This window comes from Mesoplodon densirostris, chromosome 7, assembly GCF_025265405.1.
Source record: "Mesoplodon densirostris isolate mMesDen1 chromosome 7, mMesDen1 primary haplotype, whole genome shotgun sequence".
Classification (NCBI taxonomy): Eukaryota; Metazoa; Chordata; class Mammalia; order Artiodactyla; family Ziphiidae; genus Mesoplodon; species Mesoplodon densirostris.
Genome location: NC_082667.1, coordinates 117,784,297 through 117,928,475, shown reverse-complemented (window position 1 = coordinate 117,928,475; position 144,179 = coordinate 117,784,297). Strand labels below are relative to the sequence as shown.

General features: G+C 41.8%; 2 protein-coding genes across 2 annotated transcripts; one reads left to right on the top strand and one right to left on the bottom strand.

Annotated features, from left to right (window-relative positions):
• Positions 1–28,561: 28,561 nt before the first annotated feature.
• CDON (cell adhesion associated, oncogene regulated) lies at positions 28,562–127,517 on the top strand. Its single transcript, XM_060103793.1, has 20 exons — positions 28,562–28,694; positions 71,316–71,452; positions 72,982–73,254; positions 74,537–74,683; positions 75,576–75,719; positions 76,385–76,672; positions 78,524–78,793; positions 81,957–82,310; positions 86,095–86,384; positions 88,214–88,388; positions 90,523–90,651; positions 94,198–94,401; positions 95,949–96,130; positions 96,616–96,721; positions 101,487–101,609; positions 104,258–104,479; positions 106,917–107,167; positions 110,109–110,188; positions 126,223–126,497; positions 127,105–127,517. Exons 2-20 carry the CDS (start codon positions 71,377–71,379, stop codon positions 127,266–127,268), a joined length of 3,753 nt encoding a protein of 1,250 aa, XP_059959776.1. The 5' UTR covers positions 28,562–28,694; positions 71,316–71,376; the 3' UTR covers positions 127,269–127,517.
• A 4,718-nt stretch (positions 127,518–132,235) lies between these two features.
• On the bottom strand, positions 132,236–140,430 carry VSIG10L2 (V-set and immunoglobulin domain containing 10 like 2). Its single transcript, XM_060105274.1, is given in 16 exon segments — positions 132,236–132,301; positions 132,582–132,655; positions 132,870–132,994; positions 133,668–133,838; positions 133,840–133,938; positions 134,315–134,565; positions 134,567–134,613; positions 135,961–136,133; positions 136,135–136,216; positions 136,460–136,462; positions 136,886–137,125; positions 137,687–137,852; positions 137,855–137,964; positions 138,046–138,154; positions 138,410–138,452; positions 140,300–140,430. Coding segments are annotated over 16 exon segments (1,890 nt in total).
• Between the last annotated feature and the right edge of the window lie 3,749 nt (positions 140,431–144,179).

Sequence of the window (144,179 nt, the reverse complement as noted above, 5' to 3'; positions counted from 1 at the left end):
TCTGGAACACAAAAGATGGGAGGATTTCTTAACTTTCACTGCTTTCCAGGATCTGAGGGCTCAGGTAAAATTTGACATCACTATCCATATGCTACACAGTAGTAGCAGCAGAAGCAGTAGTAGTAGGCATAGTAGAAGTAATAGTAATGGTAATATACACATATAAAATGAGGCTTAAAATAGAAATGAAACCTCCAAAACCATATAGGGAGGAAGAGGAAAACAAAGACTTATATTGTATTTAGTTTAGTCCTAGGCTTCCTGGCAACTAAACAAAAATGAAAACACTGTGATTCTCATTGATAAAAAGCAAACAAAAATAGGAAACCTTTTTTGAATGCCAAATTCAAAGCAATTTGTCCTATCCAGGCAAAGAATCACAAGGATCCAGAATGAACGACATGATGCAGAATTCTTATGGTAACTTCTTATGATAATCCTCAATAACAATTGATATGAAGACATTAAAACATTGCTTAATGAAAGCATTTCTCTGGGAACTAAACTTCTGTAGTCTAGAAATATAGTCTTCTCATGATGAAAATCATAGTTTCTTTTACCATGCTTTTAACGGAAACAAGGCTGGAAGATTTCTAATCCTCATGACAGCCCGGAAAGCAGATGTTATCACCCTCCTTTTACAAATGAGAAAACAGAAAGGGTGAACTATTTTGCCAAGGCCACACAGCCAGAGGTGGTGGAATCACCATAAGGTTCAACCCCTTTCCATTAAATCAGACCACCTTCAGCTTGATACCTGGATTTGTTTTATGATATGATTGACCAGCACACTCTTTAGCCAGTCTTCAAATACCAATGGTCTCAGGCAGGCTTGGGACAGGAACTTGACAGTAGTTCAGGCTTCATCTCCCATGTGTGTATCCAGGGCTCAGACACTCTCCTCTAATTGAATGGAGACCCTACGGGTTCTTTTCAGTTTTTATCTTACTCAACTTTTTTTGCAGCATTGGATGATATGGAATATTCTTTCTGTTACAGCAGTAAAATGAAATAAATTGTATTCAGTAAAATTGTTCATTCTTTCTTCTGAGCAAGTCATAGTTTTGTGTTTCCTGGGGAATAGTTTACTTGGGGAGCAACTGGGGTTTTCAAGCCCAGCCACTCACTTGAATCGCTGACTTTCTCTCTATGGTTGTGAAGGAATATGTCAAAGACAATGTCAGGTTGTTTGAGGTTTCCACTAACTTCTCATTGGCCTTGACTCAATGGACAGAAAATGGATCACATAAGAACAGGATAGATCCCTGGTTGTCAATGTTCATATAAATCTTTCATTGGATGCCACCATGAGAATCGAAGTCCTCAGGAATCAGAGCAAATAACAGTTTAGAACATTCTAAACCACAACACCATTCTGATTTCTTTTTTCTCTTTTGTCCTCCCCCACCTTTTAAATTTAAAACTTTAAAAACATGTACCCCAATAATCTGCTCTGGGATTACATAGGGATGGATATCCTTGCTTTAGAAATAGGAGGGGAAGGAGTCCTCTAACTGAAGATGTGGTAGGCCTTCTGTTTGCCATGATTAGGAGTAGATAAATTGAAGGGACCAAGGGTCCTGGAAGCCTACCATGTTGGGTGACTTACTTCTGTTCTAAAACAGAATTACCATCTGGGGCAGATATCATCCTCCAAAATTGAATTGGCTCACCTAGGATAATCCCACAGATCAGATTAATCAGTCTAGCAATTTAGGAGTACATTTACAATTAATTTTCTTTGCAGAGTGATGAAAGCACTGCTCCAAGCTAGATCTTCTAAGGGAGAATTTTTGAGATTTTTCTATGACGGGGTACAGTAGTTGATGACAACATTCCCCTCTGGACATTGTCAAGACCAAAGTAATTTTGATCATCCTTATGGCCATGCTTTTCAAATGGAGTTCATACATCATGAGGGAAATAGGCAACATGCCACAGGGGGATGTAAAACCAGAGGATGAGTAAGGATCATTTTCTGAGAGTATCCTTTTCATAAAGACTTGTAGTGAGAAGTGTGAGTAATTTAACAGATAGTAATTTATCCAAAGCAATTACAGAGTATAAAAATAGTTTTATGAAATTTTAAGAGAAAGTGTGAAACTTTAAAGGGATTTCATGCTATTGACAAGCTACTTCTCAGACTCCTCAGGCTACACAGATTTTTCATTATTGGAGAGTAATTGTTCCTGGGAAATGGTCACTGAAAGTGAATCCACGTAGAATGAGGACCAAATATTTCATAGTAAATAGCAGGGGAAAAAGGGTAGACTAAACTTTTATATTGAAAATCATACAAAAAATGAAAAATAAGTTCATTTTACCCCATGTTTAACAAAATGTTAAGTTATAATTGCAACCATGCAGTATTTCTTTAAAAAGCAAATGAAAATTTAAGCTTTGGAAGGATTTTTGGCAGGGTACAACACGGTGTGAGACATCACCTTCCTTTCCTTTTTTTTTTAAACATCTTTATTGGAGTATAATTGCTTTACAATGGTGTGTTAGTTTCTGCTTTATAACAAAGTGAATCAGCTATATGTATACATATATCCCCATATCCCCTCTCTCTTGCATCTCCCTCCCTCCCACCCTCTCTATCCCACCCCTCAAGGAGGTCACAAAGCACCGAGCTGACCTCCCTGTGCTATACGGCTGTGCTATACGGCTGCTTCCCACTAGCTATCTATTTTACATTTGGTAGTGTATATATGTCAATGCTACTCTCACTTTGTGCCAGCTTACCCTTCCCCCTCCCTGTGTCCTCAGGTCCATTCTCTACATCTGTGTCTTTATTCCTGTCTTGCCCCTAGGTTCATCAGAACCTTTTTTTTTTTTTTTTTTTAGATTCCATATACATTGTTAGCATACGGTATTTGTTTCTCTCTTTCTGACTTACTTCACTCTGTATGACAGACTCTAGGTCCATCCACCTCACTGCAAATAATTCAATTTCGTTTCTTTTTATGGCTGAGTAATATACCATTGTATATATGTGTCACATCTTCTTTATCCATTCATCTGTTGATGGACACTTAGGTTGCTTCCATGTCCTGGCTATAGTAAATAGAGCTGCAATGAACATTGTGGTACATGACTGTTTTTGAATTATGGTTTTCTCAGGGTATATGTCCAGTAGTGGGATTGTTGGGTCGTATGGTAGTTCTAGAAAACTTCCTTTCCCTTTTGACTTTCACAGCAAGATCATAAAGAAGGTTATGTTTGCAAAATGTTCTAAATGTCTGTCAGCATTCTCAAGGGAGTTAAATCCCTTGTTATTCAAAAATTATCTTTTAGAACACCTATCAAGTTAACAATTTTGTCAATTTTCTCTGTAATTATGAGTGACCTGTCATTTTCTAAGGGCTTTGCATGAGTTTCAGTGGTTATCTAACACCACTTTCACTGACTTCACGAAATCCTGCATTTTGTGCCAGATTGCCGTCATCTTTGCGTTTTTGGGCCAGATATTCACCACATCTACCACTCAGACCACCAGGCAGACTTACAAACAATGATGCAGATGCAATGCGGGGGTGGGAGGGAATGTAGAGATGAATGCTAGGCTTAGGAGGGAGGCTAATTATATAAGTGGTCCATTCATTAGAGAATATTTTCACATTATGATGACATTTTTCTCCCCTATGTAGCCTTAGAAACTGCAGGGACTCAGAGACACTTACATAATAAAGAATCCATGCACACGCCTTTGCCATGAAGGATGCTCTGATGGAAAAGGTAAGATAGCTTCTACCACATACAACTTTGGGAAATTCATTGACCACTTGTTCATGGACTATAACAAAAGTTTTGAAGGAAAAATCCTTAGAAACCTTTACTTTGGGGTACTTCTCCAGCCTTCCCCTGTGACACTCCACCCTGTTGAGAGTCCTGGTTAGACACCTTAAAAACAATATCAAAATTGTTACCTGCTCAGCTGGTTTCTATACAAATGGATCTAATCCCATTCAGCAACAAAGAACATCAGCACTCCAGGGTCTCTGTATGGAATATAATATTGAACTACCTGCCATCCGTCATCTTTCAAAGGTGACATTTATGGAAGATTACCTGAGAAATACTGAATTTATCCATTTCTTCAAATTTTAAAATTTCTATCTTCTTCAAGCAGAAGTTCAGTTCTGGTCTAAGCTGTATCTACCATTGCAATTTGAGACAAGCCTAAGCAAATTTGGCAAACTGGTGAGGCAAGCCATGTAGAAGTCTATTTGCATGAAGGACCAAGGCACCTCCCAGGAAATAATCCCAAGGAAAAAGAGAGGAAGACAGGTTTTATTTCTTCACAAAGCTTGATGTCGGAAGGGGAAGAGAGAGGATTTCCGAATACAGCCTGTTGGGCGGGGAGGAATAATCATGTGTACAATATTCTTTGGGTTGTCCCCTGCCTTGTCTGGGCCTAGGAAAGGAAAAGGGGTAGCTTCACATAAAAATTGAAAGAGTTGCTTTCATTATAGTTTTGCTCGATATCGGGACACAGACTGCCTTGCTTTGGTGGATTTCTAATAGAATACGAGGCAATGGAGAGAAAGGCATTTTCTCCTTTTCAGTTGAGAGCACAGTGAGGTGTTCTGAGGGCTTTCTGAGAGTTCCATCTCACCCTGAACTTGAAGGGAAAGAGGGTCAAAGTTCAGCGTAGACTATGAGGCTGAGCAGGTCTGGTGCTCCCTGTGATGTTGCTGGGGCCCAACAGAAAAGGCAGCTGACGTGGGATTTAGGATAAGCTGATACCAGCAGAGGTGGCAGTGCCCAGTGGATGCCCTGCTGACTGGACTGGTTTGTGAGTGCATGTGAGACACTCCCTGGGTTCTCCTAGGAATCATTATGGGAAGACCTTGCAGAGAACTAGAAGTCCTGCATCTGCGGGTCTGAACAAGAGCCAGGAGGATGTAGACTGTTTTTGCTGGGATGTCACCATGTGTTCCCCAGTCTGATGTGACCAGAGCAGGGTGGTGTAGCAGATGCTGTCAGCACCCTCCCACACCTCCTTGGCCTGTACCACTTCAATGCACACTGGCCCACATGCCCCTGCCAGCACCTGCATCTCTTTGCCTGAGGGATTTCTCTGCCTGCTGGGGCCTGCTCTGTCCACCTGCGTGGCAGGCTGGAAGTGCCTGGGAATTAATGCTCCCAGGAGCAGCCTTCAACCAATGACTGATGTGAGTTGGTATACAAATGCCCCGGCTCCCTCCCCACTCAGGTATGATAACTCTGAGGCTGTTCAACAAGCCCTGAATTTCCAATGGGATAGGCTTTAATTTCCCTTTTTAACAACTAACTTGATAATACATCTTTCGGAGGAGCCTCTTTTCCTTCTTTAGCTCACTTGTCTACCCTCTACCGTTGTTTACTAACATTGTATCTCAAGTAAATGACATGTATTTGAATTCTTTTCTTAAGGTCTGCTTCTAGGGGAACCCAAACTAAGACAGATGGGTTACACTTGGAGCAAACTAAAGCAACTCTTTCAGGTTGATTTATCTTGAATATTCATCAATATGCTTTTGCTTTTTTTTTTGGCCATGCTGCAATTTGAGGGATCTCAGTCTCCCCCCAAGGACTGAACCCAGGCCACGGCAGTGAAAGCCTGGAATTCTAACCACTAGGCTACTAGGGAACTCCCCATCAACCTTTTTTTTTTTCTTTAACATTTTTATTGGAGTATAATTGCTTTACAACGTTGTGTTAGTTTCTACTGTATAACAAAGTGAATCAGCTATACGTACACATATATCCCCATATCCCCTCTCTCTTGCATCTCCCTCCCTCCCACCCTCTCTATCCCACCCCTCAAGGAGGTCACAAAGCACCGAGCTGACCTCCCTGTGCTATACGGCTGTGCTATACGGCTGCTTCCCACTAGCTATCTATTTTACATTTGGTAGTGTATATATGTCAATGCTACTCTCACTTTGTGCCAGCTTACCCTTCCCCCTCCCTGTGTCCTCAGGTCCATTCTCTACATCTGTGTCTTTATTCCTGTCTTGCCCCTAGGTTCATCAGAACCTTTTTTTTTTTTTTTAGATTCCATATACATTGTTAACATACGGTATTTGTTTTTCTCTTTCTGACTTACTTCACTCTGTATGACAGACTCTAGGTCCATCCACCTCACTGCAAATAATTCAATTTCATTTCTTTTTATGGCGGAGTAATATTCCATGGTATACATGTGCCACATCTTCTTTATCCAGTCATCTGTCGATGGACACTTAGGTTGCTTCCATGTCCTAGCTATTGTAAATAGTGCTGCAAGAACATTGTGGCACATGTCTCTTTTTGAATTATGGTTTTCTCAGAGTATATACCCAGTCGTGGGATTGCTGGGTCATATAGTAGTTCTATTTTTAGTTTTTTAAGGAACCTCCATATTGTTCTCCAGAGTGGCTGTATCAGTTTATATTCCCACCAACAGTGCAAGAGGGTTCCCTTTTCTCCACACTCTCTCCAGCACTCATTGTGTGTAGATTTTTTGTTGATGGCCATTCTGACCCAGTGTGAGGTAATACCTCATTGTGGTTTTGATTTACATTTCTCTAATGATTAGTGATGTTGAGCATCCTTTCATGTGTTTGTTGGCTATCTGTGTATCTTCTTTGGAGAAAGGTCTATTTAGGTGTTCCACCCATTTTTGGATTGGGTTGTTTGTTTTTTTGATTGAGCTGCACAAGCTGCTTGTATATTTTGGAGATTAATCCTTTGTCCATTGATTTGTTTGCAAATATTTTCTCCCATTCTGATGGTTGTCTTTTTGTCTTGTTTATGGTTTCCTTTGCTGTGCAAAAGCTTTTAAGTTTCATTAGGTCCCGTTTGTTTATTTTTGTTTTTATTTCCATTTCTCTAAGAGGTGGGTCAAAAAGGATCTTGTTGTCATTTATGTCAAAGACTGTTCTTCCTATGTTTTTCTCTAAGAGTTTTATAGTGCCTGCCCTTACATTTAGGTCTTTAATCCATTTTGAGTTTATTTTTGTGTATGGAGCTAGGAAGTGTTCTAATGTCATTCTTCTACATGTAGCTGCCCAGTTTTCCCACACCACTTATTGAAGAGTCTGTCTTTTCTCCATTGTATAGTCTTGCCTCCTTTATCAAAGATAAGGTGACCACATGTGCATGGGTTTATCTCTGGGCTTTCTATCCTGTTCCATTGATCTATATTTCTGTTTTTGTGCCAGTACCATACTGTCTTGATTACTGTAGCTTTGTAGTATAGTCTGAAGTCTGGGAGCCTGATTCCTCCAGCTCCATTTTTCTTTCTCAAGATTGCTTTGGCTATTCGGGGTGTTTTGTGTTTCCATACAGATTGTGAAATTTTTTGTTCTAGGTCTGTGAAAAAAGCCATTGGTAGTTTGATAGGAGTTGCAATGAAACTGTAGATTGCTTTGGGTAGTATAGTCATTTTCACAGTGTTGATTCTTCCAATCCAAGAACATGGTATATCTCTCCATCTGTTAGTATCATCTTTAATTTCTTTCATCAGTGTCTTATAGTTTTCTGCATACAGGTCTTTTCTCTCCTTATGTAGATTTATTCCTAGGTATTTTATTCTTTTTGTTGCAATGGTAAATGGGAGTGTTTCCTTAATTTCTCATTCAGATATTTCGTCATTAGTGAAAAGACACAGACTGGCTGAATGGATACAAAAAGAAGACCCACATATATGTTGTCTACAAGAGACCCACTTCAGACCTAGGGACACATACATACTGAAAGTGGGGGGATGGAAAAAGATATGCCATGCAAATGGAAATCAAAAGAAAGCTGGAGTAGCAATACCCATATCAGACAAAATAGACTTTATAATAAAGACTTAAAAGAGAAAAAGAAGGACACTACATAATCATCAAGGGATCAATCCAAGAAGAAGATATAACAATTGTAAATGTTTATGCATGAAGCATAGGAGCACATCAATACATGAGGCAAATGCTAACAGCCATAAAAGGGGAAATCAACAGTAACACAATAATAGTAGGGGACTTTAACACCCCACTTTCACCAATGGACAGATCACCCAAAAGGAAAATAAATAAGGAAACACAAGCTTTAAATGACACATTAAACCAGGTGGACTTAATTGATATTTATAGAACATTCCATCCAAAAACAACAGAATACTTTCTTCTCAAGTGCTCATGGAACATTCTCCAGGATAGATCATATCTTGGGTCACAAATCAAGCCTTGGTAAATTTAAGAAAATTGAAATCATATCAAGTGTCTTTTCTGACCACAGTGCTGTGAGACTGGATATCAACTACAGGAAAAAAACTGTAAAAAATACAAACACATGGAGGCTAAACAATATGCTAGTAAATAACCAAGAGATCACTGAAGAAATCAAAGAGGAAATCAAAAAATACCTAGAGACAAATGACAATGAAAACACGATGACCCAAAACCTATGGGATGCAGCAAAAGCAGTTCAAAGAGGGACGTTTATAGCAATACAATCCTACCTCAGGAAACAAGAAAAATCTCAAATAAACAACCTAACCTTACACCTAAAGCAATTAGAGAAAGAAGAAGAAGAAGAACAACAACAACAACCAAAAAAACCCCCAAAGTTAGCAGAAGGAAAGAAATCATAAAGATCAGGTCAGAAATAAATGAAAAAGGAATGAAGGAAACAATAGCAAAGATCAGTAAAACTAAAAGCTGGTTCTTTGAGAAGATAAACAAAATTGATCAACCATTAGCCAGACTCATCAACAAAAAAAGGGAGAAGACTCAAACCGACAGAATTAGAAATGAAAAAGAAGTAACAACTGACACTGCAGAAATACAAAGGATCATGAGAGATTACTACAAGCGACTATATGCCCATAAAATGGACAACGTGGAAGAAATGGACAAAGTCTTAGAAAAGTACAACCTTCCAAGACTGAAAAAGGAAGAAATAGAAAATATGAACAGACCAATCACAAGCACTGAAATTGAAAGTGATTAAAATTCTTCCAACAAACAAAAGCCCAGGACCAGGTGGCTTCACAGGTGAATTCTATGAAACATTTAGAGAAGCGCTAACACCTATCCTTCTCATACTCTTCCAAAATATAGCAGAGGGAGGAACACTCCCAAACTCATTCTACAAGGCCACCATCACCCTGATACCAAAAACAGACCAAGATGTCACAAAAAAAGAAAACTACAGGCCAATATCACTGATGAACATAGATACAAAAATCCTCAACAAAATACTAGCAAACAGAATCCAACAGCACATTAGAAGGCTCATACACTATGATCAAGTAGGGTTTATCCCAGGAATGCAAGGATTCTCAATATATGCAAATCAATCAATGTGATACACCATATTAACAAATTGAAGGACAAAAACCATATGATCATCTCAATAGATGCAGAAAAAAACTTCGACAAAATTCAACACCGATTTATGATAAAAAACTCTCCAGAAAGTGGGCATAGAGGGAACCTATCTCAACAGAATAAAGGCCATATATGACAAACTCACAGCTAACATTGTTCTCAATGGTGAAAAACTGAAACCGTTTCCTCTAAGATCAGGAACAAGACAAGGTTGCCCACTCTCACCACTCTTATTCAACATAGTTTTGGAAGGTTTAGCCACAGTAATCAGAGAAGAAAAAAAATAAAAGGAATCCAAATTGGAAAAGAAGAAGTAAGACTGTCATTGTTTGCAGATGACATGATAGTATGCATAGAGCATCCTAAAGATGCTACCAGAAAACTACTAGAGCTAATCAATGAATCTGGTAAAGTAGCAGGATACAAAATTAATGCAGTTAATTAACTTGTGCATTAATTAATTAATGCACAGTTAAATACAAAATTAATTAATTAATTAATTAATGCACAAGTAAATCTCTTGCATTCCTATACACTAACAAGTTATTTTTATAGAGTTGTTAATGCTTTTAGTTTTTATTGACTAAGCCCAGAATCTGCCAAAGGAGTCCAATTTCTTCAGTAGCCAGCTAAAGACATAGTCAATTCTGTTACACAGCACTTCCTATATGATGTTCATTGTGAAAAATTTCTTCTAAAATTTTAAGGTGGAAAATGTTTTTGCTTAGTCTGAGAAGCTGGTATAGTTCCTGTATTCTGATAAAGAGAATTAGATACCAGACCCTCTCCCCCAACACCCCTGCCTTATAGGAAAATCAGAAGTCACTGTGGAGTCCAGTAACAGTAAATATATAGAACTTTATCACCTGCATCTATAGACTTCTCTTCCCTAGTCTGGATTTCTGTTAAGGTATGTTTTCTCTGGTCCTGGTAATTTATTCCCATTTATATTTACCTCTCTACTTTTTTTTTTTTTTTTTTTTTTTTTTTTGCGGTACGCGGGCCTCTCACTGTTGCGGCCTGTCCCGTTGCGGAGCACAGGCTCCGGATGCGCAGGCTCAGCGGCCATGGCTCACGGGCCCAGCCGCTCCGCGGCATGTGGGATCTTCCCGGACCGGGGCACGAACCCGTGTCCCCTGCATCGGCAGGCGGACTACCAGCCACTGCGCCACCAGGGAAGCCCACCTCTCTACTTTTTATGTGCACCTCTTCATAAGTTTCCTCAAATCTGCTGTGGAACTAGTGGGCATATAAACAAGGTGTTTGATAAGCATTTATTTAATGAATTACATTTGGATGCCAACTCTGCAGAGATATTTTCCTGAAAATAGAGATCTATGAACCTTTCCTCCAGAGCAGCTTACCCCTTAGGGTGTTGCCTTTCAAACTCTCTAGATTCTGTCATTGTCTCTTTAGCTGAAATCTAACAGGGAAGCTATATCAAGTAAACGTAAGCAGACCTCTGGTTGAGATGTGTGGCTGAGAGGATGGGATCCCCTCACTCCGCTTGGACCATCCCCTTTCTCATCTCTGTGAATCACCTCCTAAGCCCTAATGAGGTCCCTGAGGGGAGCAGGTTGACAAACAGCTTTGGAGAAGACCCAGCAGGATGCAGGATGTGGCCCTGCTGCTACCCAGGAGAGGGACCCCTCCCTCCCGTGGGCCCTGTCTGCCCAACGGCCGAAGGATGTCCTCCCTGAGTTTACCTTAGCCCAGGTGCTGACTCACAGGTCAAGAACTAGCCTCCGAGCAGGCCTCTCCCCTGGCCGCCCGTTTGTCACTTCATGTCTGTCTGGACCTTCTTCTGGCCCGCCTGACACTGCTCGCGGCTCCCTCCAGGCTTTGGTGAGGATGGCGGCGTTGAGGGTGCAGCAGAGGTGAAGGGCCTGGGGACTCAGCGGGGCTGGGGGTGGAAGGAGCCTGCCTCACAGGCCCCCAGCTCTGCCTCTTTTCTGGAAGCTCTTGGTTCCAAGCTGAGACTCATCCCCTGCCCACCCTCCCGCCCCGCAATGTTTGTCTAATGAGGAAACACTTCTGACCCAGCCAGTTAAACATTTCTGACCCAGCCCCTTCGCCTCATTACTGCCAAGGCCAGAGCTAAAAAGGTGAAAGCTGGCAGCCTTGGGCTGCCTTCAAATTGGCAACTAGCCCTCCGGGTCTGTGTCTCGGAGGCCTGGCCTCTCAATAGGGCTGTGTTTTCAGTCCTGGTTAAACAAAGCCGGGCAGTCTCCCTCCTGAGCCTGAGCTCCCCATTCTCATCTTTCTATGGGGGATTAAGAGCTGCTCTCTTGTTTGGGTGTCACTCTGCCTTTGAACCGCTGTGGCTTCATCTGGTTTCAGGCTCAGCTTCCTGCCAGGAAGTGGATTTACCTCTGATTTGTTGTTACTCTCTCCACAGGACGACGCCCAGGGAGATGGAGGTTCTTCCTCCCCAGGGACCCCCACCTCGTGCGTGCCCTCCCCTCCCCCTTCTCTCTCCAGCCTGCGTCCCCAGAGCTGCTCCCAGCTACCTCCTCTGCACCCTGAATTCTCCTGCCGTGCCTGCGAAGGTGGGGACTCTGAAGGGGGGCCCAGGCCCTCTCACTCTGGGGGCACAAAGGCCAGCAAGCTGGAGATGGTACAGGCTGGACACGCGCTCACCAGGCTGAAGCAGGAGAGAGCCCCAAACTGAGTGAGAGGCTGGGTTGGGTCCCTCTCCAGGGTTGGAGTCCAGGAGTCTCTCTCTCACTATCTTCTTGAAAACCCCAGAAAACGGGTGAAAGGGGTGTTTCTGCCTCACATGCTAGACTTGCACTGGAAGCCAGATCTCTTTGAGTGCAAATCCAGGGCTATTTCTATCTTATCACTTTTTAAATGTGTATTTTACCTTTATTTGCAATAGATAGAATCTTACAGACAGAGGCCTTGAGGGATGGAGTGGTGTGTGTGTGTGTGTGTGTGTGTAGGTGTGTGATGTAGGAAAGGGGGCTGAAGGTCAATTGATGTTAGGTACATTGACATCCAGGCAAAGAGAGAAGATTTTTTTCTGGAGGGGAGGGTATTGTCCTTATTCTAGAAAAAATCTTCTAGAAAACATCAAGAGAAATATCAAAGTACAGTTTGGCTGACATTCCTCGTAGTGTATAGGAAGTGGTTGTCCAGCAACCAACTAAATAACTTCTGCTTTACTAGCAATCAGGGAAAGGTGAGCTTTGGCAATAACAATCCACATTGGCCCACATTTCTGGAAATCCTTCTCAGGGCCCTGAATATCTCCCTAGATCTCAAGGAAGAGAAGCTAAAGAAAGGTGGTGATCTCACCCAGGGGAGGAGACCATCTCTGGATCAGGACAGGTGTTTTTCCTTGTTTGTTTTTATTTTGTTTTACGTGCCATCTCCTACACAACCTGTTAAGGGAGAAAATCACCCCCTAAAACTGGGAATGAGGAATCTGCGGGGCACTGAGATGAAAACAGATTCAGGTGTGGGGCAGGGAGAACAAGAGAGATGGGTTGGGGGTCACAGAAAGTAGCTCGTGGGAGGAGGAGGATGGTATCAGGCAGCGAAAGGTTAAGGGCAAAAAGAGCTGAAAAGGGAAGTGTGGCCTGAGTGGATGAGCAGAGGCCGAGAGAAAGCCAGCAGATGTCACCCTCCAGGGCCTGGCCCTCCTCTGCACGCAGGTCGTGGGCCTGGAGGGTGCTGGCCCAGGCCCGTCGGTCGCTCTCCTCACAAAGTCTGGGTTGTGCTCTTGGTAGGGCTGGGCCTCCCGTCCCCAAGGTCTCGGCTGGAGCTGCCAGCCCTGGGAGCTGCCAGCCCTGGGAGCCTCCCTTTGGTGACAGAGGCCCCAGAGTTGTGCCAGTGCCCAGACCTAATGAGCAGCTCGTTGGAATCTGAGAAAGGACCAGGGCGCAAGGAGACATGCTAATTAAAGTGATTGCTGTTCTTTAATTAAGCAATCATCCCCCCAAAGAGGGCATTATCATGCAAATAGAGCCCCCTTGGGTGAGGTAAGGGCTTTGGGCAACAGCTGAGGTCTGTTAATAAGGCCCGAGAGAGTCCGAGGGCAGGGATCCAGCACGGCCCATTGACTGGGTGGCGGAGCCTGGGATGCGATCACGCCTCATCGCGCGCCCTTTGTCTCTCCAGGCGTGGGCTGCCGAGCATCGAGAGGCAGGGACCCCGCACCCCCTGCTGCTGTCCCCCTCCTCTCCTCCCCTCGCCTTCTCTCCCAGAGAGTCTTGCAGAGCTGTGCAGGCTGCAGAGGTTTGTGGGACAGTGTCTGGTTTGGGCCTTTGTGCAATCGACGCCCCAGTTATCAGAGCATCGGCGCAGAAGGGTTGGAATGAGGTGGGAATGGGGGCTCCTCCGTGTTCATAAGCAGGGAAGATTCTACAGGAGGATGAGCACCATACAGCCGCTGTAATAGAACAGAAAGAGACAAATTAGTCACCCACCCGGCTGACTGGGGCAAACTGCTTTCCCTCTCCAAGACCCAGTTTCTCATCTTTGTTTTGTTTTGCTTTGTTTTTACACATACATGTATCTATTCTTTTACAACTTCTTTTCCCATTTAGGTTGTTACAGAGTATTGAGCAGAGTTCCCTGTGCTATGCAGTAGGTCCTTGTTGGTTATCCATTTTATTTTATTTTATTTTATTTTTGCGGTATGCGGGCCTCTCACTGCCGTGGCCTCTCCCGTTGCGGAGCACAGGCTCCGGACGTGCAGGCTTAGCGGCCATGGCTCACGGGCCCAGCCGCTCTGCGGCATGTGGGATCTTCCCGGACCGGGGCACGAACCCGCGTCCCCTGCATCAGCAGGCGGACTCTTAACCTCTGTGCCACCAGGGAAGCCCTGGACAATTGTGTTTTAAGTAACTGAACGAACAGACTGAGGCTGAGTGGTACCAGTGCTGGGAGTCCCGTGCAAGAAGCAGGACCAAAGAAATCGATTATGAATCCAAGGAGCCTCAGAGACAACACAAAGCCAGCTCTGAGGTAAGAGGAAGGTGAGCCTTCATGAGAAGAGGCACCAGGGCCTAACTGGTGGTCACAGAAAGGCCACTGAGAGCAGGTGTCAGTGACTCCTGGATCGTGAAGAGGGAACCATACTCACACCTTACCATTGACAGTAATAGTAATGGCATAGCTAACACTTGTATTGCGCTCACTGTTCTAAGCCTCACAACAGCCTAGGGGATAAGTACTATTATGATCCCCATTTTGCAGATACAGACATCAGGTAATTTGCTCAGGGCCCCATCCTAGTAAGAGCCAGGATTTTAACAGAGATAGCATCTGAGGCTGGTCCAGCCAGGGAACTGGTCTGCTGTGAGGCTTCGCCGTCTTGCTGCACGGGAGTCAAGCCCTCGGCTAAATGCCCTTGTGTCTGCTGAGGCCGCTGCGTGGTCCCAGGCTGTGTCTGTACTTAGGGCTTTGGGTCCCCAACAGACAGCTAGAGGGCAAAGGTAGGATGGGGAGGGAGTCACTAGCCTGGTTTTGCCCGTCAGAGCTCGTGTCTTTCACTGAACATAGGCAGTCTCCCCAACCTGCTGGGCTGAGGTGGGGGGGGCGCGTTTGGTGCATCCAGAGCTGCCTTCCTCATAGCGTGCGTCTCAGGGTGGTGGTAGCGGCTTGTGCACTGTTGTGGGTACACAAAGGGCAGAAAGTCAGCAAACCAGACCGTCCAGTGAGGGGGAAGATCAAGCCTCTCACTCCCAGAAATCTTGGACCACTTTCAATTTGGCTTTCAACTCGCTGCAAAATAAATGTTTTGTGTTACAGGGACACGGAGATACTATCTCATCAGCCCTACTAGTTTAGCAGCACCTCTGCCAACCTCTCACTCGACGTTTGGCAGGGGAAGGAGTGTGGAGAAAAACAGGACCGGGTTCTGTTTGCAAAACATTTTCATCAGTCAAAAAACTGCCAGGGTGGTGAATATTAAATAAACCCTGACTCACAGAGACGGATACCTTGCTTTACTTTGCTGACCGGCTGGGTAACAGAGTTAGGTTATTTTAGGAGTGACAGCGCTAACATTCTGCAGACTTCTCAGAACGGCTCTGGCTTTTTCTGTACAAAGAACAATCCACAAAAACGCCCATGGTTTGCAATGCACAGGAGTCTGTTTACAGGACCACAGGCTCAGACCCTTTCCTTGGTCAAAAGCGACCCGGTGAGATCACCCATTTAATTGCCTTCCGCCTACAGGTGGGGCTGGGTGGCCTGAAGGTCTTCTGCCAGCAGACTTAGTGAGAGTGTGGCCCAAGTGTCAGGCCCTTACAGTGAGTTCCCTACGGACCAGCCCTGTTTTTTTTCCACTGCAGGATTTATAAGTGGGTTTGAAATGAGAGCACAGTGTTGCTTGGCCAGGAATAAAGATTTTCATTGTGTTTCAGTCACTAACCTAAGACACCATAATACAAGCCAGGCTCCACGGTCCCCAACTTGAGCTAGTCCTGGAGTAAAAGTTCATCCAAGAACAATAATAATAATAGTATAGCCCAAACTTACACTTACTACGTGCAAGGCATTCTTCTAATTCTCACAAAACCAGGAAGGAGGCGATCTTGGTACTGTCATTTTGCAGAGAAGAGCTTTCCTATTTTCTTTATTCTTAAGTTAGGAGAGTCTCCCATCCTACCCTTTAGCTTCTCTTCAGATCTCCAGGTTATCTCCCTCACTCCGCACATGAACAAGGTCTTCTGTTAGCCTTGAAACAGTCCAACTCAGCTCTTTCTGTGATTCTCTCCCCAAGAACCATTTCTTTCTTGCTCTAAACCCATAACCTCAGTCTCCTTCATAACCACTGAGTGTTTGTTTCTGTGCTGCCTTGCCTGGCTTTCTCACTGTTGTGGAGACGTATTTAAAAGGCTGCATAGCCTAGGGGTAAAGTGTGTGGATTCTGAAGTTAGCCGCTCGGGTTTGAATCCAGCTCTGTCTTCTCTAGCTGTGTCACCTTGGGCAAGTTACTCAGCTTCTCTGAGCCTTGGTTTCCTCATCTATAAAGCAGAATAATATGCCTATTTCACAGGAATAGTAAATGAGCGCTGTGCCTGGCACATAATAGGTACTACCTAAGTGTAATGCTATCTGGCCAAAAGAGACTAAGTGTCTCAAGGGCAGAGATGCTACCGTGTCTTTCTATAAGTGGCAAGTGAGTGATGAACAAGTAGAAAAAGCTTGATAAGCTTTTGCCTGGGTCTTTGTCTGCTCAAAGAAATGGTGAGAAGATACGTGTATCTTCCTGGGACCCCCTCCCAGGAAAGCAGCAAAATAGGAAGTAAAACAAAGAAGTGTAGAATCACTACATTTTTCTTGATAATATCTTGTAGGTGCTTAGTAAATGTCATTGAATAATTTCATTAACTTATTCAGCAAACTGATTAAAATTGAGAACTATGGCAGTTTCAGTGTTTAAAGGTAGAGAGAGAAATAAAGGAAAAGAGGGAAGCAGAGGGATGATGACAGATTTATCTCCTTCATGCCTTTGGCTTGTTTTTCCAAGTGCTTGTTAAGCTCAGCACCTTCTGAACCATCTCTAGGGCAGCCATGGGGTGGAAGCATGCACCGATCCAGGCTCGAGAGGAAGCACGGCGCTGAATCTCCAAACTGTGGCTGCTACTGTTGATAGAAAGAGAGGTCAGAGAATGACCACCTTCCTGGTGACTCCGGACAGGTCACAGGGCTCACCGACAGGAAGTCAGACGGTTGAACATCCCAAAGACGTCCTGAAATGTTTCCCGTGTTACAGGATGGTGAAACCAGCCCCTGGGCCTAGAAGGGGCCCTCAGGATTACGTGCCTCGTGATCAGGAGTGTAAGACACTGACGCGGGGAGAGAAGGGTAAACAGGGACTTTTAGAGGAGTGTGCCGTCTCTGAGCCATCCTCATGCGTGGAGGCAGTGGACTGGACCTGATGGGCTCGTATAGTCCCCAGAGGCATGGCTCCTGATGATTGGTTAAAAAGAGAATGCTCTCACTGTGGAAAAACGTCCTGGAGTCCTGACATTTTGTGTGGGTCTGGTTTATTTGGGGGCTTAAGTCTCAAGGCCCGCACCTCCATCCCTCCCTTCTTTCCTTCTTCAACAGGTCCCACAGCCCTCCTCCTCCAGCATTTGCGAAGAATGTTAAGCACAGTCCTTTAATCAAGGTGGAAGCCCTTTGTGAAGGGACCCAAGAAAAGCTGGGCTGCAGGAGGGGCTAACTGCAGAGTTGAGTTTTTTTTTTTTTTTTTTTTCGCTGCTGTGGCCTCTCCCGTTGCGGAGTACAGGCTCCGGACGCGCAGACGCAGCGGCCATGGCTCACGGGCCCAGCTGCTCCGCGGCATGTGAGATCTTCCCGGACCGGGGTACGAACCCGTGTCCCCTGCATTGGCAGGCGGACTCTCAACCACTGCGCCACCAGGGAAGCCCCAGAGTTGAGCTTCTGACAAATCCATGAAATGAATACAGAGGAGTGGGCAAAGAGGTGTTCCTGAGTGCAGGTGAGGTCTGAGATGGACCAGAGGGGTCTATGAATGAGTTCTTCCAAAGGTCTTCTCGTGCCCCCTCCCAATCTGGGACCAGGTGGGGGGTTTTTGCTAATTTCAGCCCCTAACACACTGCTGGTCACCAGGGAGATTGCTGGCTGTGGGGCAAGCAGAGAAAGGGTACTGGGCCTTAAACGTAGGCAGCACAGAGCCAGACGTGTGCTGTGATCTGGATGGTGGAGGAGACAGAAGATCCCCTAAAGGCAGAATATCTCCCTAGGTGTCTGCTGTAGCACCTGAGAGTCTGACTGCCCGGGATCCCAGGGTCCCAATTATAAAGCTGCTATCAGTTATTGACCCCCTAGATTGAATTAGCCTGAAAACATGCTGAGAAGCCCATGGCCAGTTTACATGGGCAGCTTGAAGAAACCTGGAGAAAATCTGTCTCTTTCTGCGTCACACTCCCCTCATTAACAAGGCGGTCCCTGGTGCAGGGAGGAGAGGGGCAGTGAGTAAGAACACGGTGTAAATTGTTCTCCATCCCTGCCGCCCCTCATAAACTTCCTTCACTTGGGTACCTAGCTCCCAGGGGCTGTCTCCCTACTTGCTTCCCTCCCTTTCGGGCGTAACTGTGAATGTAAAGGCTGAATCCAAAACTTGGGGGTGGGGGGCCTTCTCCAGTCTCCTATCTCTGTCCCAAGTGGTCAGAGTCCCAGGCTCTCCTCTCCTGGTGTCCCTTCTCTGCCCGGGTCCTGGTCCCCATCTCTCTATCCCCCAGGGATGTGATAAGGCTGAGATCTAATGCAGAGTCAGAAACAAAAAGTTTCCATTTCTCCCGGGAAATGTGGTACCCAGAACCTCCAGGACAGGACAGACAGTAATTGGCGAGCAGCAGGTGGTAAATGAGCTGGACAGGATGTGGGGAAGCATAGTGGCCGGCACCAGACCTGAGGCTGGGGGAGACATAAGGACTCTTAGAGAGCTCTGTTCAGAACCGTGTGTCAGCACCGATGCGCTCTGTAAGTACCTTTAACCAACATAGAGAAGAGAAAACACTTGGTTATGTAGGGCACAAGCAAGGGTAAGGATAATGATTCATGAGCTCGCCTTGTCTTTCTATATATGTATGTGTTTATTTGGTTAACAAGCACCATAGAATGCTTGCCATGTGCCAAACTTACCTCATATTCATAACAGTCTTCTAAGTTTATGTCATTTATGGATACCTTTTAATATGAAGAGCAAGTATTATCCTTATTACTAATATGTGAATGACCAGAACACAGACCGTTAATTCACGTGTGCTCAATTTTTCACTGCTCGTGTAGCATGATAGTCGTTCACAGCTAAAGCAGTGAGAGAAAACTTTAGACTGTAGGAGGAGAATTCACAATGATTTTTTACTATGATGATGATGATGATGATGATAAAAATAATAATAGTAGCTCTTTTAAATTATTGATTATGCTTTTATTATTTATTATTTCTGAGCCCAGTTCTTTGTATGCATTATTTCACTTCATCCTCACCACAGTCATAGAAAACAGGTACCATTATTACTGTTTCACAGATGAGAAAACTGATGCACAAAACATAAGTAATTTGTCCAAGAGGGAAGTTAGTTTTCATAACATTCTTTGCTGCTGATATAAGAAATATTCATGGGCTTCCCTGGTGGCGCAGTGTTTGAGAGTCCGCCTGCCGATGCAGGGGACACGGGTTCGTGCCCCGGTTTGGGAAGATCCCACATGCCGCGGAGCGGCTGGGTCCGTGCGCCATGGCCGCTGAGCCTGCGCATCCGGAGCCTGTGCTCCGCAACGGGAGAGGCCACAGCAGTGAGAAGCCCACGTACCACCAAAAAAAAAAAAAAAAAAAGAAATATTCATAATTGATAAGGAACGTCTAAAGCAAGCTGGTGAATAATAAGAGCCATCAGTACCGCACACGTATTCTGTGCTGGCCACAACACAAGGTACGTTATACAATTTAAATCCTCAAAACCACCGGGCAGTGTATGGTATCTTTATACCTGTTTGGCTGATGGGGAAACTCACCTGACTTTACACAGTGTATGGACCAAAGGGCTAAACAGAAGACCTCCAGCATCTCCAGAGACGATCCCAGTCAGAACTGCCTTGGGTGTTAGAGATCCCGTCCCGAGGATTTGGAAAACCACATCCTTCAAGCAGCAGCTAAGACATTATGCCAAAATCTTTTTGTTCCGACCCATACTAGAGCCGTTACAGCTGCCAGATTCTGCTCTGACAACGCCAGCCCCTTAGAGACCTTGACATACTGTAGCTCATTTTTTTTCCTCTCTGGGAGGAAGAAAGGAAATTCTACCATAGAGATTAAGTGATTGGCCCAAGTTCACACAGCAGACAGGAGGCTAATGAGGGACCTGGGAATAAATCACACTGGACAGGTTTCCCATTCCTCAGTCAGTGCTTTCCTATGAGGCCGTCCAGCCCCAAATATCTCATTCGTCAGCTGCTACCCTTTGCAAATATCCCCAACCCCTCATCATTCCCTCTCAGGCCTTTTGCTTTCTTTCAAGTCTCAGGTGGGACCCCTTTGCCACCTGTAATTGAATGGCATGGAAGGTGGCATCCTCTCTGTTCAGCCCTGACCTCCGTTACACACCTGTCTTCTCTTTCCTGTAAAACGATCTCCACATTCTTTGCTAGTGCAAAGGAGATGTGTAAAGTAATTTTCTCCCGACCTGGTGTGTGGGTAAATTAATCTGGCATCACAAACCCAGTCACAGAGTTAGTTGATCTGTGTGTAATGGGTTTAGGCAGTGAGTCTCCAGAGCTTAGCCTGTTCAGCATAAAAAAGGCCATAGAGGGCCTCCCTGGTGGCGCAAGTGGTTGAGAGTCCGCCTGCCGATGCAGGGGATGCGGGTTCGTGCCCCGGTCTGGGAGGATCCCATATGCCGCGGAGCGGCTGGGCCCGTGAGCCATGGCCGCTGAGCCTGCGCGTCCGGAGCCTGTGCTCCGCAACGGGAGAGGCCACAACAGTGAGAGGCCCGCATACCGCAAAAAAAAAAAAAAAAAAAAAAAAAAAAAGGCCATAGAAATCTCTCTCTCCGTGAAATCCTCTTGCACACAATTCAGGAAATGTACAAGACAGTGAGAATACAGTCAACCTATTGGAATTTCTTTTTGAAGAAAAAAATATCTCGCAGAGGAAAACTGTTGATTACCAGCCTCTGAACCTTGGTAGGGGAATTCTCCTGCAGTCATTAGACGTGAAATTCTAAAGGCTTGGGGGAGGGTCAGCTCACTTAATAACATGTCAATATTAAATTACATCGTAAATAATCAGAACTTCCTGCATATTTAATGGAAACTTTGTTGTATAAATTTGGAAACCATCCAAAGGGAGACAAGCGACTTTTGTTATTGTTTAGCCCTCTGGGCCGAGCTTATTGTGGGATTCTGTTGTTGTTTTGAACTTTGGAACCTTTAGCAGAGAGAAAGGCCCTAAACCAATTAACTTTTAGATGGTCATTTTTCCTGCCCTCTTTTGCTTTAAATTGGTTAATGTTTTTTCTTATGTATATAAGATCCAATAAAATCCAAAGCCATGACCAACATCAAAACATGTGAAATCACTGTTTAGTTTGAAAACCTTCAACAGACTGAGCCAGTTTGGTGATGACCAACTCCGACCAAACTTGCTCTCCCTAAAAGGGAAATTCCTTGACATTTGCCATGTCTATTAGGTCATTTCTAGCCCCAGAATATTTGAGAGGCTCATGATATTGATTTGGGTTGGTATCAAATCCAACCAAAAAGGTTTGATTTTTCTACCATAAGCTACAATACAAATATAAAATTAGTTACTCTTATGACCCAAAGAATAAAGTCTCAAGTTCATGATACAATTCAATCCCTCCCCATGTGCCCCAACTTCTCTACTAACTCCACCTCCCACTGTTGCTATGCACCACTCTGCTCTAATCCCCTGGGCCACTCTGTCCAGAGCCTGCCTTCCACCTGCCATTCTGCCCTCACAGCTTTGCTCCCCTGTGCCCCCCACTCCTCTTTGGGAACCCTCCCCATTTCCCTACTTCTCTCTGAGTCTTCCCCAGCTTCCAGGATGAGGTCAAGTTCTCCTTCCTTCTTAAAGCCTTTCTCCTTCCACTTCAACTGAGAGTTATTTTTGTAGTCACCATTTTCTGAGATCCTACTATATGTCAGGTCCTATGCTAGGAATTTGACATGAGTTATCTCATTTAAGCCTTGAAAGGAGGGTATTATTTTCATATCAGATTTTTGTGTTTTGTCTAATAGTGAACTCCTGGGGTTTTAAAAAATAAATTTATTTACTTATTTTTGGCTGCGTTGGGTCTTTGTTGCTGCTCGCGGGCTTTCTCTAGCTGTAGCGAGCTGGGGCTACTCTTCGTTGCGGTGCACGGGCTTCTCACTGCAGTGGCTTCTCGTTGCAGAGCACGGGCTCTAGGCGCGCAGGCTTCAGTAGTTGTGGCTCGCAGGCTCAGTAGTTGTGGCACACAGGCTTAGTTGCTGTGCGGCATGTGGGATCTTCCGGACCAGGGCTCGAACCCGTGTCCCCTGCATTGGCAGGTAGATTTTTAACCACTGCGCCATCAGGGAAGTCCCACCTGGGTTGTTTTTAATCTGTTACAAGCAATGCTGCAGTAAATGACTTTCACATCAGCCTTTCACATGTGTGCAAGAGTGTCTGTAGGATAGATTTAGAGGCTGGGACTACTGGATCAAAGGGTAAAAGAGTGCTAAATTTTTATAAACGTCCTCAAATTTTCTTTCCTGGAGATTGTGCCATTTTTTATTCTTACCATCAATGTGCGAAACTACAACACAGGTCTCACTATACCTGTTTTATATATGGGGAAACCGAGGCACAGAAAATGCAAGATTATGTAGTTAATGATATTCAGGTTGGACTGCAAACTTGTGCTCTGGTGCATGCTGCTCATTTGGTATTTATCAAATAGTTATTTGTATTGTAACTTATTTCATGCAGACATAGGCTTAATCCTTCTAAAGCTTTATGTAAATTCCTTATGTTCAGAGACCCTCTGGTACACAGAGATTGAGACAATGAAGTCAACCCCAGGTGGGAGTGAGGGAGAAGGGGGACAGGGAGGAAAAGCTGGGAGACAAGTGCAAGGGGACATGTTACCACGCTGGCCGCTGCTTTCTGACACAAGAGACACAGCTGGTCGCTCACCAGGCTTTCCAGCTTGGCCATGAGAGGTGTCTCCAGAGGAGATGTACTGAAAAACCACGCCTCTGAACAGGGCGCGGCAGAGAAGGAAACTTCCTGTGGGGCTCCTGCTGTGTTCTCCTCACAATCGTGGGGGAGATAACACACCTGCGCTTTTGGGTTCAGTCACTTGGCTCTCTCAGCAAATGCAGGGAAGCCACATCCCAAGCTGTGCAGTGTCCAGGAATGGTGGGAGGAGCGCTGAGTGGGTCACTGCGGTGGCCGAGGGTCCTAGGGACAGTGAGGCCAAGGGAGCCTCAGGAGGCCCTCAGGTTTGTTTAATCCAGGTATTTTCTTATACCTCTTTATATATATATATATGATTAAACCTATATTATTATATATATAATCTAAGTTAAATGGCAAAGAATTTTATTGGTGATCTACATTTAGAAATTAAAGATGTACAAGAAGTGCTATAAGTGATAGCTGTTTTAAAATTAATTATTTTTTATTGGAGTCTAGTTGATTTACAATGTTGTGTTAGTTTCTGCTGTACAGCAAAGTGAGTCAGTTATACATGTACATATATTCACTCTTTTTTAGATTCTTTTCCCATATAGGATATTAAGAGTATCGAGTAGAGGTCCCTGTGCTGTACAGCAGGTTCTTATTAGTTATCTAACTTACATATTTTAGTGTGTCTATGTCAATCCTAATCTCCCAGTTTATCCCTCCCCCCTCCTTGGTAATCATAAATTTGTTTTCTACATCTGTGACTTAATTTCTGTTTCGTAAATAGGTTCATTTATACCTTTTTTTAGATTCCACATATAAGTGATACCATATGATATTTGTCTTTCTCTGACTTACTTCACTAAGTATGATAATCTCTAGGTCCACCCATGTCACTGCAAATGGCATTATTTTGTTCTTTTTCATGGCTGAGTAATATTCCATTGTGTATATGTACCACCACCTCTTCTTTATCCATTCATCTGTTGATGGACATTTAGGTTGCTTCCATGTCCTGGTCTTATGCCTCTTTAATTCAGTGCTTTACATCTAAAAGGTGCTCAATAAAAGTTTTTTAATTGATAAATTCATTTGAAGTGATATTAATACAAATAAATATTCCTATTATGGGGAGACATTAGTAATCAAGAGTCCGGCCTCTAGAGCCAGACTACCTGACACTGTCAGCTCTGACACTGACCATCTGTGGGATCTTTGTCAGGACACCTCGGGTTTCTGGGCCTCCCATATTCTCATTTGTAATATGGAACTAATGCTTAAAATGATACTTGGCATATAGCAAGTACCATATAACGATTAACTATTATTATAGCTAATTTTATTTAGTGTTTGCCATGTTCCAAGTACTAAATGCTTCATACGTATCATCTCAACTAATCCTCCCAGCAATCCTATGAAAGTATCAAGTGGGTATATAAGGTATTAGTATCATCCCTATTTTACAAATGGTGAAATCAAGACTCCAAGAGTTTAAGTAACTTGACCAAGTCAAATGAGGTGGTGTCAGAATTTGATTCAGGTCTCTTTCATTCAACTGTCTGTTGTGTTATTCTTGGAGAACCAGTTTTACCATTTATTTTGTATTAGAAAAGCACCCGATTCAGGCCTAAAATTCATTGAATGTACATCTGTGTCACTTAGTAACCTTCCCAGCTAGTCACTATGGACTTGGGCTTATGGTATTTCTCTTAACATCCTCTAGATCCCTTCAATGTCTGACCATCTCTCAAGGCCCAATGTCCCCTTATCCCATAAATTCTGATGACCTTAAACCTATATACCACTTCATCCACCAGCATCCATTAGCGTGCTGGACCTAATAGTTACCTGGAACTATTCCACTTTGGAAATTGAGGATTGTAACCAAAGACCTCCTGGCTTTTTCACTCCTCAATCCTGAAACAAGGGCCCTTTAACCTCATAGAAATCTACTTTTATTCAACTTTTCATTTTATTCCAGTCTATCACTCCAACTCAGAGCCTAGATTCTATGATTGATGATTTAAATTATTTTCTTATTAACACTGTGTATTAATCTCCTTCTTGCACAGTCCTCAACACAACTCCAAATCTGGATCAGTGTTATGCTTTCCCCTCACACCTAAGTGGTTAAATTTTGATAGATAGAGAAAGTCACACAACCATGTAGACTCCGTCACTACAAATTCATGATCTCCAACCTCAGCCAGGCCCTCAGCATCACTCATCAATCCTGTGACTGCTTTTCAACTTTCATTTTTCAACTCTTGTTTTTCCTAATGACTATTCCAAACCCTCACCACTTTCCCCAAGCATCCTTTTCAAGTCCCACACCTTGAGTCCCATAAACAACTTTCCCTCCAAATTCATCAGGATAATTGGGGGCTTTAGATATCGGAGTTTTAAAGATCTATCCTTGGCCACAACTTTCTAGAATTCCACATTCTTCCTGAGGCTTCACTTCTACTTTCATGGTATAAAAACTACTCTATGCTGATGACTTTCAAATCTAATACCTCTGGCTTGGACTTTTCCATCTAGTGGACACCTGTACTTGGAGGGTCCATGGGCACCTCAAATTCAAAAGTATCAAAATTAAACACATCATTGTTCCCCTAAAATCCTTTTCTTATTCAGGGCATGACTCTCTTCCTGGCTACTGTGGGTGTAGGGAGATGGCCACCACTCTCTCAATCTAGAAGGCTGATGTCATCCTTGAGTCCTCTCTCTTCTTTACCTTCCACATGCAATCAACTTCCAAGTCCAGCCAAGATTCTCTCTTGTTTCTAGAATTTCCCTTCTCTTCTCTGACCTTATTATGGTTGTCCTAGTTCAGTCTCTTGATCCAATTGGACTATCTGGATTCTTCAGAAGCTTCCACATTTTTTGATCTCAGGCTTGGCTCCCTTAAATCTGTCCTTTTTTTAATTTTTATTTTTTGGCCGTGCCGTGAGGCATGTGAGATCTTAGTTCCCCAACCAGGGATCGAACCTGCATCCCCTGCATTGTAGGCGCAGAGTCTTAACCACTGGGCTGCCAGGGAAGTCCCTTAAATCTGTCCTTATGGCTGCTGCTAGGTGATATCTCTAAATATAAACCTGGCCATGTCACACTCCCACTTAAAACTGTGCATTGACTCCCCATTGCCTACAGGATCGAGTCCCAGCTTCTTAGAATGACATGCATAGCCTTCTGTGATCTGGCTTCAGCTTCTTCCTGCAGTGCCTTCCCTTACCAATCCCTACCTGGCCTCTCACACTTCAACCACAAAGAAGAGTTTGCAGTCCCTTTGAGCTGTCTTGTTTCTTGCCTCTGTTCCTTTGTTCATCATGTCCCCTCTGCCTAGATGGTCCTTCCACTCCTTCACCTGTACCTGGCTAACCCCTACTCCCCTTTAAGGCTTAGTTCATGGGTCACTTCCTTTGGGACGTCTTTCTTGACAAGCCGCCCTCCACTCCCCCAAACTCTAGACTGGGTTGGCCACACTGCCCTTGTGCTCCATATCTGCCTGTTCGTTGCACTGAAGACGTCTCAATGTACTTATCCATCGATGTATCATTATCACAATTAGATTGGGAGCTCTTTGAAGCTTGGGACTGTGCCATATTTCTCTATGTACCTTTTTGCCTAGCAGTGGCATAGAGTAGGTGCTCAATAAGGTTGTAAAATATTACTTTACACTTATAAGTGAACAAATAAGTGAATGATTCATTAATGAAAAACGATTTGCCCCTGAAATGAATACTCCACTTTACAAGCAAGGCAGCAAGGGAGTAATCAGTATCCACAACATCATGATTATTTCTCAGGTCTGATTATGAGTAACAATAGGCATAGTGATATTCAACTGGCACTGTGAGAATTGGGGGTGCCCAGAATCAATTGGGCCCCAAGAGAGGACCCTAGAAGGGTCTGTAGTGGAACCGCTGTGGTAGGGGACAGCTAAGATTCTTACAGAGTGCCACAAGAAATCTGCAAGACTTCCATCCCATTCACACAAAACAGATAAACTTTCAATGTTTTTCCTTCAATGTTTCCAGGACATTTTATTTACTGATTGAAAAATCATTTAATATACCTTAAGTTAATAACACACAGACTCGGTTTGAATAAGTAAAAAATGGAACAATAGAGAACAAACAAGTAGAGTTCTTTTTTTCCCTCCTATACTGACTTTCTTAGGACCTGATACTTTCATAAAGACCCTGGATGTAGCTAAAGCAAAAAACTAAACTGTCTGAACATCACCACACTTTCAGAGCCTTTGCTTGTGAAATTCAAGTAAGAGGGTAAGGAGTTCTGTCATATTTCTCCTGACGTTCAGTACTGAGTGTTTTTGAATTCCAAGTATCATTAGAGCTCTTTCTGTAGTTAAATAGTAAGTAATGATGATGATGGTAAAAAATAAACTAACTGCTAATAATAATAATAATCATAATAATAATAATAATTAGTAGTAGTAGTAGTAGTAGTATATAGAAGTCACAGTCCCAAATGTCCATGCAGTGGCAGGTGCTTTCCACTAAGTATCATATTTATGCTTCACAACAACCTTTTAAACAGAAATTATTTCCCCCTTTTTCTGTTTGAACAACTGAAATTCAGTGAGATCAGATCACTTGGGGCACATCCAAAGGACGAGTTGGGAAGACTCTGGGGCCAAAGGTCGTGCTGGTTGCACCAGGCGACACTGAGCCTCTCCTAGTCTCTGAGAAGTTTTGTTACCTGCCTGCGTGTATGTGAATGCAGGGCGGGTGTGATGGGAATCAGAGGAAACTGCCTAAGAATCTAAACACTGAAAGTGGTTTAAAAGCGAAGGTATCAAAAGCGGGAAGCTGGAACCACAAAGCAGATACTAGGTACGAGCCAAGAGAATGGATGGACTGACTGGCTTCGCACACTACTTTGGTGGAGGGGTGAGGGGCCGGGCCTGGGCGGGGAAACGGGGGAATGTGTAGACCAGTAGTGGACCCGCCCCAAATGCCGCCTCTCCCGGGGAAGTAAAGGTGAGGGGAAAGGGAATGAAGGCATTATGGGAAACTCCGGGAACTGCTAAGGCCGCTCATCCTCACCCATCCTAAACCAAAGCAGAGACTGACTTCTCCTTTCCTGGGGGAGCTCTCTCGTAGAGCAAACAGGAGGGGGACTGGGAGAAGGACCTGCACAGAGCGCCCCCCCCTGCACGTTGGTACGGCCCATTCCCCCCCCCCCACGCCGCTGATCTGGCAGGCTGCGCGCGCACCCTCCGGCGGGGCGCGGGCCGTCGGGGAGCTACGGCCTCCGCGGCCGCGTTCCCTCCTCCACCTCCTCGCGTGCTCCTCGCTGGCCCAGCGCCCGCCGGGTTACGCGCCCGCGCGCCTTGGAGGGGAGGAGCGCGGCCGCGGGGGCGCGCCCCGGTGACTCCGCCCCCCCCGGGCTCCCCTCCCCTGAGTCCCGGGTGCCCGGCTCGCGCGGCTCGGTGTGAGGAGACTGGGACCCGGCGCCGCCCGCCCCCACGCCCCCGCCCCGGCGTGCGAGGCGCCGCGCCCTCCCGCTGCCCTGCCCGGTGCATGGAGGGGCCCGTTCGGATCGCAGCCGCCGCTGCCGCCGTAGCCGCCGTAGCCGCCGCCAGCGCGCGGGGGATGACCTGGGGGTGGCTTTCGGAGCCGGCTGCCGCTCAGGAGGTCTGGGGGCTTAGCCAGCCCTGCTTAGAGGTGCGGGGGTGGGGTCCCACCTAAGGGTGGGCGGGAGGGGTGGCCTGGGGACACCGGGCTTGGGCGCCACGAGGCTTGGGAGCTGGAGGTCCGGGGGCGGGCTGGCCGGAGTGCCCGGGAGGGCGTGGGGGTCCAGGCTGCGTGCGGGGTCTGGGGAGGGCAGCTGACTGATGCGCAGTGGGGAGCGCCTACGTCCCCAGTCCTCGGGAACTCTGAGCCACCTCGTGGGAGGAGGCGGGGTGAGGTGTCAGTGACATGATTAAATCTGTTTGACAATGATCTGCTGGGGCAGGTGAGATGCAGCATAGCGGAGAGCACGGGGCGCCGTCACGTTTTCCCAAGGGAGCGGGGTCCCTCGCCTCTCTCAACCTCCATCCCCGCAGAGCGCCCGCGAGAGACAGTGATTTATGTGTAGGGAGAATCAAGAGAAATTTCCTGCGCAATGTATCTTTCTCTGCCTTCACAGACTCAGTGACTTCCCAGCCCCAGGGAGCGTATTTTTCCTTCTCCTCTGTATAGATTTCTGTGGATTGCATTATCATTTGCTAAATGCATTACAGCTCGCTATTTATTTCACTCTGCAGCTTCCAGACCTTTGTTGCATTCTCTCCACATCTAGGAACTTCAGTAATAAATCACCGAGGGGGCTAGAGAGGCTCTCTCGCCTTTCCCTTCATTGTTCTCCCAACCCCACCAAATCAGGTGGAAAGCTCTCCAAAAGGAGCTTTCTCCAGAATGCCTGCCTTTCCCAGTCCGGACTCCAGAGGGTGGCAGGTGCCTTAAGGGCAGGCTGCTTTCCAGTTGAGATCTAGAATTGAGGGAACCTCATTAACAGAACCTCTGTGTCCTGAATCAGACACCTTGAGAAACAGAAGATAGGACTAAAAGGTAACATGAGATTTAGTCTCAGGCCAGTGGCCAGTAAAGATGAAAGAGGCCAATTCTGATTCCATGCCTCACTGATGCCACAACCCACAGATTCTCCAGCTGACTTTTGGAATACCTAGTGGACGGTGTCTACTAGGAAAGGGTGGGGAAGAGGCTGGAGAATGAAATGGATTTATTCTCGGTATAATTAAACGTTCTATTACATTTCATAGCTCATTTTTTGGGGGTAGTTTATTTTAGCTGAAAATGCGGGGGTACTTCAACTTTTAGGACAAGATGAAAGAAAACTCCAGAAAACTGTAAAATTTAAGTTAGTGCTTAACTAGAAAGCATTCTTAGGAACCCAGAGAGGCACCAAATACTGTAGTTTCTGTTTTGCACATGTTGAAATGAACTACCTCATACTTGAAATTATATGAGAAGGATGGAGAAAAAATGTTTCATTTTCTAAAGACGTGACCTGGGTGTGTGTTTGGCAGTGTGGAGCAGACACATTTATATTTCTATAAAAAACACACAAGTGTATATTGTTTAACTTTCATGCAAAAACTCGGATATAGTATTTGGGAAATCTGTCTTCGTTTGAATAGTTCAGTCAACCAGGAAAATCAGTTACTAGAGGTACCGCGCTATTGTTTGTGTAGTAGCTCACTTGCGATGCTTTGATTGATTGCCATGGTTCTCATCAACCTCCTCTTCTGTGGAAAGTACTTAAACAGCTTTGACTCTCCAGCCGGGAAGTACAGAGAACCCTTAGGACTTGGAGCATGCTGATCTAGCTTGTGTCGGTTGGCTTCTAAGTCAGTGTTACTCCTTGCCTTCTTTGCAGGTGGCTTGACTGTGCATGGGAGGAATTAAGTTCACTTTAAGATAGGACTTCCCCCACCTCTGCCCCCATCTTCAAGGTGTATATAAAGAGGAAGACTTTATGTTGGATTAAGAACTTTTGCCTTAGGGCTGGGCTCTAAAAAGGTCAGGTAAAACCTGTTGACTAGCTCTTGTGCTTTCTTCTTATTTTTCCTCTTTGCCTGTGTGCTTTCATGACTTTGTGGATGATTTCATTTATGGTTTTGTCAAAATGTAAGTTGAAGTAAAATGTGTCTTCTCTAGAAATGTTTCTTATGCAGGCATTTAGACTAAAAATTGGTATTGTTCCTAAGTAAAATCCTGGAGAAATGCTTTCAGGAATTAAACATTATTGTTGTGAAATCAGGCTGGAGATAGGAAATTAAAACTAATTAAGTGAAAAATCTGTTAGTTTTAACACATCGTTACGTTAGCCACTGCCTTGTGATTAGCATTTGTACTATGTAGGAGTGCAGATAAGGCAACACATCGCAAGAGAAGATGAGCTGTCTAGAGATAGCCTTTCTTTAGATATATGATCTTACTACTTAATAGAAACTAATTAGATTAGAAAGGGAATTTGGAGTCTGGTTGCTAAATAGATTGCTCTGAAGGACTTGATTCTTCTGTGGTTTTTGATGGGTGCTTTTTTCAAGAAATTTTGTTAACTTGAATTAGAGAATGCTTTATTGTTTTTATTGAATTTTTATATTGTAGACATTTCATTGATTTATAAACATTCCATTTATAAATTTTTGTTGTGTATATGGTACTAACTCATTTTCAAGAGAATGGGGAGGAGGGCTTTACTTGATTCTTTTCAATTGCAATTAAGAGATGGTATATGGAATATACTTAATGTTACTTTAAAAATATTGGATTACAATTAAATGAAAAACTGGCTGTTGGGGTTTTTTTTTGTTTTTGTTTTAATCCTTCAAGTTTTCCCTCATTGTTCGTGCTCTTTCCCCCATTGTCAGGCTTAAAACATACAGTATCATTGTCATCTGTCCCCTGAATAATGGTCCTGAGGTGATATTATTAATGTGGCTTTTTAAAATCAAACTAATTATACTTGCCTAAAAGAGCCACATGTGTGTGATTCTAGCTGCCTGGTGCCTTTTGAGAGCCCTGGAGACAAGCTAGTGAATAGAGCTGAAAATTCATTCTGTATTTGATTAAATGGAACAGACTTGCTGCTCCTTACCCCAGCAGGGGCGATGAGATCTCTTGATCCCCGAAGCGGCTCCAAGACCCTGGGAATTCCATTAGCGAGCACCTGAGGAATTTCTGCCCTGCAGTGCCTTTTTTGTATGTGTGTATGTGCGTGTGTGGAAAGGGAGGGGAGCCGAGTGGTGGTGGTGGGGGGGGGAGGGTGGCGGGTGGGCGGAGAGAGGCTACATTAGAAGACTCCATATGTTAGCAGATCTAAAATCAAGACAGGACTTAACAGCTTATCTTGTAAGCGAAGAGCCCAACCCAAAGGCAGATTGCTGGTCAGGACTTTCTTACAAGCACAACCGTGGTGATGTGTCTTTACTCTGAAGTGCACGCCGCTGTAAGTACAGAAAGTCACTTTTCTGCTTTGCCTCCGAAGCACAAGCATATACACGTTGCAGACTGGTAAGTTTTCTCTGAATGATCTTTTGATAAATATGTAAAATCGTGTTACAGTTAGGTCTTGCCTGTAAGGGCTGCTTTTATTGTTTTAATAACTTTTCAACCCAGAGCAAAATCAGCCTTTTCTGTGAAGCAAAGTATTTTGCAGAGATGAAATGCTTGTTTGAATAGGCATATTTGAGTTTGCTCTTTTGTTTTTATATGACTTTTCTTGTGTTTTTGTAACATTATTATTACAGAATTTAAATTCATTTAGGGTATCTCTCTTTTCTGTTGTCTTTTGAAGAATTCTTTCTGATTGCTAGTATTTGTTAAGGCATCGCTTTGCAGACTTGCCAGCAGCTGTGCGTAAATGAAAATATATCTACCAAAAATATCCTGTAAAATCTTTGGAGCAAAATTTTTGAGAAACATCAGCGTGTCTTCTTCTCCCTGCCCCACCTCCCCTGCCCCTGAATAATTTTTGGATACAGACATTCCTCAGAATATGAGCCCAGTTTGATTCTTGTGTACTTTTCAAGGAAGAGCAGTTCTGAATCTTGGATGGTCTAGTTAATTGATTTTCCTCTTCTGAGAATAGTTAAAAATGAATGTGAATTCCAGTGCTTGTAGTTTTCAACTAGTGCAGAGTGCAGTAGCCTATTTGATGGTTAATTTGATGTATTTTGTTTCTGATTAAAATCATCTTGTGTGTCACACTTCTCTCCATCCTATTCCCGTGCAGTCCTCTACCAGATTCTCCTTACAATACTAAGTGTTTAGAAGATAAAGAAGCCTTTTAGAGAATATTTAATTTTTTTCCCACCTTCATCCTGGGCTTGCCTTCTAGTAGTATGGCCAGATTGAAAGAACTCTGGAATGAATGGGAGTAAACACTAAAGTTAACATTGGGCCTGTCTCGGTTCACAGTTGTTCAGGCACTTTGCTGTGTGATGTATTTTGATGGCCAGAGATAACGAAAAACTACCCCAAAGCACATTTTGTTCTGCTACATATCAGTTGGAATGTGAGTCAGGACTTCAGTTCTTGAGAACCAGTGATGTGCTTTTAACCATAGAATTAAGGAACTGTGAAGTTCCTTACATCCTACTTGAGAGGGGGAAAAACACACAGGTTATGTTACTGAACTTAGATATATTCTGCTTACGTTTTGTTACAAAATTTTTATATTGCCCTAATGTAAACATATAGCTTGCTTTTCAGCTATTCTTGACATAGACTAGCTCATCTCTTTTTATTCATGTGAGCTGGGGCAGTGATCTTGACCTAAGCCTTGGGTTCCTCATTGCTGAAATGAGGATAATAACCATAGTATCTGTTACCGCTGTTGTGTGGATTACATGAGATACTGAAAGTAAAGTGCGTGGCACATTGTAAAACCTCTATGAATGCTGGCTGCTGCTATTTTAAGTAACTCCTCCTGTACATGTTAGTCTGTTACTTTGATCCAGAAATGATTTCTTTTGAAGATTAAATAATGAGGAATTCTCTGAAGTTAGTAATAGTGTGGGCACGTGGAACTGCTATAGTTTCAGTATGCTACAGTTTTCTTCATTTTGCAATTGAAACTTAAAAGGCACTTGGAAACAATATGTTGCAATTTTTTTCCTGATTGAGGTATAATAGAAAAACGTACACAAGTGTACAGTTAATGTATACTCAGTGAACAGCCAGATGAAGTGTCATATATGCACATGTGTGGTAACCGTTAGCCAGATCAAGATGTAGAACATTTCCTTCATTGTGGAAGGCTCCCTGGTGCCCCTTCCCAGACTAGCCCACCACCCCCAGCAGACGACAACCATTTGGACTAGCCTCACCGTACGTGAGTTTTGCCTGTTCCCGAACTTTATAAAGGTAGACTCATACGATAAATACTCTTTTATATCTGGTTTCTCGCACTGCTCGTTATGTCCAAGGCCCATCTCTGTTACTGTGTACGGTAGGAATTTATGCTTTTAAATTGTTTTAGCGTCTTTTGCCTGTTTTGAAATTCATAGTAGTTCATTTTGTTGGCACATTGAGCATGTGGTCATTGAGAAAACAAGAAAATAACAACATTTCTTCCTAAATTATTAGAAAATCAGATCCCAGTCACTATCTTAGAAAAATAACCATGACCTTCTTTTTATACATAAAGTTGGGTTGAAGGTAATATAATCACCTTCAGTGACAGTTCCATAAACCAAATCTTTTGATAACTGCATTCATTTTATGTGTGTGTGTGTGTGTGTGTTTTTAGAAGCAAAGGGAGGGAGCCTCAAAAGAGAGAAGGACCACCTAAGGTAGCTTATAACCTTCATGCTTAGGATTTAATACTTAGAATGGTACAGAAGTAACCACTAGCTCAGCAATAAGCACAATATTCCCTAAGAAGAAAACAAAACAACACAGTGTGTTCTGGAAAAAAAAAAAATCCACCAATAGTGGAAGAAAATGGAGCAAGGATGTTGTTATACTACAGGAAAATTTTGAAGAATGGGACCTTACATTTATATCAGGAGGAAGAATTTTGGCTACTAACTTTCTGAACGGTTGCTGTCAGGCTGTGCTTATATGTTTGGAATTTCTGTTTGTGTTGTTGGGATTCCCTAATATGCTAAATAAAATTTATTTCACTAAACAATGAAACAAGAATACAAGGTGATATTGATGAATCAGAAGTGTGTTTTTTGTTTTTCATTTTGAAAGGGGCTGCGGTTGAGGTTAATAGCTTGCCATCATCATATTTCTGTTCTTGGAAATGTTGATGAAGGATTTTCTGGATGTTCTGCTTGAACACAAGCCACTTCTCTCGTCGGAGACATTGTCTTTTTCAGCATTTGTAATTTTATTAAATCTTATTATTCATAGCTTCTTGACACAAGGTCATTCTTCACATACAGCCATGTGCAGGATGGGTTCCTCTGGACTCCAGAGGGGGCAAGTTGTCCCCTTTTCTCTTAATTCAGAGCACCAGTGGCCAAGACTTCAATGGGGGTGGGAGGGGTGAAAGAGTAATATGAGATTCATCTTTTGTCCCAGAGGGGCACTCCAAAGATTCAGGTTTTGTTTCAAAAGAAGGAAGAACTGTTGACAAATAAAATTGCCCCATGTTTGGAAAATGCTCCTTTGAAGAGGCATGAGCTCCTTATTACTAGATGTGTTGTAGTGGCATATGGAAAAGATGGTGCGGTAAGAATCTCTTCCTTGGGTGAGAGTTGGGACCACGTGACCTCCAAGGGCCTTTGCCTTTTAAGTCCACTAAACAGGCTCTTGTGGGGGAGCTGTGCTACTTAACCACCACATACAGTAGTCCCCCCTTAACCCAGGGTTCTCTTGCTGCAGTTTCATTCCCCTGAGGTCAACTGCAGTCCAAAAATATTAAACAGAAAGTTCCAGAAAGAAATGATTTATAAGTTTTAAGTTGTGCACTGTTCTCAGTAGTGTAATGAAATCCCGTGCCATCCCTCCCGAGTTCCCCAAACCTTCAACGTTGTTCTGCTCCTGACATCCAGCCATTCACTTCGTCCTGCCTCGGTGATCCAGGATCACCTGAAGCAGATGATCCTGCTGACGTATCATCAGAAGGTCAATAGGAGCCTAAGGCTACGTCACAGTGTCCACATCAGTCACCTCACTTCATCTCATCCAGTGGGTGTTTTGTCATCTCACAGCATCAGCATCGTCATAAGAAGGGTGATTACAGTACAATAAGATATTTTGAGAGAGAGAGACCACATTCATGTAACTTTTTTTTATTTTTTAGTTTTTTTTCATGTAACTTTTTTTTTTTTTTTTGCGGTATGCGGGCCTCTCACCGTTGTGGCCTCCCCCGTTGCGGAGCACAGGCTCCGGACGCGCAGGCTCAGCGGCCATGGCCCACGGGCCCAGCCGCTCCGCGGCATATGGGATCCTCCCAGACCGGGGCACGAACCCGCATCCCCTGCATCGGCAGGCGGACTCTCAACCACTTGCGCCACCAGGGAGGCCCTCATGTAACTTTTATTACAGCATATTGTTAAAATTGTTTTATTGTTACTCTCTTACTGTGCCTAATTTATAAATTAAGCTTTATCATAGATATGTATGTGTTGGAAAAAACATAGTATAAATAGGGTTCAGTACTATCCACAGCTTCAGACATCCACTGGGGGCCTTGGAACGCATCCTCTGTGGATAAGCCGGGGACTACCGTACCTAATTTTGGAGGGAGAAAATGTGTAAAAAAAGTTCCAAACGACCACTGGATAAATAAATTTTCTCAAATTCTCCCTAGTTTAAAGTTGAGGAATGCCTCTTCTTGTTGACCCTTTTCACGTTAAATGTAATTTAGTTTATCACTAACAAGTAAATGTCAACTATTCTTTCTTTTTTACTTAAAGAGAGAACAGGGACCTTTCCAAAATTCTATCAGTATCAGAAGCGAAAACACTTTACAAGTATAGTATTTGCTACCATTTTAGGTAGGTACACACCTGAATTTACTTGAAGCCCCTCTGTTGGCCGAGTTATTTATGCACTCCTACAGCAAATTATATGTAAAGTAAAAATAAATAAATGTATCTCTTGTCTCTCTACCTTCTCTCCTCCACCCCAATTTTTCCACACTTGAATTTCAAGAGAGAAATAACTCACGGAGGGAGAAAGGCTGATATGAGTGACTTATCCAAGCAACAAAGCTGTATTCAGGATCTTTTCTGGAGTCCATGGTTATTTACTATAACCAGGTACACATCTGGTGTCTTTAGATATATGTTAATAATTTATGTTAATAATTGCTATTTAGAATGATTGAAGGGAGTATAGAATCCCGAATCACCAAAATAATATTTTGTCTATTTTATGAAGCAGAAAAATATAATGAGTTTTGTCTGTTTTGTATTGACGTATACCCATACAACCGTCTGAAGCCTCTTGTAACCTCTGAGTGGCTCTCTCTCTTCTCTGTCACCGTTACCTTACCCTTCCAACTTCCTTTTCGAATTTGGGGAAGGGGATCAGAGAAGATGAGACAAAATGTGAGACAAAAGAAGTATCTTCGTGACTCCTTATCAAAATGCTGCCACCTCACCTCCCTTGTCTCCTCTCTTGGTTTTCCCCGCTTCCACATCATCCATTTTTCTACATTTTGTCAGAGGAATGATCTTCCAAAAACATAAAACTGATCGTGTGGGCCTCCCTGGTGGCGCAGTGGTTGAGAGTCCGCCTGCCGATGCAGGGGATACGGGTTCGTGCCCCGGTCCGGGAAGAGCCCACATGCTGCGGAGCGGCTGGGCCCGTGAGCCATGGCCGCTGAGCCTGCGCGTCCGGAGCCTGTGCTCCGCAACGGGAGAGGCCACAACAGTGAGAGGCCCGCGTACAGAAAAAAAAAAAAAAAAAAAAAAACTGATCGTGTGACTGCTCTCCTTAACATCAGTTTCTTCAAAGGCTCTGACTCCCTTATTAAAACCCAGGTCTTTAATAGGGCACACAGGGGTCTTTACCTACCTGGTGCTTCTGCCGTCCTCCACCTACCTTGCTTTTTCTCTTGCAGTCTGGGAACATGTCTCTCGTGGTGCTGATGTTGTGTCATCATTTTGTATGTGTCTCTCTCATCCTTATCTTAATCCCTAAGGACAGACAATGTGATTTTCCCTTGTATGTATCCCCTCTCACCCCTTTCCTTGCCCTGTGCCTAACAAATACGAAACCCAAATATCCCGAACGTATGAGTCCTAAAGTGGTGCTTCTCAAACTTTAATGTGCATTTGAATTTCTTGGGGCGGGGGTGGGGGGAATGTTAAAAGGCAGATTTTGATTTCGTAGGTTGTGGGTGAATCCCAAGATTCTCCCTTTCTAACAAGATTCCAGATCATGTTGATGACACTGGGTGGACCACACTGAATAGTGAGTTGCTAAACTGTCACCTCTAGACCCGTGAATGATTTCAACACACAACTCTGCTCTTATAAAGCAGAAACTAATGCACCATTGTAAAGCAATTATACTCCAATAAAGATGTTAAAAAAAAAATCCAGTGAAATCAGTGACTCTGCATGTCAAGTTCAGGCATATCACAGCTTCAAGTAATGAAGGTTAAAAAAGCTTTAGATAAAGAAAAAAATAGTTAAATATTGAAGATACTAGGACATCTATTGTTACATTATTACTGGAATGCTGGCCAAACATCTTACATATTTAAAATGCATATTTTCATTCTGTGCTACATTAGTTTGTGCCCAGAGAGCTGATGTCATGTTTTGTCTGTTTTTTAAATATGTAGTATTAGAGGAGTTTTCCTGGATATCTAGGTATTAAAAAGTACATTCTGCCTTCTGTCTCTTGCCAGGGAAATTTCTGACAGTTATTGGCTTTTTAGGTATCAGAATAACAGTAATTAGTATTTTCTATTTTACTATCATTTGAAGTCTGTTTAGTGAGTAATTGTACACACTGTCTGATTGGAGGTGAAATTCGCAAGGGGGATGAATGTCTAACGGATAAAATACTACTTTTATCAGGCTGTGAAATTACTGTAGTGACATCAGAATTTGGCAGCCTCTTTTATTACAATAAAAAGAAAAATAGCATCCTAAGCTAGGGATAAGATTTTTCTTGCCCATTTATTTTGGCTTATTTTCATGGTTTTGGCCTCAGGGCGTGTGTGCAGCAAAATAGCACAGTGAATAACAGGCAATAAGAAGGAGTGAACATAGTTTCAGCTGGAACAGATGTACTGTTTAGTCACTCGTCTCTATTTCAGTAAACTTCCTCCCAGATTGGTGAGTATGAGGTTGTGAGAGTGGGTATGAGGAATCCCCATCTATGAAGTGGAGTTAAGCTTCATTACTTCAGTTGGTGTTCCATAGCTTGCAATATATTGAAAAAGTTTGTTAATTGGCTGTTAAAATGGTCATGTGAGGGGGACTGTCTGAATGTGATTATGAACGCGGTTGTACAGTTTTGTAAGAAAGGTGCTAATTATTCCTCTTTATAAACACCAGTAAAGTAACATCATTTGATTTAAGCTAGTGTTTCCTCCTGGCCTGTTCACTCCTGTTGTGAAATTAGTCTAATTAGGCTTTTAGATATTGCCATGATTTAATGACAGCTCATGTACCAGGATTTCAATTTGGTTTCCATGCATCTGAGCAGTTGTTCCAGTAGATCTTGGGACTGCTAAATCCTGAGAAGATATTTTTATGGTTCTTAACATATTATTAAAACTCCTGAGTAGAACCACACTGGTCTTACCATTGTGTTGCGCCCATAATTTACCTTTTGGGCTCTTCTTACTGTGATCACTTTTTTTTTTTTTTTTTTTTTTTTTTTTGCGGTATGTGGGCCTCTCACTGCTGTGGCCTCTCCCGTTGCAGAGCACAGGCTCCGGACGCGCAGGCTCAGTGGCCATGGCTCACGGGCCCAGCCGCTCCGCGGCATGAGGGATCCTCCCTGACCGGGACACGAACCTGTGTCCCCTGCAACGGCAGGCTCTCAACCACTGCGCCACCAGGGAGGCCCTGTGATCACTTTTTAAACAAGGCCATTTTAGTGTTTCTTCCATTAAGTCTTGGATGTTCTTCCAAAATGAAATTTTAAGATTTGTTCTACAGTAAGGAGGATTATAGTACTAATGGGTTAAAGTAGATTTTAAACCTAATTCTGCATATTTACTTCAACTGAATAACATATTTTCAAGTCATATTATGATCTGATTAGAATTGGTTCTGATCGCTGTCGTTTCTTTTGATTTCTATTTATTGACTATCAGGCACACTTCCTTTACTATGGCTGAGTCCTTTTTGAAATTAAAACAAATACAGATAGATCAAACTTCTACCCTGAGTTCCTAATTCCAAGCTCTAGTCATTAAGTTATTCATGTTTTGACTGTAGACCTATATAAGCTCTTTCATATAATTTTCATCATACATTTTAGAGCAAAAGATTTTTTTTTTTAACCCCATGGCTAACTAAAGCCAATTTTGAGTCATTCTAAGATGGGTTGTTAACTGTGGTCTCCTATTAGGTTTGGAAATGAAATTGTCATTATTTGTTATTTCTTTTGTGTTTAAGGATGCATTTTAAAAGAGCTATTGTCACAGTGGTTAGGTCTTAAAATAATTACACATTTGTCACTGTGACAGCAGCCATGGTGAGGTTTTTAATCATACAGTACAGCTTGTGCAGAGATTTGATATCCATTTTTTTGCAGCATCAAACAAATTTTAGCTCAGGGATTTGACTAGATACATCTTAATAATGTTAATAAGAGTCTTATAGCTAACTCCCAAAGTGGGTTTCTAAATGTGAGCCTAGGAAGTTCAGGCTATATCCCACCCCACAGCAAAATAACAGTAGAAATTGTTTTAAAGAAAAATTGTCAGTGTTTTACTTCTTTTGGGATTTCTCTTCCAGATAGGTAGATTATTAGGAAAAAGATAAGGAAACAATTGGCCATGTAGAACAAAGACTTTAACCCTTGATCAGATCCATGTTTTCTCAGCTGGGTGTTGTACACATACACAGAATACTTAATTAGTTGTGATTGTAGATGTCAGCTGGTCATGGAATCAAATTAACAGGCACCACATATTAAACTCCTGAGGCCTTCAACGACTAAGAATGAGAGACTGAGTTTTGAGTTTTTCATTTGTGCAATTAAGAATTTTTTCCCCCTTCATGTTGGAATGTGAGTTTTCTGGAAAAAGAATCCCTTCACTTGACATTTCCTAGGCAAACAGAGTCCCCACTCGCGTGTAAAAGTCCTTTCTAATTCACTGAGAAATACTAGCATCTTTTGTCTCTGATTCACCTAGAGGGACTGTACTACAGGTATACTTGGGCAATTTAACGATAAATAATATGGTGACAAAGGAGTGAAGTATTGCTTAGGTAAAGCAGGGCCCTTGTCTGTTTGAGTGCCCTGCAGACTTATCAGAATGATGCTTCCAGAGGATTGGGAAAGGAAAGACTGTCCTGTCTGGCATTGCATGCACAGACAGGCACAGAAGGAACCAGGACCCTCCCCATGCTCACTCGGCTCCTAGCTGAGGAGTTGCTAGGTCAGTTACAACTCCTGTCTTGTGGTTCTTTTTATTCCATATACGAAATAATTTTCTCCTATCCTTTATTTCTAATTGTCATCATTTCTTAAATAATATTATAGAGTCCTTTGTACTTTGCAGAGTGTTTTACAAGTTTTTTTTTTTCTGTTTACAATAATGTATGAGACGGTAAAATTTTCATGAGAATGGAAATCATGAAGACAATAATGATCGAGCATTGGTTTCACATACAAGAGTTTTAATGTAGTTCAAAGTTGGGTGATCTTTAAAATATCTCTGCCGATAATTTGAAACTATAGTCTTTCTTCTCAAGCTTTTTTTTTAAAAGTATCTATTTATTAAATGGCTGCATTGGGTCTTAGTTGCAGCACGCGGGATTTTTCGTTGAGGCGCACGGGTTCTTCCTTGCAGTGTGAGGGCTTCTCTCTAGTTGTGGCGTGCGGGCTTAGTTGCCCCGTGGCATGTGGGATCTTAGTTCCCTGACCAGCGATTGAACCGGTGTCCCCTGCATTGCAAGATGGATTCTTAACACTGGACCACCAGGGAAGTCCCTTTCTTTTTTAAGCTTAATTTAAGTTATAATTGCACATTCTTAAATTCTAAGGTTTTTGTTTTTGGCCACATCGTGCGGCTTATGGGATCTTAGTTCTGCCACCAGGGATCGAACCCAGGCCCAGAACAGTGAAAGCACCGAGTCCTAACCACTGGACCACCAGGGAATTCCCTGTTTTGTTTTGTCTTTGACGTTTGTAAACCACAAACTCTGCATTCTAGATTCTATTGACCTAATGGAAGATATTGAGATAGTGAAGTGAATTTTGCCCAAGGTAAAATTGACTCCCAGGTGTCTTGTATTTTTAAACTCTTTCCTCTTTAAAGAGGTCTTTTTATTTTATTTTATTTTATTTTCTAGCCACAGGGATCCTTGCTTTCTAACGCATTTCTTTAAGGCTGGTACTTGATGCTTAGAAATTCTTTAATAGTATATTCCAGCTGAAAGTGAAGTTTGAAAGCCCTTTCGAATTGTATGACAGTAAGGAAAATAGCAAAGGGGGCTTTTTAGAAGTAAATCTCATTTTACATTTGTGTCTTTGCTCGTGGAATAAATATAAAATCAAATTGAACGCAGTTTCTCTTAACATTTGTTCCACGGTGCCCCTGTGTCCAAAGCGTGACAGATGATGTCAACACTTAATCTGACTTTCTTGGATATGTTAGAAAATGAAGAAAATGAATACAAGCTTTGCAACTTTAAGTGATTCCTCTAGTATCGCTTTTGTCAATCGTTAGCTATTTGTTTTTCATTTTATATCACTGTATCATATTGGCTACAACAAATGTTAATGCTACAGCAGTTAAAGATAGCTCATGTGTTCTTTCAGTGTAGATCAAAATAGTCATTAGCTGTTTAATGAGATAGTTTAAAAGTAGTTTTGATGACCAGACTGAGAAGGAAAGAAAGAAAAATAATATTCTGAAAGGCAAATCTTGCCCCTCCTCTTGGGCTGGAGTGAAGGCTGAGTTGTAAGAGTGCAGAGTCCAGCGCGCAGTAAGAGGTGTGAGGCTGTTTATTTTCACTCTGGAGATGTATATACTACAGAAGGAAAACTCTGGCCTTGCTTAACCTAAGCAAGTCATTACTTATCTACGATCTGGCAAGCAATTTGATTAAGGTTGACACAGCTCATATAATATCAGAGCCAGGCTCTCTTGATGATTGATGAGGCTTGTCTGTAAGTTTTTTTTTTTTTTTTTGAAAGGAGAGAAAAACAGAACAAGAATGAATACTGTTCAGCTCTCTAATTGCCACGTATAAGCCAAGTCTATAATGTAGTTTTATCTGTAGTGGTTAATATGTATTAATTTGTATGCTATTTTTAATGTTACAATTAAATGGCTTTAAAATAATATTTTTAGGTCAGCAGGTTAATTTAGCTTATACAGGATTAAATTCTTGAAATTTTAGAGATCTTGCTTCATATCGTAATATCTTTCTTATGGTTTTCTTTAATGTTATACTTTTTTAAAAAATTTATTTTAAATTTATTTATTTTTTTGGCTGCGTCGGGTCTTAGTTGTGGCTCGTGGGATCTTTGTTGCGGCGTGCAGGCTTCTCTCTAGTTGAGGCATGCGGGCTCAGTAGTTGTGACGTATGGGCTTAGTTGCCCTGTGGCATGTGGGATCTTCGTTTCCTGACCAGGGATCGAACCTGCGTCCCCTGTGGAATTCTTAACCACTGGACCTCCAGGGAGATCCCAGATGTTATATATTCTTTAGTCTAGTGGAATTTTTAACCTGTAAGGAATTTTCCTCTTTATTTTCTAATGAAATTGAGTTATTTGCAAATCTTTGGCTTTAACCTAAGGCATTTCAGCCCCCTGCTTTCTCACTATACAATCATGATTTGGACACTTGTATTAGCATATCATTGAGTGTTGCTGCTGACCTTTGCTACGTTATTTGTTCCTTATCTCATTCTCATTACCAACAGATAGATTCTGTGTGTGACTGGAATATGCCAGATGTTCTTGGCAACACTTTAAATCATTAGTCTACATATAGTGCTGCGTCCAATCAAAGAAGATCATTTCTTGTTTTTTTATCATTCATACGCTACTTAGTAGAAATGGGTGTAGGACCAGAAGAACTCTCTCCGCCTTATTATTATTATTATTATTTTTGTGGTATGCGGGCCTCTCACTGTTGTGGCCTCTCCCATTGTGGAGCACAGGCTCCGGACGCGCAGGCTCAGCGGCCATGGCTCACGGGCCCAGCAGCTCCGCGGCATGTGGGATCTTCCCGGACCGGGGCACGAACCTGTGTCCCCTGCATCGGCAGGCGGACTCCCAACCACTCCGCCACCAGGGAAGCCCTCTCCGCCTTATTTTAAGTAAATTGAGCATAAGGAATTTCCAGATTAGTGAAACGATTGAGTTGAGAATGAATCAGTTTTCTGTAAATGGATTTTCTTAACCTGGGAGTTTTCAGGCTGTGGCTCATACAGGTTTAGACTGGGGTAAACTCTGGAGTCAGAGTGCCTGGGGTCAAAACCAGACTCCACCGTCTTCTAGTGATATAGCCTCTGTGTGCCTTAGTTTCCTCATCTGTATAATGGGAATGGCACCTCATTAGGCTCTGGGATCACCTCAGTGAGTCCTCACAGAGTGATTGGCACTTGGTAGGTGCTTCTTGGATGTGAGCGGTTGCTGTCGCTGCTTCCATGGCTGTTATGTTAGCGATAGTGGCAAAATATTACTGCCATGTGGCTGAGTTAGACACTGTCAAATATAAAATGAGTAGGGATTGAACTTTGTGGGGCTCTAAGTGTGGGAATAAGCTAGAATTGATTATATGTTGTTGTTCTTGAGTTGGTTAGGACTTGGCTCCCATCACAGAGACTGGTTAGGTTAGGTGACTGATGTAATAGCTGATGGGGGCATGTTTGGATGAACTCCCATATCCCCAAACAGCTGAATACCATCTTAACTTTCTTGCCCTAGATTTCAATTTTGTGTCTTTGAGATCTCCCCTTTCTCCTTCTCATCTCCCTAGACTCAATAGAAACATACTTTAGTACCAGGAAAATAAAATTTATTTTTAGGCATGAGATGTACTTCATACCTAGACTTACTGACATAAGTTTGCTTTTCTTCTTAAAAGCAAGGGATGTCTATTATTGGAACCCTTTGATAACTCTTCTTGATAATTTTCCACCAAAAGTACAAATGTTGCTATCTATGGGAAATCCCAGTGCTTTCTAGAATTTTGATGTATATGTACTTAAATAATGAGTTTGACTCTTAGGTCTGTTCTTCCAGTTTTCCTATTTTTCTCTTGGGCTTAGGTATGGTCAGAGCAGATAAACACTTAACTGGGATTGGTAGCCTCGAAGATTGCCAATAAAGTACCATTCCCACGTTGTTTCAAAAGAAGAAAAAGAATAGATATGGGATCATCAGATGCCAGTCTTTGACTTGGAGAAAGTCACACCCCAGCCACTCCCTGGTGTGTTTCTCACTGGCCAGGGTAAGCCCTCAAGTGACTATTGAACATTGATATTTAGCAGTGGAGGGGGATCCAGAGAACTGGAGCCAGGAGCTGTGGAATCAGAACATGACAAGGGGGGCTGCATGCACCCCTTTCCAGCTGACTGTTGGCTGTTTGTCCTGCAGTTCCTTTCTGTCATCAGCAGTGACAGTAATAATGCTTGAGGAAGGAGATGTTTGTCTTACTTTTTTGTTGTTGTTGTTTTAAATATTTTTTAAGGTAAGTTCTGAGAATTCATCTGTTTCTTCTACCCTACAGGTTGGCCTCATTATTGTATTTTTATCACTGGAATCTGGGTTTTCAGTACAGTACTTTTTGTAGCAATCATGAGCATGTTTGCAGGAGAAAACAGTGTACCGCAACTCTAAAATGCACAGATTTTTAAGATATTCCATCTGGGGCCTATAAAATAGAGAATAAAGCTTGGTTGAATTGCATTTATGAGTTTTCTTAAAGTAGTGGTCTTGGTGGCTGTGGAATTGGGTAGCATTTACAAGATTCTTTTAAACATTTTGATTTTGGGGAATGTGAATCTAGTATTTGAAACTATAATTCTTGTCCTGTCACACCCGTTCTCAGTTGAGATTTGCAAAGATGCGTGTGATCAAGGAAATAGCTTTGCGTTTGATTGGTTAACATAATGTCTTAACCGAGATGATAATGTCCTATATTTTGTTAAAAGGGGTAAACACTAAAACATGAATAATGTGTGACTTCTTCAAAGGGAGAAATTCTCATAAACCCCAATGTTGATGAGATAATTTTATTATGAATCTCATTTAATTATGTACAAATAAACTAGATGCAGACTTCTTATAAAACTAAATTTGCTAATTGTGACAAAACCAATATAATTCAGAAATGTTAAATCTTAAAAAATTTTTTTTATGTTGTCAGTATTGAGTTTAATAGTAGGAAGATATTTTTGCTTATTTCATATTTCACGTGTGTTTGATTTGATTCTTTTTTTTTTAAACATCTTTATTGGAGTATAATTGCTTTACATTGTTGTGTTAGTTTGTGCTGTATAACAAAGTGAATCAGCTATATGTACACATATATCCCCATATCCCTCCCTCTTGCTTCTCCCTCCCACCCTCCCTATCCCACTCCTCTAGGTGGTCACAGAGCACCGAGCTGGTCTCGCTATGCTATGCGGTTGCTTCCCACTAGCTATCTATTTTACATTTGGTAGTGTATATATGTCCATGCCACTCTCTCACTTTGTCACAGCTTACCCCCTCCCGTTGTCCTCAAGTCCATTCTCTACGTCTGCGTCTTTACTCTTGTCCTGCCCCTAGGGTCTTCAGAACCTTTTTTTTTTTTTTTTTTTTTAGATTCCATATATATGTGTTAACATACGGTATTTGTTTTTCTCTTTCTAACTTACTTCACTCTGTATGACAGACTCTAGGTCCATCCACCTCACTACAAATAACTCAATTTCGTTTCTTTTTATGGCTGAGTAATATTCCATGGTATATATGTGCCACCTCTTCTTTATCCATTCATCTGTCGATGGACACTTAGGTTGCTTCCATGTCCTGGCTATTGTAACTAGTGCTGCAATGGACGTTGTGGTACATGACTCTTTTTGAATTATGGTTTTCTCAGGGTATATGCCCAGTAGTGGGATTTCTGGGTCCTATGGTAGTTCCATTTTTAGTTTTTTAGAAACCCCCATACTGTTCTCCATAGTGGCTGTATCAATTTACATTCCCAGCAACAGTGCAAGAGGGTTCCCTTTTCTTCACACCCTCTCCAGCATTTATTGTTTGTAGATTTTTTGATGATGGCCATTCTGACTGGTGTGAGGTGATACCTCATTGTGGTTTTGATTTGCATTTCTCTAATGATTAGTGATGTTGAGCAGCCTTTCATGTGTTTGTTGACAATCTGTATATCTTCTTTGGAGGAATGTCTATTTAGGTCTTCTGCCCATTTTTGGATTGGGTTGTTTGTTTTTCTGATATTGAGCTGCATGAGCTGCTTGTATATTTTGGAGATTAATCCTTTGTCAGTTACTTCGTTGGCAAATATTTTCTCCCATTCTGATGGTTGTCTTTTTGTCTTGTTTATGGTTTCCTTTGCTGTGCAAAAGCTTTTAAGTTTCATTTGGTCCCATTTGTTTATTTTTGTTTTTATTTCCATTTCTCTAGGAGGTGGGTCAAAAAGGATCTTGCTGTGATTTATGTCATAGAGTATTCTGCCTGTGGTTTCCTCTAAGAGTTTTATAGTGTCTGGCCTTACATTTAGGTCTTTAGTCCACTTTTTAAAAATTAATTTATTTTATTTATTTATTTTGACTGTGTTGGGTCTTTGTTGCTATGCGCAGGCTTTCTCTAATTGGGGCGAGCGGGGGCTACTCTTAGTTGTGGTGCGTGGGCTTCTCATTGTGGTGGCTTCTTCTGTTGCAGAGCATGGGCTCTAAGTGTGCGGGCTACAGTAGTTGTGGCTTGCGGGCTCTAGAGCATAGGCTCAGTAGTTGTGGCACATGGACTTAGTTGCTCCGAGGCATGTGGGATCTTTCTGGACCAGGGCTCGAACCTGTGTCCCCTGCATTGGCAGGCAGATTCTTAACCACTGCACCACCAGGGAAGCCCTCTTTAATCCATTATGAGTTTATTTTTGTGTATGGTGTTAGGGAGTGTTCTAATTTCATTCTTTTACATGTAGCTGTCCAGTTTCCCCAGCACCACTTATTGAAGAGGCTGTCTTTTCTCCATTGTATACTCTTGCTTCCTTTATCAAAGATAAGGTAACCATATGTGCATGGGTTTATCTCTGGGCTTTTTATCCTGTTCCATTGATCTATATTTCTGTTTTTGTGCCAGTACCATACTGTCTTGATTACTGTAGCTGTGTAGTATAGTCTGAAGTCAGGAAGCCTGATTCCTCCAGCTCCGTTTTTCCTTCTCAAGATTGCTTTGGCTATTCGGGGTCTTTTGCGTTTCCATACAGATAGTGAAATTTTTTGTTCTAGTTCTTTGAAAAATGCCATTGGTAGTTTGATAGGGATTGCATTGAATCTATAGATTGCTTTGGGTAGTATAGTCATTTTCACAATGTTGAGTCTTCCAATCCAAGAACATGGTATATCTCTCCATCTGTTTGTATCATCTTTCATTTCTTTCATCAGTGTTTTATACTTTTCTGCATAGAGGTCTTTTGTCTCCCTAGGTAGGTTTATTCCTAGGTATTTTATTCTTTTTGTTGCAATGGTAAATGGGAGCGTTTCCTTAATTTCTCTTTCAGATTTTTCATCATTAGTGTATAGGAATGCAAGATTTCTGTGCATTAATTTTGTATCCTGCTACTTTACCCAATTCATTGCTGTAGTAGTTTTCTGCTAGCATATTTAGGATTCTCTGTTTAATATCATGTCATCTGCAAATAGTGACAGTTTTACTTCTTCTTTTCCAATACAGATTCCTTTTATTTCCTTTTCTTCTCTGATTGCTGTGGCTAAAACCTATGTTGAATAATAGTGAGGAGAGTGGACAACCTTGTCTTGTTCCTGATCTTCGAGGAAATGGTTTCAGTTTTTCACCATTGAGAACGATGTTGGCTGTGGGTTTGTCATATATGACCTTTACTATTTTGATGTAAGTTCCCTCTATGCCTACTTTTTGGAGAGTTTTTACCATAAATTGGTGTTGAATTTTGTCAAAGGCTTCTTCTGCATCTATTGAGATGATCATATGGTTTTTCCCCTTCAATTTGTTAATATGGTATATCACATTGATTGATTTGCATATATTGAAGAATCCTTGCATTCCTGGGGTAAACCCCACTTGATCATGGTGCATGATCCTTTTAATGTGCTGTTGGATTCTGTTTGCTAGTATTTTGTTGAGGATTTTTGCATCTATGTTCATCAGTGATATTGGCCTGTCGTTTTCTTTCTTTGTGACTTCTTTGTCTGGTTTTGGCATCAGGGTGATGGTGGCCTCGTAGAATGAGTTTGGGGGTGTTCCTCCCTCTGCTATATTTTGGAAGAGTTTGAGAAGGGTAGGTCTTATCTCTTCTCTAAATGTTTGATAGCATTCACCTGTGAAGCTATCTGGTCCTGGGCTTTTGTTTGTTGGAAGATTTTTAATCACAGTTTCAATTTCAGTGCTAGTGATTGGTCTGTTTATATTTTCTATTTCTTCCTGGTTCAGTCTCGGAAGTTTGTGCTTTTCTAAGAATTTGTCCATCTCTTCCAGGTTGTCCATTTTATTGGCATATAGTCGCTTGTAGTAATCTCTCATGATCCTTTGTATTTCTGCAGTATCAGTTGTTACTTCTCATTTTTCATTTCTAATTCTGTCGATTTGAGTCTTCTCCCTTTTTTTCTTGATGAGTCTGGCTAATGGTTTATCAATTTTGTTTATCTTCTCAAAGAACCAGCTTTTAGTTTTATTGATCTTTGCTATCATTTCCTTCATTTCTTTTTCATTTATCTCTGATCTCATCTTTATGATTTCTTTCCTTCTGCTAACTTTGGGGTGTTTTTGTTCTTCTTTCTCTAATTGCTTTAGGTGTAAGTTTAGGTTGTTTATTTGCGATTTTTTTTTTTTTTGGTTTTTTGAGGTGGGATTCTATTGCTATAAACTTCCCTCTTAGAACTGCTTTTGCTGCATACCATAGGTTTTGGGTCGTCGTTTCTTCATTGTCATTTGTCTCTAGGTATTTTTTGATTTCCTCTTTGATTTCTTCAGTGATTTCTTGGTTAGTTAGTAGTGTATTGCTTAGCATCCATGTCTTTGTATTTTTTACAGTTTTTTTCCCTGTAATTGATATCTCATCTCATAGCATTGTGGTCGGAAAAGATACATGATATGATTTCAATTTTCTTAAATTTACCAAGGCTTGATTTGTGACCCAAGATATGATCCATCCTGGAGAATGTTCCATGAGCACTTGAGAAGAAAGTGTATTCTGTTGTGTTTGGATGGAATGTCCTATAAATATCAGTTAAGTCCATCTGGTTTAATGTGTCATTTAAAGCTTGTGTTTCCTTATTTATTTTCATTTTGGTTGATCTGTCCATTGGTGAAAGTGGGGTGTTGAAGTCCCCTACTATTATTGTATTACTGTCTATTTCCCCTTTTACGGCTGTTAGCATTTGCCTTATGTATTGAGGTGCTCCTATGCTGGGTGCATACGTATTTACAATTGTTATATCTTCTTGGATTGATCCCTTGATCATTATGTAGTGTCCTTCTTTGTCACTTGCAATAGTCTTTATTTTAAAGTCTATCTTGTCTGATATGAGAATTGTTACTCCAGCTTTCTTTTGATTTCCATTTGCATGGAATATCTTTTTCCATCCCCTTACTTTCAGTCTGTATGTGTCCCTAGGTCTGAAGTGGGTCTCTCATAGGCAGTATATACATGGGTCTTGTTTTTGTATCCATCCAGTCTGTGTCTTATGATTGGAGCATTTAATCCATTTATATTTAAGGTAATTATTGATATGTATGTTCCTATTACCATTTTCTTAATTGTTTTGGGTTTGTTATTGTAGGTCTTTTCCTTCTCTTGTGTTTCCTGCCTAGAGAAGTTCCTTTAGCATTTGTTATAAAGCTGTTTCGGTGGTGCTGATTTTTTTTTTTTTTTTTTTTTTTTGCGGTACACAGGCCTCTCACTGCTGTGGCCTCTCCCATTGCAGAGCACAGGCTCCGGACGCGCAGGCTCAGTGGCCATGGCTCACGGGCCTAGCTTCTCCGCGGCATGTGGGATCCTCCTGGCCCGGGGCATGAACCTGTGTCCCCTGCATCAGCAGGCAGACTCCCAACCACTGCACCACCAGGGAAGCCCTCTCTTAGCTTTTGCTTGTCTCTAAAGTTTCTAATTTCTCTGTCAAATCTGAATGAGATCTTTGCTGGGTAGAGTAATCTTGGTTGTAGGTTTTTCCCTTTCATCACTTTAAATATGTCCTGCCACTCCCTTCTGGCTTGCAGAGTTTCTGCTCAGAGATCAGCTGTTAACCTTATGGGGATTCCCTTGTATGTTATTTGTTGTTTTTCCTTTGCTGCTTTTTTTTTTTTTTTTTTTTTTTTTGCGGTATGCGGGCCTCTCACTGTTGTGGCCTCTCCCGTTGCGGAGCACAGGCTCCGGATGCGCAGGCCCAGCGGCCATGGCTCACGGGCCCAGCCGCTCCGCGGCATATGGGATCCTCCCAGACCGGGGCACGAACCCGTATCCCCTGCATCGGCAGGCGGACTCTCAACCACTGCGCCACCAGGGAGGCCCTTCCTTTGCTGCTTTTAATATTTTTTCTTTGTATTTAATTTTTGATAGTTTGCTTAATATGTGTCTTGGCATGTTTCTCCTTGGATTTATCCTGTATGGGACTCTCTGCGCTTCCTGGACTTGATTGACTATTTCCTTTCCCATATTAGGGAAGTTTTCAACTATAATCTCTTCAAATATTTTCTCAGTCCCTTTCTTTTTCTCTTCTTCTTCTGGGACCCCTATAATTTGAATGTTGGTGCATTTGATGTTGTCCCAGAGGTCTCTGAGCTTGTCCTCAATTCTTTTCATTCTTTTTTCTTTATTCTGCTCTGTGGTAGTTATTTCCACTATTTTATCTTCCACGTCACTTATCCGTTCTTCTGCCCCAGTTATTCTGCTATTGATTCCTTCTAGAGAATTTTAAATTTCATTTATTGTGTTGTTCATCATTGTTTGTTTGCTCTTTAGTTCTTCTAGGTCCTTGTTAAACATTTCTTGTATTTTTTCCATTCTATTTCCAAGATTTTGGATCATCTTTACTATCATTATTCTGAATTCTTTTTCAGGTAGACTGCCTAGTTCCTCTTCATTTCTTTGGTCTGGTTGGTTTTTACCTTGCTTCTTCATCTGCCGCATATTTCTCTGTCTTCTCATTTTGCTTAACTTACTGTGTTTGGGGTCTCCTTTTCACAGCCTGCAGGTTCGTAGGTTCCATTGTTTTTGGTGTCTGCCCCCAGTGGATAAGGTTGTTTCAGTGGGTTGTGTAGGCTTCCTGGTGGAGGGGACTGGTGGAGGGGACTGGTATGTGTCTTCTGGTGGATGAGTATGGTTCTTCTATTTCTGGTGGGCAGGACTGTGTCCGATGGTGTGTTTTGGGGTGTCTGTGAACTTATTATGATTTTAGGCAGGCTCTATGCTAATGGGTGGGGTTGTGTTCCTGTCTTGCTAGTTGTTTGGCATGGGGTGTCCAGCACTGGATCTTGCTTGTCGTTGAGTGAAGCTGGGTCTTAGTATTGAGACGGAGATCTCTGGGAGAGCTCTCACCAATTGATATTATGTGGGGCTGGGAGATCTCTGGTGGTCCAGTGTCCTGAACTTGGCTCTCCCACCTCAGAGGCTCAGGCCTGACACCCAGCCAGAGCACCAAGACCCTGTCAGCCACACGGCATTTCCTCACAAACCAGAAGGGAAGATCCTTGAGGACAGGGAATATCCTTTTTTTTCTTGTGCCTATTACAATGCCTGGTCCATTGCAGAGACTCAGTGTGTAATAGGGAAGAACAAATCTGACTCCATACTGGATCAGTTTCTTTTACTTTAACCTTTGTATTTGATTGCTTTCGCTTAGTTGTACTCTGATTTGATTCTTTTTATTTTAAGCATGTTTAACATTAGTTTTTCTTCTTAATAATGGCTTGTGTTTAACTACTGGTCCACTATTTTGTGGGCCAGTCACTTTAAAAGTTCACTCTCATATATAATACTGAAAAAAATTAAAAAACCCATTTGATGAAGTGCATGTATGCATTAATATTTGCTTATTGTTGATGAGCCATAGTAATGTGGGATCTTTGTTATACATGTGTTCCTAATGTTGTGTTATACCATCTGCTATGTCATATGCTTTTCAAGTTTGGCACGCTTATGCTGCCATGAGCTAGAAGATGATTTACAACTCCTACTTTTTCTTTTCACCTGTTTCAAAACTTTCTTTGTATAGTATTCTGTAACATCATTTGACCTTCACAAGTCATAGATATGATTCAAAAACACAAATGTACATTGTGTACTGAAATCTTGTGTCATGTCTTCATTTTCTGGCCAATGAGCCAGAGTAAGCTTACAATAATTTAAGTTTCAGCAGTGCAGAAACACAGTGAAATGAAAAAAACAAACCATTTTCATACCTTCAAAAATTCATCTGTAGATTAAAACTAAAATAGAGAAAAAGAACTAAAACCTGGTAGGTTTAAGAATCCTTCCAGAGTGAGAAGTGGCTGTAGATTCACAGTGAACTAAATGGACATAAAGAGACCTGTACTCAAGGCTTTCCTTTTATTCAAGAAGGTGCATGTAGAATGGGTGAAGCAGAGGCCTGGGCTTGTCCCGGGCTGTCCCTGGGTTCAGATCTCACCTCTGTTATTTATTAGTTGTGGAAACTTGGGAAACTATCTGAACTTTCTGCATTTCTGTTTCCTCCTTTGTAAAATGGAAATAATACTTATCTTTAAGGTTGTTGTGAGGATGGGTAATGATATATGTAAACTCTTTCATCCATGAACTTAATAATTGGTAGTTGTCATTATTCTTTGGAATAATTAATCTCATAAGACAGATGTTTGGGGAATTCCCTGGTGTCCAGTGGTTAGGACTCAGCGCTTTCACTGCCAGGGCCCAGGGGAACTAAGATCCTGCAAGCCTTGTGGTGCGGGAAAAAGAAAAAAAGACAGATGTTTGGTAAGATGCATATATATATGTATATATATATATGTATGTATGTATGTATCTGTATTATATCTATCTATAAATGTATGTATTTCTACACAAAGCAATTTTCTGCCTAGTGAAAGCAAGAGGCAAGGGTGGTAAAGAGTTTCAGAATTCTTTGGCAAGGTTTTTCACACTGCATGTAGAGACCTGCTTCCTAAAATCATTTCCAAATGACCTGGGATTACCACTGGGAATGTATCATTACTCTCTTGTGCTGGGACAAAAAGGTGCCCGAGATGTACTGGCTAAAACATTTGAATCTTTCTCTGGTAGCTCTGATTTCAATACTTGTACAATATTTTTAAAATCCAGTTTTATTATTAGTTATCCTAAAGACAAACTTATTTATTTATGTGAATAAATTAGCACGTTGATATTGCCTGATATTGACAGGGGATGACTAATCTACCTGACGTGTATGTATAAATCAAATTAGCGTTGCGGCAGATTGCTTTAAAAAATGTATGTGGTTTTCCTTAGGTATTTATTTACCAAATTCTGAACCTAAGAAAAAGTGTTGACAAGATGTGAGACAGATTGACTTGATGGTTTTAGGGATATTTATAAATTTATAAAACTCTTTGTGGTTTGACCCAGTTAATTTGGCCAGTACTCTTTAAGTGTATTTGAACCGATAATTCCTAGAGAGTTATCTTCCTATTTAGAAATAGCATTGTGTGGTAGGATTTTGGTTACATGATTTTGACTATACAAAAGTTCATATCCCATTGCAGGAAACATGACTATGTACCATTAAAAACTTGATATTTTAGGGCCTCCCTGGTGGCGCAGTGGTTGAGAGTCCGCCTGCCGATGCAGGGGACACGGGTTCGTGCCCCGATCCCGGAGGATCCCACATGCCGCGGAGCGGCTGGGCCCGCGAGCCATGGCCGCGGAGCCTGTGTGTCCGGAGCCTGTGCTCCGCAACAGGAGAGGCCACAGCAGTGAGAGGCCCGCGTACAGCAAAAAAAAAAAAACTTGATATTTTAGTCTGTAACACCGATCTCTGTCATAAGTTTGTGAAGACAGTCTGCTGTATTTGTTTTAGCTACAAATCCTTCTGGCGATCCTAAAAGTAAGATTTCCATTTACCCACTGTTGGTCCTATGCCTTTAGAATGCTTAAGGTGAATATTTTGCTGACTACCGAGTCATTGCTGTTTGTGAGCAAAGTAACAGGGCTTCTGGTGTTAGCTCTAGTACCTTTTTTTCCTCTTAGATTTAAAAGGACCTCTTGATAACATGCATTATTTGAATTCTTTTCATTTTTGTGTATGGCTTTTCTGTACTGCTACATCATGTACTTTGATAGTCATTTGGCCTCAGTACCTGTCAAATTATGTTATATAACTATTAGCTATTGATTTTTAAAAATTGACATCATAAAAGGTAAGTAAATGAGTGTTCGCTTCTGTAGAAGACCGAATAAACTCAGTGGACAGATCATAAAGCTTTAGTGCTGATTCTCTTCAACATCTGTTTTAGAGTGTTAGACCGTTCCAATCATTTCTCTTTTGGTTTACTAGAATGTTTTTAAACATATTAAATTAGTAGTGTGTTAAGACATGTTCTAATTCCTAGGAACCGTTGCTGCGTTTCTCTCAGTGTACGTTTATTCATTTATCGACATTCATTAAGCACTCATTTTGTGCAGGATATTTCCCAGGTGTTGGATATACAGTGGTGAGCAAAATAGACATGGTTCCCTTCCCTCACGGAACTGACAAACTAGTGTTTAATCCAGGTTTGGTAGAATTTTTTTACATTTATGTCTTAAGTCTTTAGATATAAATATCTATCCTGGTTCTTTTTTATCACAGTGTAATGCGTCAGGTAAAACCAAATTCTGTACTTTCTCTGCATGAATCCTCCTTGGCTACAATTTTTACTCAGGAGGAATCAGATTAAAATGAACATCAAGGCCGTTACTGTATGAGGAAAGAAGTACATTTAAGAACAATCTACAGAGAAAGCAAGGGTATGACAGGAATTTTGTGAGTTGAATGTAGGGATGTATAGGACAAGGTTCCCGCCTCTGAAACAACAGTTTCCCAATAAGGTCTAAAAGTTTGGCCTGTTTTGGAGAAGGGTGTTAATAATGAAAAGTAGGGGTGGCACTAATAATGAAAAGTAGGGGTCTTTTTTTTTTTTTTACATCTTTATTGGATTGTAATTGCTTTACAATGGTGTGTTAGTTTCTGCTTTATAACAATGTGAATCAGTTACACATATACATATATCCCCATATCTCTTCCCTCTTGCGTCTCCCTCCCTATCCCACCCCTCTAGATGGTCACAAAGCACCGAGCTGATCTCCCTGTGCTATGCGGCTGCTTCCCACTAGCTATCTGTTTTACGTTTGGTAGTGTATATATGTCCATGCCTCTCTCTCGCTTTGTCACAGCTTACCCTTCCCCCTCCCCATGTCCTCAAGTCCATTCTCTAGTAGGTCTCTTTTTGAGTGGCAGAAACCTGTCAGTACTATGAAGAGTGCAAACACTCCTTTTGGGAAATTTGTTGGTTGTCATTCAGGATGAAAAGCTAAGGGATATCTATGTTTAATGCTCCATTAAGGGACATGTGATTCAGCCTATTTTGTAGCCAAATGTTGGTGATGAGCTGTTCTAACATAATCTACTGATTTAAGACAGTGAAAACTTAAGTCTTTAGATTGTTTCTCAACATTGCTCCTCAAACCATCGTGGTTTATAATTTTATATTTGTTTGGAGTAAAATGAAAAACAGCCAACCAAAAGACATGTAGTGATTACTTCCTAAAGCTAAGTTTATTCTGAAATTACTTTTTGGCCTACGTTTTGTTCTGATCCAATGAAACTATGATTGTAGATGGCAGTTCTTCTTTTCTTTTCTTTCTTTTTTTTTTTTTAACTTAGTAAATGGTTGGCACTCTTACATGGGACATACTGGTGTTTGTTTTATTTTTAGATATTCCTGGTTATTGAAATTGAAAAGTCTGGGAACCATTGCTGTAGATTAAATTTAGTAAACTATCAGTGTACAATTATCCAGATTGGATATGGCTTCTTTGCTGTGTCTCATGCTAGATGTTTTTCCATCTGTAAGATTTATGCCACGTGTTTATGATGCATCAGTATTGAGTAGGATTCTCTCTCTGACCACAGACTTAAGTTGACCTTTTATCCTTCCCCGACAGAAATGGAAATGCCTCACTTAGTTTTAAGTGTACCTGCGTTGTTCTGTATACTGAGGTCAGGAGGCAAACACCTAAAAAGTCTCCCTATATATAAAAGCTGCTTTTTAGATGTTTTATTAGTCCTGCTGTTGGTTATTTTAAGTAGTAGTATGTTTTATTTGTACCCTGAGGCTGTTCAAGCAAAGAATGTAATTCAAATAAACAAAATAATATCTGATGTTTTGGAACACCCACACCTGCCATCTGGGCCTTTCCTCTTAAGTACTTACTTGGGTTGGCAGGGAAGCTGGGAAGAGAAAAAGATGATTATGTGGAGTTATGAAATGTTTTAAATGTAAGTTCTTGGAAAGCCTGATAATGAAGTAGTTTTCAAATTGCCAGTGCTGTTTGCTTCATAACCAATGGTTCTTTTCTAAGGTAAACCCTGAGTTTTCATGAGAAGGGCTGTCTTTTCCATTATGTACATGTTTCTAGCAGTGGTTCAAGAATTCTGTGAAAACCTCACAGATAATTTGACTGTAAGATGGTGGGTGACCCTTTCACAAAGCAGGAAAGTTTGCTAGGGAAATTTCTCCAGTTTCTCTACCTGAAAACAAAGTAAAGGGGCCACCTCTCCAAGTTCTTACAATGAAATCGTAAACTAGTCTCCTGCTTCTTTTTCAACTTGGCTTTTTTTTTTTTTTTTTTTTTTAGTAAGAGTGAACACGAACAGTCTCTTTTTTTGCTTGCAAACTGGAGTGCTGAACTATATGCTTTTGCCTTAATTTTTAGAGCTGAAATTTTGTTGATTTTGGATACCTTTGCTGTTTTTATTCCCCCTTTCCTCTTTCATTAGTTCAGTCATTTTGGGAGTCTGCCAAAGATGAGGCAAAACTAATGTAAGAGGTGCATACAAGCTTTTAAGTGATTTTTCATTTAAACACAGCACTTGTAAAATGTTTGTCATAGAATCCTAAAGCTGGGGAAAAAATTGTGGGTTTTTTTTCTCCGCACTTGCAGACAGAACCTAAGCCACATTAAATTAGTAAATGTTGTAACTGACTAACATTCTCTAAGAAAAAGAAATACATCACTGTAGACCACCAGCTATTAATTTTAAAAAGTATATTTAAAATATACTTGTTAAATATTTAAAAATACGTTATTTATAAAATTCAGACTCCTGACACTTTTGGAAACTTTTTTATACCTCAAAAAAGTTTTAAATGCTATTGTTTATAGGCAGTTCAAGAGTTAAAGATTCAGAGATTAAGAAATGAGATCGAGGTGTGGTCTCTGTTATCTTATTCTACTTCTATGTTATCTCCCCTCCGCCCATCTTTTCTCCCAGCTACCATGAATATATGTACTCAATACATTTTTGTGGTATAAATGAAGAAGAAACTGCTTTTTGTGTTTTTAGGCTACAGCTTCCAACTCAACTCATAATTTGTCTTAGAAAAAGGGTTGAATGAAGAGATTTTAGAAAATTAAGCTAAGTATCCAACCCACAGCATTCTTATACTTTTAAGGCCTAAATTAATCATTTTCATTATGTAAAGAATAAAGTTTTAATTCTCTTCTAAATCTCACCAACAAAACGAAAACTCCTCAAGTTGTGCATAGAAGCCAATAAGTCCTTAAAATTCCATCTTACAAGGTACATGGATGTATCAACATATAACATGTATTCTACAAATGTCAGCTATGACATGAATATAGTGTGATATGAAGTATTTAAGAAATATATCAGAACTTAAATATTTAAATGAGAATTGTGTCTTTAAAGAAGTCTGTCTCTTCAGGAAACTGTATATTTAATCTCACATTGCTGTTATTGTACTGAGTAATTTGGGGTTCTTTTGGAATTATCTTTACTGCTTATGACACTTTAAAAAAATTTTTGGTGTTCTTGAGTTTTTTGGAAATAACCATTAATGAATTAATTGGGTGATGCTGATAGAGTTAAGACTATATGGGGTTAAAAATCAGGTGTAATAATAACGTAATGAGATTATTTTTATACCTTGTTTATACATGGACACTGAAAATGATTAACAAAGGATTTTCAGAAAAGTTTTGCAAAGAGGAGCATCGTTAGAATAAGTTTATCTGTCTTCCAGTTTGGGTCTATCTGCTGCTACGGCTTTCCAGTGGTATCTGTGTGTATTGTATATGTGTGTGTGTGTGTGTCTCCTGTATCAGTGTGTCCTTGAATCCTTTGGACCATCCTGTTTACTGTTGCCTAATATGATGTCATGAAGCAGCTTCTCTTGCTTGATACACATGCAGCCCAGCAGAGTTGTTCCAACAAGCTTTGCTTCATTTCTGGTGGACAGGCTGGACCCAATGCTAAAACTGCGTCTCAGGCCCTCCAGTTGGACTAAGACTTCATGCCATCTTGTGCTGTGTTTAGAAAGATATCCCAGTCTTAATTGATTTCTTTTTCTGTTTTCACTTCATCAAGACATTGTATCTTGATCATTTCTTTGATTTTATCTGTCTATCAAAGCTTCCGGGAATGCAAGTTTTCTTTCTACAGACCAATGTGCATTTTTACTTATTTTTAGGTTTCTCAATCTGTTTGTGGGGATTGCATACTGACTGCACAGGAATCTGTGACTGACTTATGTGCCAACTATGAACGTGCTTGAAGAATCCCATTCTCAGTGCTTGGTGCACAGACACGGTGCTGTGACAGCTTTGATGAAGCCGTGTCTGACCTAATTCCCATCACCAGCTTGAACAAAGCAGGCCTCCTGAGAAATCTAGACCCCTTCAGTTAATTTATGCAGCCAAGTTTAAAGATGGAAGAGGTACTTGGAAACTAGTATCGCTATGTTCCAGGTCTCTAGGAAACTCATAATTCAGCAGGTCATATAATATAAAAATCATCCTGAAGGAGGTCCAGTGCTCAACCAGCATTGATTCAAGTTTGTTTGCAGCAAAGATATTTTTTCTTAGATTTCTAAATTTTTCTTATTTTGCTTTTTCCTCAGTGTTTGTATATATTAGAATATATTTCATGGAAACAAGTTTCTCCTTCAGTTCTTATTTCCTTGTTATGAAAATGCAATCTAAACCAAACCCCATGAGGGTGTCTTTCATCATGGCCAGGAAAATTTGTTCCATTTGGTAAGGTCTGAGCAAGGCATTGGCCTTATTAACAACTATATTAATTTTATTACCTAACACATCATCTAGAGCTCCTTTTTAAATGTCGTCACTTTCCTCCTCCTCATTCTCCATCAAAGATGGTTAGCCAGGTGTCTGTCTGGATCTTTATAATATCACCCTGTTCAGGGTTAGCTAGTTCCTTGCAAACTTAAGATTTTGCATTTGGCATGTGTTTTGTGGTTACCGTCACTCTCTTATTTTTTCCCATGAAGCCAATTCCAATGACAAACCTGAACATCTACTGAGAGTTGGATTTGTGGCAAGTGTTGGTTCTGTGATGCTTGCAGAGTAATCCCCTTGAAACTTGCTGTATTTTGTGTTTTTAGTAATCTCTCCCAAGTCACTTTTTAGAATTTCACTGTCTGTATGCAGCTGTGGTTTTAAATATTTGTAACGCTCCTGTACAGCTCACTGTGGATGCCAGAATTATCTTATCTCCACAATTCTTGGTTTCCTGTGCTCTAGAAGCAGGAAGAAATAGCCTCTTTGAAAGAGTGGAACAGGAACACTTGACTTTTTTTTTTTTAAACACACAAATATTGTGAATAGAACCCAACTCGGCTCTCACTTAGACCCCTTCCCTTTCAGAGTGTAATTAAGACCACATTGACTCCTATTGCAGCTGACAGCCCCTCACTGTTGCCTTTTTCTGCTTGTGACCTTTGATCTCCATGACCTTTCCTGGGGTTAGTCCTAGGCCCTTTTCATTGTGTTGGAGCTGAAGTGGCTCATGTGGAGTTGATTATTTCTTTGCTCATTTGGCCTTTTTGGTGCCATAACTCCAAGTCACTTCCATTTTCTTCCTTGACTTTTGATGGTCCACAGTGAAAGGAAATGCTTCTGCAAGCAGCAGGATCAGTGTGTATGCTCGGCTGACTTGATTGAGACTCAGGAGAAGTGGGGGAAGGTTGTGAAGTCCGTAGGTGTCAACGTTTTAACAAACGTTGAGCCTCATGACTGCGTGATCCTTCCGAGCTCATGAAGCAGGTACTGCCGAGAGTGCTGCATTTCTCACGACAAGGAGGACTGAGTTCTGGTGAGAAGAGAGTTCCGCCGGTTGTTGACCTGGCCTGGGTGTTGGACATTCTGCAGCTCTACTTTCACAAGATACATACGTTCCCCGTCCTGCGTCCCAGCTGTGAGGCAGGTCGGAGGATGCATCCTTGTCAGTTGCACATGTCTGCTTGAAGGGATTCTCTAGTCTCTAAAAGCACCGAGAATAGCCCCCAGAGATGAACATGCTGACTCTTAGAGGATGTATTTGTTGCCACCGAACTTAGGAAAGCACTTTCTTCCTTTGTCCTTTCCTCCGCCTCCACCTGCCCCTACCCACGCCTCCAGTCAGACCACTGAAGGATGCCTGCCAGCTGTTACTCTCATTTCTCGGGACCCCATGTGGGCAGCATGAAGACTGTCACTGATCAAAGGCTTTAGTGAAGGAATGCGTCTGGTTACCCTACACTGTGGTACCTTTGAAAGGTATATGGGTGTGAAATTCAGGGACATTTGGAAACTCATTTTTAGGAAGTCTGAGTGTCTGATTTATCCCTGGAATATCATTTCTGTCTTTTCCTTTTTTGCGACAAAAATCTTTTTTATTAGTAGTATTGATAATATGAGTTATTCTGAGTGAGGAATTGCTACCCCTTGAAAGGCGATTGTATGGTATTTTATTTTTAGGCTTCAGCTCGAGGCCCCTCCCCCGTAGGGATAACAGTTCCTGTGTGTGCAGATGCCTCCCTCGTCTCTCCTAAGCACTCAGGCTTCTTTCCGCTTGCCTGCCAGGCCTTTCTTAGAGTTTCTCTTCTCTCCAACTCAGCTCATTAGCTCCACACCTTAAGATGCATCCTCTCCATTCTCTGCTACCCTCCAAACAGCAACAACAAACCACGGAAAGCCCTGCTGCTTCTGTGCGTTTCCTGCCTTAGTGAAGGCACGGCATCCACGAACTCGCTTGTCCAAATGAGAAATCTGGACAGCAGGTTTCATGCCTTTATTTATGGCCGAAGCAGTAGGGAAACAGAAATGGACAGACAATGGATTCCAAAGATGTCTAAGAGATGTATTCCTTCCCAATGCACATCATTCACTATCCAGGTCCTATTCAATTCTACCTCCTAAATATGGCTACACAAAAATTCACCAATTTTGATGTCTTTTTTTAAATGCACGCTGATATGACAGCTGTCACGTACAATCTAACAAAATTGTTTCGAATGAAGTTAAAGACAACTAAGTGTCACTAGAGCCATCTTACAGAAAAAAACCCAACGAACCTTTTGGCCAACCCAATAGCTTTTAAATATGTCCATGTCTTAACACTTTTTAAATCTTTTACATTTATCCCCTGATATTTCTCTAGTACAGGTCCGCATTCTCTTTCACAGCAGCCTCCTAACCCCTCTTCAGTCATCCTCCACATTGCAGTGGAAATGATTTTTCAAAGGCACAAGTCTGATCTTGTCCCTTGCCTGCTTAAAAGCTGTTAATACTCCTCTCTCAGGAAAAAAGCCAAGCACCCTAACCTGATTTATTTTGTTCTTTGTGCTCTAGCTTCTACTCACCTATGTGCCTTACCTGTCACCTGTCAACCCCGTCCTTACTCTCCTCTCCAACCCATTCTTCCTTGCTCTCTGCCTCTGGTTCTGCACACAGACTCTTCCTTCTGCTTGGAATATGTCCCTCCCCTTGCTTTTCCTCCCTCCTCCCAAACTTCTCCATCTGATTCACCAAATCATTGTTTCCTCTGGGAAATCTTCTCAGCCTCTGAGTCTTGGTTGGGTAACCCTTCTGTTTTTCCTGTAGCACCTGTACTTGCTTTATTCTGTGGCTCACCTATCCCTTCCTCACTTACGTACTTTAATTCCTGAAAACCTTTATTTCCTAAAAGCCTTGCTGCTGCTTCTTTTTTTTTTGGCCACGCCCTGTGGCTTGCAGGATCTTAGTTCCCCGACCAGGGGTTGAACCAGGGCCATGGCAGTGAAAGCACTGTGTCCTTACCACCGGCCCGCCAGGGAATTCCACTAAAAAGCCTCGCTTCTTAGTGAAAGCCATTTTCATTGATTTTGGTGGAAAAAAAATCATATGTTCCCTCCCAAACCAAGAGAGCTACACTGTTTTCACTGATAGAAAAATAAATCAACTAAGCAATAAAAACAAATCTGTGTAGGTGATAAACAATATTTTGAAAGTAAATGAATAGTTCGTTCCTAAATATATTGCAGTGATTTTATTGTCCTCAGCAAAGGAGAAAGAGAAGACTTGAGGGTGGTGACTGGTGAAGGAGGGCTGGTGAGGAAGTCCTTCAGAGGCGGGGGAGTCGGGAAGTGGACTTGGAGACAGGAAGTCTTCTAAAGGCATGTAGTTATCTTGCAGTCACATGGCACTTAAAGTTACAGCACACAAAAGCACCTTATGGCGAAATAAAGGCTAAGCGGCGAAGTGTTCCACCAGTTGTGGAAATGATGCATCCCCGCTGGTGGGTGTGTCTTTGACCGAAACTGTAACATCAAAGTTCCATTGTTTAGTTTCTGATTTAAAAAGTTATATAAAAGTTTATACCAAATAAAAATAAGCCATCTGCAACGTGGAGTAACTTCACAGGAGCCCCTGTGGCAAAACATTTAGTCATTCTGTTAGGTGAGACTGTGTTTGAACAGCTTCTTTAGTTGTCACCTGTCCTCACCTGACTCAAAACCTCCTGAAGTCAGCTATCCTGCCTGTTTTCTCCCTGGCTGAGTTTCCAGCATAGCACAGCGCCTGACACGTAGTAGGCAGGCACTAACTATTTGTTGAATGCAACATGAATTCCTCTGCTTTGAATTCTTCTAATGCTTTTTACTATCTCATTTACTTATTATCATTTTCTTTATTCCAAAGTTAATTCAAGCCCTCTTTTCCTAATTAGGCTGCAGTATCCTTTAGTTCAGGAATTATGCCTTCCTTATCTTCCTCAGTTTTGTACCCTCCCAGGATCTTGCCCAAAGTAGATGCCCTACGTATGGAATTAATTGACTGGATGAATATTTCTTGGAAAAAGTAAGATTATTTGAGAAATCTGTACAGGAAATGTTTGCTTCTTAGCTAAATTATTCAAATATTCAGAATGAAGAAAACTTTGAGAGGAGATTTAAAGCTGGATGTGATTAAGGTCAAGGTGGTTCAATAGGTTAAAAAAAAGTATATTGTGTGTTGGACTTCCATAATTGAAATTGTGCTGAATTAATCAGTACCTAATAAAAAAATTTAAAGTAGACATGCTTTATTTTTTCTTTGGTTTAGTTATTTCTGAAAACTCATTTTTTCTCAACAATTGAGAAATAGGATGTTTTGAAATAGAGGGTTTGAAAGTAAGAATCAATCTTTTTTTTTAAGAAGGAAATTACTATTTCATGAAGAAAAAGATGCCTTTAAAAAAGAAAACTAAGTTAAAGAATTTTCTATTTTGAAGAACAATCTGATCCCAAAGCTGAGTTTTTGTTCACAAATTAATCCCAGTTATTCCCTAAGCCTCAAAGAAAACTATAAGAAAGTCTGATATAGGAGTCTAGGGAAGGGATAATTCAGAGAGACAGCTTTGATCATCCTTAGGAAAGCAAAGGCGTTCCTTTAAAAACAGAGGAATCAAATCTAGAAATTCAGGACTTTTCCCAAAGGATTATTCCGGCAGCATGTTGAAAGGGGGTTATAAAAGCATGAAGTTCACAACCTGAACAATAAGTTAAGTAAATGTTAGGGAACTATTTCCTTTCTTATTCTGAGACGAGGCATACCTTTAGCTTCCCTTTGCCGACAGAAATTCTCTTAAGCCTGGGGTGGCTTAAAAGTACAGTTTGTAATGCAAGACAAATTGCCTTCTCTGTAGGCATGCAGGAAAGGCTTAGAGAAAGCCCTGTAACTCAGGAGATACCACCTAGTCTTTAGGCCAGGACTCAAGGAGCAGCATTTGGGCCATATGAGAGTGGGGAATGGGGAGGAGAATGGGTAAAAAAAAGATTTTTACCACATGGAGGAAAGAGTTATCCCCTGATTTGTAGGTTGAATGGGATACTACACTTAGCTGTTCTTTTTTTTTTTTTTTTTTTTTTTTTTTGGTACTCTGAAGAGACTGTACTACCAGGTGCTTTCTTGGGAGCAAAGTGACCACTGAGCATCTTCTCAGACACTTAAGTCAGCCACTCAGAACTGCAGTGAAAATAATGGATGTTGGCCTTTAACTTCCTCTGAGGATAGGTAGGAGGTAGAAGAACTTCCTCATGACCGTGTCAATTTCTTCTGAGACCAGTGAGTTGGATAAGCCTTGATGGTTCTGATTTTCACATGGGAAATTGATCAGGCCTTTGCCAATGTCCAATAGTAAGACAAGATCAAACCCAATTTAAAGTCCAGTCCTTGAGTTATTTTACTACCTCTAGTAGTTTAGGGAAGTAGGGGTATATATATGCTTAATGGACACGGAAAGCAGTAAGGAAGAGAGGATAAAGGTTTGGAATGAATGGTAACTTACTATTTTGAATGCCAGCAAATATTGCCAGAAAGCGTCTGTCAGCAGTTCTTGCGTACAAATTTATTTTCAGACAAATACACGTTATAGATTAAAATCACACAGCATAACAACCTCAACACAAAACCCCTTAACTTACTTGAAGTGAATTTTGGGTAAAAAGCAGAGATTTTTGTGCCCATGGTGTTTTTTGTAATTGAAAGTTCAGAGATGGACAAGGTTTGATCAGTGTAGCCTGCAGTGTCCATTATTGTTATTCTTTCTGCAGTTACTTTCATATAAATTTAGAATACTGTTAGAGAAATCCCTAACAGATTAGACAGTGAATGTTGCTTTATGCCCTATAAAATATTTTAATTAATTTCTCAAATTCATGTTTGATATCCACACTTTGCTTACCTCAGTGTAAGGATATAAACAGTATGCTGGTGAGCAGGGGTCCCCCCACTGTGCTGGTGGCGGTTGATGGGGATGGGATTGTGCCTTGTTGCCATCTTTTTGGACAGCCTCAGCCATCTATACATTTAGAGTCTTAAGAATGTTTTTACTCCTTGGCCCAATAATTCCACCTTTAAAAGTCAGTTCTAAAGACATACTTAGAAGAGTAGTTAAAGATTTATGGACAAAGATACTCACAGCAGTATTATCTGTCATAGCGAAAAAACCCCACAAAACCAAAAATATACATATGCACACACATATAAAAAAATGGACCCTAACCAATAAGAAATGGCTAAGCAAATTAAGTGTTGATACATACATTCAATAAGTATCTATAGCTGTTACAAATTATGTTTATGAATAATTTTAATAAACATCATTAGATGATAAATGAATAAAGCAGGATTTAAAACTATATTCCATATATATTATGATCTTCAGTTATGTAAATACACACAATATGGAAAGGATTAGTTGAAAATAGATTGAGATATTGATGTGTTGTCTTTAGGTGATAGAATTGTCATGCTTACTTTCCTTTTTTTTTGTACATTCATTCCACATTGCTATGCTAAATGTGTAATTTTCTTTGTCATTGAGTATTTGTAGAAACTTTCTGTTAACAATTTTCTACTTGATAAAATAGCATATTCACTGTAGAATATGTGAAAGAAAGCCTTGAATATTTTGTTTAAAATATCACCTGGCATTATGTTAACCACATTGGATGCTTAAAAAAAAATTCTAAATGAGAAAAACACTGCAGTCTGAAAAATGGCAATGTAATTTAAATCAGAATTCTGTTCTATCTGATATGATTTAAATCCGAATTCTGTTTTTAATTTTTACATGAGAATATTTGAATGGTATGTATGCTAGAACAGAGGTCAGACAGCCTTGGCAAGTGATGTGTGATGGGGTGGGCTGGTGTCCTCTTACTGTGGACCTTTTCTCTGCTGGCCACTGTTTCCAGATCAGAAAAGGAGGATGAGATAACAGTTTCTATGCAGAGGAAATTAGGGTTGTTTTCTCCCTTGCCAAGGTAAATTTTTGTGGGTAAGAAAGATGACATACATGTTAAGGCCACTGATCTGTGTGTGAGAAGATGGCAGGAACCTTGTTCAGTTGTGATAAACTTGGCCAAACAAATTGTTCGTTTGTGAGCAATTCAGGGAAATGATACATATTTATATGTATGTGTAAATAAATTATAAATATATAAAATTTATCTATACTTATATATATTTATAGTATACACATTTATATAGAGATGTTAGATATGTATGTTAATATATATATGTTAAAATATATTTTTTGTTTTCCAGTAACTTAACTAGTCAAGTAGCAATAGCACTAATATTATTAAGAAGTTTCCTCTTTTGACAAATATAGTACTTTTGAAAATGACATAGTATTGAATAATTTTCCAGCAGTGCTAATGTGTATACTCTGATTTATACATCATCTAACCTTCCTTATGGTCAGGGATGTTTGTTTGTGAGGTTGGACCTAGGTTGCTCTTGGTGGCTGTTGAATATAATTTCAAGCCACCTGACCCGTAGAGCAACAGAACCCAGGTTCTTGTCCTGAATATCAATTTTCTAAGAAGCTGAGCAGGCTTGCCACAGATAAATATAAACCAAGTCAACAAATATTTAGTCAGTGACTGTGAGGGTCATAATTTCTTCCCAACCTCTCAAATCAACTGACAACATGTTAACCTAATAGAAAGATAGGCGTATTCCTGTGTGATAATATTTAGGTAGCAATAATGAGCTGTGATGTTTTAAAGGACAGCTGTAAAGTAACTCACTAGATCACGTGCTGGGGTTAAAGTTGACTCTGGAATTTGTTTCACTGATTTTCAATAAATAAATAGTTGAGGAAAGATTTGGCAAAAGGAAGAAACTCTCTTCCTTGTCCTCATCCTTTCAGGAAAGTGCCTCCTGTTAACAAGTTGTTTGAATGTTTACTCTGCCGTGACTGCTTAGCAATGGTGTGTCAGTTCTTACCCTTGAACCAAGGGAAGAATTCAAATAAACCAAAAAAGTTTTCACACAGCTGGCCCCTTCTGCCAGCGGGTGGTACCAGAGTATTTTCTCCCACTTTTAAAAGAACTCAGCAAGAAAACATTTAAAAGGCATTCCTCGAACTGATAGTCCACGATGTAGATAAACTTGAGTTTGCAACTTGGAAATTTTGGAGTACCTGGTGTAGAGAAGTGAGCAGATCCTGGGAAATGTTTGATTTATTCAAAGCCATACTTAAGGTGCCTGACTTTGTATTACTACCCAGTTTTATCAATGGTTAGAATTAACCTTTCTTTTCACAGATGAGTACACACATAGAATTTTCATTTCTAAAATGTCATTAATGTAACTCTGGCATTACATTTTGTCGTATTCTGTAGTCAGATTCTGTGTCCTGGCCAAGCAGGAATGTAGGGGAGAATTTGTCAACATAATAACCACTCTTTGGATCTAGCACGGTGCCTGGCATACAGTAGGCACTTACTTTATGTTTGCTAATTTTTGAAATCATATATATGAATGAATAAGTGAATGAAGGAATAAAAATATAGCTAGGTTACACTGAATTCAGTAGAGATAACAGTTCTCATTAAACACTACTCTCTAAGGTACTTCTGGGAATTACGTTACATTAAGGTATTCCTTTCATTTTAAGAAACATCAAGTGCCTCTTTTCTGCCAGGCATTAGAATTTGCAAAGTTGAATATGACATCATTCTTGCCTTCAAAGAGGACATAGTTATGTAACCAGATAAATTGCAGAACACAGTAGGGAGTGCAGTGGCAGATAGTGACCAAGATGTAGAAGTAGCACAGAGAAGAAATGAACCATATCTGGAGGATGGCATGGACCTTGTGAATATTCCTCATTTATTTATCTTGTTTATTTTCCATCTCTCCCACAGAATGTAAGGTATACATTTTTGTCTGTTACTTATTTTTACTTATATATATTTTAAGTGCTCTATCTCCAGCTCTTACAATAGTACCCATCATATAATAAACATTCAATAAATATTTGTTGCATGAATGAATAATTTTCCTTCCAAAACGAATTTACCAATTATATTTCACCGATGAGATATTATAGTGATTTTTACGCACATCCTTACCAGTGCTGGGTTTTGTGAAACTTTTTTCAGCTTTGTAAATGTGTTATATTATCTCTATATTAAAAAAACACATAAACAGACATTTCCATGGCTGCCATCCATCCATCCCCAGCAGTTCTCTCTATTTTTCTGCTGTCCTTTTATAGCAGATCCTTGAAGGAGTTTTCTGTGCCTGTTTCTTCATTTCCTCCCTTCCCATCCTATCCTGAACTGATCAGACTTTTGTCCCTTCTCCACTGAAACCGTTCTTGCTATATCACCTATGGTTTTCTTCATGGCTTTCTGATGCCATCTTATCTTACTCTGTTTCTCAGCAGTGTCTGAGATGGGTTGATTACTCTCTTCTTCCAGAAATATTTTCCATTTTTCTCCCTAGATGCAACATGCCCCTGGATTTCTTCTTATTTTTTTGGCTACTTCTTCTTAATCTCCATTATTACTTCTTTCTCCTCTATTCAGTGTCTAAAGGTTGGAGTATCTTTCCTCCTCTATCATATTTTCCTTAGTGCTCATCTAGTGCCAAGGCTTTAGTACATCTAAGATCTGCATTTTCAGCTCTGACTTCTTCCCACAGCTCCAGACTCCTATATGCAACTGTCGACTAGTTACTGGTACTCAGATCCCTCACAGATCTCAGACTTCCCATGGCCAAAGCACAGCTGTTGAGCAGCCTCCTCTTCAGCCGTTTTCCCCTCTCCAGTCTTCCCCATTTCAGGAAACAGAACTTTTACTTATTCTGTTACACCAAAAACTGAGTTGTCTTTGATATAACTCTTTCTCTCACACTTTTTATCCAAGCCTTCAGCAGCTTCTGTTGGTTTAAGCTTTAGAGTATGTTCTGAATCTGGTGATTTTCCTCAGCACCTCCACAGCTGACTCACTGAACTAACCTACCACGTGCTCATCTCTCTCCCCAGCGATCTCGTAACTTCCCACTTGGTCTCCCTCCTCCATCCCGGCCCCACTTCAGTCTAGTCTCCATCAGCCAGTGATCTTCTTAAAGCATACTGAGATCCCATCACTCCCTTCTCTAAATCCTCCAACGGTCTGCCATCGCATTTAGAATAAATGGCCAAAATCTTCAGCATGGCCTTTGAAGCTGGGCAGGATCTAGCCCAGCTTTCCTCTGTGCTCTTTACTTGGCTCATCCCACTCTCACCACAGTGGTCTTTGGATTTCTGCAGACAAACTCAATCCCCACACAGGCCTGCCCCTGGTATTCTCTGTACAATCCATGAGTCCCCCATCTGAAAAAAGGGAAGGAAACCAGGAGTACCTAACTCATAGGGTTGTCGTGAAGGTTCAGTTAATATATGAAAAGCACTGAGATGGTGTCTGGCTCGTACAAGCACTATATAAACGTTAGTTATTATTTTATTGTTTTTGTTATTGTTTCTGTTTTAAGGAACATAGAGGAGGAATGCATTTTAGTTGTGTTGAGTTTTAGATGGTTGTGAGATGTACAAAGAGAAAGGCGCTAAAGGCCGTTATATATTCATTTGGAATGATTGGTTCTGTGTAAAATGTGTCTTAGTATCTTGGAAGAATGAGCAGAATTTCTAACTTTAATTTAACGTCTAGAGATTAGCTTGTGAATTGGGAAGATGTGGATCATTAAATGCCTTGTATTTGACGCACTCTATATAGAGCTTTCAAAATAGAGGGCAGCGGGCTTCCCTGGTGGCGCAGTGGTTGCGAATCTGCCTGCCAATGCAGGGGACATAGGTTCGAGCCCTGGTCTGGGAAGATCCCACATGCCGCGGAGCAACTAGGCCCGTGAGCCACAGTTACTGAGCCTGCGTGTCTGGAGCCTGTGCTCCGTAACAAGAGAGGCTGCAATAGTGAGAGGCCCACGCACCGCGATGAAGAGTGGCCCCCGCTTGCCACAACTAGAGAAAGCCTTCGCACAGAAACAAAGACCCAACACAGCTATAAATAAATAAATAATTTTTTTAAAAAAATAGAGGGCAGCCACTGTGTTCATAACTGGCTATTCAGATAAAAAATTTCAACTGTTTTTGTACTTTAGAATTTCTTCCTTTTTTTTTTTTTGATGTCTTTTAGTAAGCCAAGGCCTGGATTTTGCTCTGGAAGTCTGTCCCGCCCGCTTCTGTAATCTGGCGCTATGCATCCAGTTGCTGGACCCTTACAGACACTGCTGTATGTTACTCTCCCGATTCTGTGCACTTCCGTGAGTCCAGGTAAGAGGAGAAAAATGGTAGTTTGGGCCTGAAGCTTTCCTCATCTTAATCCTATGAAGAACTTCGACTTTAATGCTTCGACGATAGTAATGGTTTCTAAAGACATTTCTAAGATTTGTTTGACCAGTGGAATGATTTTAAAACTTTGACTCATTAAGCAATTTAAGGATCTCTTAGTAGTGCTTCTGGGCACTCGCAGGCCTTCCCATCATTGTCCTTATAATTTATTCCTTTTGTTGCCTTGAAAATAAATATTTTCCGAACATGCTTTTTTTCAGTGAGGATATGTTACAAATCTCTGAGTTTGGAAATTATGATAGGGATAAAATGCTGACTACACACCACCAAAGAGGAATTTTAGAATCCGTATGTAAGAGTACTCAACTTGGAGTGAGAGAACTTGGTTCAAATCCCAGGTCTCTCATGACCTTGCCTAATTTATTATCTAACTCTGGGTTACTAAAAAGCTTAAAGATGTTTATTATTAAATGTATATATAAGCCTGAGGCTAATTCATGGCCCATATGCATTTCTTTTTATTTTAGATATGTGTGAATATTTATATAGGAGTATATACAAATACGGTGATGTTTATTTATTAAGTAATGTTTATTTATTATCTTTGTTAAAAATACTATATAACTATATTCAACTTAGTAAGGGAAAATTGATTTAGTCGTTTTATTTCTGGCTAAATAGCAACCTCAGATTCAGTCAAAGCATTTCCCTTAATCTTTATTTCTGGTAAAATATCCTATAAAAGTAGATTCAGCAATTTATTATTTTTTTCTTTTAACTATTTTATTACACCAGATTATTAGTATTCCTGTCCCCTGCCCTCATTTTTGGGTGGAGGAGAGGGATCTGTTTTGATACTTGAGCGCAAGAACCCCTCTCCCCCGAGTTACTGGAGGAATAGACATAACAAATGAAACTATTCGAAACACCAAATAAAAATATTATGATTGATATGCCGTTTATCCTCATATCCCCAAAAGGATAGACTTTGTATTTCACTGTGGCTTCCTAACTTTCTACTTCTGCATTCTTAAAAGTTGAACATTATTTATATTAAAGGGAAGTAGTCAAATTATTTTGAGAAAATAATTTGCTCTTAAAGTCAAATCCTGTTGGTAATATGGAAGAGAATTCTTTTTATTTTGAAAGTCATCTTCTCTTTTTCAGGTTCTTAACTTCCATTTTTAAAAAGCTACTTCATTAAAAGAGCAGTTTACCATTTGTCATTTATAGAATTAGTATTTTGTTTTGTTTATATTATAAGGATTCTCATCTATGCTGCCCTAATTGTTAAGTTCTACATTGGTATGTTGCCTTATTTCTTCCAAAATATAAGAATGTTCCTAGAACTCTTATAAGCTCTAAGGACCATAACATAAAGTAAGGGATTGCCTTTCGTTGTGTAGATTCAGATGAAGTGTATTAAACGTGCTCTTCTTTCTCTCTCCCCTTATCTCCTCTTCTCTCCCACTCCCCCCACCCCTTTGCACATGGGAACTGTTCCCTTGTAGACTTGGCACCTTATTTTATTTCTGAGCCATTGTCTGCCATCCAGAAACTTGGTGGACCTGTAGTACTGCATTGTTCTGCTAAACCTGTGACTGCTCGTATCTCATGGTTGCATAATGGAAAAAGATTGGACAGAAATGTGGAACAGATTAAGGTTCATCAGGGGACGTTGACTATCCTTTCTCTTAACCCCTCCCTTTCGGGTTATTACCAGTGCATTGCCAACAATAGCATTGGTGCCATTGTGAGTGGTCCTGCAACCATATCCACTGCAGGTGAGTCTGATTTTGTCCCTGTTATAGATGCTTTTTTCCTGAAGTTACTGTTAATACTTGCATTTTTTTGAGTACTTGGAGGAGCATGGGCTTTGGAGTAAGACATGTATGCGTTCTCATCCCAGCCTTGACACTTGCTGTGTGTTTAACCTGGGGGACGATACTTGAGCCTTGCTTAGTGTCTTCCTTTGTGACAAGGGATATGGAAATTATTTTGTACAGCATTAGGACAATTTTCTAACGTGAATCTGAATTTCTTTGTGAGTATTTAAAAGTCCTTAATATCAACAACAAAAAAAGCTGTTGTTTGCTTTGACAGTTATTTCATGCAGTCCTTTATCTTTTTTTCACATCTAATTGTTTTATTTGCCTTGATTACAGAGGGATTTTCATTTATTTAATTGAAAGCAGGCTAAAGAAATGGGGTAGAAAAATAACTGTAAAGAAAGGAATGTTGAGTATTGAACTTATGGAAAAATCTGGTATGTGTGGTTTTCTTAGTAAGTTTGAGCCATCTGCCTTTCAAACGGTGATGGCTTCCAGTAATGGGAAACGTCTTTGTGAGGGCACCCCTATTTACAGAACAAATCTGGATTCCCCAGGAGCAGTGAGTTTGTCATAACTGAGAAGAGTAAATGTTTTGGTAGAGCTATGACCCATGGACAGCTCCAAGCCACACACCGGAGGGCTGAATTCCTAGGGGCAGGCTGCAGAGTGCTTTCAGCACTGGCAATAATAAAGAGCCCTTCCATGCAGGCTCCAGCTGTAGTCAACTTAAACCGAGAGAAATTGAGACCTAGTTAGTATATTCAGGTAGTTCAAACGATACACTGCTTTTTTTTTTTTTTTTTTGATATCCTAGGTTCATTCTTGGAAACCCTTTTATTGCCATGTGAGTAGCTACTAACAGAATAAGGATGCATAGGGAAAGTGAGTTTTGATGAGAGGCTGGATTAAGAAGGATTTATCTTGACAGAATGGGAACAGTTAGGCTTTATAGTTCTCCCTAATGTTTTAAGAACAGTTTGCTTGCCTTGTAGTCTCCTGGAAGCATTGTCTTCTGGAAAAGGGTGCCATGACTAAGCCCCAGCTCTCAACTGTGCACCTCTACCCCAACTGCTTTCTAAGATAAAAAGATCCTGCTACTTTGGGAACTGGGATTACCTGCCACAAATGGCCATGGTGCAGATGTTGTTTCTAGTTTTAAAATTTCCTTTGGGAGAGAGAGTTCAAATTTACATTTATTTATTTATCTATCTGCTTATTTACTTATTTCTTTTAGTTCTTGGTGATTTTGGTTCATCAACAAAGCATGTTATTACAGCTGAAGAAAAAAGTACTGGTTTCATTGGCTGCAAGGTACCAGATAGTAACCCCAAAGCTGAGGTGCGCTATAAAATCCGGGGAAAGTGGCTGAAACATTCCACAGGTGAGACCTCTTACGACAAGCCAATGGCACCCAGAGAACAAATGTGATTAACCAACTACCATGAAGCTCTGTGTGCTAGGGGCTGTAGACACAAAAATACATAAGATATATTGTCTCTACTATTGGGAGTCAAGTGGAGTAGTTTAGACAAATGGTTACAGTATGAAATAGAACATAGTATAGAAGACAGTATAGAAATGATTACAACCCCACACCCGCAAGGCTCACTCCTTCAACTCATTCAGGAATCTACTCAGGTATCCCTTCCTTTGAGAAGATCGTCCTCATGGCACTATCGAAAATAATATGCTGTGTTACTCTGTCCACTTTATTCAGCTTCATTTTCTGTAGCACTGTGTTATATGTATTACTGTTTGCTTGTTTGTCATTTGTCCCTTTCTCTGCCACCTTGTTCCTGCATGGGAGCATTGGCAGCATGAGTGCAGGGCTTGCTTTATCTGCTTGCTTCATTGTTGTATCACTTGTGCACAGGCCATTGTTGGCAGAAAATACGGTCTCGGTACATAGTGTTGAGAAGAAATGAATGAAGACGTGAATGACTACTGGGTGGTCAGTGCTGCAGGCAGGGGTTTGCCCAGAGTGGTAGCTGTGGTCTTTGTGTCTTTGTCTAAATAGGTTTCTTGTGCTGTGGTGTTCGCAGTGAGGTCTGTTGTCTTGGGGCTCTGACGGGTTTGATTTTGTTACTGGGGTGCTGTTGACTTCTTTTGTTCTGCCTTGACTTTCCTTTTCCTTCATTTAATGAACTTTCCCTGATGGCTGATTTGCTGCTCATGTCACGTCTACATTTAAAGCATAACTATCAACCTTTGCTAGTTTTCACTTGTGTCCTTCATAAAGAAAGAGGCCTAACTGCATTCCCTTCCTTCCTCAGAGAATTACTTAATCCTTCCATCAGGGAATCTTCAGATTTTGAATGTATCCTTAGAGGACAAGGGATCATATAAATGTGCAGCTTTTAATCCTGTCACACATGAATTAAAAGTTGAACCCATTGGCCAAAAGCTCCTTGTGAGTCGTAAGTATTTGGGGGAATCGTGGTCACTGGGAAGAGTCCTCAGAAGCATTTCTCATAAAACGTTGGGACGTGGGAGTTCATTTTTCTTTCAGATCATGTTTGTTTATCATGAGAAAGTCTTTACATGCATAAATGCATTATAGCGTAGTACTGTATGTGTTTTAAAAATATAATGACTTTTTAGAAGAGAATTTTGGTCAAGATGACAGGATAGAATTCATGTGGAGAACTTTGCCCTTTGCTCAAATAAAAAGAAATTAGTGAGCAAATATCACTTTATATCAGTGGTAATCAAATTGATAGCTAACTGTGAATTACAAAAAAATATTTATCTGTTCTCTTTGAGATACGATAAGTCATAGCTGATGTTTAGCTTAGGGTGGTTGAGTTGTAGTAGCACCAATAGTCAAAGCATAGTTAAGTAACAGTCCACATACTTGTTGAGAAATTCAACATTTCCAAACCACTAATTCAGAAGTAGCTCTAAAGGATCATCAAGGCTTTTAAATTTAATTCTCAACTGAAAATGATTTAGTTACCAAACAGGACCTCATAGTGTAAAGAAGAATAAATGGGAAGATGGGGAAGCTCACCGCTTTGCTAAGGAAGAGGGTGGAAGTGAATACATAAGAATAATGATTTTTTATTTTCCCTTCTTTCTCCAGGCCCTTCTTCAGATGACTTTCACATTCTTCACCCCGCCCTTTCACAGGCATTAGCTGTTCTCTCTCGTAGCCCTGTGACCCTGGAGTGTGTGGTAAGTGGAATCCCAGCTTCTCACGTGCACTGGCTGAAAGACGGTCAGGACGCTGTGCCAGGAGGCAAGTGGAGAAGGTTGTATTCACATCTTGCCACGGACAGCATTGATCCGGCGGACTCTGGCAACTACTCCTGTGTGGTGGGAAACAAGTCTGGAGACACCAAACACGTGACTTACGTGGTGAATGTACTTGGTAAGATGTTACTTGTTAAGTGTTTTTTCAAGTCAGGCTATTTTTCTAGTCTAACTGATGTTTGAGTGGAAGCTCTATTTGTGAACCATAAATGGAATAGAGACTACCTAGAAATAGCTACCCCAGTACCAAAATGAGCTTCATTTCTCTAAAGGACTGCTGAGTTGGGCAGTGTTTCTGGGTGGCACAGAGCGTTTCACCTGGGATGTTCTTGGGAACCTCACCCCCAACCTGGTTACACAATACAGTAAGTCCCCTACATACGAACCTTCAAGTTGCAAACTTTCAAAGATGCGAACTTGCGTTCTCATGTCCAATCACGTAAGTTAGTTCACGTGTCTGGTGTACACTGTCACATGTGTGCATCCTGTACAAGTGGCTGTGCTTTTGTGTACTGTACAGTACTGTATAGAGTACAATAGTACAGTATCTTTATTTCAAGTCCAGGATGTCCTGAAGCAAGTGTAAAAGCAGCGGTGATGTAGCTGGTTCTATACTATATAGCCGATTGTTAGTAGGGTTCCTAAGCTAACTTTGTTGGACTTATGAGCAAATTGAACTTACGAACGCACTCTCAGAATTGAACTGGTTCATATGTAGGGGGCTTATTTACAGAGCTGGTTCTTCCTTCTCGATGACGTGGAGGAAAGAGACTGGAATTCAACAGGATGGAAGATTCTGGGCTGTATCAGTGTGTAGTGTCCAGTAATCGTAACTAAGACAGAGTACTGACTAGAAAATGTCATCTCAAAAAGAAATCATTTCATTTTATTTTCCCTTTTGGAATGCTTTCACTATAGCTGGCTCATAAAATTTGTGTTATTTTCACCCATATTTCTATATACACTATTTATCTCAAAGCTATTCCTTTCTTCCAGCTACCTATCTCAAAAATGTTTTCCTTTATCAAAACAGATTTTCATGAAAACTGGAAAAAAAAAGTTTTCATAGTAAATATAGTTTTTGTAAACCTTCTGCACCTGTTTATGTGAAACAGTGGCCTGACATACACTGGAATTAATATAAGTGTGTGGCAAGTGGGCTTTAAAATTTAATGATAATTAGGACTAGATTAATATACATAATCATTTAATTTGGGCATATGTTACAAATGCCGGTACATGATGTACTCTGTCCAGGTAAAAAGTGACTTGATGGATACTAAAGGGAAATTTTTGCCCAGAATACATGTAACCTCAAAGCAGAATTGAGCATAAAAAGAATTTAACTTCCAAATAAGCATTATTCTGTTTTGGCTTTTGCATAGTGTGAAATCCAGGGAAATGATTACTTTATTTCAAACAGATCACCTGGAACAAATGCTTAGAGAAGCCAAAGATTAGAAACTCTGCATGTATGTATGTGTGTGTGCATTTGTTGGGTTGGTGGGGGGTGGTTAAGTGGGAGGAGAGATCTATAAAAAGAGGCTATAATGTTTTAGTAACATATGATTTTCCTATTGGAGGAAAGTAAATACATTTCTAATTTTTTATTGATGACCATGGTGGATGGGAGAATGTGAGGAAATAATACAATTCGGTTTCAACTAGTTATTAATAGAGAGGAGAGTTTGTATGACTCATGTGATAATTTAAAAAATACATCTTGAGGGCTAGACTTTAATTTATATATTTTTATTTATTTTATTTTTTATTAATTTTTTACTGGAGTATAGTTGATTTACAATATTGTGTTAGCTTCTGCTGTACAGCAAAGTGAATCAATTATACATACACATATAATCCACTCTTTTTTAGATTCTATTCCCATATAGGTCATTATAGAGTACTGAGTAGAGTTCCCTGTGCTATACAGTAGGTTCTCATTAGTTCTTATTTGTTTTATTTTTAGAACATGCTTCCATTTCTAAAGGACTGCAGGATCAGACAGTGTCTCTGGGTGCCACGGTACAATTCACGTGTGAAGTTCATGGGAACCCAACCCCCAACCGTACCTGGTTTCACAACGCACGGCCCATTCGTCGTTCCCCACGACATCTAACTGTGGGAAATGGATTGAAAATCAGGGGTGTTACCATGGAAGATTCTGGGCTGTATCAGTGTGTAGCAGATAATGGGATTGGATTTATGCAGTCTACTGGGAGACTGGAAATTGAAAACGGTAGGCTTTTAGGTCATGTAATCATAGGAGATTTTACTTTACAGATGGGGTTTTGTTCTGGTTAAAAATTAAATCATTTTTACAAAAAAGGAAGTAATCCTATCACCATAACAGAGCAGTGTTCATTTTCCATGTTCCTTTCTAGTTGCAGGTAGGCATTTCCATGAAGAAGCAACCTTATTTAATCATGCTCATTTAAAAATATTTTTTATAATATTTTTTCAACAGATACTACATAGTTTTGAAAAGGCATAATTTTGAAAAGCACATGGTAAAAGTCTCACTCATGTTCCCCAGCCAGCCAGATTTCTCTTTAGAACTAAATAGTTTTATCATTTTCTTGAATATCCTTGTATGCATGTATATAATCAATTACATATAACATGTGAGCTTGTGTGCATTTAATAACAATGTCTGGGGTTTTTTTTAACATAAATGGTGGTAGCATTCATATAAATTACCTTGAAGTTTTCCTTAAAAATTTTTCCTTGAATTTTACCTTAAAAATTACCTTGAACTTTTCACTTCACATATATCTTGGACATCTTCTCATATGGTACATTAAAGAGTATTTTCATTTCTTTTTAAAAATGGCTGCTTAGTCTTCCGTTGTATACTTGTGATGATTTGACTAGTACCTCATTGATGGCTGTTTCTAATCCTTCACTATTACAAGAAGTCTACAATGGATGTCCTTCTACATAGATTATTTTGCACATGTGTGAATATCTCTAACATAAATTCCTAGAAATGAATTTGCTGAATCAAAGCATATATGTCTTGGTAATTTTGATAGATATCATTGCTCTCTAAAATAGTTACTAGTTTTCACTCCCACTAGCAATGTTTCCACATATCCTCACCAAGGCATGGTGTTGTCAAAATTTCTGTTTAATCTTTGCCAATCTGACAGGTTTAAAAAAAAGTACCTTTTGATCTATATATTTTTTATTATTATGAATGAAGTTGGGCATCTCATCATGTGTTTATGAGCCATTTGAATTTGCTTTCCTGTGTATTGACTGTTCATTGTCTTTTGCCCATTTTAAATTAGGTTGTTGATCTTTTTTCTTATTTATAGGAGTTCTTTATATATTAGGGAAATTAACCTTTTGTCTGAGAGTTATAAATATTTCAAATTTCAAAGACTCAGGATGATAGAGACCAATTCTCTGAACTTGGTGCAATTAATTTAGATGTTAATAACAAAAAATAATTTTTAAATGGCATGTATTTGGAAACTTAGAATTATAGTTCTCAATAGCTGGGTCAAAAAATCATAATGGAAATTTAAAATTCTTTCAATGATAATGAGTGTCCAATTGTGTGGGATACAGGAAAAAGGAACATAGAGTTTATAGCCTTAAATGCTTATAAAAGAAAGCTAGTAAAACTGAAAATTAGTGAACTAAGTAAAATAACAGAATAGATTTAAAGAAAGCAGAAGAAAGGAGATAATAAAGATATGGGCAGAAATCAATTAAATAGAAAATGAAGATAAAATAGGATCAGTAAAGATAAAGTTTAAGTAAGGAGTTATCCCGGTAATCAATCAGAAAATTTAAAGTATTATTCATCCTATTTAATGAATAAAGGAGAAAAACAATATGATTATCTCCATAGAAGCAAAAAAACATCTGACATAATTCAGTATCCATGATAGACACTCTTAGGAAAACAAATAGAAGGAACTTTCTTAACTTGATAAAGAGTATCTAACAAAAACTCACAGGAAACATTACTTTTAATGGCGAAATGTTTAGGCATTCCCTTTAAAATCTCTTTTAGTTGTCATCATAGCAGAGATTCTCATCAGTACAGAATGACAAGAAAAAGAAATGAAAGATGTAAGGATAAGAGAGAAAGAAAACTCAATCGTTATTCCTTCACAGATGCTATGGTTGTCAATATAGAGAATCAATAGTTTGTTGGCAAATTGTTAGAAGTAATAAAAGCTTTTAGCAAGGTGGCTGGATAAAGACCAATAAACAAGAATGTTGCCTTTCTATGTACGAGTGTATTAACCAGGTTTCTCTAGAGAAACAAAACACAAGAGGATATATAATTTACACATAGGAGGAGATTTATTATAGAAACTGGCTCACACAGTTATGGAGGACAAGTCTGCCATCTACATACTGGAGAAGGAGGGAAGCCAGTGATGCAATTGAGCTGTGGGAGGAGGAGTGATGGTATAAGTCTCAACCTAAGTCCAAAAGCCAGAGGTCCAGGAGCACTGATGTCCAGTGTCCTAGGGCAGAAGAAGGATGGCTCAGCTCATAGAGGGAATTTGCCCTTCCTCTGCATTTTTGTTCTACTGAGGCCCTTAACGGATTGCATGGTGCCCACCCACATTGGGGAGGGCCATCTGCTATACTCGGTTTACCAATTTAGATGCTAATTTCTTCTGGAAACACGCTCACAAACGCAGCTAGTTATCTGGGCATCCCTTAGCCCAGTCAAGCTGACACAGAAAATTAACCATTACAATTAGCAACAGACAGAAAAAGTAGTTTAAAAGACACTCTAAAAGAAGAAGAACAAGAAAGTGGGGACCTTGCTTTACCAGATATTAGAACATACACAAAAATCTATAGTAATCAAGACAGTGTTGTATTATTGGTGCAGGAACAGACAAATAGACTCTTGAAACGAGACAGAGACCACCAAAAAGGATTTGCACTAAGGATTTGACTTAGGTGGCATTGAAGATCACCAAGGAGAGGATATCCATTTCAAGATTTGATGTAGGATAATTGGCTATCAAAATGGAGAAGAAATTAAATCTCTAACTCACATTGTACACAAAGACAAATTTCCAGTGGATTAAAGACCTATATGTGAAAGGCAAAATGGCACAGTTTTTGAAGAAAATATAGAATATTTTGAGAAGCGAACTAACAAGGAAGGAGATATCTTTGTTCTAATCATTACTATTATCATTACTACTTGCTAATGACATTGCAAACACTGTTACTTCAGTGAATGCACATGTTCACCACACAGTTCTGCATGTAAAACACAGTTTGGAAACACACATATAAAAGATGTTTCTAAGACAGCTATTTGCGCATGACACAACATTTATGTAGTAGGATGAAATTATTTTGCATTGTAGATACTATAATGTTCTTAATTTATGTGAATTACTTTTTTTTAACAGACAGTGGACTCAAGCCTGTTATAATTACAGCACCAGCAAGTGCAGAGGTGGCCTCTGGAGGCTCCGTGACTTTGTCCTGCAATGCCACCGGGGTGCCGGTTCCAGCCATTCGTTGGTACGACAGTCATGGATTGATAACCAGCCATTTGTCTCAAGTTCTTAGATCTAAATCCCGAAAACTGCACTTATCAAGACCTGGGGGTTCTGACCTGGAGCCTGTGTACTTCATCATGTCCCAGGCTGGCTCAAGCTCTCTATATATTCAGGCTGTTACTCAGGAACACGCTGGGAAGTACACCTGCGAAGCTGCAAACGCACACGGCACCACACAGTCGGAAGCCGTCCTCACTGTTGGTGAGTTGTTATTAGTATCTTTTCCCAGGTGAATGGTTTCCTTTGATAGTAGGGGATAAAGTGATTTGAAGTAGATTTTAATGAGTCTAGCAACCTCTAAATATATATGTATTTACCAACAACAGTGAAATGTAGAATTGCATTTTTTGGTATTTGGCCTTATGCGAACCAGATGAACTTTGGTCTCCACTTCTGGTGGGTTTGTTAAGCTTGTAGTTGTCCTATAGGACACTTTCATTTGGGAGCAAGCCCAAGGTATGACCTCTTTGGGGCATTAATGCTTTTGGTTTTCTAAGCTGAAAATATCGTTGCAGATATTTTTCAGGTGGGCCCTTAGTAAGGATAGTATTCAGTCTAAAGAGTTGGCTTTTATTGGGAATGCTGAGTCACGTGTACTGTCAAACCACACCCATCTGTATATTTGCCTCAACCTTATTCAAGGTTATTGTTCTAATAGGGCGTACAATATAATATTCTTTTTTTTGTGTGTGTGGTACGCGGGCCTCTCACTGTTGTGGCCTCTCCCGTTGCGGAGCACAGCCTCCGGACGCGCAGGCCCAGCGGCCATGGCTCACGGGGCCCAGCCGCTCCGCGGCATGTGGGATCTTCCTGCACCGGGGCACGAACCCGTGTCCCCTGCATTGGCAGGCAGACTCTCAACCACTGCGCCACCAGGGAAGCCCTAATATTCTTTATATTTTACTGCTTTTGGGTGATGATGACTTAATTTGGAGTACTGGTATATAGAATCTCAGTATTATTCAAATTAATTCAAATTTGACTTAATCCACATTCAAATCTTATATCAGTGGGCATTGGTGAGGGTGCCCTACTCATAGGGCTGGTATGGGGATTCAAGGGGTCTGTACCTGTAAAGTGCTTAGAATGATGTCTGGAAGTAGAATGCCTTCAAAAAATACTACGTATTAAGTTACAATTATTACTATCTAATTATTATTAAGTTATAATTATCCCTTCTGGTAGTGTTTAGGGAAGAAGAAATAGTTACTGATACTAGTAGACCTTAATAATCCTTAAATAAAGAAGGTAGTTAAGTGTTGCATAAATTTATACACACATATGGATGTGTATATGTATGTGTACGTGTGTGTGTTTATATATCTGTTCTGCTAAGCAAAAATAGGATTGGCTCTGCTCAGTATTGTTAGCCGTAAGACAGCTGTCATGCAGGCACTGCTTGGGTATCATTTGGCTGAAGTGATTTTCTTTTAAATTTTTTATTTTTAAAAATTTATTTATTTATTTGGCAGTGTCGGGTCTTCGTTTCTGTGCGAGGGCTTTCTCTAGTTGCGGCGAGCGGGGACCACTCTTCATCGCGGTGCGCGGGCCTCTCACTGTCGCGGCCTCTCTTGTTGCGGAGCACAGGCTCCAGACACGCAGGCTCAGTCGTTGTGGTGCACGGGCTTAGTTGCTCCGCGGCATGTGGGATCTTCCCAGACCAGGGCTCGAACCCGTGTCCCCTGCATTGGCAGGCAGATTCTCAAACACTGCGCCACGAGGGAAGGCCCTCACTTTAAATATGAGAAATCTGAAGCCCTTAGAAGATATATAACTTGTTTAGATTAGATCTTTCTAGATCTTTAAGATCCCCATCACTCCCAGGATTTTATGTCTTGATAAATACCATTTTTTATGTATAGTAACCCCATGAGCTACATCCTACCTGAGTGGTCCTTCGTGGCTTCTTTTACATGCTCTATAGTAATTACTGAAGTCTAGCTGAGTCTATTAAAGCTCAGAACAGCACATAACAACCCACTTCTTCCCATGGGAATCTGAGCTTATTATTAAATTCTAGCATGCTGGCAGCCTTTACTTTATTTGTTATGAAGGGGGAAGTAAGCAAGATGACTCTCTCCCCCACCTTTTTTTCTTTCCAGAGACCTTGGATTTTTGAGGTCCTGGATGTACAAATATTTGTAGAGTGAGTTGTAACTTTTCAAAACTATAATGGGAGTTGGCCTGGGGTCCTAAATAGTTTAGGGTGGGGTTGCTGGTTTGAGTGGTCACAGTGGGAACAACTTTGGCAGATCTGGTTCCGTTCCGTGTTGAACTGGTTTCAACTCAGAGTCATTAATTCATAGACATTACCATAGTTATAGTACTTAGAAAGCCAGAGTTTTATCAATCTGTTTTCCAATTCAAAAAACATTCTACCTTAAAAAATGCTAGATGTCTCTTCTGACCATTTTACAGAGTTATTTTGAAGATAAATTGAGATCATGTACGTGAAGAACCTTTGGAAAGTACTGTGAAGGCCTTATGAATTGTATCTAGTATCCGTGAGTGCTCAAATTCTGTTATCGGGAATAGTAGAAGAAAATTAATTGAATCCCCTTTCGATGAAAGTTATGGAAAAGTCTCATTGCAGCCTGAACACAAGTGGAGTTTTGATACTCCTGCAGTAGACACAGGCTGTAGCATAACATTTTTTCTCATGCCTCTGTATAAACTCTTCTACAGCCAAATACCACTTCCCAGTGGTGACCTGCCCAGAGGATCCATGAAACACTAATGATAAAAAGGTCCTTCTCCACTGCCCTAAGCCACAGCTAATTGCCTCTACTTGCTAGAGTCCATCTCTTCATTAACAGGCTCTCGACCACACCCTTCACATCCAGCCCACATTCTGACTCACTAGATAAACACGACTGTTCCAGGAGCAATATTTGGAAGCTGTCTCAGTGAACGTAATTAGTGTTCTTCTATATTATTATCCCACTAGCTTCTTGTTTTCTTTGATGGAGGATGCTTCTGGGACACCTTTTCTCTCTTTTAAACAAACAGAGAACCAGAGAACCGACCTTCCACTGTTAGTCCTGTTTTTTGGTAGGTTCTCTATGGAACTGCAGTAGTTCTCCTAATACACTCCCACCTTTCCCCAGGAATCCGACTTCATTGTGGAAAAGAAACTCTGCCGTTGTTTCCTCAGCTCCCTTCCTCCACAAAACTAGGAGACTTTTCATTGCCAGTATTAATAGTGCTTTAGAGGAACTAGGCTGTCAACCCTCGGGTTTTATTGTGCTGGCAGTTTATTTGTTTTCATAAATTGCTCTCTCCTCACCATACGTGCTCACCCACGTCCCCTCCCTCTCCCCCTCTCCCTCCCCCCCCATCACCCCTCTCCACGGCTAGCTTGGGCATCTATCTGTATGTGGCAGCACTATAGTAGGGGTGCCAGGCCTTCTTAAGGCTTAAGCCTGGAAGAGGGCAGCCTCTCTTGGGCCTGGCGTCGGTTAAAACGAGTCACAGGGCAGCTGGGATTCAGCGTGGGAGGGGACTGCTCAAGGGTGTGAATATTGAGATATCTTTGGAGACTAGCTACCCAGTAGGTAATAGCCTGACTCTTGACCTTTTCTTTACTGTTTATTTTACTTTGTTCCCAAGGGAGTGCATGACTCATTGTGTTTCATTTACCAACTAGAGTTAAAGTTGTTCTCCAACTTAAAATCTTCTGAGGTTACGCTAGCAAATTGCTGTTGTAAAAGAGGAAATGCTGGTATTGAGCAAGGAAGAATGGCATCCTTTCAGCTACTAAACCCCTGCATCATAGAACTGATTTTTCAGACAATTAATTTGCTCCTTCATGAATAAGAGATGGCTACTGGAGATTAGATGTTTCCATGAATCATAAATTGAAATGTTACCTACTTTAACTTCTAGGGCTCAAACTGTGCTGACAGTGTGTGAGATCACTGTATGAGAGACCCTGAAATAATGAATTTCTTCTATCTCCTCTTTTTCTGTCTCCGTTTCTCTGCAGTTCCTTTTGAAACAAATACAAAAGCAGAAATAGTCACACCTTCTGATCCCACTCAGAATGATAAAAGTGATGGTTCAGAAACTGGACTATTGAGCTCATTGCCATTGAAGGAACATTCCAGTGCTACAGAATCATCATCAGAGAAAAACGCTAGTGGTACCTCTGTCCCCGATGCCCCCATCATTCTGAGCCCCCCACAGACGCACACACCAGATACGTACAACCTGGTCTGGAGGGCGGGGAAGGATGGCGGGCTGCCCATCAACGCCTATTTTGTGAAGTATCGAAAGGTAATGTCTTCTCATTTATCATCTTTCTCTTCTCACACCTTCACATCCTGTGTATAACACATGCTTATTGTCTTTCACATTTGTGGAGTGGCAGGAAACAGGAGTGTCCCAGAATGATGAGTTTGGGAGAGAAATGCCAGCAATCATGCTGGATTTACCAGTCTTATAAAAGCAGTAAGAATGAAGTACAAATAATTTCCCCTCAAATTGGGATTCTAAGAACCCAGTAACTTCTAGACATTTTTAATCAAATATTTTAACCCCTTGGGTATAAAGTTCTATAAATCAATTTTTAAAAAGTAATTCCTTTCCTCTCTGAGATGGCATAATGCAGTTTATTTAGTAAAAAAGCAGTTTCTTATTAGAAACAACTGTTTGAACAGAGTTGTCCCTTATAATCTCTGACAAATGTTTTCATTTCAAGTTCTCTTCTTAATTGTATTAAAACCTTACATTGTTTGGTCCTTTATTATGGTGAACCTTGATTGTCTCAGTTGATTTTTCAGATGATGTTTTTCATCCACAGGCTTCTATTAAAGCAAAATGAAAAAAAATCTCCCCTCTTTGTTTAATGAGACTGTAAATGAAATGGGAGGATATGCACTCATATTTAAAATAATTCTCTATGCTCAAGATATTTTGGCATCCATCATTTAACAGTAATATTTTTTCTTTAGGTATTTTTTTTATTGAAGTATAGTTGATTTACAATGTTGTGTTAATTACTGCTGTACAGCAAAGTGATTCAGTTATACCTATAGATACATTCTTTTTTTCAGATTCTTTTCCATTACGGCTTATCACAGGATACTGGATATAGTTCCCTGTGCTCTGCAGTAGGACCTTGTTGTTTATCCATCCTGTATATAAAAGCTTACATCTGCTAACCCCAGCCTCCCACTCCATCCCTCCCCTTATAGTAATTTTTTTTTTATTTTTATTTTTTTTGCGGTACGCGGGCCTCTCACTGTTGTGGCCTCTCCTGTTGCGGAGCACAGGCTCCGGATGCGCAGGCCCAGCAGCCATGGCTCACGGGCCCAGCCGCTCCGCGGCATGTAGGATCTTCCCAGACCGGGGCACAAACCCGCGTCCCCTGCATTGGCAGGCGGACTCTCAACTACTGCGCCACCAGGGAAGCCCAGTAATATTTTTAATATCTGGAAAAATTAACATGGTGATATTTGAGAGTTTATTCACTGTTTGTAACCTGATGATTCTAGATGCAGGTAGTCTCACTGGTTTCTCATCCACGTGAAACTTCCCATGTAATGTTGGCTCTTGATTCCATTAATCAAGACCCAACAGGTTGGATCTCCTTCTGTTTCCTTGAGCTCACGTTGAGCAGTGTCAAGACATGAAGCAAGACTGTTGGAAACATATAATGCATAATGATATAATTTATACACGTATAGACATACATAATGTATATTTTGATTTATCATATATTATACATAATATATATTATCATTAATACATGTTATTGTATACTTATTTAATTCTCCCATTAGCCCAGTAAGAAAGGAGCATTGTTTCCATTACAAGAAAAGGAAACAAACTGGGTGATCAAATAACTTGCCTGAGGCCATAAGTTAGTGGCAGCTAAGGGAGCAGGAGTCTTTTCACAGTGAGAATCCCTAAGTTCTTGCTATAGGGCTCCTTCTATTTCTTAATGTGGAGAGGTGTTACATCTCTTTCACTTTCGATAGTGTATTGCTTCCCAAAATTCATCTGGAATTGAATGACTTCTAGTTTTTACCCAGTTGGAATGGAAGATTCTTCTGCCCTGTATCTCGTTTTTTTTAAAAAATGCCTTATTTTCCCTTGAGTAGCTGGAAGATGGTGTTGGCATGGTGGGAAGATGGCACACAGTTCGAGTCCCAGGAAGTGAAAATGAGCTCCATTTAACGGAACTGGAGCCGTCGAGTCTCTACGAAGTTTTGATGGTGGCAAGGAGTGCAGCAGGTGAAGGACAGCCTGCCATGCTCACCTTCCGAACCAGCAAAGGTGAATATAATCTTCCTTAGGTGGAAGGAGTTGGCTGTCTTGATGTCACTTTAATAATAGGTGTCTTTTGGGGAAGTAGAGATTCTTGTTTACAGAGTTACTAAATAAACCTTTTATAGTAACTTTTGAGGCCACATTTAGATGGTTGTATTCTTCTATTCCATCCAGTATTTCACAGATATTTTTGAGGGCTTGTTATAGGTAAGACAGTAGGGTAGGTGATGCAGGGAAAATGAAGATGATCAAGACAAGATCCATCCTAATGGAGCTTCTACTTTGTTAAGAAAGGTAACATATATACATAAATACCAACTCAAGGCAAAATTTCAGTTCAGCTAATATTTACTGAATGGCTTCTCTGTGCCAGGCAGTAAACAAAATAGACAATACTCCTTTGCCCTCATGGAGCTTCCATTCTAGTTGGGAGAGATAAGTTATAAGAACATTAGTAGGTGGTGAGTGTTAATAAGAGAAATAAATTAAGGGATGGGTATAGTATAGGAAGTATATGAGATAGCAGTTGTCACAGTTTGAGCAGGTGTCCAGAGAACTCCTCAATGACTAGTTGACAGCAGAGCAGAACTTAAAGGAGGTGCGTGAAAACCATGGGTATCTAGGGCAAGAACATCCCAATAGAGAGGATAGCAAGTGCAAAGGCCCTGGGGTGGGTGTACTTGGTGTGCCCTAGGAACACTGAGGGGCCATAGTGATGGGAGTAAAGTAAGTGGGGAGGGGAGAACGCTCAGGGAGGTGGCAGCGTGGCCAAAGCACTAAGTATGTTGTCCACCCTGCAAGGATACTGACTTTGAACCTGAGTGAGCCAGAAGCTTTGGAGGGTTTTGATCAGAGTTGTGACACAATCTGTTGTGTGTTTCAATGGGACATACTGGCTGTAGGGTAAGGATAGACTGGAGGAGGGCAAGGGAATAGGGAGAGAAACCAGATCTGACAAGGACTAGGAAAGACAGAGAAGATGCCAGAGGATAGTCTTTCTGTGGGGTAGCTTGTAAGGGTAGCTTGATTGAAAAGATGCCACCGGAGGTTGGCCATAAGTGAACAAAAAGACTTCAGTGAGCAGAGATGGGAATTGGGGAGAGGAGTATTCTTAGGGTGGCACAGTATTAAAAAGGAGTTCTGATGATTGAGAAGAAATTGTCTATTGGCTTTTGAAAAAGATCCTTTCGGACTTCCCTGCTGGTGCAGTGGTTAAGAATCCACCTGCCAATGCAGGGGACACAGGTTCAAGCCCTGGTCCAGAAAGATCCCACATGCCGCGGAGCAACTAAGCCCGTGCACCACAACTACTGAGCCCATATGCCACAACTACTGAGCCCGTGTGCCACAACTACTGAAGCCCACGCACCTAGAGCCTGTGCTGCACAACAAGAGAAGCCACTACAATGAGAAGCCAAATACCACAACAAAGAGTAGCCCTGCTCGCCACAACTAGAGAAAGCCCGTGCCCAGCAACAAAGACCAGTGGAGGCAAAAAATAATTAATTAATTAATTAAAACAGAAAAAAAGAAAAAGACCCTTTCATCTAATTACTGAGTCTGGTCTGAAAAATACCGAGTATTTCTTATTTGAAATGTATTTTGAGTTAACTTCCGTAATTAGTCCTTAGTTGTTTATAAAGTCTGACCTACAAATACTGAATAGTAAGCATGTATTTCAGTTTTAAAACAATCACCCAATTTCACTTTTTGCCTCTTGAAATTTTAAAACTTAACATGACAGCTTTCTCGTGAAGAAGCTTAACAGGAGTTCTTAAATAATGAATTTATGTGTCAGAATTAAGAAATATGTACAGTAAAAAGAAAAATGAGTGAATAGTTTGAAAACCTTTACTCTAGTCATTTGGCTTTTTCACTTGTGTCATTTTTTCTATGTGTAAATTAAAGCTAGCCTGGTGAAGAAAGACACATTTTAGTTATAGGTACTACAAAAAGCCAAAGTAATTTTTAAAGTTAATTCCTCATATTAGCTAAGTAATTACAATGTAGGTTTTAAATTTAGACACTGTAACGATAAGTTTATATATTTATATCTATATGCCAGGTGAGTTTCATAGTATCTTTTCTTATTTATACATAGATGCTTATATTATATTATATTATTATTATACCTTTCTAGAGAAAACAACATCATCCAAAAACACTCAGGCCTCCTCTCCACCTGTCGGCATCCCTAAGCGCCCTGTTGTTTCAGAGGCTGCAGACAACTTTGGAGTGATACTCACAGATCCTTCCAGACACAGTGGAGGTAAAGAGAAGACCCTTCATTTATTCATTTTGCTTGTTTTCAGATGTAACTGACCTGTTTCAGATTATTTGGGGGGTGGAGTGGCACAGGGTGTTTGTTTACTATTCAGATTATATCCTACCATACAGCTCCTTTAGGTTCTATTTCAACCATTTTTTAAATGTCCTTTATATTCAGATCTTGGTAACCCAAGTACCATGGTTTGTATTTAAACTCAAATTCAAAATGTTATGATACTAAGTTTTTATAACTCACAAAAGGGATTTTTCTGTCTCCTCTCTGGCAAGGAAACCATATTTACATTTGAACTCTGAACATCTGACTTTTTTTAAAAAAATGTTTTGTCAAAACGTATGATGGTACCCAGAGTAAGATTTAGTTTTTATTATTGAATGGACTACATGGCATACTCAGCATTATTGTTATATCTTACGGTTTTTAGATGCCGTAGCAGTAGAATTTTCAAAAGACTTCTTTTCAGTACTTAATCACACATGAATTCTACTGTTACAACATAATGTGCTTTTCGTGATCTAGGGAGGGCTTAACATTTTATTGCTGAACTCTAAGAATTGTCAAGCTTCTCTTCCCTATTTTTATAGTCTTCCATGCATTGGTTTCAGACAAAAGCAAGCCATAACATTTGAACACCCCTCTGGAGCACCTCTGCATCTTCAATATCATGAGCTGCTTTTTCTTGAGCCCTTTTACTTCTGAGGAACCTTTCCGCTTCCTTAAGCAGATATAGGAGTGCCAACTTCATAGGTATAAAACTGACATCGGAAGAACAAAAACCTTATGACTTAACACATTGTACTAAATGCTGGAGCAGCAGAAATAAAATAAATCTTGCCCTTGGAGAAGTTTACAGTATAGTGGATGATACAGACAATTAAACCAATACCAATATAGTAGAGAAGACAGACAAATTAACCCATAACAGTGATTTTGATTCCACCCTTGTTGTTGTGAGGTAAAAAGAGAAATATCTAAATCACTCACTTGCTATGAAGGAGGCCCAGTGGTGATGAGAGGCGTCCTGAGCTAAGCCTCAAAGATAAGATGTTACCGCTGGATGAAGAAACAGGAGAAGGAGTTCTAGGCAGAGACCCCTCCTTGTGCAGAGACAGATGAATGACATGTTCTATTTCATTTAGAGATTCAGAGATTTTATTGAGCGTGACTGGTTGCTGTGTGAAGTGATGCTACAGTGGGGAGGTGGGCGGGTGCCGTATATGATGTACTTAAAAATTTAGTCTTTCCCCAGAAGCCATAAAGAAGCCTGAAGGATCTTAGAGATGGGACAGGAGGAGTGGCAACAGTGAGGCTTAGAAATAAAGAGAGTGGCAGTGTGAGTGGAGAAGGAGGACACAGGTGAGAGATAAAGGGAGTTGAATCTACACTGAATGAGAGGAAGAAATATGGTGCCTTGGGCTTGGGCAACTTGGACCATTTACCAAGATAGGTAATAAGAATCTTTAGGTGAAGATTGTGGATTCTGTTCTGGAAATCATGAGTTTGGAGTTATCCAAGCAGAGATAACCATAAAGAAGTGATTTATTTAATCTTCACAGCATCCCTGTGAGGAAGGTAGCATAACTATTTTACAAATCAGGAAACTGAGACTCTCGAGGAGGTTATGCAGCTTGCCTAAGGTCATCTAGAAAGATCATCAACATGCACCATCCAGAAAGTGGTGGAACTGCTATTCACAGTCAGATATTTGAACGCCAAGAGCAGTATTCTTTCTTCTATCTCCTAACAGTCACACACTATTTCTTTTACATATTGATGATATTCTTCTCAGGAGAGATTTTCCCCTAATAACTTTCTTTTTCTACTTGGTCTGTGGTATTCTTTGATGAGTTTTAACCTCACGTGAATCAACATAGGAAATTGTTTGGTTATCTGATATTAAAAAAAAGAGATTCACTAACACTTCTATTCATTCTGTTTCCATTGCTTTCTAACTTGAAAGGAATACAGTAAGTATCATGCCAAGTTGCCTGCTTTGAATATCTTCCTCTTTTTATCCATTAAGCAGTTTATTTTTAAAATGCCAGTTTTCTCCATGCAGGTACCATATGCAACATTATTTTGTTCTTGTGTATTTGCAGTCAGATTGAAGAGGTGTTGAGACAGAGGGGTGTTGCTTGAGGCCAGGCCCAAGCTGGACAGAGACAGGGCTCCCTGAGTAATTCACCAGAGTAATGTAACCGTGGCCCAGAGTTGGTCCTCCTTGTTTTAGCTCTAGAAACTGGATTGTTAGCATGCCAAAGGATAGTTGGTCTCTTGAGAACCAGCTCACTCTTACAAAATTCACAGGTGATTAATGTAAACTGAAATGGGCAGTTTAATGTAACTGTCATACAGACCAGATTGTTTCTATCTGCATCCTTTCCTTTAGGAACCAAATGGGAAGCCCGTTATAACCACAAGATTGCTTGGTCAGCAAGAAGTGTTAGGTACACGGTTTAAATGACTGATGAGCTCACCGCTGAGGTTTCTACCTGCCACAGAATTGAAACCGTCCCATTTGGGGACTAGGACATCCCCTCCCCTTGGCAGTGCTAACTGAAAACTGCCAGACATTAGCTCTCTGACCCCCTTTTTCTACAAGGTCATGTGCATGATCACGTGGATTATCAGTTTCCTGATAGCACTTGTCTCTTAACTGCGCATCCTGCCTTCCTGTTTTCTCTCCTCCCATTTTTATTAGTATTGATATTATTGGTTAAGTTTTATCCCTATTTACTGCTTGTAGTCTGTTCTTTGGAGTAGCATTCCTACAAAAGTAATAGCTACATTACTGATTATTGATAGGCTACAATAGTAATAGCTAATATAATAATCTGTAGATCGTTTGCTGACTATGTTTTCTGTAGCTTGGATGGGTAAAGAAAAACATTTAAGTAACACATCATTTTGAAAATTTACTGTAAATTTTAACCACAGTCAGACTTGAAGCACCAAGTAATAATTACGTATTCACTGTTTTAGCCAGGAATCCAAGATAGCATGGTCATAATGATCATACTCATTAACTTTCAGTGTTTTAGAGCTAATTATCAAATTTATAAATTTGGGGGCTTCCCTGGTGGCGCAGTGGTTGAGAGTCCGCCTGCCGATGCAGGGGACACGGGTTCGTGCCCCGGTCCGGGAAGAGCCCACATGCTGCGGAGCGGCTGGGCCCATGAGCCATGGCCGCTGAGCCTGCGTGTCCGGAGCCTGTGCTCTGCAACGGGAGAGGCCACAACAGTGAGAGGCCCGCGTACCGGAAAAAAAAAAAAAAATATATATATATATATATATATATATATATAAAAATTTTCACTCTTCCTTCCTTCCGTGCTGTATTTGGCAATTTCATTGCCCATTAGCTTTTAACAGAGGACAGGAGGGTAGTCATAATACTGTTAACTCTGGAAAGAAGTTTGGTGAAGAGCCGTTAAGACAATGATGTTTGGGATTTATCCCTTGCAGTCGATTTGAGTCATTCTTGTCTCTGCTGCCGCGGGTTATTGAAATGAACGTTTCCATTTCCAGTCCCAGAGGCACCTGATCGGCCCACTATCTCCACTGCATCAGAGACGTCCGTCTATGTCACTTGGATTCCTCGGGCAAATGGGGGGTCTCCAATCACTGCCTTCAAGGTCGAATATAAACGGATGCGGACTAGCGATTGGCTGGTGGCAGCTGAAGACATTCCTCCTTCCAAACTTTCTGTGGAAGTGCGTAGTTTAGAGCCAGGTAGTGATATGAAAACATTTTCTTTTAAACCATCAGTGCTGACTTTAGATGCAAATTCTTAATAATCTCATATTCTTCTAATTGTTAAAGTAATATGAGCTTATTGTATAAAAATTTGAAAATAAAATATAAAAAGAGAATAGTCACCTGAAACCCACCCATCCAGAGATAACCACTGTTTATATTTTGTTGTATTTCTTTCTAGTCTTTTTTCCTTTCTAATACAAACCAGGATCGTGCCATAAATATTATCTTGTGACCCCTTTCCCCTATATTATATCGTATGCATTTTCCAATATCATTAACAATTCTTCAGAAACTCAATTTTAATAACTGTCTATCTACCAAGTAAGTACACCATGATTTTCTTAACCATTCATCATTTCTGGGTTTTAGATTATTTCTAACTGCGAATAAATAGAAACAGTGTTGTGGTGACATCTGTGTGTGTGTGTGTGTGTGTGTGTCTGTTTTGCTGTGAATGAATATTTTAAGAGAAAAATTGCTTATTTGACTAAAATCGATCTGATGATGCATCTCAGCATGGTTAGACCCATTGCTTTATTTTATGAAGACGAGAAAACACTAACACCTCTCTGTTCTGTAAGTTTTGTTTCAGCAGCAGGGGACTCCCCCAGCCCCCCAGTGTATGAAAGAAATTAATCTGTAAGAGAGAAAAGCAGGAATCACAAATCAACTTTCTTTACTTTTATTTGTTTGGGTTTCATGACCATTTTTGTTGATGGACTTTTAAATGTACTTTAGTAGCAAATACCTGTGTTTGTCTAAACAGGTAACATGGGGAGCCCAGGAACACGTAGGTACAGTTGGGAGAAGATGGCAGTTTTAAGATGGCAAAGCTAAGGAACATTTTACAGACAGAAAAGACTGTCTTCAGATGCCCAGGGGTTATTTTTGAGCTTTTAGGAAACTTGCTTTAGGAGTCTAATTTATTCTTTAGATTCAGATTTTCAGAAACTCACAATCCTTAGAGTTTTTTTTAAAGTTCTTAATATCTAATCCAAACAGATACCTTCTGTTGTAGCTTAAATCTGCTCCCCTTATCCTATTATTAGCGGGAGCAGAGTGACATCTGCTATCACCCACACAGTGCCTCTTCACAAACGTATTCACCGTATTAAACTTCGCTTCAGTTGTTTCTTTCAAAGGGAAAAGAACCTAGTTCTGAGCACAGATACACCAGCTAGTCCTGTATTTGATGGGTATGACTTTAGAACAGGATGCTGAAAGAGTAACGTGCTCTTTCCCATTTTCTCCCTGCCACCTTCCATGACGGACATCATCCATCTCTCCCAGTGACTCCCAATAAGGTCTTGTAATCTTGAACACGCACAGTGAACACATGCAATACCAGTGAATAGGAGTTGGCAACTGCATTGAAATCTATTCACCATCTAGGCTTTCGAGGATGTTGTCGTTATTGTAGAGAGATACTTAAGCACAATTGTCGTATTTTGAATATTGTCCTTTCAGATGTCTTATTATAGCTTTTAAAAAATTATGGTTTTCTTCCCCCCCCTCAAAAGGTTCAACATACAAATTTAGGGTCATTGCTATCAACCATTATGGTGAGAGTTTTCGGAGTTCAGCCTCTCGTCCTTATCAGGTGGCTGGGTTCCCCAATCGTTTTTCTAACCGTCCGATAACTGGACCTCACATCGCATACACAGAAGCTGTCAGTGATACTCAGATCATGCTCAAGTGGACGGTAAGTAAAACATCTTCTCTAATGAGAGGAGTTTCTGATTTGGCCATGTTAATTTAATATCTTGTGACACAATACTATGAACAGCAAATTTTTGAACTTTCAAGTAAGGGGAAATTGAAGGGCACAGATATTTGTGTAAGATCACATGTTATAAGAGGGACAGGTTTAAAAATAAAATGATTGTCTCCTCAGCTCTCATCCAAGTGTTAACTTAATCGCCATTTCATGTTTTATTCCTTTTGAACCCAATGTACTTTTATGTCTTTGAACCTGGTGAGATATATTGCTTTATTTTTGTTTAGCCCTGCAATAAGCTAAAATGCTCCTAATACCTTTGAATACCTTTAAATTAAATTTAAAATGGCCATCAAGGATGTTTGCAAAATGAAGCTAAAAAAATATTGCCACACAGATAAATAAATCTTAATGGATGTGAAAGTTACATTTATTTTTGTCTTTGACAAGTCTTTGCTTCTCTTTTCTAGTACATTCCATCAAGTAACAATAACACTCCCATTCAAGGATTTTATATCTATTACCGACCAACAGATAGTGACAATGACAGTGATTACAAGAGGGATATTGTAGAAGGTAAGTTACAAGGACAAGTGGGATTCCTAATAAAGGAGCTTTGGAGGGAGAGGGTTTATAAATATTATGAAAAACATTATCCCAGGTTAAGATAGAGTAAAAACATGAAATGGTATATGTACTATTGCTTTGAATTTTTCCCAAAGAAAGATAATTTTACCAATTTAGTGCAGTGGACCCTTGAAGAATGGGGAGGTTAATCCTCGTATAACTTACAGTCGGCCCTCTATATCCAGGGTTCCTCCACATCTGCAGGTTCAACCCACCACAGGCTGTGTATTAGTGTAGCATTTACTACCGAGTATCTGTGTAAAAGTGCACCCACGTTGTTCAAGGGTCAACTGTATATATACCATCTTGCATTTGCTTAAAGAAACAGTCAGTTACAAAAGAGTGGGGGAGATATGATTTGTCAGTAGTTCACCTGAAAAAATTTTTCTGTTTTGTTTAAATGAATAGTGGCCTGAATATAAAAATCAACGACAACTTCTAGCTATATTTAAAAAAAGAATGTCTCAGGCAACAGTTCCACTGAAGTCTGTCCTAGAAAGATCACATCTTGAGCGTGTTACCCATTTTTAGAGATGCTGAGAAGTTGAATATATGTAGAGAAGAAAACAGCCGAGAGCGCAAAGGGTGTTGAAACTGCCTTTTGACTACATTTAAAATATAATCCAGGGACTTCCCTGGCGGTCCAGTGGTTAGGACTCCGCACTTGCACTGCCAAGGACCCAGGTTCAACCCCTGGATGGGGAATCCACAAGCTGCGCTGCACAACCAAAAATAAAATTAATTAATTAATTAATTTTAAAAAAGAAAGAAAGAAAAAGAAAATGTAATCCGGAACTTTGCCTGTGGTCTGAGGGCCGCACGTGGTCTGGCTGGCGTCTGCCTCACCTCCACTATGTGTCATGTGTCACGCACTCTCCCTTTCTCACCGTGTCTTCCGTCATGCATGGGCCTTATTTCTGTCTCCTCGTGTGCACTAAGATCTTTCTTGCCTCGGGACCTTGGCACACGGCAGTTCCAGCTACCTCCCCCAAGGCTTCATCTAGGACCTCCACTTCTGTCTGTTGTGTGCTTGAATGTTCCTTGCTCAGAGAACCCCCTCCCATTGAAAGGAGATGCCCTTGTGATTTCTAACCATGTGCTTTATGTTTACTTCATGCAGTTTATCCTAGTTTAGTTGTGTGTATGTGTGTGTGTACGGAATTATTTGCTGAAAGTTTGTCTCCCCCACTAAATGTTAACCTCCTTGTGGGCAAAGGGCCTTCTTTCCCACAGCTGTGTCCCAAGTCCTACAGTGATGAGATGTTTGGTGTTTATTGAATGAAGGAATGAATGAATGCTTGGAGTCCAGAAAGAACAGTGGAGTGTCTGGGAGTGATCAGGTTGGAAAAAAGACAATGAACTAGCAACAGCACAGCTGTCTCCAAGTATTTAAGGACTAGGATGTTTAAGAGGAACTCAAGCTGTTGGGGTGGGAGAGTGAGGCTACAAGGAAAGTTTGCGAAGAAGAACCCTCCAATACTGCATTTTTAACATAGTTCTCTCACAAAATAATAAGCTCCCTAATTCGGGAGGTGTTCAGTAGAAGCTGGGTGCCTGTTTCTCAGTGATATCTTGGAAGGGATTCTTAGTTTGGGAGGAAAGCTTCTTTCAAGGTCTTTTTTTCACTCCAAGATTCTTCTTTTTTGAAATATTCATCTCCTAATGGATTGGGTCAGGAAATCGTCCCAGGCCAAGGTTTCTTTCCTCTGAATTCTCGACGTCAAATACTGCCACATAGTTTTTTGTTACAAGTAGTCTTATAATAAATTACTTTTAATATGCGCCATCATGTTTCTTGAAATATTGCAGCATTCCTTTTACTGTTTATCCAATGGAATTACTTTGGTAATATGATGAAAAATTTATTGTCTAAGTTTTAATACCCAGCATATTTTTTGAATGAAAGAGTGATTGTTTCTCTTTTCTTAATCTGGAAAAGTAGGAAAGAAACGAGTCCCCCAAATCTGCTTAGACGTTAAGAATTGGGGAAATGTGGAAAGATCCATTGTTAGTGGCAAAAGGATTCTGTGAAGTTGAGATAGTAGCTGCCTTGAGGGAGCAGTGGCAGGCAGAAGCATGATGGGGATGGGGGAGCCAGGACCCCTCTCTCTCTTCACCTGCGTGCTGGTCCCATGGCTGTGTTCTGCTCGTGAACATTCAGCTGTACAATAATGGGTACTTTTCCATATGCATATTTTACTTCATAAAAAAACTGTTTAAAAAATGAAATGAAAAGAATTGTGACTGATCTACACTTTAGTCCTGGCTCGGTCTTCATTTCAGTTTATCTGGGTTAGGCGAGTGGGGCTATCAGATTTTTATTTTTAAAATCTTTTGAGGGAGGCTACACTTTTGTTAGAAAATCCTTCTAAACAAGGCAAATGTCAGTAAAATGAACATCCCTCTCTGTCTCCATCGGTATCACTCTCTTCCCCACCCTTCTGGGTTTTACTCTAGAAATAATCCGCTGATAAAGAGTTTCTAAACTATATTCTCTAGTTAAATCTTTGAACTTCTGCAGACTTGAGTGATGTGACTGTTGAGTGTGGAACTGGGAAATTGCTCTGAAGAAGACTTTGTTTTCACTACAAGCGTCTGTACATGTGAGCTTTGCCTTATGGTTCACAGAGAACTTGTTTATGAACGTAATAGATGGAGCAGTTAGATGTTTAAGTGGGCTTCACTGTGCTGTGTAATTTGCTCCTTCCTTATTTTCAAGTTTATGCACTTGAAATTCTTTTTGTGGCAGTTGGAAACTATTGGCTTGTTTTCCCAAACCGAGGAGAAGTATTCATCCTTTCTACCTAAAGTTTTCTTTAAAGTTTTAGATTACTTACATATATTGACTCAAAATTCTTTAAGCTTTGAAACACAATTACATTGTTAAAGAATACAGTAAGAGAAGAGCAATTATATTCAGTTATCCTATCTTCTGAATTAGGTTCCACATTTAGATAAACTGAATGTTTCCAACATACCATGTTTTCGTAATGAATATTTTAATCTTGTAAATTAAGTTGAGTTCTAGGTAAATCAAAGTATCAGTCATCCTGATCTTTAAGCCTGTGCTTTGGTTTTTTACCCTTTCTAAAATATTCTTGGAGAAAAAAACTGCTTGCTAAGCAAAGGATACGCTGGTTGGTTGATTTTAAACCTAATAATGCACTTAGGTGTCTTATTCATCAGTGAGCCGTAAAACTTTCTCTTTGCCGATATTTCCTGTAATTGGAATAGTTACCATAACAACGGGATGTTAATCTAACAAAATATGTATTACTTTATTCTCTCTTATTAGAAACATATCAGAAGTTTAGTGTAATTCCATTTTTTTTTACTAGTGCTACGAAAGGAAAACTTCAAATCTAGTGTAATAATTATTCAAGCGAATGGTGATAGGTGAGTGGAAGGCTGGGAAAGACCTAAAGATACAGAAAAAAGTTGAAGTCTTTTAGAAACGTTTTTGGAATTTAAAAATAGATCTGTTCCTGTCTCGCGTAGATTTTGAGTCAAGTTTCTTTTAGGGTCCTCTTTACACTTATAAATGGGGCATAGAATTCCTCACTTCTTGAGCTCTTCATAGTCCCTTGATCCTAAAACAAGCAGGTTCTCTTCCTTATAAAATATGGGGCTTGTAAAATATGAACGAGGGGCTTTGTGTTGGTGCCCTGGAAAGGGGTCAGGGTGCTTCCGGGTCAAGGTGTTTTTGTCTGTGTTGAGTTAGAAAGGATCCCAGAGCTATTGGTCCTGTCAGCCAAGTAGATATGACTTGTATGTGTGGATTGGTTTTGGTTTGTTTTTCTTCCCCTTTAATCGACTCTTAAATCAGTTGGTGGTATAGTTGAGTTTCTAAGAAACAGTGGAAACAGGTTGAAGAGGTATTTTCTAAGAAGGATTAAAAGTGATTGAAGAGTTCATTGAGTCTGGCAGAAGTGTCCCTGTTTATTAAAGTTTGTCACAGGTCCACAGAAGTAAAAACGGAGAGTCATTTATACTGGAGTGTTCAGTTTAGAAGTGTTTCTAAATGAAATGCTGGCTGCGCACCATGGATAACAGAATTATTCTGTTAGAGATGCTTGTGTGGTTTGGAGACCCTGGTGCAAAAGGAAAGAAATGGTGGGAGCGATAGCCAAGAGTTTCCCATAGTAGACTTTGCTTTCTGACTGTTCTCGAATTCAGGCATTCATTTATATGTTGGATCATGTTGTGTCTATTACAGTGGAATTGAGAGTTTCGCTGAGACCTGTCTTGTAAGTGGTCACTTGTTCTGGTAAGGCACCGTTTTCTGACCTCATACGTGGCGTTGCTTTCTGGTTAGGTGGAGAGAGTGATTGACTTGCTGGGCTGAAGTAGGGGATCAAAGGACTTGAGGTGGTTTTTTGTTTTGTTTTGTTTTACTTCTGCATAAAATTAACATGTATTTTATGAAGGACTTACTACTAATTACTTGTAATGAAACAAAGTCTGCCCACACACAGGTAGAGCTTTAATTCAGTTTCTCTCTTCTCTTTACCATTTTTTCATGCCATGTAATAGAAATGCTATTTATCTGTTGTGCATTGCTAAAATATTTATATGAAGTACACTTTTATTGCACAAACTGACTATATGGTGATGGCTGCTGCTCCAACCTCATTTCAAAATTTCTAAGTGATTTTATTGACAGTGTTGTTTAGGTTGTGGGTTGTAAAGCTTATCTTTTATTTTTCCTTTCTAGGTTCAAAGCAGTGGCACATGATAGGCCACCTGCAGCCAGAAACCTCCTATGATATTAAAATGCAGTGCTTCAATGAAGGAGGAGAGAGCGAGTTTAGTAACGTGATGATCTGTGAGACGAAAGGTAGGGGAGGGGTCAGAATTAGTGCTTTCTCCCCGGACAGAACTAGAATTCTGAACTCTGGATTATTCCTCCTGACTATCGATATATTTACTAAAGAAACTTTGGACCGTTTTTTAGGTGTATCCATTTAGACTGTCCCAACAGTCTAGCCTCCTGTCGGCTAGAGAACTTGCCTTAAGAATAGTTTACATAAGCGTTCATTGTATTCATTAACTTCTGTGTGACTCTGAGTAAGTCATTTCCTTTGTTTTCCTCCATGAAGGAACAGAAATATTTGCTGACTAATTATCTGAGACTGCTGTGAGAACTAGAATCCTTAAAAAAAAAGTATAAGGATTTTTAAGGAAAAGCACTACGTACGTTTAAAGTGGTTTCTTGAATGACAGATATGCATAACACTACCTACTCGTTCAATGAAGTGTAGTAAAGTTCAGAATTAGTCGATAATTCTAAAGTGAAATTCTCAGCTCTGTCTGCATACATAGATTAGCTGTAAAATATTACCATCGTTGAAAACAGAAGATACCACACTTGAATAATAGAAATAGCCAAAGTAGAAACAGGCTCAGAAAGATTGAATTACAAAGCTAAGACTCGGTTTCCTTGTTTAATTCTGAATCATGTGTCTTCCTGCTGCAAAACCCACATATTAAATTCACATTTAAACATATATACACACAGACCTGTAGACTTACCTTGAATTTCACCTGTTTAGCATATACTTGCGTACCTTTTTGTACTGAACACCGTGATATGTTCATGAGCATTTCTTACTTGCCTCCAGAGTGCTGTGAAACTTGGAGCAAAATTACATAAAAAGGAAATTTCTCATCTCTGTTCCCAAGACTTTTAAGAGTCTAGCCAGGCAGAACATAAAACATAGACAATAAGTGCTAACTGTGCTGTTTTTAAGTATTATTGATTGATTTTGCTGGGGAATCAAAGGTTCTGCCTACAGACTTTCAGATCAGTGAAAAACAAAACACTTTAAAATGTTAACTGTTCATACTGAATGGGTTTCTAAAATGTGTTACACAGTCCCAGCCTGTTGAAGTAGAACATTTGATGCATGATTTTTCCTTTTAAAGAAATGACTCAGAGTTCTTGCTGTGAAGAGCAATTGTCTTATCTTTAGTAATTCAGTAAATATTGGAGGCCAGCCTCTTTCCCCCACCCTTGAAGATCATAGACTGTCACGACTTTTCTTTAGTCCTCTGCTTTCTCTTTATGTTTTTCACCTCACATTGCTCATGTCATGCTCCTGCTGTCTCTTCTTCTTCATGTTAATGGGACCATGTCACTCACCATCCACTGCAAAAGTTTCTGACTTCAGTGAGAGGTTGGCAACTGGTCCTCAAGCTTGGTGGAATTTTGAGTACATGAAGAGTAAATAAAGAGTGCATAAACCTGACGGACTTCCCTATGAGTAATCATGGTATTTCATGTGCGATCTGTAACATCCATTTTTGTCTCAGAAACTTGTTTGTTGTCTTTGGAATTGTCAGGGACCTTAGAATTGTATAATCCAACGTACCACCCAAAGTAGAAATTTCCTATAGAGACTCTCTGCCAGGTATTCTTCCAGCTTTCAGTGATGGAGAGCTCTTTCCTTGGAAAGGCAGCCTCTCGTTGACTGATTTCCAGCCCTGTTCTGCGTAGTTGAAGTTGCTAGAAAATAGAACCCCAACAGAATGTTTGTTGAAGTAGATTTTTTGAACGACCACTGTGCTCCTGTAAGTTATTAGGAGCCATAACAGGAAGTATACAATAATAACGAATAATAATGACAAAATGGATTGAACACTGCCGCGTGCCAGGCTCCATGCTGAGAGCTTTACTCTTCATGACAGCCTTATGATGGGGCTGTTATTATCTCCATTTTCCACATGCAGAAATTGGAGGTCAAAGTCTTACAGCTAAGGATAAATGATGGAACAGGTTAAACACCTGGGCAGTCTGGTTCTAAAGATCAGGCCATCAGCCACTATGCTCTACTGCTTTTCTATGACATTTAAAGCATCAAGAGCATGTTGTTTGGGACAGAGAAAATGGGGTTTCTGTCCCACCTGTTATTAGCTTTTGTGGTTGCCATTATCCAGAGTACCCAGTGAATTAGGTAAAAGCGCTGCGTTTATGTGGACTCCAAAATTTTTTGGCTTTGGAAGTTTAATATTATGTGTGACGTTTTTGGAATTGTATATAATTGTTCTAGTAGTCCAGGGTCATGTCTTCTAATATGATTCACATGCGAGAGGCATAAAATATCTAATTGTGAGTCTTATTCAGCTCAAAGTGTATCAGATCAAAAGGAGTTTTTGTCCCATCTGTAAGTTGAAATAGTTTTGTGTCAACTCTTTGGGAGTCTTCTGCAAGTACAATTGAGCAGATAATCGTACAGCAGTTTGGGTTAGACCAAGTGCCTCTGTGTCTCTGATCTTATAATTTCTTTAGAATTTGTGACCTAAAACCTTGACATTTGATTTTTAAACTTTTGAGCCCTCTTTGTGACTCATTGGTGGTCAGATCATCTCAGTCCCAAGCCTAAACAGACTGGCTTGGATTCCTAACCAGACCTCCTTCGGAGAGTAAACCATTTCATCGAGTCTGTCTTCACTCTGACATCATGTTTTCCTGTATATTTCAACTAGTGAAACGGGTTCCTGGAGCTTCTGAGTATCCTGTCAAAGACCTGAGCACCCCTCCAAATTCTTCGGGTGGTGGAGGAAATGCTGGGCCCGCAACCAGCCCCGCCAGAAGCAGTGACATGCTGTATCTGATCGTTGGCTGCGTTCTGGGTGTAATGGTGCTCATTCTCATGGCTTTCATTGCCATGTGCCTGTGGAAGAACCGTCAGCAGAATCCCATACAGAGTAAGTCATCCATCAGTGTCTCCTTCTCTTTTTCTAAAGATAAGTAGAAAAAGATTGTCAGAATAAATACTGATTTCTAACACCTTCACGTATGAGTGTCGTGGTATAAAACACATTCGATACTCTTCATTCAGCGGAGGTGACTTTAAAACAGTTTTAGCTGTAAGCCAAAGTAAGTGGAGCATCAAATTAAATGGCCCAGGAGAAATAAACAACAAAGCCCAAACTAAGCAGGTCTCTATGTAAATAGCTGACTTAGTGCTGGGAAACTCTGGCTCTGTCGGACCACCAAAGAGGATGAGGACTTGAAGCATGAGCTTTGGCATTGCTGCAGGAGCCCCTTCATACGGGTCCCAATCTTGTCAGCAAGGAATGGAAAAGGCATGATGGGAAGGAGGGTAGTGAAGACTTTTCTAAGTTACTGTCCCGGGATGACACAGATGAAGATACTACAGTCCTGATTCATTACTTAATGTACTAAAACCTCTTCAGAGTGGCGTCCCCACCCCCAAATGTGTCCAGTAGTAGGAGTGTCCGAGCTGTCGGTGATGGTGCGGTAGTAAAACAAGTAACCTTAGAACCCTCTTCCCTTTTCTTTCCCCATTTTTCTTCCCCTCATGTTCCTACCATTTCTCTTCCCTCAGCTTTCATAAAAGAGGACAGTCAGATCAATCAGAGTCTTTAGTCTCTGCTGGGAGGAAGTATTTTGGTTTCCTCTTTGGCCCCAGGAGAAAGGGATGAGACAAGAGCAGAGGAAGACCCCAGCCGTGACAGGCACTCGAGCAGCTCCTGCCCGTGGTCCCTTTTAGTGAACAGCTGGCGGGGGGACGGGGGGGTAGAAAGTGATGTATTTTTATTGCCTTGGCGCCTTCCAGGAGATAGGCAGGGAGAGAAGTGGTGGTGGTACCAGGCTGACAGAGCTGGCCATCCCTTGATTGGGTCTTTTTCTAATTTTTTTTTTTTTTTTTTTTTTTGCGGTACGCGGGCCTCTCACTGTTGTGGCCTCTCCCGTTGCGGAGCACAGGCTCCAGACGCGCAGGCTCAGCGGCCATGGCTCACGGGCCCAGCCACTCTGCGGCATGTGGGACCTTCCCAGACCGGGGCATGAACCCGTGTCCCCTGCATCGGCAGGCGGACTCTCAACCACGGCGCCACCAGGGAAGCCCTCTAATTGGTTTTAATGTCATTGACTTTGAGTGTGTGAGAGTACTCTGAACCATTAAAAGAAGAGGATTGATCTAGTTGTCTGAGCAAGATTAATCTGGCTAAAGTAATGTTCCTTTGTGACTTGATAACATGTTGAAAGATGGGAATGTATGATGGTAATGTTCATTCAAAAGATACTCGTTGACTCTCTCCTGTGTGCTCCGCACCGTGGTGGACAGTGCAGGTATAACGCCCTCTCCATATAATTTAGTGGAGAAGAGAAGCAGGTATACTGATAATAACACACCTGTGCTAATAACACACCTGTCATAGGAAGAGGAACACCTAGTGCAGTCTTGGCGCCTCCCATACCTGTGAAGAATCGATCGAAACTCTGACAACAAATCCTGTGCAGTTTAGATAATATACTTTCTAAAGGACATTTCGCTTTTTCTAAATATATCTGGTAGGTGTGCCTCTGGGAATCAGATATTTGAGGCAGTTGTTGAAATGCTTTTTTTTTTTTTTTTTTTTGCTTTACGCAGGCCTCTCACTGTTGTGGCCTCTCCCGTTGCGGAGCACAGGCTCCGGACGCGCAGGCTCAGCAGCCATGGCTCACGGGCCCAGCCGCTCCGCGGTATGTGGGATCTTCCCGGACCGGGGCACGAACCCGTGTCCCCTGCCTCGGCAGGCGGACTCTCAACCACTGCGCCACCAGGGAAGCCCTGAAATGCTTTTAATATAAGGAAAGAGGGAATAATTAGCCGTGTGCCTTTGGTGCCTCAAAACTTCCCACTTGGCTGTAATAACCAAAGAACTATATGAATAGTGAATGTTTCCCCAACCCCATCCTTTCACTTAGAAGTGGTGTTTATTGCTTTTTGAAATATCCTACCTAGAGGTATCCTGTTGTGGTACAATTTCTTTCAGCACTTGGAAGCACAGGGGAATTTAAACACCTTTTCATAGTGTTGCCGGTTCTTTGATAGTTTCAGCTTGCATAGTTTATTAATTCTCTTTTGAGTAATTTCTCTCTGGTTAATTTCTCCTCCCATTAAAAGAGTCATAACTATCTTACAGTTCCTGGCTGACTCCACACTGTAAAGGAAATAACAGCAATAATTTTATTAAAGCATATCTCACAGGGAGGCTTTAAGCAAACGCTTTTTTAGAGTATTTTATTTTAGTATACTTATAGTTTATTAAGGGTTTAATTAATAAAACTTCCTAAGCGAGAAGAATTGTCCTTTTCAGTATCTTACCTTTTCTTTTTGTTGTTCTCTCTCAACAGAATATGACCCACCAGGCTATCTCTACCAAGGGTCAGATGTTACCGGGCAGATGGTGGAATACACCACTCTGCCTGGCACGAACCGAATAAACAGAAATGTTCATGGAAGCTTCAGCAATGGCTGCTCCCACCTCCACCATAAGCTCCCCAGTGGAGTCAGCGGGAGCTTAAATGGAGGACTCTACTCTGGGCGCACGAGCTCTCTAACCAGGACACGTGTGGATTTTGAACATCCTCGTCATCTCGTGAATGTAAGAGACCCAATTATAAATAAAAGCGCCCCTGTGCCCCATGGTGCCAGGATACAAGAACAGGGCCAGCACGCGTGGTTTTTCCCAATATAGAAACCTCACAGGTTCACTGGAGTGGACATAGCATGTATCACCGGCAGCCCCTTGATCCAGAGTCATGCTTGGAAGCTTTCTATTATCAGGCAGTAGTTGTATTAATCAATCGGATTTACATTTTTTAATTATTTGGCACCGGAAGTACAGGACCAGTAACAAACAGACTGGAGGTTATTCTTGCGATGAAGCGGAAATGCCATTGAGCCTGGACCAAACCAAATACTTTAAATTTGATTTATTTAGAGCAAACTCTGAAAGCTCATATGCTTAGACGAGTCAGGCAGATCTTGAAACTGAGTGAAGCAAGTTGGGGATGGGACGGAAGCGATGGAGGCGTGGGAGAGCTGTGCACTGTCTTAAAGCAGCAGCCCCAGTTCAGCGCCCATTGTTTGTATGCAGAGCTGAGGGCCCCGTGTGGCCTGGTCTTCTGATTTTTCACAACATCCGTAAATCTAGGTGAAGTCACCAGATTTTTTTACACGTTGGCAACTAATTCCAGTTTTAGAAAGCGTTGCGTGGGCCATGCACAGCATGTCTGCAGGCCACCAGATTGTCACTTCTGACCTCCTGTGAGGTTTTTTTGATTTGTTTTGCCCCATGTGTGTTTCTGTGGTTTATGTTTTACAATACTAGTATTCTCTAGCCACAAGGAGTGATAAACCTTTAAAACTACTTTATTTCAGGGATAACCAGCTGATATAGTTTAATTCTTGAAATGAGAGTAGAATGACTGGCGTATTTTAGATTTGTGCTGGTGAAAGAGATTCTCTGCACTAGGCAGTTTGATTTATTACATTGTTTGGATATGCATCCACATTATTTTTCAGTCAGATAGATAATATGTTTAGTTGGTCAATTAAGCACTCACTTACATTTTTGTCATTGTTCTGATTACAGATATATTTGCCCATAACCCACAATGTGCTAAAGTTTGGAGAAGTTTAGAGATTTTTCTTTTTATCTTCAACAGTAGTAAACGTTTATTAAAATATTACCTTTGGAGAACAAAACTATAAGATATATTTGTATCTTAAAGCTAGAAATCTAATGGCTTTCCTGTGACCTAGCTTTAGTATGTCATAGAAAAAATATTTAATTTGCTTTAGTGCATCTCATTACCAGACGAGAATAATGATTTCATTATTTTGTGTGGAAAGACGTGGCTTATATTCAGACTTTCTAAACTTTTTTTGTCACCATTCCTAGTCCAGACTACTAACATTGTCCAAGAAACTGAAGGAGAGAGCATGACGGTTTGAACAGCACATGCTGTTTCCATAAGAAGAAAAAATAACTCTGATGCTTGCTTTAGTATTTGAACACAGTACTTTGTGTTTTTTGAACAATGAGTTGCTATTTAAATAAGAGTTGCCCCATTAAGTGTACAATTTTAGAGATTATCCTCTGTGATCTTAACTCATTCATTTTCTTATGATTCTCTTCTGGGAAGGTGGAAATAGGGATATATATATATATTTTTAAATTATTTATTATTATTTTTTTTTTTTTGCGGCACGCGGGCCTCTCACTGTTGTGGCCTCTCCCATTGCGGAGCACAGGCTCCGGACGCACAGGCTCAGCAGCCATGGCTCACGGGCCCAGCCGCTCCGCGGCACGTGGGATCTTCCCAGACCGGAGCACGAACCCACGTCCCCTGCATCAGCAGGCGGACTCTCAACCACTGTGCCACCAGGGAAGCCCGGGACATATTTTTGAGTGCTGTTGATTATAAAAATGATTGAATTAACTGTAATCCGTTTAGTGATTCAAATAAATGCATCATCCTGTAGGTTGTTAACTTCATTTTTTTCAGAAGCTTTGGAGTTTATCGTCATGGACTGAATGTAGCATAGGAATATTCTTTCTCTCAAAGTTTTCTTAAAAATTCCTATTGCTAGTTGGCTCAGGAATGTTGAGAGAAATTTTCAGTACTTTTGGTTTGCTTTGATTCTGGCTGTTGTTATGAGATGAATGGAAGTGGAAAGTGTTCTGGGAAAACCGATTGCCTGAACTCTTCCTAACCTTGAAGGCCTCTTCTGAGTTTGGGTGCAATGTAACAGCCTCCCTCACCCTTATCAAATTCAGTTCTGCTGTTTTGCTTTGGAAAGCAGAATTTTGACTCTGACCATAAGGCTGGTTCAAGCCCTAACTTCAGTTTTGACGAGCTCTTGCCACTGTATATGTCAAGTGAACATTTTACAATGAGGTATGTGTTAATCTGGGCATTTTTCTTAATTGCTGGGCAGTTTCCGCCAAAAGCAACAGCAAAATATTAATACTCCGCTCCAAGTCATCGCTGGCTGAGAATCTGCTCCATCTGGAAAAATATAACATGTTTTAAGACTTCATCTAGTCAAGCGAACAGACCTAATCGAAATAATTACAGGAAAATGAAGATGGGTTTATCTTGTGACATCATTCAAACAGATTTCCACCCTGTTTCTACAACTGGCATCCCATAAAATTTTTCCATGACTGCTAGGAAGGTAAAAATGAATAGGAGGTTATAACGCATAGAGTATTTTGGGCCCATTAGATTTGAAACACTGAAGGGAAGTGACTAAACTTCTCCCTTCATTTATTTGCCTCTTTCCAGTACAAACATACATGCAGAAAACATAGGAGTTAACTTTTTGGAGAACACTTTTAATATTGTGCAGAACTCATTTGTGGATACAAGTAAATAGTGATAAACGTAACACGGCTCAGGGAGATGGTTAAAATATACCACGTAGCCATTTATTGTTGGTGTGGCTTTTACATTTGAGATGATGTGGTTACTAGTCTATGGCACCTTCAGCACTCTTTCTTTTTCTCTTTTTCCCTGTACTTGCTTCCTGATAAGGGTGGTGGCCTGTACACGGCAGTACCTCAGACTGACCCGATGGAGTGCATTAGTTGTCGAAATTGTCGGAACAACAATAGGTATGTTGCTGTGTGTTTGCACAGGTGGTTGTGAATAGTTATGTGACTCCCTTTGTTATTCTCCCTTCAGCAAAGGAAGTTCTTACAATTTTACCTAAGTTATAAAATCTCAGAATGTGGAGTCTTAAGTTTAAGGCTGTTACTCAGTTTTTGCCCCAGCTTTACAATTTTTACCTTTTCTGTGCTTTGGTTTCTTTAGATATATTGACAATATTGATGACTTTATTTCTCACTGAGATACTTTTAAGAGGTTTGATGTTTTTGAAATCTTTAAATTAGTGTCATTCTCTGCATACAGACTTTATCTTTTCTCACCTGTTCTATTTTCAGTAGAGTTCTTTTCTATGCTATGTGATATTTTCTACTCTATATTCTGGATGAGAGCATGTTTGAATGTTAGGGGAAAAACCCTGTGTGTATGGTAATGTTTTTTCATAGTAACATTACTGAAATTTTCATATCAGATTATTCAATTTTTAAAAAATTCTTAAAACCTTAAGATAATTAAGTAGCATAATCTTGCTTTCTTTTAATTTCTGTTTTTTTTAAATTAAGAGTTATATGTACTCACAATACTTCAGACAAGATAGAAATATGTAGAGTGAAATGTACATTTAAATTTTGACAGAATATTCAGAAAGCTTTCATGCTCGTTCTCTATGTATTAATCCAAAAGGATTATCAAATATTTTGTTGTACTGAAGTTGCATCTGTCAGAAATCTCAGTTCTTTCTCTTACATAATGATGGTGTTTGATTACATGGTCTCAAAAGTCCTTCCCAACTCTAAAGCTCTGCAACTTAAAAATCATATTATAGTTAGTACATAAAATACCTGGAGTATGGACTGGAGTTTGGTTATTTCATTACTGAAATGGGATTTGACCCATATTTTTTAAAACGAATTATGAAGTTAACAGTTGCATCTGGGAGTTATCAAAACCAGAACTTGAAGAAGGAATCAGTCGACCATTGAATTAAAAGTACATTGTTTCATCATGTGTTTTGAGAGTTACAGAGCAAAAGCAATAAAACTTTCTGGAGATTTTTTTTTTTAATCATTTACTTAACCCATCTTAGGGTCTCTATATTAGCAAGAGCCATCTGCCTGTTTTGTGTACTAAGATTTGCTTGTTACACTTTAAAATTCTATATGACCCTAGCTAAATTTTAAGATGGTCGTAACAGTGAAGCTGCAGTTTTGTCCTGAGCTTGTCAAAGGCTTTATCACAACTTGTTAGGAGCATGCTGAAGAACTGGTAAAGATGGTTTATACGCCTGGTAAGTAATCAGATGGACTTAATTAAAACACATCCTTTGTGGTTCCTGTGGCCATCAGCACATGTGATTCAACCCAGATGTTAGAATGATGGAATGAGCGGACCTCAGGTCTAAGAATAAGTAAACATAGGCTTTGCCACTGCTTAAGTCTATGATCTTGGGAAAGTTATGTAATCTCTCTGAGGCTATTCCTTATCTGAAAGATGGAGAATTGTCTTAGATAGTGTAAAATTGCTCCCAACATACTCTGATTATAGATTTTGGTAATTTGCTGCTCGTCATCTTTATAATGAGGTATCATATCCTAGTACCAAAAATACATCCCATTTCCTTAAAAGAATTTGAATGACTTCTACCATCTTGCATTCATGGCCATTTTCGTATGTGTGAGCGTGTGTGTATGTGGCATTTGGGGGTTTTATTATACATGGTTTTTTTCCTTTACGATGGTGGACAATTATATTTCTATTGGTTTTCAAGTTAATGGCCTCTTGCATTTCATGTATGGGGGTTTTATCTGGGAGCATAGGTGAATTCTCTGCAGCCTGAGAAAGCCAGCTTCTGTTTCTCCCTGGCCTAAATCTTCTTCCTACCTCAGAGTCTACCTGTTTAGGGCAAACCTTCGCTTGCCTGCCTTGCCTCTGAGGTTAGCCAAATGGCTCATCTGGCTTCCAGGAGCGCTTATGTGGTTTTGATACAGATGAACATCAATAAGTACCTACCTTCAACTCTGCCAAATTGGAATCGTTAAATCTAACGCGTCTAACTCCTTTAACGTTGTAACTGAAAACAGGTATCCCCTCTCAAGATCCCCGAGATGGCAAAATTTGTAATAAGCTTCTAATACTGAGAGGCAGGTGATATATCATGTACTCCCCAAATATGCACAATTTTCGTCAATTTACACTTTTAGAATGTCGACATTATCGCTAAGACTAAATTTGCGTTTCCTAATGCCAACTGAAAAGAGTGTGTACACAAAAAGAGGTATAATTTCAGTGAAGACATATGAGGTCTATCCAGGGGATATTTTATTTTATTTTATTTTTCGCTGTACGCGGGCCTCTCACTGTTGTGGCCTCTCCCGTTGCGGAGCACAGGCTCCGGACGCGCAGGCTCAGCGGCCATGGCTCACGGGCCCAGCCGCTCTGCGGCATGTGGGATCTTCCCGGACCGGGGCACAAACCCGTGTCCCCTGCATCGGCAGGCAGACTCTCAACCGCTGCGCCACCAGGGAAGCCCCTCCAGGGGATATTTTAGAGTTTTTCGCTCATCAGTCAAAAGAAACATTTACTGAGCACTAGCCACTGGAATAGGTTCTGAGGTGTTTCCAGGCAGAAGGAATCACAAATCAAGGAAGGAGGAAGGATAATGCTTACATGAGGGTAAATAGTCTAGTTCAGTGGTTATCAAACTTCAGCACACACTAGAATTAACTTGGAGCCCTTGTAAAAACACAAATTATGAGGCTCTACTTCTAGAGTTTGTGATTCAGTAGGTCTCGGGTGGGGACTGAGAATTTGCCTTTCTGATGAGTTCTGGGGCTACTGATGCTGCTGGTCCTGGGACCATGCTTTGAGAAACACTGACATAATTTAGCTGGAGAAATACAAATAGGGGGTAGCAGGATATAAAACTGGAAAAGCAGTCTGAGTTTATATCATGGATGACCCTTACTGTCAGGGTTTAGTAGTTTATTTAATCAACACTTATTGAGTGCCCACCATGTCCTAGGTACTGGCCCAAGCCCTCCCTCCAGAGAGCCAACAGTTAATAGTGATTCACAGCCAGAGCTTGAAGTATAGTGAGTAGAGTTTGAAGAAGCACATTGGATCTTGTAGTTTTATTTTTAAGGAATAGAAAAAAATTCCCTATTGTTTCTGTAATATACAGTACAGGAGGGATGTGAGATTTTTACATTAATCAAAAAGGGGGATATGGGTTAAGTGTTGAGAAACACTGGGCTTAGTGGCACAATGATTCTTTTGAAGATTTTTAAGAAAGGGAGCCATCTATGCAAGATGTGTATAATAAGCTGGTTAATGGTAGTAGTCAGTACGCTGGTGGGATTGGAGGGAGGAGACCAGTGTGACTACTTGTGTAATGAAGGCCTTAGCTTCACGCAAGGAATTGGGGTGGAAAGGAAGAGAAAAGTGAGATTCTAGAGCTGGAATCTTTAGGACTTGGCTATTGACTGATTGGGATCTGGGAAAAAATGGGAGGTTCAAATGAATAGAAAGTTTCAAACACGAATGACCTGGTAGTTGCCATGGTGATAGTCATAGAAATAAGAAACTTAATAAAATGATATATGGAGAAAAAGTTGATGAATTTGGTTTGGGGCTTTTAGAGTTTCAACTGCCAGTTGGGTATCTAAGTCAAGGAGACACAGGAAAATGCTGGTCTTGGGTTCAGGGGGTAGACTGGGACAATGATCTCTATATTTCAGAGTCATTTGTATCAAAGTGATAGAATTTAAGAATAGGTGGGATGGAGACAATAACCTTGGCAGTTTGAGTATTTTTATATATTTAATTATTTAAGGTATTTGTTTGGTTTATTTAATTTTTTTTAAGCTTTTTGATTTGGACCATTTTTAAAGTCTTTATTGAATTTGTTAAAATATTGCTTCTGTTTTCTGTTTTGCTTTTTTTGACCCCGAGGCATGTGGGATCTTAGCTCCCCGACCACGGATTGAACCCACACCCCTAGCATTGGAAGGCAAAGTCTTAACCACTACACCACCAGGGAAGTCCCTATTTCTTAAGTATTTAAAGTGATTAGACATCTTTTTTATAATTCTCTCTTTTATTATTTTTTGCTTATTGCCTTGATATATCTTCAAAGAGATGAGGAAAGGGGTGTGAAAATCAGGAGAGCGAAAGGGAAAGAGGATTCATTCATTCATTTATTCATTCAACAGACATTTGTTGAAGGTCTACAGTGGGCCAAGCACCAAGATAGGTCCTGAGGCTACCGTTGTGAGCAAAACAGGCATTGTCCCTGCCTTCACTGAGCTTATAGTTTGATGGGGAGACATATCTTTTTTAAAAATCACATAATAATCATAAAAATGAATATATAATTAAAACTGGATGCCTTAAAGACAAAGTAAAGAATGTAGTAGAAAGGAAAGACTTCCCTAAGCAAGTGACGTTTTGCTCTGAAGAATTTGTAAAACTAGGTAAAAGAGGATGGGGATAGGTTTAAAGCTTTCCAGGCAAAGGCAAGGTACCATTTATGCAAAATCTTTAAAGCAGAATGCCGGAGTCCTCACAGAACTTAAAGAAGGCTAATGTGGCAGGAACCTAGTAAGCGAAAGGGTCAGAGGTAGAAGATGAGTGAAATCAGATGGTATGGAGCCGTGGCGAGTCAGTGAAAGATTTTAAGTAAAAGAACATTGTGATGGAGCACTCCGGAGGATAGAGTTTGGAGGATCCACTGGATGGCGCAGGAAAGGATACAGGGGACCAGTTGGATGGCTGTGGCAGTAGTCCAGATGAGAAATAGTGCACTAAGATAGCTACAGTAGATACAGAGAGAAGTAGGTGGGTTGGAGAGATTTAGGAGGTGCAGTTTTTAAAAAAGACATGAGTAATTGTGGGAGGAGGCAGAGGTGTCAAGGATGGTGTCCAGGTAATTGGATGCCGTCACTGAACGAGGAAACGCTGCAGGAAAGAGCTTATACCTGTCTACCCCTCACACACCTGGGAGTCATCATCCCCTTAGACCCCGGGGGTGCCTCATCAAACTCACCTTGACCCAGGGCAGCTGTCTTAGTCCACAGGTGCCTGAGAACTGACGAAGGCCTTTCCACGTGGAATCTTGCCTGCACTGTGTCCTGCCACCCCAGTTTGTTTTTTTCTGCCTTCTTAGGTTTAAACTTGAATGTATTTCTTAGAGTGGGCTTTTAAGAAGCAAGTCATTGCCAACCTTAGGCCCCTTTTATCATCCTTCTGTTTTAGTCCTAGAAAAGTTTGCTTTTCTTGTCTAAACTGGCATATTGACATGCAGATTTGACAACAGATAAGAGGGGCGCATGCACTTCAGCAATCTGTGGAGTTTTATTTGCTTCTAGGGCTTTTGTGGCATTTGTAGAAGACTGCCTGCCTCACTGGGTTCAGTCCATGTGAGCTTTTCAGTTTTGAGAGTAGCATGTAATAGCTCCCTATGAACAGCTGGAAAGAAGCATATTTAATGAGGCTTTTTAGGGAGCCAGCCCCCTACACAAAAGACTCAACTGAGAGTCTTGTGCAATTTGGGCACTGCAAGAGTTCAACAGATTTTAATCAAATAAATCAATAGCTTTCTACCCACCTCCTCTCCTCAATTCAAAAAGCAGTAGTGCAGTTCTGGATATGTAATCAAATGGGGTTTGTCAGTTGCTTGGCTAGTTTAATGGGAAGGGATTGACATTAAATCTGGTCTGTTTACCATCAGTCTTGATAATTTGTAAGAGAGTAGAGAGGACACTGATGAAATTCACAGATGAACAAACTGAGAGGTCCCGTCAGGAGGGAACAAAAAATTAACTTTAAGGGTCCTAGAGAGATTGGAAATGGGCAGGAAGTAGCTAAGTAAAAATCAGCTTGGAAAAATGTATATAATCCATCTGGGAAAAAAAGTATTATCTATACCTGGCTGATGGTCAAGAGGAGAAGAAATAAAGCTATTCGGAATAGTGCTTTAGAACACATAGATATAAATGACCTCCAAGTTTTTACATAATGATCACCTTAAAAGTCTGTGTATTGTTGAGTTTGGGGGTGCTCTTTCACCAACTTGAAACCTTCCACTGCTGTCAGATATACTCAGGTAAAAATAGTCTCTGGAGATGAATATGAAAACATTTCATCATAGTATTAGTTCTTTCAGACCTAGAGTTTGGTCTACCCAGTTGGTTTGTTAAGTATGAAAACAACTGCCTATCCAGGACACCTAAACTGTTTCCTGCAGCAGGTTAATTTCTTATGACTAAACCCATCTGCTATCCCTGTCCACTCAGCTACTTCAGAACTAGCCATAAAACCAAAGGAAGGAAACACGACAAAGCCCAAGATTTGGATTCTCTTCCCTCTATGGTAATCAGCCTGATTCCCTAAGAAAAATGTTGAAAGAACTATGTCTAATTTCTTTAATTGATCAGTACCTTCCTTTTGAGTTACATATCTCCTGCTTTTGATATGGAGACCCAATCCTGTTGTCAGGGAGTCACATGGTTAGACTAGTACTTTTGGTCTTTTATTTGTAGGATTGTGTGTGTGTGTGTGTGTGTGTGTGTGAACTTGCCATGTTCAGTAATGCACTCAGTCATTTATAGTCACCCAACATGTTGTTGGGTGACAGTCACCAAGAAACTAATTCCCAAAAGGAAATTCTCACTGCAAGGCTTGCGTCACTGCAGCATCCAACAAAGAGTGTACGGTGAGAATGGAGAAACTTTATGGGCCCTGGAGGAATGTCATCAGGGTTCTGTTGCACAGTTACTGATGACTTCCCCAAAATAAGGGCTAGGTCAGCAAAATAACAGACACAGGGGCAAGAGGAAACAGCAGGGGTGAGCTGAATATTAAAACAAACCACCACCAAGATGAAATCGTTTCAGAAGATGTTCATGAAGCACATTCATGAAAATAAGTATCACACATCCAAGAGGTTCATGGGTAGTTAGTCCCTGCCCTCCAGGGATAATCAAAAGAAGAAACTTAAGGCAAAATGTATATAATTATCTAATCAGAGTTATTCTGCACGTAATCATGCTTAACAAATATTCAGCTGTGTAATCAGAAATGGGATACTTCTCTGCAAAATATTTTAGAGGTGCTATGTACTTTTACTGGAATGTCCAAAATATGTTTAGCCAAATACTAAAGCAATGTATTCTTTCAAGAACAATCCTATGCTACTATTCCAATTTCTTATTTCCTTGTCTGTGCTATTCAGATTGTTGGTGAAAGAATATTTTATTTTTATGACACTATAATAGTCATTCTCCTATGTTACAGCTTGGTCAGACAGGCCTCTCCTGTTTACTAAAAGATACCTTAGTAATAAACTAACAGGTCCCAGACTACCTGAATTATTGCAAAACAGCACAGATTTTTGTATGTGGCATGATGCACAGAGTTCTATTTACTCAATGTTTTAAAATTAGGAAAAGTTGTTTCATTGAGCCAGAGACAACTCAGTGAAAACTTTCACCCCACTTTAAGCCAATAATAACTGCAGTTGAAAGATTGTTTGAGAAGCCTAAGATAGTAAAATTACAAGCTCTTTGTATCGTGTAAACTGTAAGATGTGCATTATAAGAGCATCTTAATGAATGTGATACATTTGCAGACACAGACATTTGCCCTTTTCTCTCTCTCACTTGTTATAGATTTGGGTCTCTTACATTTACGTATATACAGGTATTATCTTTGTGATTATCTGATTGCTTTAGAAACTTTAGGGACTTCCCTGGCAGTCCAGTGGTTAAGACTCTGTGCTTCCACTGCAGGGGGCATGGGTTCGATCCCTGGTCAGGGAATTAAGATCCCGCATGCCACGCAGCAAGGCAAAAATAAATAAATAAATAAAGCCACAGCTTTTTAAAAAAAATTTTTAATTAAAGCGTTATCAGTAAAAGAATTGTTTCACATGTTATATGCCTAATTATATTCAGAACAGGTATTATATTCCTTTTTTATCGACTGTGTCCTCTGTGCTTATATCTTAGCATGTAGCCCCCAAGTTGAAGCCATTTTTATGTAGACATCCAGAAATGAACTAAAAGCAAGGTGACTGAATTTTTTATATTTGGTTATCTACGTGGTTAATTACTGATGATTATGAGTTAGGGTTCGGCATACTAGAAAAATTTAAATCAGTTTGGTTTATCATGTTGAAAATTGGGTTATAATCACGTTAACAGTCTAACTCAAATGACGATGTTACTACCAGCACCACCCTGTTAATTGAGAGTCACAGTTCGGAATAAAAGTACTCACTGCTGTGATTTTCTATATTACTTACCTGAAAAATAGCTGCTAAAGAATATGTAATAGGAAATTGCACTTTTCTCTTGCTAAATATCTGTAATTCCTTTTAAAACATATGTGTATTCTGCTTGTTAACTCCCAGCACATAAAACCAGGTGACAGTATCAGCTCTCTAATTACCATCCATTGTAGTTGGCCCTGGCTCTTCTGTCCTGACCACCCCTCGGTCCTGTCCCATCCGTGTAGTTCACCTTCATCCTCACAAAAGTGCTCTATACTCAAACTGTTGGACTGCCCTTAGATTTCCTTTAAAAATCTCGTCCTGGGCTTCCCTGGTGGCGCAGTGGTTGAGAGTCCAACTGCCGATGCAGGGGACACGGGTTTGTGCCCCGGTCTGGTAGGATCCCACATGCCGCAGAGCGGCTGGGCCCGTGAGCCATGGCCGCTGAGCCTGGCACGTCCAGAGCCTGTGCTCCACAACGGGAGAGGCCACAACAGTGAGAGGCCCGCGTACCGCAAAAAAAAAAAAAAAAAAAAAAAAAATCTCGTCCTTTGCTTTAAATTAAAGAAATGAGCAGGACAGAAAAGAAACTAAAAGGAACAAAACAGCAGAAGAACTCAAGGCATCTTATCATCTGGTGAGTCTTCATTATTTTATGTCAGCATTATGAAATTAAATTCATATTAGATCTATATAAGCCAATTATTAACTTATAATATCTTGTGTTTAGGGAACTGCCCTGGTGTTTCAAATTCTGGCAAGTATATATTTTTCCTACACCTTAACTTTACTTTTTTAAATGAAAACTTCTCTTTCTGACCTGATCCTCTTTTGTCTTTCAGGTTTCTAGCACCTTTGTATTACTTCCAGATTCCTGCAGAGAAATGGAACATCAAGCCAGAAGCTCACTTAGTTTGTTTGATTGGGGATTTCATTCAGTGCCTGACTGTGCTCCATTGTCTCGCGAAGAGCTTTCTCTGCCATCTAGGACAGGCATTGCCCGTCCTCCAGAAGACTGAATTTTAAGTCAGAGAACTTTGAAGCCAACAGGTGGAAGAAAAACTGAACAACAGAGCTAGTATGGAACAAGGACAGAGATAACTACTATTGTGGTACAAAAATCTTAAGGGGTAAGTGTATGGTTCACTCTCCCTTTATTTTTTTGGCCGTGCCAAGCGGCATGTGGGATATTAGTTCCCTGACCAGGGATGGAACCTGTGTCCCCTGCAGTGGAAGCATGAAGTCTTAACCACTGGACCGCCAGGGAAGTCCCATGGTTCATTCTCACTTTAATCTACGTGTATTATCTTAGTTTTAGGTATGGTCTGTTATAAGGTATCTTGACCAATTAGTTTAATTGTTGCTCCTTGATAACAAATTTACTTGCTTACAGAAAAGGTTATTTAAAAAGTCTGATGTTCTACTGTTTATTATTTATTTATTCACCATTTTTGAGGTCATACGATATGCCATTTACTGTGTGCTTGGTGCTGGACATTATGACCTTAATTAGAGTCTAACATGCATTAGTACTTTTATTACTTCCTAGACAGTAAAATACTTTAGAACATTTTAACTCCAGTTCCTTCCCCAGTGTTTTGTTATTTTTGTCGTGTGGTTTAATTCTATAAATATTTAAAATCCTTTAAGACAATACAGTTACTGTTTTTTGCGGTCGATATTTAGTCACAATTCCCAACATTACCTTTGTTGCTATTCATTCCTCCTTTTTTTTTTTAAACCAGTTTTTATTGGAGTATAGTTGATTTACAATGTTGTATTAGTTTCAGGTGTACAGCAAAGTGAGTCAGTTATACATGTACATATAACCACTCTTTTTTAGATTCTTTTCCCATATAGGTCATAACAGAGTATTGAGTAGAGTTCCCCGTGCTATACAGTAGGTTCTTACTAGTTATCTATTTTATATAGAGTAGTGTATATATTTCAGTCCCAATCTCCCAATTTATCCCTACTCCCCTTCCCCCCTTGGTAACCATAAGTTTGTCTTCTACATCCGTGACTCTATTTCTGTTTTGTAAATAAGTTCATTTGTACCATTTTTTTAGATTCCATATACAAGCAATGTCATATGATATTTGTCCTTCTCTGTCTGACTTACTTCACTCAATATGATGATCTCTAGGTCCATCTATGTCACTACAAATGGCATTATTTCATTCTTTTTTTATGGCTGAGTAATATTCCATTGTATATATGTACCACATCTTCTGTATCCATTCATCTGTCGATGGACATTTAGGTTGCTTCCATGTCCTGACAATTGTACGTAGTGCTGCAATAAACACTGAGGTGCATGTGTCTTTTGTTTTGTTTTTGTTTGTTTTTTTGCGGTATGCGGGCCTCTCACTGTTGTGGCCTCTCCCGTTGAGGAGCACAGGCTCTGGACGTGCAGTCTCAGCGGCCATGGCTCACAGGCCCAGCCGCTCCGTGGCACGTGGGATCTTCCCAGACCGGGGCACGAACCCGTGTCCCCTGCGTCGGCAGGCGGACTCTCAACCACTGCACCACCAGGGAAGCCCCCATGTGTCTTTTTGAATTATGGTTTTCTCCAGGTATATGCCCAGAAGTGGGATTGCTGGATCATATGGTAGCTCTATTTTTAGTTTTTTAAGGAACCTCCATACTGTTCTCCACCGTGGCTGCACCAATTTACATTCCCACCAACAGTGTAGGAGGGTTCCCTTTTCTCCACACCCTCTCCCTCATTTACTGTTTGTAGATTTTTCTGTATTTCTTCCTGTTGTCTGCTGGTACTCATTTTCCCTCAACTTGAAGAATTCCCTATAGTATTTCTTGTAGTACAGGTCTGAGGGTTACATATTCTCCCAGATTTTTTGTCTGGAAATGTCTTCAATTCATCTTCCTTTTCAAAGGGTATTTATTACTGTTCATTAAATTCTAGGTTGGCAGTTACCTTCTTTTTGTGCTTTAACAATGTCATTCCATTATTTTGTTGCTTCTATTGTTTCTATTGAAGAATCATCTATACAGCTGTTGTTCCCTTTCAAGGTGATAATGTCTTTTTCTTCTGGCTGCTTTTATGATTTTCACTTTGTATTTTTACTTCCAGCAGTTTAATTATTCACATTTGAAAGTATAATTTTCTTTGTATTTATTCTGCTTGGGGTTCATAGAACTTCTTAAATCTGTGGCTTGAACTTTCATCAGTTTTAGGAAATTCTTAGCCTTTATCTCTCCACATATAGCTTTTATCCCATTCAAAAGTGAATTTTTTGATTATGTCCAAAAAATGTACATACCTTAATTTAAAAATACTTTATTGCTTAAAAAAATGCTAACCATCATCTGAGCCTTCAGTGAGTCATAATCGTTTCACTGGTGGAGGGTCTTGCCTCGATGTTGATGGCTGTTGACTGATCAGGGTGATGGTTGCTGAAGGCTGGAATGACTGTGGCAATTTCTTAAAATAAGACAACAGTGTTTGTGGCACCTCAAAACAACTACAGTCGGAGGTCACTGATCACAGATCACCATAACAAATATAATAATAATGAAAAAGTCTGAAATATTTCGAGAGTTACCAAAATGTATCACAGAGACAGAAGTGAGCAAATGCTGTTGGAAAAATGGCGCTGATCAACTTACTTGATGCAGGGCTGCCACAAACCTTCAGTTTGTATAAAACGCGTTATCTGCAAAGTGTAATAAAGTGAAGCATAATAAAATGAGATGTGCCTGCATATATTTTTGAGCTTTTTCCTATGCCTCGTATGCCTCTTAAGCTTCTTTCTATATTTTCCATCCTTTTGTGTCTGTGCTTCAGTCTGAAGACCGTGCAGAGACACGCTTCATGTTCAGTAAACCTCTAGTCATCTGTGTTCAATTTGGTCTTAACTCCATGAATTGAGTTCTTCGTTTAGGTATTCTACTTTTTAGTTTAGAAATTCCAAATAATAATTATTATTAGATTCTAAGTCTCTGTTAAAATTCTCCATCTTGTCACCTGTTTTCTTGAATATGTTCATCCAGTTCTTTTAAAATCTTTGTCTCCTAACTCAATATCTTCATCACTTAGTTTTCTCTTGTTTTTGTCTCCAGAAATGCCACGTAATTTTTTATTGAATTCTGGACATTGCATATAAAAACTCATAGAGGCTCTGGAAGATGTTTTCTTGCCCCAGAAAGGATTTACTTTTGCTTTTGGCAGGCAGTTAGGCAAGGGGCAGATCATTTTAACCCAATTAGTGATTGAGCTGATTTAATGCTGAGTTTCAGTCTTTTTAAAAGCCTTGTCTATTCCTGCTTCACTGTTATTTTTACAATGTAACCCTTCAAGGGTCCTAATGAAAAGCCTGGGGGGTTTACTGGGCCTTTTCTCTTTGGTAGGCTCTGAACTCCAGTTTCTGTGTTCCCAGCCTCAGGAAACTGCCAGACGTTCTGCTCAGCTCCTTAGCCACTTCCTGCTTGACGTCTTAGTGTTTCATCCTGCACTGAACTGGGCAGATGCCTCATGAGGAAAAGTGGGGCTGAAACTCACATTTACCTTCTTTCTGGAATCTCAGCCACTTAAGTGCTGGAGTAGCTCTCTGATGATTTTGACAGATTTAAACTAAAATGTCTCCATCTTTTTTAGTTGCCAAGTTGCTCTTGGCAGGAGAGTTGTTCTGATATAAACTAATCAGCCATAGCCAGAAGCCAGGAACTTAATTTTTAAGAATGATTTCCAGTGAATCACGGTAGCCATATAGATTCCCCTGACCAGAGATATTTATGGTTTTTTGAAATCAGAATCCTTCTTACTCTCTAAAGCCACAGTTGCCATCTACTGTAATTTCCTCAATTATAAGACACTTGAGTCTGAAATAGCCTGGAAGAATACACACTGGTCTCTAGCTGGAATGTGGGAAGTACCCTGTTCTCATCAGCTATACATCTAAGATAACCCATCTCAAAGTTGAGTGCTCCCAGTGTCTTTTATACCTTCTTATATTACACTTACTACATTATATTGTAGCCATTTGTTTACTTTTTCTCCTCTGCTAGACTGAGAGCTGGAACCTGTTGTATTTCTCTTTATACTTTCAGTGTCTACCACAGTGTCTGACATTTAGAAAGTATCAGCAAATGGTTTTAGAATAAAGGGTTCTTCTAAGTAACGTTATTTATAGATATATAATATCTATTAAATTCTCATTAGTAGTAGTTTGAATGCAAAAAGATTTTTCCAGGAGTTCCCTGGCGCTCCAGTGGTTAGGACTCAGCGCTTTCACTGCTGTGGCCCCGGCTTCAACCCCTGGTCGGGGAACTAAGATCCTGTAAGCCATGCAGCACGGCCAAAAAAACAAGAAGATTTTTCCCCTGGACTTGCCCCACATTTTGGGTGAGTACCCTGTTTAGAATCTGTGGATTCTCATGAATTGAATACATTCAGGGGGATTTTCAGGTTCCCTGGGTATTGAGACAGTGGAAGAGACTAATGAAAAAAGAGATTGATAACATGGACATTTTTAAACAGATGTCAAGAGATTCGTGTTCACCCTCATCGGCGCCTCAGAAAAAAATTTTAAGTTCAGAGTTGAATAAAATGTACAGCAGACCAATAAGGAATGCCACGCTCTCCTGGAGTCATGATCTGTCCAGCGCAGTGCTTTGATTCTGACTCCAACAAACTCTCTTCCACACCAGTGCTCCCTCCACTTCTGACTGCCTTAACACTTGCATGGGAACACAGATTTTCTTTCAATCAGGTATATATCTTTCCTGTATTATTAAAAGGTAAAATTACAGTCATATTAGATAATGCTGTAGTCAAATTATTCTGTGCAGATGAATACCTGACAGACATACTTTGCTTTCATGCCAGGTGACTGGTATCTGAATTCTCCTAAGTGTAGAGTGAATATATTTCTCTATTTGAAATTAAAGTTGGACTTATTTAAATTAAGGATTTGGTTTCCTGACAGATGTCTTACTCTCTTTCAGGTTCCGAGTCTTCATGCTTAGGATTTGGTATTTCTAATAACTTGAACCAACAGAAATGCTCGTAACAGTTGCATGGACTTCCTTTTACTGATTTTCTTACGCTCCAGAAACATACCATCCCATGTTCAAAGGATGGAAGTCCAAAGAATTCTTATCTTTATTCCCTAACATGCCTAGCTCCATCATACTCCTGGTCAGTCCTGTGTGTTTCCTACCTAACAAACCCAGATCAAAGCCAAATGAAATGTCTTCTCCAGACTTTTCTCACTCCTAATTTTATAAATAAAAAATATTTTTATTTTATATATAAATACTTCTTAACGATTCCAGTTTCTGTTAATGACGGACTAGCTTGATCATCCACAGGTAATAATGATGAAATTGGACAATTTGAAAGTATTGTAGAGTAACCAGAAACAGGCAGAAACTGAATAAATCTAACCTTGAAAGACAATGGGTGACATTTGTTTATGGGGTTTTGCCTGAGGGCATTCTCCAATCTTGGGTCAAGAACACAAACTGAAGGTGTTGAAGGATGGAGTTTGAGGCCAAGAGATCAACCAGAAAATCAGAGGGAAAAATCCAGTTTAAAAATTTACTATACATGTAAAGAAATAGGAAAATGTGATACTTAAGGGAAAAAATAGTCAATAGACTCTGAGATGATCCAGATATCACAACGAGTAGACAGTGACTTTAAAGCAGCTGTTACAAATATGCTCAAGGACTTGAAGATATACACACAATGAATTCACATGGGGAATTTCATCTGAGAAATAGAAACAATTAAAAAGATGAAATGGAGGGACTTCCCTGGTGGCACAGTGGTTGAGAGTCCGCCTGCTGATGCAGGGGACACGGGTTCCTGCCCCAGTCCGGGAAGATCCCACATGCTGCGGAGCAGCTAGGCCCGTGAGCCATGGCCGCTGAGCCTGCGCGTCCGGAGACTGTGCTCCACAAAGGGAGAGGCCACAACAGTGAGAGGCCTGCGTACCTCAGAAAAAAAAAAAAAAAAAAAAAGATCAAATGGAAATTCCAAAGCTGAAAAGTATAAATAACTGGAATGGAAGGTTTACTGATTGGGCTTAAAATCAGATTGGAGAAAAGAGAAGCAAGAGTCAATGGACTGGAAGATCAATAGAAATTATCCAATCTGAAGAACAGGAAGGAAAAAAATTAGAGAAAACACATATCTTGGATGAAGGCAAGAAATAAAAGTAGGGCAGAATTGAAGTGAATGCTCACTACTATTAAATTCTAGCAATTAATTCTGCAAAGAAAAAAACTGAAAAATAAAACCTGGATTTTGGGTGTCTAGTTCTTGTGGTGTTTTTTCCAAGAGTGAGAGGGAACATATCTGATTTCAAAAGTGTGTTTTTATTGGCTTTCATAAGGTCATTTCTCTCACGTGGCCATAAGTTTCTTAGTTTTCTGTCCTCTTCCTCTTTTTTTCTTTCATTCCTTCCAGTGTGGATGACCTTTTCCATCTGTGTGCTATATTCTGGAGCTATTTAATTATGGAGACAACTTCTGACAGTGGACTAAGGCAAAGGAAACATGGGATAGGTCATCATATACAGTTCAATTCTTAATTGGTTTGCTTTTTGATGCATTCTCCTGTTGTATTTCACTTTAACTCTAATTTTTGATATTTCAAATCATAGTGAATCATTTAGTTATTTCTAAGCATCAATCTTTCTTAAGAATCTGTGAATACAAAACACCAAATGATATGTCAAAATGAGTGGCTTTTAATTATTGATCCCTCTAGATACAATTCTATTTCTTTTGGTTTACCCTTTGTAGGTGTTTCACCAAAACCAACAGCGCTTTCAGCAGCAGCCCCCTTCCTGTGGTCCCAGTGGTAGCACCTTATCCTCAGGATGGTTTGGAAATGAAGCCCCTCATTCACATGAAGATGCCTGTATGTCTGGCTTCCACAGTCCCCGACTGTGGTCAGTCACCTGAGAAGGGCATCAGAGATGACAAGGCACGAAGACCTGCTCAGCATATTTGCTGTCAAGACAATAGAAATGAGACCAACTCTGGTTGTGTGGAAGTTGCAGCAGAGTTCAACAGAGGTACAGCAAGACATTATAAATCTTAAGTTTCTAGATAGTCTTCAGTTAACTAAGAACTGTATCAGGAAAGGTGATCCTTTCAGAATGTTGTCTCTATGATCAACTCACATATTTCTTAGATATTGGGTGGGGGGTGGGTATTGGATACTTAAAAAAAAAGTTGACTCAATAAAGAGTTCTTTGAAATTTTGTTATGCACACTATTCATCTCAGGTTGTTCATCCTGAGAACATTTTGGAAAATAAATCCAAATAGGCTTTGATTCAGTTTGTACCTGAAAGTAGACTTGCTAGAAGGATGCATTTTGTGATCCTGAGCTTTTTCATTTGAATTGATTCTGGAGTTGTAGCCTTTCTTTAAGGTGGTAATTTTGGGGCTTTTAAGGGGTTTCCTTTAACCCTGAGCTGAACTGTATAACTGTTCATGAGAGCTCAACTTTATTTTAAACCTTTTAAACCTACTGGCTCCCTCAAATTCAAACTAAATGTAACTGGGCTCTGATTTTGTTCATGATTCTTTCTTTATTGCTCAAGGTAATGTTTGTAGACTGCTTTGATAAAAATCAGCCTTTATCATTTCATAATGCTTCCAAACCTTTGTTTCTCAGGAGACAGCTGTGTGCCTTCAGAAACAGAGAACAAAATTTTAAGTTGGAATCCTCTTATTTTGCCACCTGTTTCAAAGGACTGCACTGAAAAGACACCATGGTTTCCTCCTGGCATTCCTGTAGACAGCCCTTCAGGGGTCCTTCAGCAATCCCAGGAAACCTGAGGATGTGTCAGTGCCTTGTCATGTTTCCACTTCAAGCCAGTAACTGCACAAAACAGGCCTGGGGATGGACTGTGTGAAGGACATTAATTCAATTCAGAGAGAACTCGTTATTTATTTTTTGTAGTAGTAATGTCATATGAATGTATCTTAAAATGTGTGCCCTTTTATATTATTTATGCCTTCAAAGTTTCCCTCCCTATTTCTTCCTCCCCCTCAGTAGTAAACAACCTGGTTTGGCATAGTTTTCAATCATATGAGAGCAGTGGGATCATTCCACGTTTTCCAAGAGCCTCAGCGACAGTAAGAGCCCCTCCTACAAGGATCCCACCTGTTGGCTGACTCGGCTCAGAGAGAGTTGCACAGGCCATTGGAACTTTTCAGATGGAAAGCTGTCTTTCACTATCATGTTATCAGACTTTCTGAGAACATGTGTAGTCAACCCCAGTTGTAGCCCGATGTTTGTAATAGCAGCTGTCTTGTGAATTTGAAGAGTGCCTTCCACAGAAGTGATAGTTGAACTATAGACTGTCTGCACATGGGCACACGTTATGTCCAGCTTTCTAGGCACCAATCACAAAGGGTGTCATGGACACGGTGGTGGTTAAGTCTGGTTGGGTTATTGCAGAAGGTAGGAAGGGAGCCAAGGCCAGTGAGAAGAAGAATGCCTACTCAAATTTAACATTGCTTTTGTTTATAACATGGTCACCATGGGGCTCTTCTTGCTTGACTGTTTCTAAGAGTAGGAGCAAAATAAGACTTTCAAGTCGTGACTGGAAGAGAAAGATGTGCATTTTAAGAAACGAGGGAAGGTTCCAGGGGGGCCGTCTCGGCGGACGCTCTCCCATCAGTATAGGATGTGTCATGGTACCGCAGTCCCTGAAAATCGGTAGGTTCTGATTTCCAGCTTGGGCAACACCTGGAAGATGGGAGTGTCAGAAAAGAATCTTGAGGTTTGAAGTTTCCAGACATTTTTTTCTGAATGTCGTCATTGTAACAGGCACCTAAAGCTTTGATTAGAAGAGTTCATAAATCACAATGATTGCTGCCTCTGAGTGACAAGGACATTTGCAGCTGCCCTTGGAAGGCTTTTCTGCTCCACATCTAAAACAAAACAAAACAACACTCTAAGTGTATTTAATAGCTTGAGTCAAGCTTTATGGATCACTGCTCTTTTCTGGATTGTGCATCCCTTTGGGGAAGAAACAGATTCTACCTAAAGTCAAGCAATTCCAGCGTAAGTGGAAAAATTTTAGTTTCCCAACAATTGCAGTGAAATAGACTAGAATACTGTACTAATCGACTTTCTATATAAATGCATCAGTATCCCCTTACATATGTCTATATACTTTATAAATAGAACTGTTAGTGGAATGTGCTTTGTGAGCTGGGTCACTATGCAAGGATTACTTTGAGTAGAATGTAGTAGATATCATTTCATAGTCGGGTATCAGGGATGCTGTAGAGTCAAGTTCTCCATCCCAGACGTCCATGCCTGTAGTATACTGGAGTTATTCTTCATGTTGCTTAGATGCAGTTAGCTTTGGAGGGGGATAGCTGTGTCCCTTACTTCTGTGGCTAGCAAAGGACAAAGTCCTAGCACACAGAATATAAAGACATACCCTGTGTTTGCCAGTCAAGCTACGGCAATACAGTCACAAAGGGAGTTTTAGAAAACTGGGGAGTAAATGTTTGTAGGCAGTCATTTTGATTCAGGAAACAGAGGTGTATTAGCATGAGCCTTAGGTCATAAACTGCTTTTAAAGATTGACTTTGAGTATGGGATTTGTCCACTAGGAAGAGAAAACAACTTTACCTTTAGGGCAATCTCACTGTGGACTGCTTTATTTATATTATTAGTAACGCTGTTTTAAGTGTTATCCCTTTTATTGTATTTTATTTATAAAAAATGCCTTTATATATGGAGATATATAAATATAAATATATATATAATTGCCTTCATGTTTAGGAGTTATGAGTGCTCTCTAACCACGATTGTTCTGAACTTTTGGCCCTGCACAGTCACCCAAAACAGTCCTACCTAATGTCCCTTGCCAGGAAGTCAGAGGAAAATACAGCGTGGGCGATGGCTGACAGTTGTGAAGTAACTGCTGTGTACCAGGCACTGTGCTGGTGCTTGTTACTGCTGTCTCAAATCTTACTGTTAAGACACATCGACAAAGTAGGTGGTAAAGTCCCCAGGTCACACAGGTGAGCCACAGAGCCTGCATTTGAACTCACCTGGAGCTGTCATCTGAGCTCCCTCCGTTTTTCCATACTGCTTTCCGAAAGCATTGTGGTTCACTCTCCTGATGGAACTGGTCCAGCTCTGTAAGCCCTGGTCCGCCCCGCCATGGGATTCCTCGGACGCTCAAACTCCACAACAAGAGAAGCTGCCTCTGTCCTCCACGGGCAGAGCTCTGAGCTTATTGCCTGGTCTTCCCGGAGCCCTCATTTCTCTCCATGACCGCCGCCCCCACCCCCCGACACTACCATCCGCACACGGGAATTTGACCTGTCAGCGTAATAGGGATCCTGTAATCCCTCAGGCCTCTTAGAATTCGCTGTCTTTGTTTTAGCATAAAACTCCCCCACTCCTACTATATCATTTCACTAGCTCCTTTTTTTCCTTCTCTTGGTTATGCACTGATCGTCTGGTGATGGATGCTCTACAAGATGTAAGTGAAATGGCAATGTTTTAAACCTTTTGAAGTGGTCTCTAGAAAAAGCATCTCTTTCTCGGTTTTGTTTTTGTTGAATGAGTCCTCAAGGACCAATACATCCTTACTAAGCTGATTGTGATGCAAATCTCATTCCAGCTACCGTACTGCCAAGAAGTTAACTTTATAACTGAATTTCATCTGTGTTGCTCTGTTTAAGATGCATGTTTTTGTATCATATTGAAAAGTATGTTTTATTTTCCTTAAAGTGGTAATGTTTGAAATTGTACATATTTTAAATGATGTAGTTTTGACAGGTTTTATTTTGTTGATTTGATTTTATATTAAAAGAGAATGCTGCTTTCATGTAGAGTAGCATGTGAAGACGGGGATCCTCTGATTGCTCCCTGTTTGTGTAAAGCTGCTTATAGCCTGTGATTGGGGTGGGTGTACATCTCACTCTGACATCTTTTGGACCCCTGTCCTCCCCTGAAAATCCCCTATGCACATCCCAGAGCCCAGTGAGTTAATCCATTCTGTTCTGACTGCAGAGATCCAGGCCCTGAAGGAAAAAGATTCAGGACAGGTATTTTATGGGAGGCTGGGAAAATACGTGCACCAAGGAGCTCTGTCAAAACAGGCAGACTCCCTTAGGGGAACTCGGTATTTCTTTGGAAGGAAGCAAGAAGTAGGAGAGGAGCAGCAGGAGAGTGAGGGAGAGGGGTCCCTTCTGAGACCTCACCTATTTTTACCATTTACCTAGAGCCATGTCGCTATGAACCCCAGGGTAGAAATTTAGTCTCAAGAAGCAGCTTTGCTTTACTGCCCTGAAAAACTCAAAGTGTCTGGGCTGCTTAGACCAGAAAGCCAAGGGGGACTTTTGCATGGGGTGGGGCCGCCTTGTTCTGTTGTATTCCCCAGATTTAAAAGAGCCTTCCTTGAACCTCAGCCCCCGTCCTGAGAGCTGTGAGGGAACCTGAAACCCCTCTTCTAATAAAGTCTGGATCTGTGAGAACCTAAGGAGAACTTAGTTTCTGTCAGTTTTCCATCTCCTCTCAGGCGCCACTTTCCTGATTCCTGGCAGGATCACCCCTTGGCTGTCTCGCTGTTTCTTCTCATCTGAGTCCCCCACGGAGGCAGCCCTGCTGACTCTTCCAGGCAGTGGAACAAGCATGCGTTTGTGTTTCACCCAGATGTCAGACACACACGCTTGGAGTCAGTGAGTCATGCTGGCGGCTGACAGAGTGTGACTTTGGCTTGCCCGGGTCCCCTCTCAGCCAGCTCCCCAAGCCTGGTGGCAAGAACCCTGTCCCTTCTTGTTGGCACGGACTACGGGGTCTAGCCACTGTGAGGCCCTTTGACTGTGACAGGCTCGGTGCTGTTCCTACATGAAAGGTGAAAGGGAGACAAAGGCCCTGGGCACCTGGCTCTGCTACCAGCCCTGATTCAGCTGGTCCTATAGTAGAAGCTCGTGTTCTTGGGGAAGGAACTTGGAATGTGGAACGAACTAGACGAGCACATCTCTCTCTTTTTTTTTTTTTTTGCGGTACGCGGGCCTCTCACTGTTGTGGCCTCTCCCGTTGCGGAGCACAGGCTCCGGACGCGCAGGCTCAGCGGCCATGGCTCACGGGCCTAGCCACTCCACGGCATGTGGGATCCTCCGGGATCGGGGCACGAACCTGTGTCCCCTGCATCGGCAGGCGGACTCTCAACCACTGCGCCACCAGGGAAGCCCGAGCACATCTCTTGCTAGAGTTGAATGAAGGGCACACATGCCTGCAGATCTTGCTTCCCATCTCCTAGCCTCCTCCCAGTAGGGAAACCCGGGGCCCAGCTGAAGCCAGGTCAGCCTTTCCCTGTGGGAGCTGCAATCGGAATAATCCTCCAATGGTGAGAGCATCACGTGTGATTTATTGAGGGATTTCTCAGTTCACAGACTTGGTGTGGAAGCAGGCAGCCTGCTCCTACGGCACCAGACACTGTTCCCGGCACCGTGGTTCTCACTTGCCCTCGGACAGCCAGTTGGTCTTCTCCCCAATCATGTGTCTTCCTCGTCTTTCCACCTCTGTCTCCCACAAGCTGGGCCAGGACTTGTCTCATAATCAAGTCATTTAGAGGCCCTGCAGTTGAGCCTCGTGCTGGCTGTAAAAGCCAGATATTCAGTGGGAAGGGCTAGCTGGGGTCTTAGCTACCTTGGCTTTAACACTCAGTATGACCGAGGGGATGTTCCCATCCCCACCTTCTCCCCTAAGTGCGTTGGCACCTTCCCCTTGAGGCCTCACGGTGTGGCACTCACTGTGATGGTGACGTTTACTGGAGCCTCCGTGGATTCTTGTGCAGGATGCGAACCTGGGGTGGTGGGTAGTGGTTCAGTGCCTACAAAGCACAGACACAAGCAAAGGAGAGAGGGATGCCCTGGGGGTGCCCCAGATTGTTCCCAGAGGACAAGAGACACTGAGCATCACGCATGAAACTCAGGACTGTTTCCTGGCTTTGGGGATAAAATCGAGCTTACCTGTCACTGCCTCGGGGCCACCCCTTGAACCCTGATATTGGTGACTTTGCTCCCTGAGGGTGAAGTGTGAGAGTAAAGTTAGTGACAATTACACTCTCCCAGACTTCCTGACCTCCAGAATGACTGGGCTTCCATACTCACCTGGGAACAGGCAACCGCCCAAGGCCGGTAGGAAGAAAAGGAAGAGGTGCATTTCTTGAGCAACCAACACAGGTCTTGGGAGAATAACCCCCCGTTCCCTGAGACTCGGGAACCCAGAAGGGGGTAGCCCTAGATGCCCGAGGTTGGGGGTTGGAGCCCTGATGGGCATCTAGCATTGGGGAGAGGTCACAACTAAGGAAGAGCCTAGATTCCTTGCCCAGGGGAGTCTACATCTTATGGGGCCACCTTACAGGGTCAAGCAACCCTGCCCTTGAGCTTCCCACTCACAGGGGAAGGTGTCCAGGTGCCGGGCAGCATACTGGAACACCAGCAGAGAGGTCACCGTTGCCACGACCATTCCTGTGCCTGCCGCATCCAGCACTGCAGGATAGGCGCTGAAGGGGGGGCGTCCGCTAGGAGGGGTTGCACGGGACAGGTTTAGAGCCGCTGCTGAACTTGGCAACAGTGGCTTATAGGGTACCAAGCAGGCTGTGCCCTGCTCATCCGGCTCCCCCTCCACCTGAGGTGGGTGATCAAGAGCAAGCCTTGACGCACAGAATCCGGAGACCAGGTCTCTCCCCGGGAAAGAGATGCTCTGCGTGCCTGTATTGAGGTTTTGAGTCCCCAGCCAAGTCCCCTATATCTGGCACGGGAGGCAGCAAGCCAGTGATCTCGGCAGCCTGGGGTCGAAGGAAAGGATGCCGTAACGTAGGGAATTCCCAGAATGGAGAAAGAGCAGCAGGAAGCCAAGAGCCCACCTCTGTCCCAGGAGGTGAGACTGAGGCACAGAGTCGGGCCCCATCCTTATTTAATCACCAGCACCGGCACCTCCCCTTTCCCTATTTCTTCTGATTCAAGCGGACTGTGGCTCCCACCCCTAGGCTTGGGCCTCCAGAACCTCCCTGGGAGGGGACGGAGGGGAGACACAGCAGTGGGGGTCACCTGAGGGGAGGGTGCAGGAGAGGACAGAGGCTGGGGGTGGAGGGACTCAGGGGGAAGGAAGCGAAGGCACAGAGTCGGGGATGCCGTGGGGACGGGAAGATGCCCCCGGGTTCGGTTCGGTGGAGCAAAGCTGGGTTGCTCCACGGCGCTAGCCTTACGGTACCTGGTGTCTTCACCTCAGAGGGGTGTCCAGCTGTGCGGTGATTCAGAGCCAGGACGTGGAAGGCATAGAGGACCCCCGGGTCCAAGCCCCGCGGCCGCCGGCCCCTGCTCTCTGGCTCGATGTCACCAGCTGCGGTCTCCCAAGCCCCAGGAAAGAGATGCCCTGCGTGTCCCCGGGCCTTGGACGGCCCACGGCAGCTGCACCTCGCTCTGGCGTCTCCCGTAGGTCAGGCGGCTGACGGCGTGCGCGCGCCTACCAACAATCATGTGCGCGCGCGCATGCTTATTAAGGTTTTGTTGAGAAAAGCTGGTGACGTGCGGGTCGGGGTTGTGGCGCTGACCGCTTCCGTGAAGTTTTAGTCTGTGTTACCCTAGACTTACACACTGGCCTCAATTTCCTCGTCTATAAATGGAGGAACAGGAGATTACTCTGAGTGCGTGGCGTTCTGTTTGCCTGAACTCGAGTGCATCCGATTCACGGTCACGTGGGGCTTGTGCTTTTTGAGGCCCTGTGTCTGAGAAAGATAACGCCTCCAAGTTTTGGAGCAGGGAATCCCTGTGCCTTTCCACCTAAAGGGCAATGGCTGGAGGTTCTCCATCCCCCTCTCCACACACATGCCACCCCCCACCCACTCAGCACCTACAGCAGGACGCTCCGACTGCTGTTGCCCAAGGCATTTCCGGCCTTGCACTGGTAGGTGCCACTGTGGCGTGCTGGGTGGGCATCCCGGACACTCAGGCGCAGCTGGGCACCCTCAGGGTGTAGCATGAACCCCGAAGTGCCTGGCTCCACCTGCCGTTGCTGGGGTCCCAGTCAGAGGAGCTGGGCAGGTTGCGTGCCCCCCAGGAGGGCACATCCCAGCCAGGCGTCTCCCCACCCCCAGCACTGACACCCAGGGCTCAGCCACTGCCAGCTGTGGGGCTTCCACAGGGACAGAGAGGGTAAGGCTAGAAGGTGCCCCCTGTGTCTGGGCTGGTGGAGAGGCTTGGATGTGAGGTGCTGGCTGGCAGTGGAGGGGATGGTGGGGACAGAGGAGACGGGGCCTGTGGGGTTGACAGTGAAGCCTGTCATGGCCCGGTCTGCCTCCTCTTACAGGCTCTCATTCTATGCCGAATTCCTGTCACCACCTGCTCCAGGCTTTACTGATAGCAGCTGTGTTCCTCGATGCTCCTCTCCCACCGGACCCCAGGGCAGCTCCTACAGGTGGGGCCCCTGCCCTATTCACCTCTGCATTAAGCACCTCCTCCTAGCACATGGCAAAGGGCCTCCTTCCTCCTAAAGGCCCACAACCTCTCCACCAGGGCACAGGACCGGGCCTATAGCGGGTGCTCAGTTTTTATGGACTGACTCCTAGAGACCCAGGGTTTCAGGTGTCCGTGAATCTCCTATGATGGAATTTCCAGTCCCGAGACTGAGTAAGAAGGGAAGGAAATATTTTGAGTGGTGGACCTCCCTGAAAACATGCTAGTCACCCAACGTTTGGAGACCAAGATACGAATCATTTTGTGAGAATTGTTCCATGTGACAGTTCTGCTGCTTGCTTTTCTGAAATTTTTACTTCAATATTTAATGCTTTTTTTCTTGAGTTGGCAATAAATAGGACTGCCAGGGCCAGACGAAGACAGAGAAAGAAATCAGACCAAAAACGAATAGAGGGAGTGGGAGAGGCAGAGGGAGGCCTCTGGCACCTGAAACACTAATGCAAGTCAAGAATATAGTCAGGCACCTCTCATGCAAATTGATGCAAATGAGGGTGACAGACTCCCTCATGGTCTAGATGGTGTTGTCCAGTAATGGCTCCCCCCTCCAAACACACATGTGCCTATTTAGCACTTGAAATGTGGCCAGTCCACACTGAGATGTGCTGTCACTATAAATACACACACCAGATTTTGAAGACAGCATGAAAAAAAAAGAATGTAAAATATCTCATTAATAATTTTATTATTACATGTTGAAATGATAATATATTGGATATATCAAGCTAGATACAATGTTTCGCTGTTTCTTTTTACTTTTTTAAGTGTGGCTACTAGAAAATTTTAAATTATATATATATATATATATGGCTCACATTATAATTTTATTGGACAACACAGACCTAGACCAAGTCCCCTGATTGTATGGATCAAAAAGTTTGAGTCCCTGGGAGGTGAGGTTACACAGTGTCTTGACTTACTTTGCATTCCAGCACAGCTGTCCCCCAGAGCCCCTCATCCTGATTCCAAAGGGCTGCTGCTCCCACCCCGCCCCAGAACCGAGTCTCCATCCCTAGCTGGAGCCGGCAGAGGGCGTTGGGGACCCTGAGTGGGTGAGTGCCCAGGCACGTGATCTCTCTGCCAGCCAGATCGTCCTGGGCCTGGAGGATGTGGACGGCCAACGAGGAGCGGCTGCTGGTGCCCGAGGTCGGCTGCCGTCCGTCAGGCCAGCTCGGCACAGCAGGGGGCTCCAGGCCACTCACAGCTCAGCATGATGGACTGGTCTCTGATTGTGGCCATGGTCCAGCAGGTGGGGCTCCAGAGGGGCTCCCCTAGGTAGGGAACAACGGCTCGGCATGGCCCTACAGGAGGAGGAATGGCCGGCAGGCCTACCCATCCTTCCCTCCTTCATTTACTCTTTCACTCACTCATTCCTCCAGGTACACAGTCACTCAATCATTCATTCATTTGCCATTTATTGAGGGCCGACCATGTGCCAGGGAAGCAGTGGGAACAGATGCTAAGCAAACAATTGCAATACAATCTGATGAGTGCTAGAGTATAGGTAGAAAGACAAACTCTCTGGGGCTTCAGGGAGGAGGACTTTGAAGACAGGATGACATGTAAACTTGGTCTTGGTAGACGGGTAGGAGTTTCCAAGGCAGAGAGAAAGCTAAAGGCATATTTCAAGACCAACATGCAATAATAGAGTGGTAGAAGTAAAGGGTAAGGTCGATGAGCGCCTCCCTGGAGGCTGGGAGATGGTAAGGAGGGTGTCGCAGGGCTCTAAGCCCGGACTGAGGACAGGGCACAGTGTGGGTGGAGACCGGGGCTGGAGAGGAGAGAAAAGCTGGGAGGTGGGGACTTCCTCATTACACGGCAAGTCCTGGAGCTTGTGGTCTGGAGTCCCTCCCCGGATCCCAGGGTCCCACTGGTCTGGCCCCTGCCCACTCCTCTGCCTAGAATGGCAGAGCCCTGCTGTTTCCTGCGTGCACTCACACGGCGTGATCCGCAGAGGGCAGGCAGAGCCGGGGCTGGGTGCCGGCTGGTTCAGGTGAAGACACTGCTGCTGGGGAGCTGGGTGGCTGCGTGACTGCAGGCGACATTGCTGAGGGCAGCAGGGCCAGTTCCCCGGGGCCCGTCCCACTGCAGCTGGGCAGCCGGAAGCCCTGCAGACCAGACCAGAGTCAGTGCCCCAAGGGTGGGGAGTACAGTACAGGAGGGCTGCCCCTCGGGGGCATCTGGGTGGAGAAACAGGCCCCAAGGCAGTGCACCGCAGCCCCCGGGCCTGGCTGGGAGCCTGGAGGCCAGAGGTGTCAAGGGTAAAGGAAGTAGGGAGAAGTGGGTGAGCGGGGAAAGAGCGATGCCTCTGAGGGGCCGGTGAGGAAAAGGCTGAGACCTCTGGTCAAAGGCAGGGGCTGGGGGAGGGGCGGGTGTTCAGAGTCCCTGAGGAATCCCAGAGGCCCCCCTGGAGGCCCCACTGGGAAGTCTCCCACCTCCCGTCCTCTGCTCTGCCCCAGCCACTTTGCCTCACTGGCTTCACCCTTCTCTGGCCTCAGTCCGGCCCCCAGGGCCATGGGAAGAATCCCTCGGGGAGGGGTCTATATGGGGTCTTCCCCTTTTCCCACCTCTTCCCACGGTTTTCCTAGCCTCTCCCCCACCCCCTGACCCCCCACTCTGCGGCTCCATCCAGTTCCCCAGACCTCCTTCCCCCTCACCTTGCACCCCAGGGCCCCTGGACTCTGCCAGAGCACAGGACCCTGGGGGCTCCAGCTGGGAGCGGCCCCTCGGCACACACTCACAGTAGATGGTGCGCCGGCCGCTGCTCTGTGCACGGGTGTCCGGGCAGCTGCTGCGGGCCAGGCAGGTGTATAGGCCTGTGTGGGCGCAGCCGGCACTGACGACGATGTAGGTGGGTCCAGCGTGGCCCTGAGTGTGGTCACGGAGCCACACATAGCGGCTGGGGGGTGGCTGGCTGCAGCCAGGCAGCTCAGGGTCACCTCTTCCATTTCACTGGCCCCAAACCCCACCTCACTGAGGCCCAGCGGCTCCACGGGGATCACAGGACTGTCTGGACCACCTGGAGGGCAAGGAAGGCCTGTCACACCTCCCAGCCTTCATTCCTTCATTCACTCATATAGTCTTTGCTGAATTCACTCACCATCCAGTGAACGTGTATTACGTACCAACCGTATCGAGTACTGTGTGAAGGTCCCCAGGAACTCAGGGTGCAGGGACCAACAGCACAGGCCAATATAGGCGATCAGGGTCTGTGGAGGGGAGCACCCCAGGTTGGGGGAGCTCGGGAGGGCAGGTGTGACCGTGAGGGCTTCCCTGAGGGACTAGGGGCTGAATTGGGGTAGGGGGCTGGGCGAGAGCTGGCTACCCAGAAAAGAGGCAGGGCGCCCAGGCTCATCCAGAGGAACCCTTCCAGACGCACCCAGAATAACGTTTGACCGGATATCTCAGCCCCCAGCCCACCCCCAATCCCCCATGGCCCAGCGAAGTTGGCACATACAGTTCACCTGGCTCTGCCAGGCCAGGATCCCGGGCAGAGCTGCAGCCTGTCTGGAAAGGAAGAGGAGGCATGACCGGAATGGCAGAGCTCAGGGCCCCGGAGAGATGAGCTGAGGGGGTCCTTCACGTTTTTTTTTTTTAAGTAATTAACTTATTTATTAAAAATTTATTTATTTTTGGCTGCATTGGGTCTTCATTGCTGCACACGGGCTTTCTCTAGTTGCGGCGAGCGGAGGCTACTCTTTGTTGCGGTGCGTGGGCTTCTCATTGCGGTGGCTTCTCCTGTTGTGGAGCACGGGCTCTGGGCGCACGGGCTTAGTAGTTGTGGCTCGCAGGCTCTAGAGCGCAGGCTCAATAGTTGTGGTGCACAGGCTTAGTTGCTCTGCGGCATGTGGAATCCTCCCGGACCAGGGATCGAACCCGTGCCCCCTGCATTGGCAGGAGGATTCTTAACCACTGCACAACCAGGGAGGTCCCGGTCCTTCACTTTTGAGAGACAAAAGAGTACAGTGCTCAGAACACAGCGTTGCCTCTTCATCACCGTGTGATCTTGCATCTATGAAGAGCAAGGCACTGTGCTGTATATGGTTGGCGCCTCCCTTTCTCCCTTCCTTTCTTTTCCAAGGAGCGTTAGCTAAGCCAGCATAACCTGCTACCAAGCTTTGCCCTGGGCTTGCTCAGTGCCGAGTCCCTGGAGCAGATAGAGCTGCAGGCTCTCAGGTTTTGGTCCCAACTTCTCATCCCAACTTCTCATCTCCCACTCCTGCTCAGACCCTATGAGCTCCACCCTCATGGTGGGGCCTCCATCCACAGCCTACCTGCTTCCAAGGGCTCCCATCAGCACCCACATTCATTGCTTTCGGAGATTCTGGAGGGAGGGAGAGGAGATAGTGTGAGTCAGGAGAAATGAGGGGTCAGCCTGCAGGGGTCTCTCGGCTAAACTTAGGAAAGAGGAGGCATAAGGACGTGCTTGAGGACCCAGACTCTTGGCTAGTTTGAGCTGAAGTTTTAGAGAACCAGGCTGAAGGCTCCGAGTGGGTCACTGGGACCTCCCTCGCATCACAGGAGTCTCCACTGCAGGCTTCGGGACACATGCCCTTCAGCCTCTCCCCTTGACCAGCATTAAGTGGGCAGTGTACTAGCAGCACGACGCTGGGCAAGCAACGTGCCTGCTCTGAGCCTCATTGTCCTCATCTTTAAAATGAGCATAATAAGAACTACCTCTTCAGGGTATTAGAGAGAGAGGATGCAGCCACACACATCCAGCACCTCATAAGCCCATGGTCCACAGTGCACGTTCAGTCAATGCTCATTCTTGCCCTCTTTGTGTTTAGGTTGAACTGGAATCTGCTTTTCTGACACATCTGTCCTAGGGGTTGAGTTCTTCCCATGAAACTTTGCAAAACTATTCAAATCCCTCTTCCAAATGAAACTCATCATATTTGAAACAGCATGTCCAGCCTTCCTCTTCTCCACCTGGATGGTCATCTGAGTTCCCAACCATTGCCAGGCATGTGCTGGATGTGCCATGTGTTTTCCACCCTCCAGGAGAGAGCACTTCTGTCCACATTTCACGAATGCGCTCAAATTCTCTCCGCTCTTTCCCCCGACGGCTTCATTCCCTTCATTCACTTGGCTCCCCGCCTTTGGGCCTCTTCCATTCTGTCCCCACCCACCTGAAGCTGTGTCACCTCTGAGCTGGCCAGGGGTCCGTAGCACCGCTAAGTCTCTTCTCTCTGACAAGAAGACTCAAAATCTTTCTCAGTTACGTACTGTTCGGGTTTTGTTTATCAGTCTAGTGAACATTTCCTGGCCACCATGTACCAGGGCATGTTGACTCCACTGCTTTGCTGGGCCCTCACCCAGGCCCATGAGCAAGGCTGGACAGAACTCAGCACTCTGAGAGGACGCAGCAGCTCCGTGGGCCCCCCCGATCCTTGGACGAGGGAGTGCTGTGGCTGCAGCGACTGTCCAGGTTTCCGGCCACTGCTTCACTTTCCAGGAACCTCCGCGGCGCTATGGGCAGCATCGCGCCAGACCGTGACCCTTGTTAAACTCGGGGCCAGGGGATTCTCATTCCCGGCCTCTTCCTGTCTTGCACTCACATCTCTGCTTCTCTGAGCCAACCTGCAGGCCTGATTCTGAACCCCCAGGCCTTGGGAAGAGCAGAATGTGGAAGGATGGGGACAGCTGGGCTGGAGCAGAGGAAGATGATCCTGGAAATAAATGGCTTTTCCATGTGTGTCCACATGGGTCTTGTTGGAGGCCAACCGTAGGCTCCCCCTGGGGACCCCAGCAGGAGACGCGCTGAGGGCTGCAGAGGAAATGGGCCAGAGGCTCCGCAGTCCACACGGCTCCCGCTGTGTTCACAGCTGAGAGGAGCGGGGAGGGGGGCAGGAGGGACAGAGGGTCCAGCAGGGGTCACGGCTTAGTCACTTTGTACACTGCTCCTTGGAGACCGGAGAGGAAATGACTGGGGCCCTAGATGGAGGGGTGAAGAGAGGGAGAACAGCAGAGCAGGGGGAGAAGGAAGGGGAGGCGGGAGAGGTGGAGCCCCCTCGGGGCCTGGTGCCTGTGCCAGCTCTGCCCGGTAACGAGCCCTCCTTCCATCTGCTCGACCACTCTCGGTGCCCTTCCACAAACAGCCCTTCCTGGGCCGCTGTAGGCAGGACACCCCGTTTCTCTGGGCCTCTGTTTCCTGATGGATGAACAGCGTGGTCGTAATGCCCACCAGCCGCTTCTCTGAGTTGCTGTAAGAGCTGGCTGTGTGGTGAAGTAGGAGACGTCTGCAAAAAGCATAAAACCACCGTACAGAAGTAGGGGGTGGAACGAGAGTGGACCTTGGAATCAGATCAGCGCTCGGATCCCGGCTCCATCATCCACTAGCTGGATGACAGCAGACACGTGACTTACTCCAAGTCTCAGTTTTTCCCCTAGGAAAGGAGGCTACTGTTAGAAAATTGTTGTTAATTTTGTTATGTGTGGTAATAGTTTTGTGTTTATGTAAGACAATGTTTCTATTTGTTTTTTTTCATGAATACTCAGATACTCAGGGATGAGATGTCATGGTACCTTTACTTTAAAATACCTCCGTGAAAATAAAATCGATGAAGCAGCTTTAGCCAGGTCTTTAGTTCCATACTGGTTCAGGGATTTTTACGGGGCGGATGCAAAACCTGCTTGACACCAAAGTTAGCATTTCCCTATTTTTGTAAAAGCCTAAACTCGTTGAAAAGTCGTGTTAGGTGTTCTCAGTGGAAGTGGTGGGCAGGAGAAAGGAAAGAGCATTTGGAGGCACTTAAAGTGGAGAGCAGGACATTTCCCCGACCTGGGGACAGGTCAGAGGTTCCTGGGTCCCTGGGACGGGATGAATCTGAAGGCCAGGCCCATGACCCAGTGAGGCAGAGAAGTGTAGAGCCCCCTGGAGGCTCGGGCAACAAGGTCAGCAGCAACCGTAGGGCCCCGAGGTTCGAAGCTTCTCCGTTTTAACTCATAAACCTCCAGGATTCTGGTGGGACCCTGGGAGGGGCAGGGGCTCCAGTATGGAGTCCACTTTATTTGATTTTAATGACATAAAGGAACAGATACTCTTGCACACATAAGTTTGTGGAGCGAGATTCACACCCACCTGCCTGCTATTATTATCATTAGTGTTGCTGTTATTTCTATTATGAAATAGCCTGCAGCCTGCGCCGTGACACCAGGTTTGAGTGCGTGTTGAATGCTGCTCCACTAGAGGAAAGCTTGGGCAAGGCTGAGGTTCCTCCCCTGTAGATGTTCCAGGCCCTTCCCTGCTCCAGCTGGCAATGGGGCTTCTATCATGTCTGGAGTGACAGTGTTAGGACAGCTTTCTGTGATTGAGGGCCTGGCTGGAGAATTCAGCCTTGGCTGGACCCAGTGGGTGTCTGTCTGGACAGGGCCGAGGGGGAGCCAGGCCAGGCACCGAGGTCTGTGCAGGAAGCCAGGGCTCAAGGAAAACTCTTGCCTCTATCTCCATCTGCAGGCCTGGTCTACTCCCTCCTCCCCCCTTCCCAGTCCCCCGCTCCCCAGCCTGGCTTGATTCTCCGAGTTCCCTGGCTGGGGAGCTGGAAGGAGGAGGGAGTTTCCAGGATGTCTCTGTAGAGCTCCAGGGGGAGGCTTGGCAACTGGAAATTGTCAGCCATCTCCTTGGCAACCGGCAGCCAAATAATTCTGGGAATGGAGGAGGCTGGGGAGCTCTTTGCAGGCTGGCCAAGAGAAAGCAGGCCCTCGGCCCCCAGAAAACTTCAATTCTTTCTGACCTGTGTCAGTCAGGGTCCAGATGGGAGACAGAGGCCCATCAGTCAGTTGAGAAGAGAACTTACTATAAAGAATTGGTAACTGGGTATAAAGTTGCTAATTAAGTAGCACAAGAGAATGCTTAGGTGTCATGGAGGTGGCAACTGCTGGGGCTGGGAAAACAAAGGAAGAGGCTGGAATCACTGAACCTTAGACATTTCAAGGAGGGGGACCCAGAGCCTGGGACCCTGGCCTCTGAGGAGGAGGCTCTGAGTAGGAAGCAAGGACCCCTGGGCTTGTGCCCAGACCTCTGAGGAAGGGGCTCCTGCCAGCTGGGGGTGGGGTCTCTGGGGCAGGGACGTGGGGGTGGGTGGTGGATGATGAATCTGCGAGTGTTGGAAAAACTGCAAACTGGATTCAGCTGCAGCTTCAGGGTGGGCCTGGGGTGAAGAAGTGTCGTTGAGATGATGCTGACGGGGAACACACAGACACGAGGGATGCCCACCCTTCTTCCTCCATCCTGCAACCTCCCTTTAGCAACTCCTACTGGGGAATCTGCGAGGAAACAGTTGGTAAAGCAGAAATGGGGCTCACAGGGCCCAAAGTCAGCATCGCAAAGCAGTGGACAGAGGATGGGTCTGGAGGTGAGAAGCAAGACTCAAAGTATTAGCCACTGCGGGGCGGGAAGTTCTGGTCTTCCAGCCCCAGCTTTAGCGGAGAGAATGGGGCTGAGCACATAGTAGGTGCTCATCTAATATCACTATCTGGCCTCTGCCTTGGTTGGTTCCTGAAAGGGCACATGGGCTTCCCTGGACTTACTCTGGCTTGCCTGGAAGAGTTACTGACATTCACAGGCTCTGACAGCTGGAAAGAATTTGTATAATGTTAAAGATGAAAACAACATCAGTGAAGAAATATTTAGGTAAAAGTGGCCTTAAGAAAACTAACTATAAATCTCTGTGATCAAATAATACATTAAAGGTAAAGGACAAGATAAATAGATCCAGGGGACAGTAATAGAAACAAGTCGAGAAATATATCCCAGTACATATGGATTACAGTATATGATAAAGGTGGTATTGCAAACCAGAGGGGAAAAGGATAGTTTATTTAATAAATTGTATAGACACAACTGGCTGTCTGTCTGAAAAAACAAAACAAGGTTAAGCTCTCTACCTCATGAGTTATGAAAACCAAGTTTCAAATAGATGAAAGATTTAAATGTATTTAAATTTAAACATTTAAAACAATTTAAATATTGGTTTTTATATTTAAACAATTTCATGAGGAAATATTTAAAACAATTTTAAACAATATTTTAAAAATTTAAATATTTAAAACAATTTAATGAGGAAAAATTAGGAGAATATTTATACAATCTAAGGTTTGAGGAGATTTTTCTAAATAAAGCAGAAAGTCCAGAAGCTATAGAGGAATATTTTAAATGTTTAAATTTTAGAAGGATAAAAGATAACATATACAAAGTCAAAAGACAAATTATAGACTGGAGAAAATATTTCA

Coding starts and splice junctions, on each gene's coding strand:
- CDON (XM_060103793.1), top strand. CDS start 71,377: ATGCATCCAGTTGCTGGACCCTTACAGACACTGCTGTATGTTACTCTC. Junction 90,652..94,197: donor TCCTTCCAGACACAGTGGAG/GTAAAGAGAAGA, acceptor TTCCATTTCCAG/TCCCAGAGGCACCTGATCGG. Junction 94,402..95,948: donor AGTGCGTAGTTTAGAGCCAG/GTAGTGATATGA, acceptor CCCCCTCAAAAG/GTTCAACATACAAATTTAGG.